The sequence below is a fragment of the Macaca fascicularis genome, chromosome 5 (genome assembly GCF_037993035.2).
Source record: "Macaca fascicularis isolate 582-1 chromosome 5, T2T-MFA8v1.1".
NCBI classification, from domain to species: Eukaryota; Metazoa; Chordata; class Mammalia; order Primates; family Cercopithecidae; genus Macaca; species Macaca fascicularis.
Genome location: NC_088379.1, coordinates 109,275,595 through 109,419,773, shown reverse-complemented (window position 1 = coordinate 109,419,773; position 144,179 = coordinate 109,275,595). Strand labels below are relative to the sequence as shown.

The following is a 144,179-nucleotide window of genomic DNA, read 5'->3' as shown; positions in this document are numbered from 1 at the left end:
CAGCAGTTATTACGTCTAAGGCCATTCAATTTTGCAACACAACATTTCTGATCTGATCAACCTCGTCTGTTAACAGGACAAGGGCCACTTGAGTATAATTCAGAACCCAAGCAATGTGCTCTGCAAGAGTAGTAACTTGTGCTTCTGTAGTTATGACACCCGCTCCAGGGATAGTCATTGCCAAGGGGTAGAACCACCAGGGGGCTCATTGCCTTCAGCAAAACCAAGAGCACAGCTCCTCCCAGTTACGCAAGTATCTGGGCAATGTAGGGAGAACAGTGGCAGATACACAAGGCCATCCCCAGGGACAATGTCCAGTTCAGTTCACTGGTAGGTAAGGCCACCCTGTGTCCTCACAGACCCATAAACTTCCAGGGGCACAAAATCCATTGGGGCCTGACCTTGGTGGGGCCGCTTGTTTCACCATACCTTCAGTGTGATCACATGTGTTATGTTTACACAGGCTGTGACAGATACCTATCTCACAGGAGTGTTACCCCAGTGTAGCTCTATGCACCACAGCTCATCAGCTGAGGGTATTACATGTTCCCCCACTAGCCAGCCCCATCCATCATAAATGCTATGGGCCAGCCATGGGGCAGGCACACTGTGGGTTTTGCAGCATCCTTTGTCCAAAGCTTGTCCAGGCATTGGCCATGGACCCCAGTCTCCAGCCACGTCCAGTCCTCTGCAGATGCTGAATATATGTGCCAAGGCAAGCCTTCTGCAGTTGGTACTGGAAAGGTAGGGCAGATCTAACAGATGGAAACATTGGTCACCTCAGCATAGTTCTGGGCCCAGTCCAAATGCAGTTGGAACATGTTAACTTACAGTCAAAATGACGGAGCAAGCACAGGTACTAACAGAGGTAAATCACATCCTTCAGGCAAAATAAAGGCTAACCTTTTGTATTAGTCCCTTTTCATGCTGCTGATAAAGACATACCTGAGACTGGAAAGAAAAAGAGGCTTAATTAGACTTACAGTTCCACATGGCTGGGGAGGTCTCAGAATCATGACTGGAGGTGAAAGGCACTTCTTACATGGCAGTGGCAAGAGAAAATGAGGAAGAAGCAAAAGTGGAAACCCGTGATAAACCCATCAGATCTCATGAGACTTATTCACTATCGTAAGGATAGCACAAGAAAGACTGGACCCCATGATTTAATTACCTCCCACTGTGTCCCTCTCACAACATGTGGGAATTCTGGGAGATACATTCCAAGTTGTGATTTGGGTGGGGACACAGCCAAACCATATCACCTCTCATTTCTGGATAACAATGCAGCCACCAAAGGCTTTTGCCTTGGGCAATGGTATCATACCTTTTCAGCTCCCCATGGTTCCTTTGAGTCCTGTATCTGTGCCAAAGTCACAGGGGAGCTCATAATAGGCCACACAGACAGTACACTTGTTCCTCAGAGGAGGGTTTCTTCCCTGGCCCATTTCCCTATCAGCAGTCAACTGTGGGGGCCATGTATTGAACACCCAAAGAGTGACATGTGAATCATACTGTAGGCCCTCCCCACAGGGAGCTACAATAGCCAAACAAGAATAGTGGGGTGCCTGGAGGGTCCATGGCCACAGCCAGGTTTTCTGTTCCCATGCCTTCAGGGATGTTGCGGCAGGCAACAACAGGTTACCATTTGTCCCCATACCTGGTTGGAGGAGGTCATCCCTGGTATGTATCTGCAAATGAATGGGGGTGGTGGCCTAGTGTAACAAATCCTCCACTGGGGCTGGCCCATCTTTCTGTGGCTGTTCATTCAAGGTTTAGAGCAGCAGGTCCAGCCTGGGACTCCAGCCCCACCAAGATGGGGAGTGACATGCAAGTATAACCCATTCTTCAACAGCCTGTAATATCGCCCATTCATACCTGCAGCTTGTGGGTTGTATGGCATTTTATGTCCACTTGTTGTGCCCACTGTTGTACCAGTTGTTCAGTGAAATGTGTTCCACTATCGCTCTCAATGGACAGAGGGCAACCGTACAGGGCACATAAGTGTTGTAGGACCCGGATGGTATGATGTTGGTCAGCCGCCCTGCAGGGGTAGGTGAACAAGCCTGTGGCCATGTCTACAGCTGTTAACACACGTATATACCCTTGTGACTTCAGCAGTGGCCCGATGTAGTCTACTTGTCACCTGGTCAAGGGCACTCACCGTATTGTTACTTCTTGTGTAACACCGGGCCACTGCCTCCATTTAGGGTATGCCTGAGCATATGCTGGGCATTTCTGACAAGCCTCCTAAATGTCTTGCTTGGGCAGGGACAGATCCCAACACTTATTGACCTGTTGCATAAGTTGAATTTCCATATGTCCCAGTTTCTGGTGTAGCCACAAGGCCACATCTCGTGTTGGTGCTGACTCTAGCCATCGGACCTTGGCGAAAGCGTTTGCCTTAACTTTGTTGGGATTGTAAAAAAGCATATGGCCTGACACACGATAAATAATTACCTCTTTCTGACAGCCCATTCTCCAGAGGTCTTGCCACATGGCTTGGCCACAAATGAGTCAGTGGCTAACTAGCCACTTCTGTATTTTCCAGGTAATTAACCACATGGTTAAGCCTCAACAGACTGCCCAGCTATCAGTACAGATTACCAAAGGTGTCAGCTCCTTGGTGATCACCATCCATACTACTCTAAGTTCAGCCCATTGACTCCTTGTCCACACCCAGTTTCAAACCATATGGTGTCAATAGTAGGTTGGACTGCACCAGTGGTCCAGGCAGCAGTAGCACTGAGGTAGACTCATCTGTGTACCATGCTCCATTGGGAATGGGGAGATTCCCTTCCTTAAATGGTGAAGGCTCAGGGTCTAGGGGTGCCTCAGGCCCCATGGCCTTATCTTGCATTAGGAATACAGGTCTCAATTCATTGGTTATTTTTAATATTGTTTTAGATATTGTCTTATTGTCTCCTTTGCTCTTTCCCTGAAAAACTAGAAAAGATTAATTTACTGTCAAAAAAACAATTTATAATAAAGAAGATAGTTAAAACTCTTATCTGAACAAATATGAATATACTAAATCTAATGGCTAGAGGATATTAATTAGTAAATCAGTAGTAATATGTTTCACTTATAAAATACCTGATATTACATGAAATTTAAGACATAAAAATACCTTGCATCATAAATGGATAATTTTAGTATTGAACAGGTATGTCTGCTTGCTGCATACATCAAAGGATATGAAGCACACTGATCTACAGATAAAAGAGTTTAGACAATGGACCATTTTAGAAACATTGCCTCATCAATGGGCTGGGGTTCATCGATCACTACTTGATATTATTTTTCCTGACCCTTATAATCTTTGTTTATGTGGCCTTGCTTTGCTCTTAACCCTGTTTGTTCCTTTATGCAATTATGTCTTACACGCTTCCAAATAGCACAGTCTTTTGTCAAAATGTCATCCAAATAATAGAATTCCATTTGCTTCCTCTGGAGTACCCTCATCTGCAAACTGTCCATGTATTTCTCACTTAGCAACACTGTCTTATTCCCTTCCTTGCCTGGAAGGTATAACAAAGTGTTTTAAACACACCATGGCTTTTCTATTTCCATTTCAAGCACACACAGTTAAATATAAACTTTCTTTAAAAAATTGTCTTGATTTTAATAATCTTACCTGAAATGTGTTAATATTTCACTTAATCATTTTAGCATATTACAATGTTTTGTTATTCAATATTAAGGCACATGTGTACATGTATATATGCATTCCTTAAAAATCAATACATAACAAGCAGCATTACTTTGACAGTACACAAAAACATGGCAGAAATACATGAAGCGTATTCTAAAAATTTATTTGAGCTGTTCTAGTTTCAGCTCCAACATGTAAAGATCTTAGAATTCTTCACTTCTATCCTTACAATAAAAAAGCTGATGACTTTGTGTAGGCCCATCAAAAAACTAATGTCATGGGCCAAATGCTGCTCCAAAATCTGGAGAGAGAGGGGCATCCAAAGAGACAAAGCCACTGAAAGTTGCTTACCTGGAGCAGAAACCCGTGGAAACACAAACTTGAAGAAACATAGTAATTTTGATAACTGATGGAGGCTGAGTATGGACTACAAAGGGAAAGAGGCTGTAGTCTTAGAAGAAACTATATTTTGATGGACTCTCCTTCCAAGAACCCTTCCAGGTTTTCATTATGAGGAGCCAAAAAGATCTCTTGGCATTTCTGGCAGAATGAGGGAAAAGAGTAACCTTCTCATGAAATACTTCCAAAGTCTTCTCTAGACAAAATCCTACTTTTTAAGAGAAAAAAATTATGCCAGATCACAATTCTGAAACCCTGTCTCAGCTGGAAGAAAGGGATTCCTATCTACTGCAATCTCCTCCTACCTTCTAGTCTCACCTGAGGGGAAAAATATTGTTAATAGAAGATAGAACTTTAATAAATTGGAAATGCTGCATCCAGGAAAAGGAGTAGGAAATAAGGTTAGAAAATTGCTAGAAGACTGGAAAAGGGTAAGAAATACTTGTAAAGGCTACAGCCTGAGTCATAGCCCTTCTAAAAAACTGAGATTCATCAAAAGATTGCAGAAGGTCTCTCTCCCCCATACCTTACCATCAGAGCAAAAGATCTTCAATGTCATAACAGTGATTACAGCTTACAGAGATGCAAAGCACAGAATATCTCTGAGGAGTAATACATAGAGAAGCCACTCAAACAAGAGAAAAGACAAAAATAAGGACACTGGTGGAATTTAAACTCTCTAGTACCTATGGCTACAACAAACATTAAATCCAGCCCAACTAAGACAGATTTACATAAATCTTCACACTAAAATGTATTTACTTTATTTCCTATTACTCAATACAACATGTGTTGCTCTCAATAAAAAATTATGAGTTGTGCAAAAAGGCAAGAAAAAACTAAAAAGATAACACAATCATCTGAATTAGGCTCAGATATGACAAATATGTTGGAATTATCAGGACAAGAATATGAAATAATTATCATTAATATGTTAAGGACTTGTGATAGAGTTCACAAAATTACCCTCAGGCTCAATGATTCCCTACAAGGACTCATGGGACACAGCTTGGTGTTGACTCTAGCCATCGGATCTTGGCGAAGGCATTTGCCTGATCTTTGATGGGACTGTAAAAAAGCATATGGCCTGCCACATGATAAATAATTACCTCTTTCTGATGGCCCATTCTCCAGAGGTCTTGCCACATGGCTTGGCCGCAAATGAGTCGGTGGCCAACTAGCCACTTCTGTATTAATGCAGCAAAAGCTGTTAATACTCAACACTAAGGTTTATTACAGTGACTGAATACAGATTGAAATTAGCAAATAAAAAGGCACATGGGGTAAAGTCTAGAAGAAAACAGGCACAGGCTTCCAGGTGATCTTCCCCAGCAGAGTCACATAGGGATGCTTTTAATTATCTAGCAAAGATATATGAGAACACACATGTATGACCCATCAAAGAATCTCATCTGAGCCTTGTCGTCTTTTCAGGTTTTTACTGGAAGTCAATCAAGCAGGTATACAGCACCCAAGAGATTTATCCCAGCTACGCAGATTCCAGACCTCACTCTCTGAAATAAACAACCGCATACATATTAGAATACCAGTTGCTAGCAAGGATGCAGAACAGAAACCCATATTTATTAGCTCTATTAAATCAAGAATGGGTATGGGGTATGATATGTCTTCTTTAACACAACAATCCTAAAGTGCAAATAATAGTAATGTCTCCCTTATACAGATTAAGAAATTGAAGCAAAAGATTAAGTGATTTACCCACAAGTAAACAACTAGTAGTAAAGAAAATCAATATATAACTAAGGAATCTTATAGACTTTGCATTGAACCTCTAAACTATTGTGAAAAATTGCTTCATCTTGTTACACCCCTCCCCACTCACTGCAGGCCACTTAACATCGAATTTTAAAATGCAGTGAAAATACTTGTATTAAAATTTTTTGAAAGAATCCTTCAAGATGCATCATAAACTGTTTGATTTCAGTGAATGCAAGAGTTTGAGAAACACCTTTGTGAGCAATATTGAGAATACATTAGTATAATATGTTTCCTTCCCCATTGAATCATATTACATGGACTTACCTGTCTAGCTATAAAAGGCAAATATAAGTATGCTTTTTAAGATTATTTTTATAGATTTAGAGGTTGGCAGTGCAGTTCTGTTACATATATTGCATAGTGGTGAAGTCTGGGCTTTTAGTGCATCCATCTCCTGAACAGTGGACATTGTACCCAATAGGTAGTTTTTCAACCCTCACCTCCCATTACCCCTCATTTTTTGGAGTCTCCTTTGACTTATTTCCCTCTGTATGTCCAAGTGTTCCTATTGTTTAGCTCCCATTTATAAGCAAGAATGTGGTATCTGACTTTGAATTATTTCACTTATGATTATGGCCTCTAGTTTCATTCACATTGCTACACAAGACATGATTTCCTTTCTTATGGCTGCATAGTATTCCATGGATGTGTGAGCATACATATGTATATTATGTGTATACATGTATACATATACATTTTCTTTATCCAATCATTCATTGATGAATACTTAGATTGATTCCATGGCTTTGTTATTGTCAAACTGCTGTGTTTGGATACTTCTTTACCCACTGAAATAACAGTTATAACACTAAACCTCTTTTAGTCTGAATTTTTTTATCTTTAAAATGATGAAAGTACCTAACTCACAGTCTTGTTGTAATAAGTTAATAAATGTAAAGCCTTATAATAGTCCCTGACACATAGAAGTTACTTAATGAATGTCACAAAGAGCATTGTAATCAACCAAAATGCATGTGATCTTCCCTTCCTGATTTCTATTGTGACCTTACTTGGCATATAATACATTTTCACCTTTAATATATTTTCTAAATCCTAATCTAGTGCCACCCACATATTTTGGAGCATCTACACTGTATTGTAAAGATGAATTCATTGTGCATTCATTGAGAGTGTTTAATTTCCCTTAAGGACAGATTCTGTGCAATATGCATAATTGTTTTTAATAAAAGTTGTTAAATGTAATTAACACCTGAGGGGCAAAAATGCCTACATATTGCCTTGGCTTTAGATATTAAAACTTTGACTACTTGCAAACAGAAAAGGGCCTCATTTGGGCCAAAAACTGGGAGTAAATTGTTCATGTTATTTAGTCTATTTTAGGCCTAAAAATGTTGACTCTAATACTCAAATAAGTTTCATTCAGTTCAATATCGGAAAGGCTTATTTTATGAAAGGGACTAAAAACTACCATAATATCTGAAAATGTCTGAACCAAATTCTAGTGTTTGAGTTAATACAGTTTATTTGAGAATATAAAATTATCAGTGGGGTCTTAATTTTCTAGTCTCACACACAAAGAATACCCTTTACCAAATGTCCAAAACTATCATTTCTACATGTAACCAATATAAAATTGAGATATTTTTCCATATTAAATGTTTAAAGTTGAATGTATATTTTAAATTTAATGCACATCTCAGTTTGAACTGACCATAGTAACTGGTGATACTGTGCTGGACAGTGCATACTAGTATCTTAATATTTCCTTATATTCTTGCTCAAAATAGAGCCTTTAAGTACTGTTTCCTGTATGTTCTGCCTATTAATATCTACTAAACTTTTATCTCTGATTAGAGACAGTCAGCTGTTTTGCAGTTAATGAAGTCAGTTTTATTTTGCTGAAGTTCTTTCTATAGCTGAAGGTTCCATCTTACCTCTGTGCTCTTCTTCAGTGGATGCTGGGGTCTCTAATTTAATTGTTATTTTATTTATGGGTTTTAGAAATAAATAATTTCAATATTTAGTGCAAAAAATACTGGCCCAATTTTGTAATAATCTTAGAAAGCATTTCTAAATAATATCATTAAGTATTCTCCTGGAAGAATTAGTTGACACTATCTTTCAATCAATTCCCAGGAATAATAAATTTTATCCAATTTGAGTTATTTCAACTCTCAAAAATGAAAATTAATAACTTGTTTTTCTAATATATTCAGAAAAAAATAATGTATACTTCTAATCAGTGTTTTCTGTTACTTATGTAGCCCAATTTAGTCTCCTTCTAGAAATGGTCATCAGGACAATTACTTTAGGCTACCAGGGCTTCAAGAACTTGTTTCTAAACTTTTGAATGATGTTTTCTTTTTTCTCCAAACACAGTGTTTAAAGATAAAATCTGATTTTATTTAAGGGGGGAAAACAGGGTTGCAATTTACTTTCTCATTCTTTTTTCCTCTGGGGCTTCAGAGATACTCTATATGGGATCTCAATGGTGGTGAGTACAGTGAGAAAACCAACAGCTTAGAGCAATTAAAAATATCACCATACTCAAATCCTGAATTAACCTTAGAAACTCACACACAAAGAGAATCTCCCTGTTACTCAAAATCCTCCAATAGCAGTTATAGGTACATGCGATTCAAAAATCATTTCCCGGTCAATTCAGTGTAATTTGATATAAGCATATAGTATATAACTAAATATAAGTAAAAGCATAAGAGTTATTTATGTTTCATGCTATGTTTATTCAGAAATTCCTTCTATTTCTATAAATAGAAGGAATTAGAAATAGAAGGAGTTCACAAGGCATTGCTACACATTTTTCATACTCTATTTTTAACAAGCTATATTCAGGTTCTTTGCTAGGTGCTAACTACAATAAGAGCTATAACACAAAAATATCTTTTAAAATACCGTGCAAATTGGAGAGATAAGGTTGGCAATAACTAATGCTAAGGATAATGTGCATTCTGAGATCATAGACTCTAATTTCAAGAACACTTATTGTTATTTCTTTTCTTCACAATTTGACAGATGGGTCCCTCCAGTATAGTTATTCTAGCAAATTAGTATGTATATGATCTTGTTTAATATACTATTTAGTTCCAATTTTATGGATCAAAGAATATTTTAAAATTAGTGTCTAAAAATTATTCAAATGAATAAAATTTTTATATATTCAGTTCATTGAAGAGTATATTGAAAACTTTCTTTTTATTCACATTCAGATATCAATTTAAACACACAAAATATATTTAAATCACACTTTTTCCACATATTTTCTGTTGTGCTTTCAAGGAAAATATCAGAATATAAACTATGTATAAATGTATAAATAATTTATATGTATAGGTTTCTTTGAACTTGTTCAACCTCTCATAGAGAAGAAAGGCAACATTAAAAGGGATAAACATGATATAGGGAAGAAATTCAAGTTCTGATAGCAGAGGCTTAATAAGCAATTAAAAAAATAAAACAGAATAATGTTCAAGGATTTTGTTTTGAAGTGCTGGTTAATTTAGCTTTTATACTGTATACGATTATCTCCTATATTCCTAATGCTGAAGAGATTAAGTTATAGAGCTCACTGTCTACCCTCAGAAAGATTATAAGCATATTCTTAAACTTATATTTTATGCTTCATTTATAAATGTACTATTGAGGTAGATGTTAAGGTATTCTGAGAGCGAAACTATCATAACAAGTAGGTCTCCCTTCTCTGTGCTCTCTCCATGTCGTCTTTCTTTCCTGAACCACACACTTTCTGAGGCCTTCAGAGTGCTTTGTTCAGGTAGGCTAGGGTCTCTCAGAGTTTCTACTGAAAATAAGTGCAATACTAATCCATGGGAAGGGGTGGTTGTATTTGGAGACCACTTTGGGAGAGAAATACATGGCAAAGCCATAGTTCGCTATCTGAACATGAATATGGTCTGAGATCTGCAGGTGTCCTTGGGAATAGAATCATATCAGGAAGCTCAACTATGCCTAGTCTAGCCCTAAGAAGCCAATTAGCAGTTGGAAGGAGTTATTGTGATGTTCCCGCTCCTCAGAATGGAAAAATAGGAAATAATCTTTTTCCTAGTGTCTCAGAGAAATCCAGTTGCCACAGGGAGAAAAAGGTAAGTAAAAACAAGAATATTCAGCAAAATAGATCTGATGTAGGAGGCAAATATGTGTACTTAAAAAGATTTAAGAAAAATGTATGGATTGAAAAAAGTCAGTCCATCCAAAATAAAAAACCCAAAAGACATAATTTAACTGTTAATTCAGTGTACAAGTTAATCTAGAAGATGGGAAAGTTAAAAGTTGAGTTAGCAGCTTGGGAAATCAAGATGAAGAAATATCAGTATCATAAAACAAAAGTATGAAGAAATAGACACAAAAAAATGAGAGTTTGGATAATACATTAATGACATCTAAAGTACAAATAGTAGATAAACATTAATAAAAATAAGAGGTACACATACAGAGAGGTGAAAATTAAATTAAGAATAACAAATTTCCTTGAGATAGAGAAAATAGACTTCCAGATTGAAAATACTTGGACTAAATTCATGAGAAAAGTCATATCCAATTATGTCATTTCTAGCTATAAAAATTATTTGACTGTAAAAAAAAGTTAACAGAAATAGAAATCTTATCCACCAAAAAGTTAACCAAAAGGAAAAAAAATCAAATTGACATTTGTATTCTTTACTTATCATAGTGGCAGCTAAAATAGATAACTGACTACCATCTACAGACTGTTATGAATGTAGAATGCAAACATGAGATAAGATGGAGGAGTTGGAGAGAAAATAAAATTGTAGTGAAAGAATTTTGCAATATTTGTAAAGCTAGATCAAAATATTCAAAGATAAATAGTGTGCACTAAAATTGCTAAATTATGTTTCTTAAAACAGAGCTATTGTAAACAGTGCTGCAATACACACAGGAATGCCTAAGTGTCCAGCAACAGATGATTGGGTAAAGAAAATGTGGTACATATATACAATGGAGTACTATTCAGCCATAAAAAGGAATGAGATCCAGTGATTTGCAACAACATGGATGGAACTAGAGACTATGTTAAGTGAAGTAAGTGAAATAAGAATGACAAATACCACACATTCTCACTTATTTGTGGGATGCAAAAATCAGAACTATTGAGCTCATGGACATAGAGAATAGAAGGATGGTTTCTAGCGGCTGGGAAGCATAGTGGGGAGCTGAGGCTGGGGGGAGGTGAAGATGGTTAATGGGTACAAAAAAGTTAGAATGAATAAGACATACTATTTTATAGCACAACAAGGTTACTAGAGTCAACAGTAACTTCAATGCACATTTTAAAGTAACCTTGAGTTTGTAACTTAAAGGATAAATGTTTGAGGAGATGGATACCCCAATTCTCCATGATATACTTATTATACATTGTATGCCTATATCAAAATATCTCATGTACCCCATATACACATACCTACCACATATCCACAAAAATTAAAAATAAAAGAATTTTTTAAAAAACAGCTATTCTTCAGGGATATTTAGATTAAATAAAAGATAAAAATTACTAAACTACCTCAAACAAGAATTTGGAGTGATGCCGAAGAGGGGAGAGTAAATTATAAAAGATCTAATACTGAGGGTGGAAAGGAGAGAATGAGGAGACAAAGACTGCATCACACCTATAGTCCAGTGACACTGCCAGTCCCCACATAGCTTCCCAGATGACAGAAAGATGATCACATATATGTATCACCAAACACCAGGGGTTCAATGTAAGTCTCCTTGCTCACCACAGAGAAAGCCAATTACTGAGACGATGCGTATTGCTAAGAAATAAAGTTTTATTATATTTCCAGTGACATAAGCCAAAGAGACAGGAGTCAAACCTCAAATCCATCCCCACTCTTCAACCAAGTTAGGTGTTTTTATAGCAGGGAAGGAAAACAGGAGGAGCAGGGTGAAGAGTTGATCAACAGGCAGCAGATGGTCAATTGTAGGGTCAAGCACCTTATTGCAACTATTTGTGGTAAGACAGGAATTAGTAGGGTGAAAGGAAGAGAAATTGGTCAAACAGACTACAGGCACATCTCATTGAGTGTAGTGATCTAAAAGCCTCAGCTCCTTGATATCATACAGAAGGCCTGATGGTCAGTTTCCTGAAAAAAGATGTAAGGTTGAAATTGGGCTGTTTTCAGTCTCCTCTTTTATTTATCAATTTCTCTATCATGGCGAATAAGGTCATTAACTTTTTTGCCTGCTTCATGCTGAGGATGGGTGTCATGGGATAATGAGACTTACCTAGGGTCCTTGTCTGAGTTCTAAATATCAATTTAAGGCCATTCAAGGATTCACAAGACCATGGCTATCCCCTGGAGGAGTCCCAGAGGAGCAGGTTTTACCCAAGTGGTGAATCCATGGCTTAAAACTGCCTAATTTGACAGACGAGTTGGTGGTCAGCAGCACCTAAAAGGCTGACCCTGTTATTGCAGATGACCTTCAGCCTGGTGCATTTCCAGGTCTTCAGCAGGACTTGGTCCCCAGGTTTCAGAGTGAAGAGGCACATCCATAGGGAACTGGAGTCTTTTGGAAGCAAACTCAGAGAGACTAATTAATGTGTTTCATAGTTGTTTTATATATAATCTAGCTTGTTTCAGAGGAAGAAAAATCCTTAAGTGACAGCTAGTCCAAGAGACAGAGAAATGATCTCTCATACAACATTTTAAAGGGGTTAAGAGCCAACCCACTTCCAGGTGCTACTTATTCTCAGCAGGGCAAGAGGCAAGACTTTTACATGTAAGATTTGTCTCTTGGTGTATTCTAGAAATATTTCTTTAATGTCTTATTCATTCTTTTAATCTTTCCAGAAGATTGAAATCTCCAAGATGAATGTAGTTTTTAATTAATACTCAATAGCTATGATAATTCTGGAGTTACTTGAGTTATAAAAGTGTCTCCATTGTCACCTTGGAGACAGGAATTATCTCCTTCATTAAAGGCTTTACTTTGATGGCTTCGGTAGCTTTCTCAGTCCTGATAGGGTAAGCCTCAACCAGGCCTGTGGAGGTCCAGTCAGTTGTTGTATCTAATCCCAAAGAAAGGGGGTATAATGAGGCATGTTTGACCTCTTATCCCATCATGGCTGGGAACTCAGTTTTAAGGTTTTTCTGGGGTTCCCTTGGCCACAAATAGGTCCACTCAGTCAGTGGCAGGGGGTACTTAGGATTTTATTTTTACTTTGTATTTCCCTTTCTTGGCCAAGATTTGCCAGAGGCATCAATGACTAAGCATCATTTATTTTGTCCCATATCATTGCCAGGTGGTGTGGCTACCTCCCCCGGGTCCATCCTGTCTCTTAGTAGAACCACTGTGGCCAAAAGACTTATCCCAATTAAATGTCCTAGGTCAGACAAGAATGGAGATGGGCAGGTACTTATTAACCCTTAAAACCTTTTAAGCAACATAAAAGCCAAAACACATAATACAAAAAGTAAGTGTACAGAATTGAATTCTGGTCTTAGATACTGACTTGCAGCAATTATCTATAGAAAACATAAGCATTTTGTTAGACTGATTTGAGTTAAGGAACTTAGATAGGCAAACTTCCCTAATTTGTCAGCTGTTTAGGCATTTGTGTGCCCATCCTTGATTTGGAGGGTCTGAACTAATTTTACTCCTCAAAATCAGCACTTAAGATCTTCCATGGGCCGGGCGTGGTGGCTCACGCCTGTAATCCCAGCACTTTGGGAGGCCGAGGTGGGCGGATCACAAGGTCAGGAGATCGAGACCATGGTGAAACCCCATCTCTACTAAAAATACAAAAAATTAGCCGGGCGCAGGGGCGGGCGCCTGTAGTCCCAGCTACTCGGGAGGCTGAGGCAGGAGAATGGCGTGAACCCGGGAGGCAGAGCTTGCAGTGAGCCGAGATTGCGCCACTGCACTCCAGCCTGGGCGACAGAGCGAGACTCCGTCTCAAAAAAAAAAAAAAAAAAAAAAAAAAAAAAAAAAAAAGATCTTCCATGATAACCTCTTCCGATGGGCCTAGAGGGATTGAAAAGTTTTAGTTTCTGGCCCTGTGTCTCATGAAAGTAGTTTGATTGTCATCTTCTCCTGGACTTGAAGAAGAGGCTTTGGCTGGTGTCAGTGTTCGAGATTTAGCAGGAGTTAGTGCCATTTTTCAGACCCAGGAATTAAATCCTATAACAACACAAGAATTAGTTGATAAGATGTTTATCAAAGATGTTGAAAGCCTCAAAACATTTGCTCAAAACAGAATCACATGTCATTATAAAATAATATTCATTTAACCAAAGTAATAATCAAAAGACTTTAAGAGCAATACAGAAATAAAATTATAGTAAAAGAGCACTCTATTGATAATGTGTGAGTAGAAACTTATCTTACAGCAAAGTAGTCTATCTACAATATAAATGATCAAGTATAATATATGCACTTATGCTAAGAACCAAAGCCAATGTTCAATGAATGTTTAGACATAACGTTTAGAAATTAGTGGTACAGTTTACTAATACTACAGCAAGTCCTGTTATTCTAATATGTCACAAATTGAACACTAGTTTCATATCTAGTAGTTATTGCCTGCAGCATATCAAACCACTGTATTAAAGTGGTTAGGTTACTCTTTGCTTATGTCCAATTGCTAGCATTCTAGTAACAGAACTGTGCTTTTATTTTTTGCCAGAAGCATTAAAGCTCTTATGGCTGTCTATATTACCAAAAGTAAACCAAACCAATCCATTTTTAAGTGGCTAGTATGCTCTATCATTTATTGACAAAAGTAGCTTATGTTTTAAATGAACAGAAAATAATGAATTGTTAGAAATTATTAGGAAACAAAATGACTATTCAGAGAACCAAATAAAAGCCTTCCACTGGAAACTAAACAGTTACTTTATGTACGTATATGCAAGTAAAACTGAAAGAAGAGCAAATGAATGTGAATTAAAAGCAAAAAACAAAGTCAACCTTAAATTTTCTTCTCCTTAATTTACCTTTGAAGCTAGTGTTACCCAGAACTTTACACACATACACACACATGCACACACACACACACACACACACTAAAGATTAAAGATTAGTATCTTTAAGTCTACCAACACCATCATACATTTTGTACAATTAAGATAATCACTTTAGGCACATAACCAGTAAGTACCTTAGTGTTAATACTATTTGTAGAATAGCGAATATCGTGAAACAAAGAAATGCAAGCATTTGTGAAATTTGGCTCCATGCTAAATCTGGGTTCAAGCTCAACTATTTTAAAGAATTACCAAACTGCCGATGTATTTCTTTACAATGTCTACATCACCTTCATTTTTAACTATGAAAAATAATATTAGCCAAATTTCTCCAGTTTTCTATCAATATTTTGTTAACTTTTTAAATGGTTTATTTTCCCTGTATGTGCATGATGAAAAACATACAGAAAAACAAACAAAAAAAACTACTTATGACTTATACAGACCATCTATAACATGTTTGGGCCTTCAGTTCTGTCCTGAATTTTCTCTTCATTTTTCTTTAGGATAAGAATTTACCAAGATCCTTTCTCCTACAAAATTATTCTCCTTTCTTTATAACCTTCCTTACCAAAAATACATCTTCATATATCGATAACTTTCTTTATCTCTCTCCCCTACTTACTGGTTCCTTTCTAGCTTGTTTCACAAATAACCTTTCAAAGTCCACTGTTTAAATTAACCTTTAGTAAATTCTCAATGAGACAAAGTTATTCTTTCAATAAAAGCACATTTTTTGGCACATTTTATTTACAGGATTATGTATAAACTATGATTCTTAGTCTCAGTGACCTTAAATTTCAGTGAAGACCTGGGAAGTGAGAAATCCTGAACGGTCAATCTCATATTAGCATTTTATAGATGAGAATATTGCACAATTTTTGAAAACATGTTTCCCCATGTCACGATCCTTTCTTAAATGGAAATGACCTAAACATTCACTAATCATCAAAAAATAACTACAAGTTTAAATTATGAAAGTTCACGTACAAACATTTCCCCTCTGCATGTACTCAATTTTTCACTTTTTAACAGTTTATCTAGATTACTTCTGAGAACAGATATTAGACAAAGCTAGTCATCATTTCAAGTTGTTTCCTTGTTAACCATTTTTATACCCTGTGAATATCAGGTGTTCACCCAAGTAACAACCTTAAAGTTAAAGGTATTTTCACCAATATCTCAGAAGATTCAGCTGTTTCTATGAAATCAACAACATTAGTCTTATTTGTCAAAAGATAGCACAAAGATCATTTTATTCCTGGCTGAGTTTACAGTCTTAGAACCTTTGGGGCCAAACCCTGACACCTTAAAATATCCAACAGAGAGAGATATAAAGTCCAGACAAAAAAATATTCAGATAATTCTGAAGACAATTCTATTTTTATTTTACCAATTATCTTAAAGCCAGCTTGTTTAAAGATATACTTAACTCATATGAACTTGAAAAATACTTGTGCATATTTAATCTATGTGCACTCTTTTATTTATAAGCCAATTTGGTACCTTGTGAAAACAACACATAACACCCAAACATATATGTACGTACGCACACAAAGCTCAAGTAGATTTTACCTTGAAACTCTAGCCGTGAGATACTAATACAAACTCACTGGTTTATGAAAGTGTTCACCTGGCTAAACTTTGTTTGCCTTGATAGATAATCTAATGAAGGCTGTGAACCAGAATTTTAGGTAAAGTTGTTTCCATGGAAGTTTGACTTTTTTCAAGGCGAAACCTCCCCAGACTCCAAAGAACACTGGAGCCAAACAGCACCACAGAAGAACATCACCTACTAATCAGGTCTGGCCCTGCTCAGAACAGCAGCATATAATCTGGACACATGGAACTCCAACTTGTTTTTCCATTCAACAGCAAAATGAAGACGGTATTACAATTCAAAGACCTTCCAAGATTAGATGACACCGGATTTGTTCAGGGTGGTATGGCCTAGCCATGGCAATAAGCTACGTTCAGATCAACCCTGAAGATAGGCTGGATTTCTAGCCCAGCCAGCACTGTCAGATAGAACTCCAAACCGCCACGACTATGCTGACACAAACACAAAAACAGTCAACAAAATGCAATCCAACTGCTGAAGCAACAAACAAGCCCCGAGAGTGTCCACACTGAAACGGTCGGGATGCTTCCTCTCTCTGTTCGTTAGGCTTGTTCAACTTGCAAACAGAAATTCCTTTAAAATTTCCCAAGTTTTTGGGAACAGCAGATCCTGTTGTCTGGGCTCACGAAAGACACTCACCTATCTAGATGTAGATGTTCTTCCAAGGCAATCAGGAATGTTGCTGGGGTCCTCAGCGGCAGGCACAAAAAGAGGCAGAAACACACCTCTGACCAAAAATGATTGGGCCAGTTTCAACTCAGTCAGCAATATTATTATACATAGAATGAAACATATAATAAATAATACATACACATTAAACACAATAATATGCATTCTATTATATATAATTTGTCATGCATCACATAACTATATAACATTTATATCTATTTAAAATATGCATACATGTAGTTTTGTGTACACATGTATATGTGAGGAGTTACTTTATGGAAGAGAAAAACAATTTTATTCAATCACGCTTAAGTACACAAAATAATAATAGTAATGAATATGTGTGTCTGGATGGACATAGTGTTTATAAAAGCCTAGCATTTAAGCCATGTTATGTCTATTGCCATTCCAAAAATGCAGTCATTGAAAATTTCAAATAGATACAAATTTCTCATATGTAAGGAGATGTGGTCTGTTGAACTGTGAATTGTGAAATAACCTCTTACATTAAAAACAGCTTCCAAGTGGCTATTATAAACCAAACTTTTTTAGTTATTATAATATTCAAGCTGCAATAGGAATCTCATTCTCTAAGTGTTTGCTAGCTTTGGTATCAAATTCAGAGTGATGGTCACTGCCCTTATCTATTACTTTTCTTCTACACAATTATACAAATTTTTTTTTAATCTTATTTTCCTACCTAATGCCCAGTGTTACAAAAGACTGAATGATGATGACAAAATTTTCCTTTGTGAGACCATGTTAATTTAATATTTAAGGTTTTTTTTTTAAATTATTTTAAGTTCTAGGATACATGTGCAGAACTTGCAGGTTTGTTACATAGGTATATGCATGCCATGGTGGTTTGCTGCACCAATCAATCCATCATCTACATTAGGTATTTCTCCTAATGCTATCCCTCCCCTAGCCACCCAGCCCCTGACAGGACCCAGTGTGTGATGTTCCCTTCCCTGTGTCCTTGTGTTCTCATTGTTCAACTCCCACTTATGAGTGAGAATATACAGTGTTTGGGTTTCTGTTCCTGTGTTAGCTTGCTGAGAACAATGGTTTCCAGCTTCATCCATGTCCTGCAGAGGACATGAACTCACCCTTTTTTACAGCTACATAGTATTCCATGGTGTATATGTGCCACAGTTTCCTTATTCAGTTTATGAACAGACACTTCTCAAAAGAAGACATTTATGCGGCCAGCAAACATATGAAAAAATGCTTATCATCACTGGCCATTAGAGAAATGCAAATCAAAAACACAATGAGATACCATCTCATGCCAGTTAGAATGGCACTCATTAAAAAGTGAGGAAACAACAGATGCTGTAGAGGATGTGAAGAAATAGGAACACTTTTACACGTCGGTGGGAGTATAAATTAGTTCAACCATTATGGAAGACAGTGTGGCGATTCCTCAAGGATCTAGAACCAGAAATACCATTTGACTCAGCAATCCCATTACTGGGTATATACCCAAATGATTATATTTAAGGTTTTATAATCAAGCACGTACTCACTGTTTTTCCTTGTATAAGTATCTGCAAGCTAAACAGTGATGGCAAAGGAAGTATCTCTTAGAAAGAAGGTATTCATATTGTTTCTCTCTATTGTTTCTGGCACAACATAAGCAAAGCAATATTTACAAATATTTACTCAGCTTTTTGGGAAGAAGTAGAAAACTTCTTGGCAACTTACATTCATTTAAATAAGTGGATTTGTTTTAGCTCAATTCTAAGAATCTTTTCCTGAAAGTTAAATTTTTTATTGAAAAATATGTAAGTAGTAGAAATAGTATAAATTTGAGTAGATAATTATATCATCCACCAATGGGAGAATAAATACATATGATATAGCTATAGCACTGTGGAAATTTCTACACACAATAAATAGAAGAATATTAAATTTTTGTGAGAAACTAAAAAATACTGGTTCTCTAATTGAAAAACAGCAAATCGCAGAGTGAAATATACAGCATAGATCCCATTTTTCAGGAAAATTAAAATGTATGGGGAAGACTATAGAAGTGAATATATATTTGTAATTCATTGCAAGAACATACAGAAAGATGTGAAATTATCTCACAGATGGTGAGATGGGCAAGATGGGGGGACAGGAATACTACGGACATGATTTCCTCTTACAAATTTAAAGGAACTATTAAACAATAGAGAAAAAAATAGAATACATAAAAGTGATAATATACTTGGCACTAAGTTTAATCAAATGTTTTATTTTTCCTATTATCCTTCTTCAGTAGGATACAGTTCACTGAAGTAGTTTTATGTATATTCCTAAATGCATGTCTCCTTAAGCCAACTGAACATTTGATATGATGATAAATTTTTTAAAAATTATTTGACAAATCAGAAAGTCAAAGAAATGTATTAATATAATCAATAATATAGAGGAGTAAAGAATTAGCTTCAGCAACAATATAGGCAATGTGAGATTATATATATATATATATATATATATATAGCTTTAAAAAACTGTCATGACTTAAGAGGAAGTTCCTTTAAATGACTATTTTTTTTTTCTGTTAGCTACTGTTGATCTATTTTAGCCACATTTTAGTGAAGTGATGTGGAGAGACTAGTTTTATATTTAACAAGAACAGGTACAATAAAATCATAAATGTTATGCTCTACAATACAAACATTTATATTACTTTCACGAATGTAGCAGAAAACATTTGTTATTGCCTATTTGTGCTCAGTAATCTTCCAAAATATTTTTTCTGGAGAATATTTAAGCAGAAAGAAGCTATACATATGAAAACCAGGGGGAATTGTAACTCTTTTTTAAAAGAGAGCTGCTGCAGGGCATATTGGATCATACCTATAGTCCCAGCAACTAGGGAACCTGAGGGAGACGAATCATTTGAAGCCAGGAGTTCCAGACCAGCCTGGGCAACACGGTGAAACATTGTCTTAAAAAAAAAAAAAAAAGGTTTGTTTGTATTTATATATTTTAAAGGGGTTGTTTTGTTTTGTTTTGTTTTAATTAGCCAGGTGTGATGGTGCCTGCCTGCAGTCCTAGCTACTTGAGAGGCTGAGGTGGGAAGATCACTTGAGGCCAGAGTTCAAGGCTACAGTGAGCTATGATCATGCCACTGCACTCCAGCCTGGGTCACAGAGTAAGACCCATCTCTAAAATCAAAAAGAGAGATAAAGAGAGATATAATTGTAGGATGTTTAAAGAAAAGCCCTGCCAAAACAAGTGTGTTAATTTTTCTAATATCATTCAATAACTTTCATAGACATTTAAATATTTATGTAATTGTTTTATGTAATCATTTAAAACAATTTATTGTTTATTTTCCTAAATGTAGATAGCATTTTCATTGTTAAGCATTATTGCTGCCAAAATTTGAAATTCTAATTAACTGGCTAAAATAAACATGTTAGGTTTTTAGATCTGGTTTATAAATACACACATGAGAATTATTCATTAACATTTTATTGTGGAAATTGTTTCATATATACAAAAATAGAGATAATTGTATCACAAATTCCCACGGACCAGTTTTAATATTTACCAACCTTCTAATTTCTCTGGAATATTCACAAAATCACAAACTATGTCATTTAACTAGTAGATTCTTCAGTGTATATTTCTGATATAAATCTTTTTTATATATCACAACCATGCCACTATCATACCTGGTAAAATGTACAACTCTTTAATATTACCCACTATAGAGCCCATATTCAAGTCAATTGTCTCAAATATAACTTAATTTATCTAAATATTTAGAAAAGCCCACACATTGCACACAGTTGTTATGATTCTAAAATTTTTATTATTCTCTATTAGTCTCCTCATCCCTCTCCCTCAATCATCTCTTTTTATTGCACTCCTTTGTTTGAGAACTCAAGTAATTTGGTATGTATTAAGTTCTGGAACGTTAGCATTAAAAACACATTTTTCTTTATCATATTCAGAGTTCTTTTGGATCATGTTTAACAATTGCTTCCTTTGGACCTCATACTTGCAATCCAGGTTCCACAATAATCATGAACAAACAATTTTCTCATTGTCATCTTAAACATTTAGCTTGTTTGCATAATTTAATATACTTTTTGCTTACAACCACACCTAATAACAGTTTTTTATAATTGCTTAAGTGTCCAAAGTAATTATTAAGAAGATTATGCATAAATAGATGACAGAAACAATATTATTTAATATCATTTATGTTCATAAATGTCTGTGGCCTTTATACTTTGGTGGGATATAAAATCTTTCTTTCCTTGAATATCTTAAATAAATTGCTCCACTGTATTCCATTATAAAATGTTATTTTCAAGAAACCTTGTATCTATTTGCTTTTCCCCTTTATAAGTAACTTAATTTTTTCCCTGGATGACTTTTTAAAAATCTTTGACTAGAGTAGTTTCAATGGTTTACACCTTAGCATTGCTCAATATTAGTCGAAATTCCCTTATAACGTTGTACTCTTTCAATACATAGGTTTAAGTAACATTTTGTTTCAGAAATATTTTCTTTAAATCATAATTGTTAATCTTTGTTCTATTTCATCTAATTGTTTTTTACTTCAGGGAGGGCAATCATATTGTATTGGATCATCTTCGCCTGTCTCCTTTTTCTAATTTTCTCTTGAAGATTTCTTTCTTTTATCACTTTTAACTTCATTTTCATTCAGAGATATTGTCATGGGTAATATTTCACAATAACTCCTCCTTTTGAAACTCATAAATGTGATCCAGTTCCCATAATGAAGAATCAGGGACAAAAAGGAAAAAGAAATGTTAGAAATAGGGGAAAAAATCTTGTATGTTTCTACACCATCCCTCACGCTCTGTTTTCTATTTTCCCCACTGTGTCTCAACAATCTGTCCAATTATGAACTCCCTTTATATTCACATATATTAAGGTTTAACACATTATTCAATTGCACAAGCCATTCCTTTAGTCCTTTATCACCTCTCAGTATAGGAAGCAGCTGCTTCAATTGTCCATTTCAATTTTTTATTTTCCCTTTATTTTGTGGGTAATAAAGTGTGATGTTTCTCAGTCCATTCCCATTACATCTGCAATAAAATGTGTTCCTTGATCAAATGCTATGTAAGCTGAAGGTTCATTTTGAACTATTTTCTGCTCTAGGCATTTAACGGTTTTTTAGAGGCATTTCTTTTTCAGTTCATGGGTGCATAAATCCAAATCTAGATTGAGTGTTGAACCTGATCAAGGCCCTTTGGTGTCCACCTAGCATCATGGGTAATGGGTCAATGTAATCCCCCTACGAGCTATGAGTCAGCCTGGATCTGCTCCAGACTTCTCAATCTCTGATGGTGCTGTTGACAAACAAGGCAATTGTTAGTAATATCATGAGCTTCTGAGAGAGACAGTATGAAACAATTTTTTTTCTGTCAATAGTTTATTGCTTCATGCCTCCATGGCCATTCATCTCATGTATCCAAAAGACCACTTTCAAAGAGCCAACATGAGCATTCACTTCTTGGTTTCAGTCCCTCTTTTGCATTTGGATGGGGTTGTCTTGATTCTCTTGATGGGCATCAATATGCCTCATATTGTTTTCTTAAATCCTTAAATTTGTCTGTAATCTAGCACCTGACACTGAGGTTCCTTTTATCTTCCAATTGTCTCCAGCTCATTTTCTAAATATATTACTAGTTTATTGGCTATTGCCTTTAAATAGTAAAAACTCATACCATATCATTATTTCTATAATTATGTTTTATCTGATGCCATAAGGAATGCCCCTTACTTTTGCCTATTGAGTTGATCATTTCCCTTTTTTTTTTTTAACATATAATCATCAACTAGTCACAGTACTGATGTTTTTGAGATTGAGTAGCACCGCTACACTCTTGAGACAACATCTGTAAATCATGTTGTATTTTTAGTGTCCCCAAATAATTAATTATTGGAAGGATCCCGTTTAGCCAGATTGTTAGGTAAATCCTCAGGAAGACTCAAAGAAAGACCCAAAGACATAGCAACTACATGTTCACTTGTTATTGCTACCTTTATTAGTAGGAATTGTTGCACATTCTTGAATATACCTTTTCCGTTTAATGAGGAAAGCCGGTGTATAGTACTTCTCTCCCAGTTGCAATGATAGTATAATATAACCCAAGCCATGATGAGCATTTCAGGCCTCAAAATAACTGTATGCCATTCAGCAACAGAAACACTTTAAATTAAAACCCAATAATCAGCTAACCTTTCAAATGATGTGTACCTTGAAGATATATCACATTATTTCCTAGTCCAAAATCCCAGTAGTTGCTGCTGGTTGTCAGTAACAGACTTTTTCCAGACTCCAGTCAATGTGGCTACACAATGCAGGCACTTCCAAAATCATTTAACTCTGCTGGTTGTGGGGCCATAACAAGCTTGATTGCATTCTGGCGTTTTGAAGCACAAAGGAAGCCTGTTCTGCTCAAAGCTCCGTTCAAAATTATTGCTTTTCCTGGTAACTTTATAAATACAGGGTAGTAACATTCCCAGATGTGATGTGTTTTCTCCAGAAACTAAAAAACAAAATCACTCTCTCTGCCTTTTGTTTTATTTTGGCATCTGTCAGAGACAATAACTTACTTTTTGTTGTCTGAAGAACATCTCCAGTTGTTCCTGTGCAAGTGGGGCCTAGGATATCTTCTATTTGCTATAAGCATTGTACTTTCAGTCAGGCTGATCATCCTCTGGTGGTCATATGATTATCAAACATTTGTAATTCCTTCCTAGCTTGGTCTCAAATTGAGATAGCAACATGGCATCAAGATAATGGATAACAGGGTTTTTTTTTTTTTCAACTGAATCAAATCTAAGTCTCTTCTTTACAGATTTTGGTATAAGTAGAAGAATTTGTATATTCTTGTGGAGCATAATAAATGTGCACTAGAGGCCATTCCACATGAATAAAAATTGAATTTGCCTTCTTTTTAAAATGTAGATGGAAAGGAAAGCATTACCTAAAATCAATAATCAAATACCAATTTTCTGTACCTTGCTCCACAAACATGAATTGTTGGTATCCTATTGCGCACAGCTAATGCTATGTGAAACATCACTACAGTTTTCTATAAACTATAAACTCCAGAATCCATCAACTTTTCTTACCATTCATATTGAACAAGGAATTGGTGAGTACTGATAATCTGCATCAAATAGACAGACCTTCAATTAAAATGAAATTTCCGTATGCCCTCCATATATTCTATATTGTTTTAAATGAACCACTGAGTGGGCTTAGGTAATTGTAAAGATTTCAATCTAGCATGCCCAATTAAAACAGGATGAAAAAAAGATGTGCACATTCTTTTTCCAAAACTTTGGGCAAGTGAAGCTTTTTTCCATTTGGATATCACATTTATTTCAATAATATATTCTAGTAAGCATGAGGCAATGACTATAACTTTCATTCATAAATTTCTACCTTGAGCCATACATTTACCTGAAAGCCGTAATACAATCAAATTGCCACAGCCTGCTGATTCATTACATAACTTTTTAACTTTTTCTTAGCGATTTTAGGTAGGACAGTACATTGAGCACCTGTGTCCAGCAGTGCTATTTAAGTGTCTTCACTAATCCCAGGCCATTTTACCTATACAAATGCAAATCACTCCATGTCAGTTCTTAATGATTCTGTTGCTCTGTCTCTGAGAAATATGGATTAAGTGATCTTTACAGTTTCTCCAAAAAGGAGACTTCTGCATACTTTGAGCTAACTTTTTCTCTCCATTAATTTTATTTCTTCAGCCATCCAAAGAAATGATTTATGCAGATGAAGCAATTAGTTTCTTCTAAGCTCAGGGAGATCAATAGAGTTCTATAAACCATTGTCTGAAGCATTAGCTCTATAAATAAACTGCATCTTTTTATCAGTTTTTTCTCTAAGATTTCAGAAAGACGGTCTTGTTTACAGGACAGCAGATGATATTTTTTAATGGTCAGGTAACAAAATGTAGCAACCAAGAAAGGGCCAGTGGTAAACATTGCAAAGACTAGGATCAGAAATTTTTATTTTAATAATGATTTATTCAAGATTTTTTTTCTCCAAAATAGTTTTACTTGCCCTCCCCTAACATATCAATAAGTCTATTAGTCTAGTACTTCCAGCGGAATAATTTTAAACCTCTGAATAAAGGATTAATACCTGCTAGATGGAGTAAAAGACAATGAGCTTGGATGAAGAGTCTGCCATGTAAAGTGGAAATTGTAGGCATGATTGTCCAAGGTAATATATAGTTAGTATATATAAAATGAAACCCCACTTGTCTCACCACCACTGGAACTCAGAAAGATGGTACAAACAAGAGTAGATGCAGTTTTGTGTCACCCCAGCATCATTGTAGTCCTGGTAATTGATGCCAACAGGGGAAAATCTGCTAGGGACAGAAAGCAACATGCCCACCTTCTCTGTGGTTGGGGAATGGTGGTAGCAGTAGCAGAAAGGAAACAGGGCAGTGAAGCACAGCATAAAGATCTTTTATAACAGTTCACCAGTGCAAATATCAATGTATGTACACACATACATGCATATATGGTTATTATGGTATAAATTATACATTTGTTCTACTTTACTAATATATCATGTAAATTTTTAAGATATGCACCAGTAATATAGAACATGTAGAAGATAATAAAAATAATGAAAGAGTTCCAATATGTTCTTCCACATCCTAGTGACTCCTCTCCAGCACTACATGGAGTATCTGTACGTCACTGGAGACCAGTGTCATAAGGAGGAGAGGCTAAGGTTAGACTCACTTATATTCAATTAGATGAAATAATTCCCAGGTTTTAAAAGCTTTATAAATGTAACTATCCATGTAGACTTTTAACGTTTTATTTTTTCAGCATTTTCAAAGTTTCATATGGTTTTATTTTACATAAACCATTTTTGAAGGCCAAAATAATTTTAAATCTAGAGGTTCAACTAACCCGGGAATTTAGTTTTTCCACAGAAAACCTCAAAAATAATGAGGTCATGAGGGCTGTTTCAAAAGTAATACAATTCTCTCATACCTCATTACTAAACGAAAACCAATTTACTCTATAGATTGGAAAACAGATTTTTCTTAAAATAAACCTATTAAATGAAGACTGCAGTTTCTGTTGAGAGGGAGATGGAGGACAAGGGAGAAAGAAGAGGAAGAGACTTCTTGCCCTTGATCACATAATTATGTCAACCCTAGACTATATTACCATTAGGTATTTGGCTATAGTTTACTAGAAATCTTTCATCTTTTTCTATTAAGCAATTTGATTCCTATTAGAAATCTGATTTTCGGGTTACTAAGGAAGCCATCGAAGGAAATACCCTCATAGGTGTTTTGTTTATAATATGGAACATAAGAACCCATCACCTCACAATCAGTGATGATATTCAAAATACCTAATTAGTATGGAACGTAAATTAAATATACATTGAAATAGAAATAATTTTTAAAAGTATTATCTTTTATTTTCCATTTTGTTGATATTTTAGAAACTGTTGGTGGTTTTTTTGTTTGTTTCATCCTGTTTTACCCTGTGTGATGATTCAACATAGAAAAACCACATTGGCCTCTTCCAGTGAATTCTCAATTAAATTGACGCCAGTGAGCATGGTGTTTAAGACTATAGCCCCTGCTGTTGAAATACCTAAATTTTAATCCTGGCTCTGCCAATTAAGGTTCAAATTACTTCTGTGTTATTCAGTTTTCTCATTCACAAAAAAGAAATATTAGTAATAATTATGCACAGGCATTTCTAATATGTCATTTTTAAAAATGGGGCATATGGGGAAAATAGGATTAAGGACACCTCTCAAAATGTATGCAACTTAGTGATAAGAGCACTGACAATAATTATGATTAGTACTTGGGGAGATGTTTAGCATGATTGGAGACAGCCTCAGCAGATAATAAAAATGCACCAACTTCCCAGTAAAAAGGTCATCATTCCCTAATTTTCAATCACAGGTGCACTAGCACCTATAGGTGCTTCAGTATCAGATGTTATCTTTTTAGTTAAACTTGTGTGTGTGTATATATATATATCTACACTTTTTTTTTTTTTTTTTTTTAAAGCAGAGACAGAGTTTCACCATGTTGGCCACGTTGGTCTTGAACTCACCCACCTCAACCTCCCAAAGTGTTGGGATTACAGGTGTGAGCCATCACGCCCAGCTTAAATTTTATCTATTTTCTATTTAACATAATGTTACTCTTCTAGAACTTATGCAATGATCATAATATTTAAATGAAAAAATATACCAACCACAAATGAGTCATATGTAAGTAAAGATATCAGCACCTTCAGTGCACACTAATTTCTAATTCTTCTTTCAAATGATAGCAAATTAATATGTAGCACCGAAAGTATACACCAATCATAGAATCCTACAATTTTAGGGATTAACTTGATTTAATTAGCATCTGAGGAGCTCTTATTTCAAGGAATGAAAACAAACTGAATAATTCCATTCCCCAACCTCCCCCTACATAAACCAGCAGTGATTACATTTGGTGTTATATACTTTAATGAGTTTTGAAAAATTAATTTTTCTCTCAATTATATCTCCTGTACCTATTGAATCAATATGGAAAATCCTATTGTTTGCATATAATCAACTACCACCCTATAGTTACTTGAACAGAATTGTGTCTTATGAAAAAAGCAAAAAAAATAAAATAAATAAATAAATAAATAAAACCTAGTTACTGGAATTATCTTCTTTTTTGGCAAATTCATATAAATATGTTTTCATTTCTTTGCAAAATTATCTCCAAATTATTTTGAGGGTAAAAATGCAGATGGCAAAATAATCATCAACCTCACTCTACGATTCTACATCACACACATATTTAACTTTCTTAAATTTCAGTGAATATACTTGAGAAACAAGGAAAGAAAAGAGTTGAGAGATCAAAAGAAAAGGAAGACAGGAAAGAGAGAAATAATTTACATTGTACAGATAATACCCTTCTCATTTCCCTTCTCATTACCTTGATTTGTCCTAGAGAGGAGGAAATTGGAGACAAAACTCTCAATTGGTCATTCATAGTGTAAAGATCTTTACACTCTCATAGTGTAAAGATTTTTCATAAATAAGCATGATTCTAGTGTTTTAAATGTGCATTTTTATACAAGCCGAACTCAAAATACAATATAATCTTTATCTTAAGTTGAGCTGCAGAAGCAACAATACATTCCAAAGTTTTAAGACCAGCTATTTCATTCTTTAGGAAATATGCCATGTGCACAAACTATATTTTATGGTGGATATAAAGGATTTTCAAGGGAAACTTTTGTGATATGACGTGCTCTTGCACAGAGGCTATACAAAATGCTCCCCATGTAATTTGTGACTATGTTTTGTGTTGGTGTTTAGAACAATGTGGTCAGGATGTCAATCAATCACCTTGGAGTCAGCACAGTGGCTCATACCTAGCTCTTGCTCATGGGCTCCATCTTTAAATTATAGCTTCTCCAGTTCTCCCTTTGTTGGCTGGGTTTTAATTCCAAAGAAATTATCTGATGTTTGTTTGCTTGTTGGAGTATTTTTTTATTATCTTCTAGGAAACATTCATCACTGCTATAAGACCTGATTCCTTGCATATTTGAAGATGTCTTTCTGTTATCTTTACATTGGAACACAAGTTTAATCAATGGATAAAAATTCCTTGCAACACATTATTTCCCTAAGAAGTTTGAAGACTTTCTCAACTGTCTTCCAATGGATATTGTTGTTTTAAAAAACCAAGGCCATATTGATTTATTAAACTTATGAGTAATTTGATATTTTTAACCTGTTACTTATAAAATTATTTCCTTATCCAAAGACCTACTAACCTTGTTTGAATATATATTGACTTTATTCTTTTGAGTAAATTTTGATTGTAACATTATTAATCTTTCTGAATCTAGATTTAGCTTTTCTTTTATAGGAACAGTTTCTTTTCATTCATATATCGCCATTGAGCTAGGGAGTAGGGGATAGGGCCACGGTATTTTAATATATTGAAAGTCAGCTGTTTTTTTAATTAAGTATTGTTCTGGTTGCTGTAAGCTTTTTGTTAGTTTCCAGAATTCTAAAAGCTGATTCTGATAATTTTTGTCAGTTTATTGCTTTTGTGAAGGGATAGAATTTTGGAATTCCCTACTTCATTTTTGATGACATGACTCTCATATTGTATTTTTGTGTAATTTTTCTCATTCCATTTATTTGATTCTTTCTAGAAACTCTATGAATGTGTTGGATCACTTATTCTATGGCTATAATTTCCTTTATAATCTTGTTATTTCATTTTTTGTTTGATTCCTTTCAGACCTATCCTTCATGTTCTGTTTCACGTAATAGAAATTTTTTATTTCTGCATCTAATATGATTTTATTTTTATAATATTTTTTATTCTTTGGGTTTCATGTAATTGACTATTTCTTTAAATTTCTTTAGTTTTCATTCACTAATTTTATTGGCATTTTAAAGTACTTATTATTTTTCTGACTTTTTTTATCATGTCTCTTTTCTTTTTTCTTTTGTATAAAATCTTTACATAGGTTTTAGTGATTTTTTTAATTGATTTTTGTTTATCTTTGAATGTGTGTGGATGCAAATTGTTCTTTCTGGCCAGCTATTTCCCAAAACAAAAGCCTAAGTTTTGGTCTTGGTGATAGGAGTCCGGGTATAGTTCTGTTGTTCTGTTACCACTGAACACTTTCTGATTAATGTCTCCTCTGGTGTGTGAACTTCTCATGCCTCATAATGAAGCTCCCACCTTTTAATTTTTATGTAATAAGTTGTCTCTCAAATTTCTTTGGTTCTCTAGATCAGCAACTGCAAAACTGACAACTAAATTTTACCTTTACTCTAAATCATCACAGAATCTATTCTGGTGAAATGGCTTCAATTCCAATGTCTTCATTTAATTTTACTTCTCTTGCCACCTTTTGTTGTTATGTAGGACTCACAAATGTTCACACAGTCCTTTGGAGCAATCATATAATTAGAGTCTAAGTGCTATGGTTTGAGTTCGTCTCTACCAAAACTCAGATTGAAAATTGACCCCAAATGCAGTGATATTGGGAGATGGGACCTAGTGGGAGGTGTCTGGGTGAAGGGCATGGGTATCTTATGAATGGTTTGGTAGTGAGTTGGTTCTTGCTGTCCAAAACTGGATTAGTTCTCATAGAAGTGTTCCTGCAAAGAGTGGTTATTCTACAGCCAGGGCTTTAGCCCCTAGGATTTTCTTTCTCTGCATGTTTCCACTTCCCCTTTTACCTTCTCTGCCATGTTATGACACAGCACAAACTTGCCAGAAACCAGGGCTATGCCCTTGAAGTTTTAGCCTGGAGAATTGCGAGCTAAATAAATCTTTTTTCTTTATAAATTAGTCTAGGGCATTCTGTTAGGGCAACATAAAACAGACTAAGACACTTAGCAGAAAATGATTGATTCAACTCCTTTGAGTATCCCATTTATTAGGAAAACTATGAACTCTACCAATTTATTCCCACTTGGCAGCTATCCCCCTTGGCATTAATTCAATTTGATTGGATGAGCCAGTGCTGCTCTGTTTATTGTAATCTGGAGTTGAAATTGCCCACAGGTTCCACTGAAGTTTTCTTTTGTATTTGTACATATTTTTATTGTTTTGTGTTTGTTTATTTGTTTGTTTCAGACAGAAAAGCAGAATGATGACATCTTTGAACCATCAATTTTAACTAGAAAATGTTCATGCTTTACTATTTGACAGTTTTTTGTTTGCTCCATTTGTTTGGTTTTGTTTTGTTTTTCTCTTGAAGATGAGTTGATTGGGGTAGAGCTATTTGAGAAAAGAACAATGTATTAAATTGTATTTAGTTGTAGTTCTAACTTTTTATGTGATTTGTTTGCCAACCTTTACATGGTTTGCTTGCTTGTTTTCTTAGAAAGATTGTTTGATAGTGTGACTAAGATCCTAGACTCTGGTACCAGATTCTGGGTACAACTGTGCCTTCCACTATTTCCTAGATATTACGTGTGACTTCAGATAACTTCTTTAATCTCTTTTGCCTCATTTCCTAATCCAAAAATGAGAATAATAATAATATCATTTGTTTAGGACACTTAGGACATATAAATAGGTTAATTAATGTAAAGAACATGCTTGGAAGTCTAGAACATACAAGTTGCTTTATGAACATACAAGTTGCTATTATTTTTATAAAATCATTTTCTATACTTAGGGACTAAAACTAATATAGAAATTATAAATTCAGTTCCCATTTAGTAAACATTTTATACAAAAGATATATGGTTAAATATAAATATCACAATTTTACTGAGGATGAAATGGAGCCTAAGAGAAGATAGGGTCAGTAAATTAAAAAGAGTGAGAGTTTCCAGTAAACCTTAATCAATCAGTTTCCAAAGCTTGTGCTCCTCACAGTTTCCCAGGAGCAGTCAAAAATAAATAATAAAAGATGAGATGTTTATTGGTTGATTCACTTTCTCAAAGCCACAACTTACTAAACTGCAGAACACTAATTTGATAATTAGTATGTAATGTCTGATTTTGTTAAAATGTCTTTTGATATTTTTGGAGCTATTACAGTAATATCATTTATATGTCATCAGATTCAATTAGCTAGTCAGTTTACTAGCTGACTAATAATCAGTTAGTAAACAATACCAAAGCATTATAAATCTTCATGTGTGATTTTTGTTTTGTAGACCACATCTTCTCAACCATAGTAAAAAGGATATTTCTTTCAACTAGCCGTTCAGATTCAAAAAACATTTTCCACTTGTCCCCTTCTTTCTCACCACCAAGGAGTTTCTAAGCCAGGCCATTTTTCTTTTTACAATTTATTTATTTATTTGTTTTGTATTTCACTTTAAAAGATTTATAAACAATATAAATGTAGAAACACAGAAATGTGTACAGATAAAAAATCAAAGTCATGAACACAATGGTAACACTGATGTATATCAATGGAGTTAAATATCTTTAAATTATGTTTTCTGTCTGTAAACATTAAAGTAATTTATTTGTTATGCAATTGAGGCCAGGGTGAAACCTCCACAGACCCAGAGGACAAAGCATCAAGCCACCAATGATAATTCTCAGGCCCTGATATTAATATTTTTTTCCTCATGGGTTGCAAACTTGCTTTAGACCAGTGATCCCTTAATTCCTTTCATTATCTCCCTTTTGGAATAGGAATGTCTATCTTGTGCCTGTTCCATCACTTATTTTGGCAAAAGATAACTTGTTTCCTAGTTTCAGAGGCCTGTGCATAAAGAGCAATTTTGCCCAAGGATGGACAATACCCAGAGTCTCATGCATATCTCATTTAGATGATGAGACTGGGGAATTTTTGAGTGGATATTTAAATAAAATTTTGGACCTAGAGTTTGTAGTGGAGAATGGGTTAAGATTTTGGGGGATATTGGATAGTGTGAATATACTTTGCACATGGGAAAGACATGAATTTTGAGGAGCCAGAGGGTGGACAGTTGTGGGAAGAATTGTGTTCCCCCTACCCCCAAAACTATGTTCTAATACTAGCGTCCAGTACCTGTGAATGTGACCATATTTGGAAATAGGATTTTGAATAAGAAATCAAGTTGAAATTCGATTTGGAGTTGTCCCTAATCACATGTCTGCTGTCCTTAAAAGAAGAAGAAATGTACACACAGAGAAATATACAGGAATGATAATGTGAAGGACACAGGGAAAACACCACGTAATAACAGAGGTAGAGGTTGGAGTGATGCATCTATAAACTAAGGAACCCCAAAGATTGCCAGCAACCAACAGAAGCTAGGAGAAGGGAATAGAACATTTCCTCCCTCAGAGACTCCACAAGGACTAACCTTGCCCATGACTTGATTTCAGACTTCTAGCCTCACAAGTGGTGAAAAATAAATTTCTCTTGTTTTAAAATACTTGGTTTGTAGTATTTTGTTATGATACATCTGGGAAAGTAATGAAAATGTCAAATTATACTGCTTACAGAAAGATCAAGAAAGTTAAGGAGGGGAAGTGACTATCTGGTTTAGCATGCAGGTAATTGATAGGAGAGTACATTAACTGAAGAGCATAACATTTAATACCTAAAAATTTCATTTTGAGTAAAGGAAAGAAAATATTTAATTTACATATGTCGTTAAAGTAGCTCATCTAGGAAAGTAATAGGAGGTAAAAGTGGTAATTATAAGGGAATGTGGTCAAGAAAGGCTCTTTCAATGTAGATTCTTAGATATGTTTCATTACTAAAGAAAAAGGGAAAAAAGAATGAGATGTTGAAGAGTGGGAAAAAGAGGAATGACTGAAAGAAAAAGTAGCACAGATCAAAGAACGGGTTTTAGGATGGGAAAACCCACTGTAATTGAGACAAAAACAATGAAAAGATGGCTAAAATGCACAGAAATGTCAAAATTCTTGGCTGATGATTTTTAATTTTGCAGATACATTGGAGACAACATCACTTGCTGAGTATGAGAAGGAAGGTGTAGAAGAAAGAGATTTGAAGACATGATGGGAATATTGGATATAAGAAGTGATTTCAACTCCACATGGAAAGAGTGTCTGGTGAAGTATAAGAATTTTTAAGGAGGACCTGTCAGCATAATTAAGTGGAGATACATTGATTGATTGATTGCCAGCAATGTTCAGTAGCTTGATTGTAGGACCTCAAAACTCAAAGGGTGAATTGACTGAATAAAATTGCAAAACTAAACTGATGAAATAACAAAGGAAAGAAGTATAATACAAGGGTCAAAGGGCTAGACTATGATGATCTGAAATCAGCAAGGAAGAAAAAAGTAACTCAACATCGTAGGAAACAATGAACATACTAACACTAAAACTGTGAGAGAACTGTCAAGTAGAAGATTGCTGTCAGAGACAGAAATCTGGAATTTTGACAAGCTCTTCTTCCCCAAAATAACTCCTCCACTGGCCGGCAACACAACCTGAAATTTTACCCTATTATGCTTATCTTTGGGAGGCCTGTTATAATAAAAATTCAAGTATGAAATATACCACACTAAGTGCCCTGGAAAGAGAAAAAAATAATCAACACATGGCAAGTATCCATTCTCTTTATAATAGTTAACAAATAACTAAAGCATATTGCCAGTAGGTATTCTAAGCAAAATATGGGGAGGAAATAAGGTTTAGAAGAAATATAATTTTCTAAATATAATACTTCATAATGAAATAGACAAACTTATTGGTCATTAGGAATATAGCAAGCAATAGTTAGCATTAAGAATAAATAGTAAGCATACAAATGATCATAATTTGTATTATACTTATGTAGTTATCTAAAACCTGTTAACATCTTCTATCAAGTTGTATATCGTGCTTGACTCCTACATCCTCATACATTTGCATAAGTGCATGCTCATACCCAATGCCAAGTTTTAAATGCCAGAATGTAGGATACTACTCTAACAGTCATTTTCTGATGTTCTACCATTTCTTTTGCCCTCTCTGCTCCTTCCCTCAGTACTCTAAGGCTAAGATTTTGGATATCTTATAGTAAGAGAAAAAGCGTGAAGAATAATCAGGAAATCAACTGAATAGGTTCAGATAAGAGCAGGATTCAGAACCTAGGCTACAACAAGCAGATATTCCACCAAATTATCTTAGTCAGAAAATCTCATCTTCAGGTATGATCTCCTCAACCTTCTCATTCTCTAAGGCGTACACTTTTGCTAAGTCTTTCTTTTTGAAATCTCATTCCATTTTCACACACAATTTTTTTTAATTGGATACTGGGGATGACTATACTTTTACTTTTTATTTATTTAAAATATTTTCAAAATTTTATTTTTTATTAACAAATAATAATTTTACATATTCATGGGGTACATATTTTGCTATGTACCTATTTTGATACGTACAATGTATAGTGATCAGATAAGGGTAATTAGCATGTCCATCTCAAACATTTACAAGAGAAGTTGGCACAATCCAGAATCCATTGGGCACCACATTCTCTTACACAGTTAAACACTCCCATTTTTCTCTGTACCTTCCTATTTCTGTTTCTGTACCCACCTTAATGTGAAAAAATACTGCTAGACTCTAGGCTTCATGAGAATAGAATTCATATATAACTGCTTCATTGCTATGCTCCCAGTACCTGGCATAGCACCTGGAAAGAAGTATACTAATACATAGCTAAGAAATGATAGACAATGAATTATCACTGATCCCTCTTGGGGTCAAGGAAGATTCTCCATAGGTAAGGCAGACTGAGAAGGAAAGCCATGCCCTGAATCCCTCCCTTCCTCTGAAAGGAATAAATTTTTAAACTTCTTTCATTAAATCTATTTCTAATTCCATCATTATCCTTTTTTTTCTTGTAATATCCCCTTTACTTTGTACAAACCCAATGAAGGCAAAACTGAAAAATTAAAATCTTAGTTGTAAGTATTATAAGGAAAGCAACAGTAAAATGAGTGTATTTCTACACAACTAAGTAATTTTTCAACTTTAAAAATCTGATCAAAACATGCTTAATTACCAAATCACCACATAACCTATTTTGTAATCTTGAGTAAGCAGGTGTGTCATAGAGATATATTTTTTAATGTGTTTTTAATTGCATTGGGAAAGGAAGAGGCTTTCATTTGTAACTCAAGTAATTTCTAGATGATGAATTAGAACAACGAAGTAATCTTTCAAAAGAAAATGGTTAAACAACTGGAATTAGTAAGCAGAAAGTGCTAATCTTATTGACTTTGCCTGTGATTTATCACATATTTTCACAGGCCTCTCAGAAGAAAAGGGAATAACATTTGATAATTATCACAGTCAGCATGCATTTATTTTGAAGCAGGATTGTGTCGAGGCTGTGATAATAACTATCAGGTTGCTTAAAATTATTTTTATACACTAGACACTTAGTCATAATAACTGTAAGAAGGAAAACCCTATTCATCACTAGGCACCTTAAGTCCAGTTGTCCAATCATCACAGCAGGTTCTTTGAAGAGTGTATTTTAAACTAGAAAACTAAAGAATGCAGAAAGGCCAGGTACAGTGGCTCATGCCTGTAATCCCAGCATTTTTGGAGGTCCAGCCCTTTGGGAGGCTGAGCTGGGAAGATTCCTTAAGGCCAGGAGTTGGAGACCAGGCTAAGCAATATAGCGAGACCATGTCACAACAACAACAACAAAAAATTTAAATTAGCTGGGTGTGGTGGCACTGGTGGCACATGCCTGTAGTCCTAGATACCTAGCTACTCAGGAAGCTGAGGAGGGGAAGGATCGCTTGAGCCAGGAGTTGAACGCTGCAGTGAGCCTTGAATACACCACTGCATTCCAGCCTGGGTGACAGAACTAGGAAAAAAAAAAAAAGAAAAGAAAAGAAAAGAAAAAAGCAGAAAATGTACAAATCACAAGTTACCTTCTCTTGTTAAACTTGTTGATCAAATCCCTTTCACCTAAACATGTTTAGATGTAATACACAATGAAAACTAGAGGGAAGGGGGTTTCCTCTGGCCTGCTGTTGTTGAGGGAAGCCTGTAGAAACTATCCTGTAATTATACTGTAAGTGAGATTTCTTTAAAAACTCATTTTTAAATGACAAGAGAGAGGTTCAAACAGTTTAAGTATATTCAGTAGGTTGCTAAATGTATGTTTAACCCTAAATTTATACACAAGCACCCAGGATGCTAAAAAAGGAGTTTCGACTCTGCAACCTCTTGATAAATTTCTTGAGATTAGTCAAAGGACAGACTATGTCCTTCCAGCTTGCACTCTACCGAGCACTTTAGCTACTTATTCTCAAGCAAAGTTCAGAAATCAGGTCCTGCCCGTCTTCCGGGAAAACCCAGGTATTTATTCAGTTACGGTATTCTCATCAGTGTATCCTCATGGTCAAGCCCTGAAAACTAAGGCACCACATGTTCAGAACCCTGTAACCAAGAGCGTGTATTCACAGTGCTTATTGGATACGTTCAACCCAGGGAAATGTAGAGATCTGTCTCGTTGTCGTGTTTCAAGAAAATGTACTCCTTGGGATTGGCGATTTACCCTCAGTGTGCTATGACATTCCAACCTGAGCAGAATCCTCCAGGAGAATCCGGAGTCTCCAACTGCCTGCTGGGAACGGGGTCAAAGGGACGGATTTCTAGTGATAGAGATACAGGAAGAGGGAAAATGGGTGGATATGGAAAGTGGGAGCGAGATGAAAAGGGATCTGAGATGAGAGAATATGAACACCAGAGCAGAAAGTTGAATGAAATTCAAAACTCAGGGACACCTAAAAACGTTTGCGGCTGACTGTGCCCACAGCCTGCAGCAGTCTACACTCATGCACACTCTCCGAAAAATCAGCAGGATCTTGCCCTTGCCTCATGGGTGAATGGTTAATTTGTGCAGGAAGGAACAGCCCCCAATATGTGTTTGAGAACAGGGACCTCAGCAAAATATCCTGAAGTTAAAAGAAGGCAAAACAATCTTGGAAAGATTTTGATTACAGCTGAGGGAGTGCAGCCCTCCCCTGCGCGGGTCAGCTTGCCAAGCTCCAGCTGCTTGTAGCGAATGAATGAAATGCAAAGTGCGGGATGGAGGGAGGGAGTGCAATCACAGCCAGCGAAGGGGATAGTCAGCTCCGCGGACCCCACAACGTCACCGAAGCGTGGGACTCCATGAGAGTATAAAGCGCGCCTGCAGCTCAGGATGCTCAGTTCTCCCGTCTGTGCCGGGCAGCTGGCGCCCTCGCTAGTTGTGGTGTGACGCGATAACCCTTAATCTCGGGAGGATCTCATCCTTTCTGCCTGCCAGAGCCGCAAGTTCCTTTGAGAAAGTGCGACTCTTGCCCCCTAGCACCTACTGCATCCTCTAACCAGCAGGGATTGCAGTATCTTTCAGCTTCCAGTCTTATCCGAACATCCCGGCACCAAAGTGACCAGGAGGCAGAGAAGAACTTCAGAGGAGTCTTGTCTTGGGCTGCTCGTGGGTGAGTGGGAAGGTCCGTGACTGCAGATCGGTGGCGATGGCCACTCTCCCAGCAGCAGAAACCTGGATAGACGGGGGTGGAGGCGTGGGTGCAGACGCGGTGAACCTGACTGCCTCGCTAGCTGCCGGGGCTGCCACGGGGACAGTTGAGACTGGGTGGCTGCAACTGCTGGACCAAGCTGGCAACCTCTCCTCCTCCCCCTCCGCGCTGGGACTGCCTGTGGCTTCCCCCGCGCCCTCCCAGCCCCGGGCCAACCTCACCAACCAGTTCGTGCAGCCGTCCTGGCGCATCGCGCTCTGGTCCCTGGCGTATGGTGTGGTGGTGGCAGTGGCAGTTTTTGGAAATCTCATCGTCATCTGGATCATCCTGGCCCACAAGCGCATGAGGACTGTCACCAACTACTTCCTTGTGAACCTGGCTTTCTCCGACGCCTCCATGGCCGCCTTCAACACGTTGGTCAATTTCATCTACGCGCTTCATAGCGAGTGGTACTTTGGCGCCAACTACTGCCGCTTCCAGAACTTCTTTCCCATCACAGCTGTCTTCGCCAGCATCTACTCCATGACCGCCATTGCGGTGGACAGGTGAGGAGAGGACAGACAGAGAGGAAAGAGGGAGAAGGGAAAGAAAAGAGTTGGGTGGTGGGATAAGATTACAAAGGAAATGGTAACGTAACGGGGTCTACAAAAGTAAAGAGACTAAGAATTTTTGCTGAAAGGAGGTCACTAACCCATTTGTAGCCCTCGAGTGACTGAACAAGTTTCTGCTTCCGTGGCTTCCGACACTCAAGCCCTAAATCATTGAGCCTTACTAAGGATATCTAGAGGGACTGAAGAAGGTGAATGAGGGAGAGGTTAAAATGCCATTCCAAGTAGGGCAAACTTAGCCCGAAAACTTTAAGTACCAGCAAACTTTCTCAAATGACTTTTGAACAAAATTTATGTCATCTGTAAAGTGCACTTTTTGGCCTTCCTTCTCTCTGTCAGTCACTATTCTGGGCAGAGAAATGGTAAATGAGTCGCCTCTCCATCCTTCCTTCTTCTGTCTGTTCCTCATCCTCATCCTTCCCTTTTCCCTAGTCTTGCCCCAAGGCCAGCACTGGTTTGGTCTCCCAATCACCGAGAACTAGCAAAGGCCACACACACTCCCCAAAATCTACTGTAAACTAGCAGTTTCCACCACATCTCAGATTAGATTTGATTTCCAGTAATCTGCACAGGCTATGAACTGAGTAAACCCTGTGTCTGCAAGTGTGTAACCAAATTTTTAAAAACTGTGTGCACTTGCCTTCTCATATTGAACATTATGAAGTATAGGTATTTGTGGAAACACAATGGTGAATCCCTACCTGTTACTGAAGGCTAGCTGCACATTAATTCAACTATGTGGTGAAAATGAACCACAGCAGTTGATTTCAGTCTCAGCTTTGTGAAAGGCAATTGCATGGAGGATACATGAGGGTGATCTCACTTTAACTTGAAGTCTCAATGCTCTTATTCATGCAAAGATTATTTTCAAACATTAACAAACCTATATCAAAATAAAATGGAGATAGATATTAATTCTTATGACATTTCAGCTGCCATTATAATTTAAAAAATAAGAAAAAAAAACAGGTTATCTCCATAAGTTCATCTAAGTTCATCCTCTGTGTTTACTATTTTGAAATACTGAGGACTGAGGTATTAGTAACATATATCTCTAGAAAATATTTTCTTGTGCTAGGCCCAAAGGATTAAATTGAAGGAGTAGAGGTTAGTAGCCACTAACTAGAATAAACACAAAATCACACGTTTTAAAAAGCCTCTAAAATTGTCAATCTTCCCTTTCTCGTTTATCTCTGATTATCCACACATATGCACCCCTTCATTTCTAGTATGTATAGGAGTGCAAAGAATGAAAAAAAATCAGACTCCAGTTGGGAAATAAGTGAAATTGCCTCTAATCTTGTTACACCAAAATAGAAATAAGTGTTCCTTTTGTTTGAGCAGCTTCCTTGCTTGTTTTGCTTTGTTTGTTTGTTTGTTTTCTTTTTATTTCTTATAGTATTTTTTGATGTTTTGATTGGGGGAGAGGTATTAGCATATAATGTTATAAAATTCTTACAATCTTCTTGGAAGGTTAATGATGCAATATAAACTTTGAAGAAAATGTAAGTGCATGTGAAATCTGTATTTCAATTGTGAAGGGGAAAAAAAAGGTTATATTTTTCTCTTTCCAATTTCTTCCTGCCAACATTTATGGGATGGTCTTGGAGTTATTTTAAATAATCATTTAGTGCTATCTTATTACAGTCATTGGTTTGAATTAATGAATACTGTTAATCTTTACTATTTCTTTATGTAAAACATTAATCATTAAAACTTAAATTTAGAGTATACAATATGCTATAAAATCTGAAGCATACTCAGTTCTTGTACTGAAAATCTCTTTTAAAACTATTATTTAAAAGAACATTCTTATTTGAGCAGTTGACAAAAAATACAGAAATAGAGAAAAGCTGGTTTAAAATAGTTTTTAAAATCAAAAAGTATACAAAATATAACAATTATTAAAACTCTCAATAGTTTGCCAGTCCAATAGTTTACCAATCTTTCTGCATTGGTGTCTTATCAAACATGAACTGTAAAAACTGACCCTGTGCTGTTCTCAGTCATTTTATAGGTTAAAGAAAACCCTTCTGAGGTTGACACCTGAATGACGTGATATTTTCAATCATTTTATAGGATATATTTTATAAGTTAAAGAAAACCTTTCTGAGGTTGACACTGAATCATGCTGCCTTCTTCATGGACTTACTGCCTCATTTAGCTTAGAATATACTGAACAATATATATTTCCCAATTTAGACTACAATTGAAGTGTGAAAACTTCAATTAATTAATTTTGAGTGTTTTCTATCCCCACTTAATATAAACTGAATTATATCAACCTACCCTAAATGGAAAATATATTCAGTTCACTTTGTTCCTCTGCCTAAAATCAAAAGACCCATGATCCTGAAAATAATTGCAACTTTGACTTGGGCACTTATGGCTTTTGTTCAGCTGTAGCAAAATGGTTGCAGCCTCTTATTGCTCTGAGAGATATTAGACCTGAAAAGAATGACAGATATTCCCTCAGTGAACACCCGTACCTTACAAATGGAGAACCTTAAGCTAATGGTCACACAATTGTTATAATAAAAGGCATTGAGTTTTCCTTGAAGCGTTCAGCACTCATTTTGTACTGGAAAAATTACTTACTTTCTGTTTTCACGATTTAAATAATATTAGTAAGTTTACTAGATTTGAGTGTGAGATCACCAGTTCTGGTCTTATTCTGAAGCACATTAACTTCTGATTTGCTACAAAGTCCTGCAAAACTGTTTCCTAATTAGCCAGCAATTCATCTTCCAGTTATACACATTTCCTTCTTCCCTGGAAGTCTACTTTACCACTACCAGTATCTGTCTCCTCACCCCTATACCTCCAACACACACACACACACACACACACACACATATACTTACAAGATGAAATTATTTGTCAGTGAAGAGTTGATTTTCTCTCCACCATCCTTCCCCAATTTGCCATTTTGAAAAATAACATTAAAATATAACACTTGCCTCAAAGATGATAAGCTTGTCCAAGATTATGCGGTAGAGCCAAGATTCAAATCACTGCACTTTGCTCCAGGGCCAGTGATTCTCTTCACCTCTACACTATTACGACACCTAACAAGTTGTGATGACTGCAGGGTTTGATTAGACAAAGTCATTATCGTTAATCAAATCAGAATTTAGTACTTGTTTAAACTGTATACCTTACCTGTATATATAACATAACTTACAAATATATATATATATATCCTATGTTTTACTTGAGAAAGTAGAAGCTAGAAAATCATTAATAGAACAGTTATTACAATACAAATATTGTGATTTCTATTCATTTATGGCATATAGTACTTGATGTATGGTCATATTAGAAAATAGTTACATACTTTCTTTCATTTTCTAAGCACATGCTTTGAGATTAGATTAGAAGTTATAGGAAGTTTTATTATAACATATAGAAATGAAAATTTCAGCACATATGATCCAGTATTTTTCTGAGTATTTAATTAAGTATTTTTTTTTAAATCACATACACTGTTTCTTGTAAACCTTAAGGGAATATGTTAGTCTGTTCTCACGTTGCTATAAAGATATACCTGAGACTGGGTAATTTATAAAGAAAAGAGGTTTAATTGGCCGACAGCTATACAGGAAGCATAGTGGCTTCTGCTTCTGGGGAGGCCTCAGGAAACTTACAATCATGGCAGAAGACAAAGCAGGAGCAGTAGTCGTACATGGCAGGCAGGAACAGGACCAAGAGTGAGAGGGGGAATGTGCCACACACATTTGTACAACCAGATCCCACAAGAACTCTATCAGGAGACAGCGCCAAGAGGATGGTGCTTTACCATTCATGAAGGATCCAACCCATGATCCAATCACCTCCCTCCAGGCCCCACTTCCAACATTGGGGATTACAACTGGACATGAGATTTGAGTGGGGACACAGATCTAAACCATATCAAGGAGTAATTACTGTTTTATCTAATTGTTCAAAAGCTTTAAGAAAGATAGCAAAAAAGATGTTATTGAAATCCAATGGCATACCTTACATGAATAATTATTAAAAGGAGTGTTCACCGGGAGGCAGAGCTTGCAGCAAGCCGAGATGGCGCCACTGCATTCCAGCCTGGGCGACAGAGCGAGGCTCCGTCTAAAAAACAAACAAACCAAAAAAGGAGTGTTCAAGAAAACTGCGTAAGAATAGTAATGGCCAAGTAGATACAAATTGGCCTTCTATGCTACCCTTTGTTGTTTTTAATTTATTTGGTAATCTTCTATCTCACTTTTTCATAAACCTAATTTATGCAAAGTACTCAAAGATCCCCTAGGAAGAGCTTTTGAAATTTATTCTGAACAAATACAAATATACAGTCATGAGAAGTACTGCGGCCTTAATCTAGTAACAGGTTATCTAAATGTATTGTGGTAAATTTTGCATCATTATCAACATTATTGATATAAACTCTTTGCTAAATCTTTAAAAAATAATTTTTCAGTCTTTAATTTGAGTTCCCAGTGCAATATCCTTCCTCTGCACCCTAGGAAAAGTCACTGTCCATGCAGTTAATACTCTTTATTAGTGTTATAGTTATACTTGACTCACTATCACTAGTTACCTCAAATGATGAACTTTTTAACTTAAGATCAATTGTTACATATTTTTTAATTATTTATAAAATAGTAACTATAACTATAGTAAAATTAACTTTCAGGAAACTTATAACTGTTTGACTTTTTCTAAAATTTGTAATTCTCATTCAAGAATTTTAAAATATCCCATTTGCATCCACTAAAATTACTGCTCTAGTGAGTTGTCAAAGTTAAGTTAAAATTATAATGCCAAATCTTATAAAATTGTGAGCAAATAGTGAAAGCAATAAATATATATTAATTGAATGGGTAATAAGATTATCACAGAATCATATGTAATCAGAGGTCGTTCTTTTGTAACTAGCTGAACTCTGGCTGATATCAAGGTTACATTAACCACAACAGAAAAGTGTATGTCAAACAAAAATTTACAGCATATTTAACAGGCATAAACATCCTTAATATGTAACATATTCTTATTTATTAAGGTAAAAGTACATCCCCAGAGTAAAAATAACAAAAGACCTAAACAAAATCCCCTTAAAAAAAAAAAAGGCTAACAAGCATGAAACTATCATTTACTTATATCCCATATTTTCATTTCCTTATGTGCTATTTGCTCTTCAAGCCACTCAAATCTCATTACTTTTCCCAACACTATTCAAAGAGCCACTCTGAGAAATCCAGTGGACATTTCAGTCCTTGACTTCTTTGACCCATGAGCAATATTCCTCACAGGTGGCTACTGCATGGAAGTCTCACTCTTGGCTTCCAACTTTTCTGATATCCTTCCTCCTCAGCCTCTCTTCTATGGCTATATTTCTGAATCTCTGCCTGTACATAATGATTAAATGCAGAAGTTCCTTTATGCTAAATTCTGGGCCTGTTTTTCTTCTTCTTTACTTCCTGTTTCCCCAAGCAATCTCATTCAGAATCATTTTATTTTCCACTGTGATTGAAGAGCTCCCATTTTTTTTTTCTGTCTAATTGATTTTCTTCTGGATTACAGACACATAAGAATCTATACAATGAACAGACAAATATAAATGAATAAAAAATTAAGATTGGAGAAAAAATACATAAATATAAAATAAGACCAGGTTGTTATATATATGAAGTCATGCCAGAGTAAATTCGTAAAGTAGACATTCTGGTCAAACAGTCTTGATTTCTTATAAAAGTTAAACTTCAAATATGTCTCTGAGTCTCTTGATAATTATACAAAAAAAGGAAATAAAATTTTTAATATGCTTTATATTGTCTGTAAAGACAGTACATATACATTCCTTAAGTGCTAAAGAATTTCTGATACTTGAGTTTCAAGGAATTATTTGTATGAGTGAAAAGAAAACAATATCCTCAAGCACACTGTCATAAATGCAAAAGCAGGTTTCCTGTGGATTTTTATTTAGCATTCCACCGAGTTGGCCAAAGGCATGGTACCGAAGCAGAACTCAGTGAATGACATTTTCAGGTACTAAACATGTATCTGAGCAAAGTTTCCAGATGGTCTGGTTTGATACAAGGATAAAACTGCAAGAAAGGATAAAGCATATTTTCTACTGAAGTATCTTTTTTTCTCATTTGAAATTTGGATATAGCTTGGGAAGCAGATAACTCAAAGTTGTAATATATGGCAAAAGCTCTTGGAATCAATTTTATCTCAGTCCCCAGTCACTGATCCTGATTCATCCTCCTTCCCAGTCTCATACTTAAACATATTTTTTCTTATTCATTGTAAAAGCCACACATTCACAGTGAAAAAACAAAAATATATAAGTATTAGAAAGTTAAATTTAACTCTTACTCATATTTATCCTACCCCCTAAATATCACCAACTTATGACCGTCACATTCACATTGCAATGCTTACCCCGGCTTTTTATTATATATACTTTCTTTCTCTCTCTATGCACTCATGTATAGTACATTATATATATGCATATATATATACACATACACATACAGATATATTTTCTGTAATTATTAAAACAATATAACATTATTTTGTCATATAAATTAACACGCTGTTATTAAACATTTATTTGACAAATTATAGATCTTAGATATACTTTGGCATCAGGATGTAGAGATTTGTTTTATTCTATAAAATTTAGTTCCCTTTTTTAATAGATAAGTCATGTATTTGGCTTAAAACTCAAAGAAGCAAATAATTCACAAATATAAAATTCCATTGGTAACACTTCTTTGATGTGTGGTCATGTATACTCAATAACCTCCTTGACATTTCTACTTGGATGTCTGAAAGGCCCTTTAAATTCCACAAAACCCATCATCTTACCTCCAGATATTTTCCTCTTTCAGTGTTTCAATAAAAAGGGCAAGCATTCATCCAGTTCAAATAACTCACAAATCTATTACATTTTTTCTGCCTTTACTCCCACTTCCCTACTCCAAGCCATCCTCATATCTTTTCTGGTCTACTAAAATAGCCTAATTGGTCTCCCCACATCCAGGCTTAACCTACCCTAATGTGTTCATATGGCAACACAGAATTAGGTTTTCAAAACATACATGAGAAAATATTTTCCACACGCCTATTTAGAATCCTACAATGTTTCCATTGCACTTATGAGAAGAATAATATTCTTAATCCAGTACAATTTCATTAGATAATTCAACTGGCCTAAATCTCTGTTTCAACCACTCAGATCCTCTTTCAAGTTCGTAAATGTATGATCTTATCTTTTTGCCATAAAAGCTTTGAATACACAGTTTTCCTTCTCCTTCAAATTCTCTTCTTCCAATTCCGCATTAGCTAAACGTACTCCTCTTTTAGATAACTGTTCAAATGTCACTTTTACAGAGACCCCTTCCATGATCCTCCCAATATAAATTAGCTGATTCCTTATAGATTCTCATAGCACATGACAATCATAACATTTTCATATTTATATTTATTTATGAAATATAAATTTTATGTTTCTTTTTAAAACTATTTGATTGATAATTTGCTCCAAGAGACTTGTAAGTACCATAAAGACAGGCCCAATGTTCTTAGTCCCCTTTGCATTCTTATGCCTGTCATACTGGTTTGAACATAGTAAGGATGCACTCTGGATTGGTTAATAAATGAATTATAAAAGTAAATAAATGAATGAAAAGGCAATGAAATACCACTTTTTATGTAAGCAAAATGATAAGAGATTGGTAAGCATGCAATGAAATGGGCATTTTTACACATATTTTTATGAAATTGCAATTTTAACAGTTTAAAATTATCAATTACTATTTTATATAGTTTATCCTAACATTTGGGTATAAATTGGTAAAAAAATCCCTTAGGAGGGTAATTGTCAATTCATACATCCTTTGAGTCATTTGTTCTACTCAGGATTTCATTTTTAGGAAATAATAATAGATTTTTAATAAAAACTCATATTTAAAGATAGTTTTCAAACCAAAATGCCAAGAACTGAAAACAACTAAAATTCCCAAGAAAATGATCTAACAAATACAGAGCATCCAAAAATGAAATTTTATGTAGAAATAAAAAATTACATATTTGAATATAACCACAATTCTCCCAAGTCTCTGTGCCCTTGTGTATAAATATGGTAACATTAACATGAATATTTAAATTTCTTTGACTCATAACTTTTACTTATAAACCATTTCTTGCTACAGTGTCCTAATTATTTCAGAGTCCCTAGTGAGGATAGTCAGGCAGAGGATAATGATAAGAGTTTATCAGTAGTCTTCTTTAGCACTTGATATGGTTTGGCTCTGTTTCCCCACCCAAATCTCATTTTGAATTGTAACCCCCATAATCTCCATGTGTCAAGAGAGGAACGAGGTATGAGGTGATTGGATTATGGGGCTGGTTTCTCCCATGCTGTTTTTATGATAGTGAGTGAGTTTTCATATGATCTAATGATTTAATAAAAACAGTTTTCCCTGCTCTTGCTTGCTCTGTCTCACCTGCAACCATGTAAGATGTGCCTGTTTTCTCTTCCGCTGTGACTAAGTTTCCTGAGGTCTCCCCGGCCATGCAGAACTGTGAGTCAATTAAACCTTCTTTGTTTATAAATTACCCAGTCTCAGGTAGTATCTTTGTAGCCTTGTGTAAACAAACTAGTACAGCACTTTTACAGCAATGTCAACACTTCCATAAAGAGTATGACCATTTCACTGGAATAGGAAACCATCTCCTTTTCCATATTGCTGTTTTTAACACATTGCTTCCAAATCTGCAAGATTCACAGGTTACAAACTTTGCCCTCAGCATGACATTTTTGTGAAGCTTGTTTTATTCCAGATAGAATGTGGAAAAATATCTCATCCCTACATTTTGCTAAATGTATTACCAATTTCCTTTTTTTTTTTTTTTTTTTTTTTTTTTTTTTTTTTTGAGACAGAGTCTCGCTCTGTTGCCCAGGCTGGAGTGCAGTGGCGCGATCTCGGCTCACTGCAAGCTCCGCCTCCCGGATCCACGCCCTTCTACTGCCTCAGCCTCCCAAGTAGCTGGGACTACAGGCGCCCGCTACCACACCTGGTTAATTTTTTTTTTAATTTTGTAGTAGAGACAGGGTTTCACCGTGTTAGCCGGGATGGTCTCGATCTCCTGACCTCATGATCCGCCCGCCTCAGCCTCCCAAAGTGCTGGGATTACAGGCATGAGCCACTATGCCCGGCCATGTATTAGCAATTTCTTAATACCCAAAGTTCCTTCATCTTCTACTTGCAATTCTCTCTTCATAGGGTTCAGTTATAAATCAAATGTCCAACATGAGAAATTATGCATACACGTTCTTCCCTATGCCTCATCACTCTGAGAATAAATCATTTTTATTAAGGTTTCCTTATTGATATATTAAATAAATACTGTAGAATAGACAACTGGGGTTTGCAGCTCCACCACTTCATTAGACATAGTCAGATTCTTAATCTAATTCTAGACTCAGCAGGATTTTTAACACGTGAGAAATTTTTAGACCATGGATGTAACAGTCCGATATAATTTTATATATGCCATAAGGTGGATATGGATTGAATTTTCTCTGAATGTTGAGACTTTCGGTAACTTTATTTTCTTGTATAGTTTTCTTTTTTTAATCATCTACAACGAAATGCTGTTCTTTTTACACAAAACAAAATAACGTCAAATAATTATTAAAGTTCTGAGATGAGTGGTGGTGTGGTTGTACAATAGTGTAAATGTACTTATTGTCATTGAACTGTACACTTAAAATGGTTAAAATGGCAAACTTTATGTTATATATATTTTACCACAATAAATTTTAAAAACAATATTAATTAAAATGAACACCTTTAAAATATGATGACTCTGAGATACATGCAAAACAATTTGGACTCCAAAATAGGACAAATTGATTAAACTTTGTTTAAATACTTTTGAGGTATATGTTTTACAGCAACATTTTAAAAACACATTTGATGTCTGACATAAATTGTAAAGACAGTTCTGGCAAGAGAGTCCTGGTAACATCATAATATGTTGCAAGCAGTAAAATAATATTCCCCAAAATTGTATAAGGAGACATCACCTGTTTGGAGTAATAGAAGCCTGCCTGGAGGCTACGGGGATAAATTAGCACAGTGTTTGTAGTGTTTAGTGTGCTATGTGATGCAGGATTTTAATATTTGCTTAAGTTCACTATTTTGAGCTTGTATTATCATCTATAAGATGTTTTTCCTTCACACCTATCCAAGTATCAAGACTATTTAAAATTAACTGTTATGCACTCCTATAAGTAAGGGAAAATATGTCTATAATTATATCACTAAGCAACAGTGGGCCCAGTTGTGTTCTAGAGCCTGTTTAAACCAGCTAGAAGGAACCAGTTGTGCACATTTCTTCCCAACTGGAATACAAAGTAGTATTCGATGATACTACTTTGATAGCTTGAAGTCGTGGGAGAAGTATTTACACCACAGAAATCTGGAAACACTACAATCAGGAGTTGTGTTTTTTGTTGTTTATCCAGGAGTACCTGCGGTTAAAAACATTTACAGCATGTGACTCACTGTTTGTGTATTCACTCATTCAACAGATATTTCTCAAGTACCTTGTAAGTACTAGATGTTGTATAGGTATGGGGCACACTGAAATAAACAAAGTAGATATGGCTCATAATTCCATGAAATTGTGTATAATAGTTAATACCTCTACTTTAAAACCCTTGTCTGTAATCCAGAATTTTTAATACAACAACCTACTCAACATCTCCATCTGAGTGTCTGAGGGTCATCTCAGATTTACACATCCAAAACAGTTCCTGATGTTCCTCTAAAATTTACTCCTACTGCCGTCTTCTGAGGTCAAAATATGAGCCTCAGGTCAAAACTCCAGGAAACATCCTTGGCTCATCTCATCTTTCATACATATCCAATCCATCATCAAATCTAGTCATGTCTACTTTCAAATTATATGTTGAATCTAATCACTTAAGACTCCTACTGCTGCCATCTTAGTCAAAGCCAATATCATTTTTCACCTAAATTACTACAATACTCACCTAACTGGTTTTCTTACCCCTACTCCTGTTCCCCTTTAGTTTGTTCTCAATGCAACAGCCAGAGTGAACCTATTAGCAATGGACTTATAATATATCTCCTCTAAAAATCATTCAATAGCTCCTTAGCTCTCTCAGGGTAGAAACTGAAGTCCTTACACTGACTTACAAGAATTTAGACTAGCCGGTCCTTTGTTACTCTGTAATCTTTTCTATTACTACCACTTCCCCACTGTGCTCCACCATCACCATTCTCCATCATTTTATCAGCATACTAGGCAAGTTTCCACCTCAAGACCTTGCACTCTGTAGGAAATATTCTTCCTCCAAACAGCTATGTTGTTCATTACCTATATTGCTTCTGGACCCTGACTATCATATAAAATTGCTTTATTTTTATAACATGTATCACCTCCTAAAATGCTATGTAATTGGACTACTGTAATACTTTTGCCTCTCTCCCCTATAGTGTTAGAAGTTCCATGAAAACAAGGCTTGACTTGTGTATCAACTAAATGAATGAATAATAAGTAGAGTGCATGATAACTATGAGAACACACAACAAGGGAGAGTGTATTTATTGTGTTAGAACAGAAAAACAGAAGTTGTAAAAGTGTTTTTGTTTATTTTTAATTTTTAATTTTATGGGTACATAATTATACATATTTATGGGGGTACATGAGATTTTTTATACAGTCATACAATGTGCAATGATCAAGTCAGGGTAATTGGGGTATTCATTACCTCAATTTCTTTGTCATTTATTTGGTTAGGAACATCTCAATTCCAATCTTTTATTTTATTTTAAAATATGCAATAGATTGTTGCTAACTATAGTCACACTGTTATGTTTTTCAGCTTCTAGTAACCATCATTTGACCAGATGAGTTCATTATTAAAAATGTTTAGTTCTCACTTATGAGTAAGAACACATGAAATTTGTCTTTTCTGTGCCTGGCTTATTTCACTTAACATAAAGTCCATCAGTTCCAGAAGTGTTTTTAATGTTCTTTATTTTACAAAAAAAAAAAAAGAAAAGAAAGGAAAGAAAATATCCTCTGATACATTGTCAGTGTTGCTAATATTAAATTTTAAAAATCATATAAATACTCTACATAATCTCATGGATAATGATCACCTTCAAATTAAGGTGAACCATCAATGGAGAAAAAGATTTGAGACTTTTCAAATGAGCATAAATAGCAATTTTGAGGAAATCAAACAAAAGATGCTAGGCACTTATGAAATTGAATATTTATAATGTATAAGTACTATTAATCCAAATCCCAGGTGTATAAATGAATTAAATTTTTAAAAGTCATAGTACTATGTGTATTGACTTTTATACCTTCAAAATAAATGCATATGTAAAAGTTTTTTTTCCAATAGCTAACTACATGATATAAAATACATTCAAATTTCTTTAATTACTAATTGTGATTTCATTAGCTTAAAATGCTTTATTTGTTAAAATTGTAAGTTAAATATATCTTCCACAAAGGTTTACACAATCTAGTTTCATATTGAAGACAGCAGTATTTCAGAATCAAACAATAGTAGTATAATTCAATATTATCTTTTAAAATAACAGAATGTAATATCTTTCCTACATAGGAAATTACTGGCAATCCCTGTTCACCATTCACAGAGCAATTGCTGATGAAACCTTGGAAGAGCAGGAGTGAAATAGGACTCCTTTGAAACAAAAAGATAACTAGCTTTAAAATTTTAGTTCACAAATAGAATACTTATACTAAAGATAGAATAAATACTTATTTGTATTAAAAGTTATCAAGTTTAAACATATACTTCTCACTGCACACACATTTGAGCTACCAACGTTTAGTTAAATAACACAAGTGCCGGCCGGGCACAGTGGCTCACACCTATAATCCCAGAACTTTGGGAGGCCGAAGTGGGTGGATCACAAGGTCCAGGAGACCAAGACCATTTTGGCTAACATGGTGAAACCTTGTCTCTACTAAAAATACAAAAGTTAGCCGGGCATGGTGGCAGGCGCCTGTAGTCCCAGCTACTTGGGAGGCTGAGGCAGGAGAATGGCGTGAACGCAGGAGGCAAGCTTGCAGTGAGCTGAGATCGTGCCACTGCACTCCAGTCTGGGTGGCAGAGCAAGACTCCATCTCAAAATAAATAAATAACACAAGTGCCCCCAACAACATAGCTCACATTTCAGTTACCATGTCATATTAACTCACACATTAACTGTGAGTGTTTGCATAAAAGACAAACTTAACTGCTAGCTTTTCAGTCTATGAACCACTCTACAAATAACAGATTAATATCATAATCAGTGAGCAATCACATTCCTTCTTTCAAAATCTGTCACCGATTGGTTACTGATCTGTTCATTCAGTTCATGCACAAACAGAAAAGCACATAGTTGTATTGCCCAAGTGCTTTCCAGTGATAAACTCACATGCCATTTTTAAAAATGACTCATCAAGGCCCGGAGCAGTGGCTCACTGCTGTAATCCCAGTGCTTTGGGAGGCAGAAATGGGAGGATCACTTGAGACCAGGGGTGTAAGGTTACAGTGAACTATGACTGCACCACTGCATGCCAGTCTGGGTGACAGAGCAAGAACCTGTCTCAATAATAATAATCATCATAGCTAAAGAAAGAGGGACTGGTCAGCAAGATGAAAGTAGAGTGAAGAAATTAAAAGAATTGACAAGTGATAATGCTGAAAGTAAAATTTGAATCCAATGTAAATGCAGTTATGGAAGAATAACTGATGGAGGGAATGCTGATACTTTCACCCTTCAGATTCTAGATTTGCAGACTCAGGGAATTATGCAAGGTGAACTTATCAACCTAAAAGAAGAAACCGGTAGTAACAAACTGGTGAAGCTGTCATAGAGGAAGTGGCATCAGCAAAAATCTTCACATAAAAAAAAAAAAAAAACTCTTCAAGATAGTTCACCACTTTGAAAGTGCAAAGGATAAAATGTTGGAAGATAATTCAAATTTAGAAAAAAGGAGAATGCTTTGCCAAAGCATAGAAATGATGCTTGCTCTGCATAATTTTATATGGCAAGAAGGCGGCAAATTCTGTTCAAACTATTTGTGATACATTTTTTTTACAGAGAAATGAAACATTTTATTTCTCATTTTTTCTAATGTTTTAAAATTATATTCTACAAAAATGTTTTTCTGTTTTTCATTTCTCTGTGTATTTATAACTAAGAGTAAGGGAGTTTTTGATATTTTAACAAAAATTTTAAAGATTACAGGAAAATTATATTTTTTCCCAGTAATTATTTAGATCACTTTGCACGGTCTCAGTTTATATGATCATTTTTATTTCCGAGTACCATTTTGCAAAGCAAAGACTACCTATAGGTAAAAAAAAATCACAGCCTAATTGCCTAAGTTTGGTAATCAATAGATACTCTTTTCTCAGACTTCCACACCATTTAGCTCATTGATATAGATCATTCTATTTACCAAACATTGTAACTTACTGAAAATACCTCTGTCAGAGATATAATTATATAGGTTTCTAAATAGAGTAAAAAAGAAAACAAGGGAGAAAGAAAACAGCTACTAGAAAAGGTAACCTAGAGAGTGTGGATGGCTAAATAATGAAAACTATTAACACATAATTTCAAAAAATAAGCATGGGATCATCTAAGTGGATTCTGAAATAATTTGTGATAACTCAATACCCATTCCTGACAGAATTCTTGGCGAACTACAATATACGGTATTTCTTAAGATAATAAACAATATTTATCTCCAGATATAATATGTGAGAACTATATGAAGTATAGTTCTCTCTCTCAGAGAGAGAGAGAGAGAGACAGACATATCTATATCCTGTGGACCTTTGAGCAATGCAGGATTTAGGGGCATTGAGCCCTGCAGAGTAAAATAAATTGTGTATAATTTTGAGCCCCATGACACTTTACCATTTACTTCACTGGAAGCCTTACCAATAATATAAACAGTCAACACATATTGTATTCTTATGATAAAGCAAGCTAGAGAAAAGAACATATTATTAAGAAAATTATAAGGAAGAGAAAATACACGATTCATTAAGTGAAAGTGGGTCATCATACAGGTCTTTATTTTCATCATCTTGTTGAAAAGGCTAAGAAGGAGGAGGAAGAAAGGGGATTGATCTTGCTGTCTGAGAGGTAGCAAAGGGAGAAGTGGAGGAGGTGGAAGGAGAGGCAGGAGAGACAGACATACTCAGTGTAATTTTACTGAAAACAATCCATGTATAAGTGGACCTCTGCAGTTCAAACTCATATTGTTCAAAGGTCAAACATACTAGAAAATAGAAAACACATACTGAAAAGATTAAATGGTAAAAGTATACCAGTTATTTTTAGTTTCACTGTAATTCCAGTAAAACCATAGTAGAAGTTTCATAGAATTTAAATTATTGTCTAAAAGTTTTCTGATTATAAGCTACTGAGATTAACCAAGAAATGTTTACTACTAATAAAAAATAATAATGAAGAAAATTGTCCAATGAGATAGGAAAATACTATAAAATTATAATAAATGAAAACATTTGGAATTTGAAAAAGAATCCACAGTCAGATTGATTGTTGATATCAATAATTATATGTAAATATGTAAGAAGTTCAAATCTAGGATTATGTCTTCCTGTGAATTGATCCCTTTCATCATTATCAAATGTCCCTCTCTATGTTTAATAATACATGCCTTAAAGTCTAATTTTTATGGTATTTATATAGCAAATCTTTTCTTCTGGTTAGTGTTTACATGTTAAACACCTTTTTACATAAACATCTTAATACCAAGTTCATTACACATGAACTTCTTTGATATATTATAATCAAAAGCAAGGTTGGCTGCTTGCTATGTATAAAGCTGATAAACAAGGGTGAAGTGCAGCAGAAGGAAAGTGACCTTAATCTAGAGTCATCCATAGGGAAATGTCCAGGGCTAGTGCCTTAAAGAAATCATTTCAAACTTTAGGTTGGGGAGAGGGGCTGAAAAAGGGAACTTGGAATGGGAAGCATGTGGGAGTTGTGCTGAGTACAAAGTCTGTGTGTCTTATTCAGGTGGCTATCTTGAATTGCAGTCCACCTGGAACACAGGCTGGCATTATCTCAACAATGGCTGGGTTGTTGACTAACTATCATGAAGTAATCTTCAGAATTTTGCAACTGGGTCTCCATGCTTGGTGTGTCTCAAGATTAGCCCCTGGAACTCCCAAGTAAGCACACAGATAAGTGTGCATGGTGTAAGCTTCACAAGCATACAGTTAGATAAATGTGCATGATATAAGCTTCCCAAGCATACAGTTAGATAAGTGTGCATGGTGTAAGCTTCCCAAGCATACAGTTAAATAAATGTGCATGGTGTAAGGAAGTGTATGGTGGGAAAGGGAGGGACGTAGAGTTTTAAAAAGGACACTTCAAGGCTATATTTTAAGACTAAGGAGGGAAAAATAGGTTTCTGAAATTTGCCTCAAGTCTTGAGACTAGGAGGAAAGGAAAAAAAAAAATTTAATGTGTTTTGAACCTTAACTGCTTGGTTACAGTATGAGATAATTACAAAGAAAGTACCACAAACAAACAAGAAAAGTATAATTTCCCAAAATATGAGATTTGGAATTTAGCTAATTATTGGAAATAAAGTTAGAATCCTACTTTTAACTGAGCACTAATATAAATATCTCGTAGAATAAACTGTAGTGATAAAAATCATAAAAAACAAAAATATTATCATTAAACTCTTCATTTTACCTAGGAAAAAAATCTCTAAACATAAGAGCATCAGAATTCAGGGAAAAACATTGATTAATCAGACTATTTAAACTATATAACCAAAGCATTATATTAAGCATAATTAGATGATAAAGCAAATCTTTAAGTATTTATGATTAAATGAAATACACAATTAATATTTTAACTTATAATTAGTTCTTATGAATCAATATGAAAATATCAATAGAAATATGCAAAAGATGACAATTTTAGAAAAATAAAATGGTCACATAGACAAAACATTTTTACAATAATTAAAGAAATGCACATTTACCTAAAAATAGGCAACCATATTTTATGGTAATGCAACGATGACGAAAGTCAGAGAAGTGAGTATTCTAATTCTCTGCTGGAGGAAATAGAAATCAGAACAACCATTTGAGAAATTATTTGGCAATTAGTTCACTGAAATTACTCATTCTTTTTGACACAGCAGCTTCACCTCTGTGTCAAATAAAATAAAAATAAAGATGTTTGCCCATAAAAAATAAAGATGCAAAGAAATATTTTATTGTTTGCAAATTTTTAACAATACAGTTTCAAAATACACTTCTATGTACATGTTTTAGAATATACATTAATCAGTGATATAAAATAATGTTTTCAGGATGTTGATATGCAAAAAGACATACAGTAAAATGTTAACTTAAAAAGTTGTAGAGATTACAGATAAAAAATATAGTGATATAATGATATGCATAATATTTGCATATGCAAAAGAAAATAGTGAAAGGAAATGAAAAATGAACCAGGATGTTTAGCAATGCTGTCCTTTAGTGGCAGTATTATGGAGAACTTGTATTTTCTTATGTATATTTTTCTGTATTTCAAAAGTATACATTTAATAATGAGAAAGAAAATGTAACTTGTTTGTAAAGCAGGATGAGAGTAATCCACTGTTGCATTTTGTACAATGACCTGAATGTTCACATGATTTCTTATTAATATGTTATTCTATTGGTGATTTACTCATAGAAGCCTGGTCAATAGCTCTCCCTTAGCAGTAACCTGGCCCCTCAGAACTCACACTGAGGCTCACTACATGTATTCATTTCTGTTAGTCACTGGAGTTATGTAATATACCATATCTAATGACACAGTATTTTCTATTTATTTGCTATCTGGATATGGCTCTACTAATTGGATTTGTTAATGTTTAAGGAAAAACACTTTGGCAACACATGTACACATAACATTTCAAAATAAATAGAATTGTTGCCATTATCTGATGGTGATGAAACTCTCCTCTTAATTACAGCAAGTTGGTTAATCATGTTGTTCAAATCTTCTTTATCTTTACTAAGTTTCATTATTATTGTCATTTTTCTTTCCTGTTTTACTGGCTACTGAGAGTGGTATGTTATAGTGCAACTATGATTGTGGATTACTTCTCATCTTAATTCTGTCAAGTTTGCACTGTACATCTTGAAGCAACGTTAATTAAAATCTAGGATTGTTATGTCTTCCTGTGAATTGATCCCTTTTATCATTATCAAATGTCCTTCTTTATATTTAATAATACATGCCTTGAAGTCTAATCTTTATGATATTTATATAGCAAATCTTCTCTTCTGATTAGCGTTTATGTGGTAAACCTTTTTACATAAACATTTTAATATCAAGAACATCTAATATAAGAAATCACAAATTTGATTTCATGGTAATGAATCATGTAAATTCCAATCACGTAATTTTATTTTTACATTCATACACAGTAAAATTTATTTTGATTGATGTACAGATTTAAGATTTTTTATTATTATTATATACTTTAAGCTCTAGGGTACATGTGCACAACTTACAGGTTTGTTACATACGTATACATGTGCCATGTTGGTGTGCTGCACCAATTAACTTGTCATTTACATTAGGTATATCTCCTAATGCTATCCCTCCCTCCTCCCCGCTCCCCACAATAGGCCCCGATGTGTGATACTCCCCTTCCTGTGTCCAAGTGATCTTATTGTTCAATTCTCACCTATGAGTGGAAACATGCAGTGTTTGGTTTTCTGTTCTTGTGATAGTTTGCTGAGAATGATGGTTTCCAGCTGAATCCATGTTGCTACAAAGGACACGAACTCATCCTTTTTTATGGCTGCATAGTATTCCATGGTGTATATGTGCCACATTTTCTTAATCCAGTCTGTCACTGATGGACATTTGGGTTGATTCCAAGTCTTTGCTATTGTGAATAGTGCTGCAATAAACATATGTGTGCATGTGTGTTTATAGCAGCATGATTTATAATCCTTTGGTTATATACCCAGTAATGGGATGGCTGGGTCAAATGGTATTTCTAGTTCTAGATCCTTGAGGAATTGCCACACTGTTTTCCACAATGGTTGAACTAGTTTACAGTCCCACCAACAGTGCAAAAGTCTTCCTATTTCTCCACATCCTCTCCAGCACCTGTTGTTTCCTGATTTTTTAATGATTGCCATTCTAACTGGTGTGAGATGGTATCTTATTCTGGTTTTGATTTGCATTTCTCTTATGGCGAGTGATGATGAACATTTTTTCATGTGTCTGTTGGCTATATGAATGTCTTCTTTTGAGAAATGTCTGTTCATATCCTTTATCCACTTTTTGATGGGGTTGTTTGTTTTTTCTTGTAAATTTGTTTGAGTTCTTTGTAGGTTCTGGATATTAGCCCTTTGTCAGATGAGTAGATTGCAAAAATTTTCTCCCATTCTGTAGGTTGTCTGTTCACTCTGATGGTAGTTTCTTTTGCTGTGCAGAAGCTCTTTAGTTTAATTAGACCCCATTGGTCAATTTTGGCTTTTGTTACCATTGCTTTTGGTGTTTTAGACATGAAGTCCTTGTCCATGCCTATGTCCTGAATGGTATTACCTAGGTTTTCTTCTAGGGTTTTTATGGTTTTAAGTCTAACATTTAAGACTCTAATGCATCTTGAATTAATTTTTGTATAAGGTGTAAGGAAGGGATCCAGTTTCAGCTTTCTACTTATGGCTAGCCAGTTTTCCCAGCACCATTTCTTAAATAGGAAATCCTTTCCCCATTTGTTTTTGTCAGGTTTGTCAAAGATCAGATGGCTGTAGATGTGTGGCATTATTTCTGAGGGCTCTGTTCTGTTCCATTGGTCTATATCTCTGTTTTGGTACCAGTACCATGCTGTTGGTTACTGTAGCCTTGTAGTATAGTTTGAAGTCAGGTAGCGCGATGCCTCCAGCTTTGTTCTTTTAGCTTAGGATTGTCTTGGCAATGCAGGGTCTTTTTTGGTTCCATATGAACTTAAAGTAGTTTTTTCTAATTATGTGAAGAAAGTCATTGGTAGCTTAATGGGGATGGCGTTGAATCTATAAATTACCTTGGGCAGTATGGCCATTTTCACAATATTGATTCTTCCTATCCATGAGCATGGTATGATCTTCCATTTGTTTGTGTCCTCTTTTTTTCACTGAGCAGTGGTTTGTAGTTCTCCTTGAAGAAGTCCTTTACATCCCTTGCAAGTTGGATTCCTAGGTATTTTATTCTCTTTGAAGCTATTGTGAATGGGAGTTCATTCATGATTTGGCTCTCTGTTTGTCTGTTATTGGTGTATAAGAATGCTTGTGATTTTTGCACATTGATTTTGTATCCTGTGACTTTGCTGAAGTTGCTTATCAGCTTAAGGAGATTTTGGGCTGAGACAATGGGGTTTTCTTTCTTTTTTTTTTTTTTTTTTTTTGACAATGGGGTTTTCTAAATACACAATCATGTCATCTGCAAACAGGGACAATTTGACTTCTTCTTTTCCTAACTGAATACCCTTGATTTCTTTCTCCTGCCTGATTGCCCTAGCCAGAACTTCCAACACTACGTTGAATAGGCGTGGTGAGAGAGGGCATCCTTGTCTTGTGCCAGTTTTCAAAGGGAATGCTTCCAGTTTTTGCCCATTCAGTATAATATTGGCTGTGGGTTTGTTATAAATAGCTCTTATTATTTTGAGGTACATTCCATCAATACCGAATTTATTGAGAGTTTTTAGCATGAAGGGCTGTTGAATTTTGTCAAAGGCCTTTTCTGCATCTATTGAGATAATCATGTGGTTTTTGTCTTTGTTTCTGTTTATATGCTGGATTACGTTTATTGATTTGCATATATTGAACCAGCCTTGCATCCCAGGGATGAAGCCCACTTGATCCTGGTGGATAACTTTTTGATGTGCTACTGGATTTGGTTTGCCAGTATTTTATTGAGGATTTTTGCATCGATGTTCATCAGGGATATTGGTCTCAAATTCTCTTTTTTTATTGTATCTCTGCCAGGCTTTGGTATCAGGATGATGTTGGCCTCATAAAATGAGTTAGGGAGGATTCCCTCTTTTTCAATTGATTGGAATAGTTTCAGAAGGAATGGTACCAACTCCTCCTTGTACCTCTGGTAGAATTCGGCTGTGAATCCATCTGGTCCTGGACTTTTTTTGGTTGGTAGGCTATTAATTATTGCCTCAATTTCAGAGCCTGCTGTTAGTCTATTCAGGGATTCAACTTCTTCCTGGTTTAGTCTTGGGAGAGTATAAGTGTCCAGGAAGATTTAAGATTTTTAATGCATGGGTAGTTCATATAACAACCATCACAGCCAGGACACAGAACAATTTCATCACAACAAAGGAAAGCCTTTATGCTCTTCTTTGTATTCACAGCTTCATTCTGACCTAAAACCTGGGAATTACTGATCTATCTGCTACCACTGCAGGCTGATCTTTTTGGGAAAGTGTTATATTAATATAATTATTCAACTTGTAACCTTTGAGACTGGCTACTTTCACTGACCACAACATCTCTCAGATTATCCAAGTTAATTCGTGTATCAAGAGTTTGTTTCTTTCTATCCCTGAGGGTATTCCATTGTATGGCTGCCCCACAGTTTGTTTACAAATGACATTTGGGTTGTTTCTAGTTTTGTGCAATGAATAGAGTTGCTGTATGTGTTCATGTATGGGTTTTTTGTGTGAACAGAAGTTTTCATTTCTCTAGGGTAAGAATATAGGAGTGAGATTGCTGGATTGTATAGAAAACATATATTTAACTTTATAAGAAATTATACTACCATTTTGTATTCATACCAGCAGTGTGTGAGAGTTGCGCTTGTTCCAAATTCTAACCGTCAATTGATACTGTCAAAGTTTCTAATTTATTTACTTTTTAGTTGACGTTATAAAATTGTATCTACCTATCGTGTGCGACATAATTTTTTAGTTGACATTATAAAATTGTATGTACCTATCGTGTGCGACATAATTCTATATACCCTGTGGAATGGTTACATATAGCTGTAGAATGGTTAAATATAGCTAATAGACAAATGCATTACCTCACATAGTTGTTATTTTTGTAGTTTCTCTTCAGAATAAATACATCTTTGATTGTTTAAAACGTTGAGACTTATTTTATAGGCTAGAGATGCCTATCCTGGAGAATGTTGTATATTCCCTTGATTAGAATATGTATTTTGGTGCTATTAGGTTGAGTGTTCTATAAATTACAGGGCTAATAGGTGAATAATGTTCACATCTCCTACACTCTTGCTGATTTTCTAATTGTTCTATTATTAAAAGTGGCTTACTGACGTGTATAACTATTCTTGTTGAATTGTCTATTTCCCTTTTGTTCTAGTTTTGCTTCATGCATAGTGATGTATATTGAAGGTCTCTTGTTAGAGGCATATATGTTTGTGTCTGTATATCTTTCTAATGAGTTCCTAGTTTGTCTCTAGTAACTTTTTGTCTTAAAGTCTATTTTGTCTGATATTAATATAGCCACTTCATTACTTGTATTTTTACTCATTTACTCTCATTTAATGTTTGCATGGTGTGTTTTACATTCAACATACTTGTGTATTTGGAGTTTAATTTATGTCTTCATATGGATTTGAGAAACCATTTGATGTTGCTTTCTTTCTGCCTGAAGAACATCCTTTTTAGTGTGTAGTACAGACAGGTTTAATCATAACAAATTTTCTCATTTATTTGTCTTGGAATTCTTTATTTCAACTTGTTATCGAAAGACATTTTGACAATTTTCTCTTTTATACTTTTAATATTCCATCTCATTGCCTTTTTCTTTTGGCTTTCATTGTTTTCAATGAAAAGCCATCTGTTAATTTCATTATGGCTCCCTTGCAAGCAATTAATTACTTTTCTCTTGTCAGTTGCAAGGATGTTTTGTTTTGTGTTGTTTACTTTTTGTTTCACTTTCAACACTGCAATTGTGATGTGTCTAGGAGTGAATCTTTGCATTTATAATAATTTGAATTTGTTGAGCTTTTGAAATTTGTGGATTATTGTTCTTCATCAAATATAGGGAGTTTTCAGTAATTATTTTCTAAAAATATTTTTGTTCCTTTCTTTTTCCTCTTCTTCTGGGACTCCCATCATGCATATGCTTGTGTATTTAATAGAGTCTCACAAGTCTCTTAGGCTTTGTTCAATTTTCTTTAAATTTTCCTTGGTAAATTTTTTTCCTGTTTTCAGATTGAAAAATCTCTATTGATCTACCTTTAAATTCCTTGATATTTTCTTCTGCTAAATCAAAAATATTTAGAGGTTTTGTTGTTGTTATTGCTATACTTTTCAACTGCAGAATTTCCTTGTAATTCTTTTTGTAATTTCTATATCTTTAATAGTCTCTATTTGATGAATCATTGCATTATTGGTCTATTATAAATTTTTAAAAAGCTTTTCTTTAGTTCTCTAAACATATTAATGATAACTGCATTGGAGTATCTGTCTGCTAAGTCCAACTTCTAGGCCCTCTCAAAAATAATTTCTAATGACTGCATTTATCTCTGCATATGGGTCATATTTTTTGTCTCTTTCATGTGCCATAATTTTCTATCAAAAACTATACATTTTATATAATATAATGTAACAACTATGAATTCTATTTTTCCCACTCCACCTTGGGGTTTACTGTTGTTATTTTTTGTTTGTTGTTTATTTATTTAGTGACTTGTGTGTACTAATTTTATGGAGTGTTTCTTTGACAGTTTGTGGTCCATGGTACCACTACTCAGATTTTTTCTTGTGTTTATATTTAAGTCTGGTTTCTAAAGGTTTACCTCTGAGTCAGCTTAGTTAGTGGTTGTTCAACCAGTCGATGACTAGTCAGAGATTGTGATTACATATCTTGAACTAGTAAGACTCTACTATTTGCCATTGGATCTGTGTCATGGGAATGCTTATAAAATTCAGAAAGTTTACAAGTCTGCCTCACATTCATCCAGGGTCTAGTACCTCTGAAGACTTTTTCTGTCTTTCCTAAGTGGCACAGCCCTGTGCATGCATCAACCTTCCAGATCAGCAGGGAGTCTAACAAAGCCTTACTTGACTGTCTCTTCCCCTGAATTATCCTGTTAAATTTATAAGTAGACTGCAGATTTGTTGCTTTCTCCAACTAACAGTGTTATATTTTAACCACTGATTGTTTTAACAACTGAGATGAGATCTCTATTATTTTCAACAAAAACTCTAAGTAAGAGTTTTTCCATTCTTTTCACTAAACAAAGTCAGCCCCTACACATCTACATAGACAACACATCTACATAGACAATCTTCTATTGTATGAATAGAGACATTATTAAATTTCTTTTGAATCTGTATGCCTATCCATTCTTTTTGATGACTTCCTGTACTTTTAGCACAATGTTAAATAGAAGTAGTAAGAGTGGACATCCTTGATTATTCTGATCACAGGAAAAAAGTACATAGTTTTTCATCTTTCAACAGAATGTTAGTTTTAGGTTATTTGTAGATTCTCTGTATCAGATTTAGGACATTCTCTTCTATTTGAATGCGCTGAGAGTTTATAATAAATTGATGTTGAACTTTACCAAATGTTTTTTCTGTTATCAATTAATATGTTTAAATTGGTTTTTGGGTTAAATTGATTGAATTTTTAATATTAAAACCCATCTGAAATTATGTAAACAAATACCATTTTGGATAATGTATTTCTCTCTGTCTCTCCTTTCTCTCTCTCTCTCTCTCTCTCTCTCTCTCTCCTCATTTCTCTGTCTCTCCTTTTCTCCTTCTCTCTCTTTCCCATCTCTCTCCTCCCCCACTTCCTGTCATGAATTATAAAGTGTTCTCTACTTTTCAATTATGTAGCATTTTGTAGCACTGGTGTTATTTTTCTTTAAATATGTGACATAATTCACCTGTGAAACCATCAGGTAATAGAGATTCATATTTTGGAAATTTAGTAGATATATAATGCATTTTGGGTAGAGTTTTGTAGTTTGCACATATTAAGAAACTGGTTCATTTTATCTATTTATATATGTGTGTAGTATTATCTTATACTTTTTTTGAATGCTTGTTTCTCTGTAGCAGTATCACTTATTTTTTAAAGATATTGCTGATTTTTGTCTTCTCTCTCTCTCTCTTTTTTTTTTTTTTTGATCAGTCTTCCTAGTGCATTATCAGTTTTAGCAAGCTTTCCAAAAAGTCATCTTTTGGATTTATTGATTTTCTTTCTAGTGTCACTCCACTATGACTTATATTGATTTCCTCTCTTATTTAATTTCCTTTCTTTTTCTTGCATTGGGTGCATTTTGTTCTTATTTTTTCTAGTTTTCACAGATGGAAACTTAGATTACTTATTTGAGGACTTTTAAATATTTTATGTAAGCATTTAATTCTGTAAATTTACATCTAAATACTGTTTTAGTTGAATCTCACAGGTTTTTTAATTTTGTATTTACATTTTCATTCTGTCTAAAATATTTTCTAGATTTTCATAGACTTTTTATTTGATCCATTGTGTGGTAGACAAATTTTATGATGATCCTTGGGATCTCTGCCTCCTCATCTTCATTACCTTTATATTAGCCTTCCATTGAGCCTTCCAAAGACTGGACCTATGATTTGCATTTAACCAATAAAATGTGGCATATGTGATCAGATGTCACCTTGGTGATTGAATTATGTTATCCAAAGTTCTATCTCACTATTATATAGCTCTAGATTTTCTCTTTCTTCATTGCTGGCTTTAAAAACTCAAGTTAACATGAATTCTACAGCCACACACACAACAGACTCCAATAATCTTAGAGAGATGGAAGTGGATCCTTCTCCAGTCCAGCCTCCAGATGAGAAAACAGCCCAGCCAACATCTTGGCAGCACCTTATGAGATCCTAAGTAGAGGACCCAGCTAAGTTGTCCTCATTTCTGACTCAGAAACTGTCAGATAATAACTGTTGTTGCAGGATGTGATAGCTCACACCTGTAGTCCCAGTGATACAGTCTGGCTCTGTATCCCCACCCAAATCTCATCTCAAATTGTAATCTCCATAATCCCTATGTGTTGAGGGAGGGACCAGGTGGGAGGTGATTGAATCATGGGGGTGGCTTCCTCCATGCCGTTCTCATAATAGTAAGTGAGTTCTCACGAGATCTGATGGTTTTATGAGGCAGTTTTCCCCACTCTTGCTCAGTCTCTCTTGCCTGCTGCCATGTAAGATGTGCCTGCTTCTCTTCCACCATGACTGTAAGTTTCCTGAGTCCTCCCCAGCCATGTGGAACTGTGAGTCAATTAAACCTCCTTTGTTTTTGAATTACCCAGTCTTGGGTAGTTTCTTTATAGCAGTGTGAGAACAGACTAATACACCCAGCTACGTGGGAGGCTAAGGTGGAAGGATCACTTGAACCTAGGAGTTTGAGGTGGCAATGAGCCATGATTACACCATGCACTACCGCCTGGCCAAGAGAAAGATTCCATCTCCAAAAATAATAATGACAAGAATTTAAAAGGTGTTGTTTTACAGACGAGAATCAGAGTGGGTGAATAATAATAATAAATTTTAAAAGTATTAAGCTACTAAGTTGATGACAAGTTATTACACAGCAAATAAGACTAATAAACATGAATTATTTAAGAGTGCTTTATGTAATTTCCAAGTTTGGAAATTTTTCTCTTTCCTGTTATTGATTTCTAGTTTAATTCCATTATTATCTAATAATATATATACAAATATATATATATATTTGTTTTAATTTTTTACATTTTTAAAGTTTTGTTTTCTATTCTAGGATATGGGTAATCTTGGTAAATGTCTAATTTGTACTTAAAAAGTATATATTCTGGGCCAGGCATGGTGGCTCACACCTGTAATCCTAGCACTTTGGGAGGCCAAAGTGGGTGGATCATGAGGTCAGGAGATCAAGACCATCCTGGCTAACACGGTGAAATCCTGTCTCTACTAAAAATACAAAAAATTAGCCGGGCGTGGTGGTGGGCGCCTGTAGTCCCAGGTACTCGGGAGGCTGAGGCAGGATAATGGTGTGAACCCGGGAGGTGGAGCTTGCAGTGAGCGGAGATCAAGCCACTGCACTCCAGCCTGGGCAACAGAGTGAGACTCCATCTCAAAAAAAAAAAAAAAAAAAAACAACTTTCGTGGCATACAGCAAAAGCAGGACTAAGAGGGAAGTTTATAACAATAAAACCTATATCAAAAGATCAACACAACAAAAAGTTGCTTTTTGGAAAAGACAGTCAGAATTGACAAACCTTTAGCCAGACTAAGAAGAAAGGAAAGATAATACAAATAAATAAAATCAGAATTGAAAAATGAGATATTACAATTGATAGTTCAAAAATGTAAAGAATCATCAGAGACTACTATTGTGCAACTACAAGCCAATAAATTGGAAAACCTAGAAGAAAAGGATAAATTCTTGAATACATACAACCTCCTAATATTGAACCATAAAGGAATAGAAAACCTAAATAGGCCAATATTATGTAATGTATAGAGCCAGTAATAAAAAGTATCCCATCAAAGAAGAGTCCAGGACTTGATGGTTTCAATGCTTAATTCTACCAAACATTTAAAGAAAAGATAACACCAATCCTACTCATTCTATTCTGAAAATATTGGGAAGAGGGAATGCTTTCAAACTCATTCTCTAGGGCCAGCATTACCCTGATACCAAAACCATACAGAGACACAACAACGACAAAAAATTAAAAACTGCAGACCTAAATTGTTTAATATAGATGAAAATAATCCTCAACAAATACTAGCAAACAAAATTCAGCAACACATTAAAAAGATCATTCATCATGATCAGGTGGGATTCATATCAAATCAATAAACGTGACACATTACATCAACAGAATGAAGGACAAAAAATAGATGAGTATTTCAACAGATGCTAAAAAAGCATTTGGTAAAACTTAGTGTCATTTCATGATTAAAAACTGTCATCAAACTCAATATAAAAGAAATATACCTCAGTACAATAAAGGCCATATATAAGAAACCTACAGTATCATACTGAATGGGAAAAACTGACAGCCTTTTCTGTAAGATCTGAAAGAAGACAAGGATGACCATTTTCACCATTTTTATTCAATATAGTACTGGAAGTCATAGCCAGAGTAGTCAGACCACAGAAAGAAATAAAGCATATCCAAATTAGAAAGAAAGAAGTCAAATTACTCATTTGCAAATGATATGATCTTATATTTAGAAAACATAAAGACTCCACCAAAAACAAAAAACTGTTAAAACTGATAAACAAGTTCAATAAAGTTGGACAATACAAAATCAACTTACAAAAATCAGTAGCATTCCTATATGCCAACAATAAACATCTGAAAAGGAAATCAAGAGAGCAATCCCATTTATAATAGCAACAAATAAAATAAAATACTCAGGAATAAACTTAACTAAAGAAGCAAAAGAGCTCTATATTGATGAAAGAAATTGAAGAGGACACCAAAAATGGGAAGATACTTCATGTTCATGGCCTAGAAGAATTAACATTGTTAAAATGTCTATTCCACCCCAAGCAATCTACAGATTCCATGCAATTCCCATCAAAATACTAATGATATTCTTCATAGAAAATTTAAGTCCTAAAAGTTGTATGGAATTATAGAAGATCCCAAATAGCCAAAATAATTCCAAGCAAAAAGAACAAAACTTGAGGAATTACATTATCTGACTTCAAGTTATACTGCAAATTTATAGTTACCAAAAAGTATTGTGCTGGCATGAAAACAGACACATAGACCAATGGAACGGAATACAGAAGCAATAAATAAATCCACACATTTGCAACCAATTCATTTTCAACCAAGGTGCCAGGAACATACATTGGGGAAATGACAAGTTTGACAAGAAATGACCATTTAATAAATGGTTCTGGGGAAACTGGATATCCATTATGCAGAAGAATGAAACTAGACCTCTATCTCTCACCATATACAAAAATCAAATACAAATTAATTAAAGACTTATATGTAAGACCTAAATTATGAAACTACCACTAGAAAACATTGTGGAAAAACTTAAGGACTTTTGTCTCATCAAAGATTTCTGGAATAAGGCTACAAAAGCATAGGCAATCAAAGAAAAAAATCCGTAAATGGGATCACACCAGTGAAAAAAAAACTCCTGCACAGCAAAGGCAAAAATAGGAGGAAATGTTTTCAAAGTATTCAACTGAGAAGAAATTAGGAACCAGAATATATAAGAAACTCAAACACCTCAACAGAAAAACAAATAATACCATTTTTTTAATGGTCAAAAGACCTGAACAGACATTTCTCAATGGTAAACATACAAATCATCAACAAGTATACTTTAAAAAATGCTCAGCATCACTAATCATCAAAGAAATGTAAATTAAAGCCACAATGAGATATCATGTCACCTCAGTTAAAATAGCTTTTATCAAAAAGACAAAAAGTAATAGATGCTAACGAGGATGCAGACAAAGGGGAACGCTCATGAACTGCTGGAATGTAAATTAGTACAGCTACTATAGAAAACAGTGTGAAGGTTCCTCAAAAAGCTAAAATAGAAATATCGAATCATCCAGCAAGCCCAATGCTAGGTATATATTTTTTTAAAAGGAAACTGTATATTGAAGGAATATCTACAATCCCATGTTTATTGTAGCACTATTCACAACAGCCATGATATGGAATCAACTTTACTGTTCATCAATGGATGAATGGGTAGAGAAAATGTGGTATATTAGATTGGTGCAAAAGTAATTGTGGTTTTTGCCATTACTTTTAATAATAGATACACAATGGAATACTATTCAGCCATGAAAAAATGAAATCCTGTCATTTGCAACAATATGAATAAAACTGAAGGAAAGTGAAATATGTTAAGTGAAATAAGCCAAGCACAGAAAGACAGATATTGTATATTCTCACTCATACTTGGAGCTAAAAAACTATATTGTGCATTCCAAAATAACTAGAGGAGTGGATTTGGAATGTTCCCAACACAAATGATAAATCCTTGAGCTGATGGATATCCTAATTATTTTGATCAGATCATTACACATCGTATGATTGTATCAAAATATCACATATACTTCATAAATACATATGACTTTTTTTGAGTCTCGCTCTGTCACCTAGGTTGGAACGCAATGGTACAATCTCAGCTCGCTACACCCTCCGCTTCCCAAGTTCAAGCAATTCTCCTGCCTCAGCCTCCCCAGTAGCTGGGATTACAGGTGCATGCCACCATGACTAATTTTTTGTATTTTTAGTAGAGACGGGGTTTCACCATGTAGGCCAGGTAGGCCTTGAACTCATGACCTCAGGTGATCTGCCCGCCTCGGCCTCCCAAAGTGCTGGGATTACAGGTGTGAGCCACCACACCTGGCTGAAACAACTGTTAAATACTCAAAAAAATTAAAGATTAAAATAAAATTAAAAATGTAAGCATTCCGGCTGGGCGCAGTGGCTCAAACCTGTAATCCCAGCACTTTGGGAGGCCGAGACGGGCGGATCATAAGGTCAGGAGATGAGACCATCCTGGCTAACATGATGAAACCCCGTCTCTACTAAAAAATACAAAAAACCAGCCAGGCGAGGTGGCAGGCGCCTGTAGTCCCAGCTACTCGGAAGGCTGAGGCAGGAGAATGGCGTGAACCCGGGAGGCGGAGCTTGCAGTGAGTTGAGATCCGGCCACTGCACTCCAGCCTGGGCGACAGAGCCAGACTCCGTCTCAAAAAAAAAAAAAAAAGTAAGCATTCTTACATACTAACAAAAATTGCAAAAGCCACCTCAACTTTCAGCAACCACCACCCTAATCAGTCAGCAGCTACCGACATTGAGGCAAGAATCTCCACCAGCAAATGATTATAACTTGCTGAAGGATCAGATGATCATTAGCATTTTTTATCAGTAAGTAATTTTTAATTAAGTTATGTACATTTTTTAGATATAATGCTATTGCACACCTGATAGACTACAGTACAGTGGAAACATAAACTTTAAATGTGCTGGGAAACCTAGAATTTCTGTGACTTGCTTTACTGCAATGTTCACTTTATTGTAGTGGTCTGGAACCAGACCTACAACATATCCAAGGTACTCCTGTATGTCAGTGAAGGAATTGCTTTCAAAAAAATAATCTTCTGGCCAGGTGTGTTGGTTCACCAATTTGGGAAACTGAGGCAGGCTCGTCGTTTGAGCTCAGGAGTTCAAGGCCAGCCTGGACAACATGGTGAAATCCCACCATCTCTACTAAAAATATAAAAAATAGCCGGGGGTGTTGGTGCACACCTGTGGTCCCAGCTACTCAGGAGACTGAGGTGGGAGATCACTTGAGCCCAGGAGGCAGAGGTTGCAGTGAGCCAAGATCACACCACTGCACTCCAGTCTGGGTGACAGAGACCCCATCTCAAAAGAAACAATGATAATCTGCTAAGAGTTCAAAAGTGTTTTCATAAGGAATTAAACCCTCAATAAAGTTGTTTTAATAAAATTTGTTTTAATCTTTGTTATTTCTTTCAAATATTGTACAACTTTGAGGGGGTTTAAGTGCAGATTTCTTACATTCATGTAAGGTAAGTGGTAAAGTGTGGTCCTTTAGTGTACCAGTATTTTTACCTTATTATAAATACATAATAGGTGTACGTATTTATGGGTCACATGTAATATTTTGATAAAAGCATATAATGTGTAATAATCAAATCAGAGTTATTGGAGTATCCATTACCTCAAGCAGTTAGCATTCTTTTGTGTTAGAAACATTCTAATTCTAGTCTTTTAGTTATTCAGTTATTTAGCAATATAGCTGCCCTATTGTGATACTGAACACTAGATCTTATTTCTTCTATCTAATCGTATTTTTGTACTTATTAACTGTACTTTCTTTACCCTATCTTCTTTAGTACCCGTATGTGGGAGCTAAAAATATTTGAGCTCAAAGTTTTTTGGTTTTTGTTTTGTTTGTTTGAGACAAAGTCTCACTCTATGTCCAAGCTGGAGTGCAATGGCGCAATCTTGACTCACTGCAACCTCCGCCTCCTGGGTTCAAGTGATTCTCCTGCCTCAGCCTCCCAAGTAGCTGGGATTACAGGCATGCGCCATCACGCCTGGCTAATTTTTGTATTTTTAGTAGAGACGGGGTTTCAACATGTTGACCAGGCTGATCTCGAACTTCTGACCTCAGGTGATCCACCCACCTCAACCTCCTGAAGTGCTGGGATTACAGGCATGAGCCACTATGCCGGGGCCTGAACTCAAAGTTTTTAATATGTAATTGATAACACTGAAGTGACTTTATGAAGCAGCTCTTTTGAAGTTATTTATGGAAGTGGTTTTTGAGACAATATAGAAGTGACACAAAATGTCAGTAAACTGGACTTCAAAAGAGTGATTTAGAATTTTATATCTCATAGGTGAAATAAATATGTTCTGATCTTAAAACTACTTATTACAGAGTAGTATAAGTAGCAAAAAATTTAGCAAGTTTTATATTGCCACTACAGAGTACTACTTCTAAATCTGTATCTGAAATTTTGAGTAGACATTGTTTCATGTAATATTCTTTACTGATGCAGCATTTTGATACAAATCATTTTGTAATTACTATTTATATAAAAAATTAAAATTTTAGTATTAAATCAGTTATATATTAAGTTCTTAGAAGAGTGCATGGTACCTAAGCATTCACGCGTTAGCAATTATTACTTTTAATGTTAAAATAGAAAATTTATATTTATAATCAATATATTAATGAGGTCATGTTTTTTTGTTTGTTTGTTTGCTTTTTAACTTTCACTGGTGGCAATTTAAATTTTTTTTTTATTATTATACTTTAAGTTCTAGGGTACATGTGCATAACGTGCAGGTTTGTTACATATGTATACTTGTGCCATGTTGGCGTGCTGCACCCATCAACTCGTCAGCACCCATCAACTCGTCATTTACATCAGGTATAACTCCCAGTGCAATCCCTCCCCCCTCCCCCCCGCAATAGGCCCCGGTGTATGATGTTCCCCTTCCCTAGTCCAAGTGATCTCATTGTTCAGTTCCCACCTATGAGTGAGAACATGTGGTGTTTGGTTTTCTGTTCTTGCGATAGGTCATGTTTAATACCTACATCTCTAGCTTCATTCAGCACCACCTGTTTTTTCCCTGTCCTGTATGCTGTAGAGCTGGCCTTCCATAGTTCCCCAAATGCACTCTGCTTTCTCCTACCTCAGGACTTTGCTGTTCAACTTTCTTCTCTCATCCCCACCTTCATCCTAAATAAGCCCCTACTTATTTTTCTAATCTTAATGTTGCTTTCTTGTGGAAGTTATACCTAATGTCTTTACCACTGTGTCGTCTTTAACCAAGACGAGGTCAAATTCCCTATTTTATGCTTCATAATTACTTGTACGTATCTTTATAATATCACACTCTAAACAATGAGGAAATTTTTATTCACCAGCATTTCCAAAAGGTTGAGCTAGGCCTACCGGTTTAACGAGGCAGTGAGGGACTGGGTTAAACTTCACAAGAGGTTGTAAATGAAGAGTCACCCATGATGTGTGTAGGGTTTTAGATAATTGGGTGAACATTACAAAGAGAACAAACTCAATGACAAACATCAGGACAAAGAATGGCAGTGTATTCTCCTCTCTCATAGACCTCTAAGTTCAATATAATTTTGAAATCTGAAATGTTTTATATAATTAAATTTCTTTTGGAAATCATATGTATATTTTATACGGATTAAGAATAATGACAGAGGGAAGTTTAAAAGTCAGACTATTAACTTTGAAACTCATGGGGTACGATACTGAGCACACAGGCCATTACATGAAAGCCCCAAGGGACATTTAACCAAATATCCAGGAGGCAACGTCACTTCAAGGGACATTTGTGTGATAATTTCTAACGTATTTTGTGACTACTTGAGTAATATGTTTCTTCTGCATTAGACTGTGAACTCCACAAGGGCAGGAGCTACTTCTATTTTGTTCACCAATATTGCCAAAGAAGATAACAAAATCCCAGAAGATAGTTGGTATTCAAGAAGTTGTTTAAAATAAATACATAAATGAGTAGATAAACCTAATTCTAAATTTAAATTGAAAACCTATAACATGGAAACAAATACTTTCACTATTCTGAAGCTGTTTTAAATATAAATTTCCCTCAAATATCGGTATATACATTTTACTTATAAAAATCAAAGAATTTGAGTAGATGAACAAGTGATTTTTTTCTTGACAGATAATATCCTATTATATGTATATATTCATATATACCTATATGAATAGTCATATTCATATATGAGTGATATATGAGTCAGCAAATATAGATTATTTTAATAAAAGCTCACTCACTTTGAAATTTATTAAGACAACATTTATAATCACCTGATTGATTCATTTACTCTTAAGTTTGTCTAAGATAGTTATGGGCCAGGTTTGGTGGTTCATGCCTGTAATCCCAGCACTTTGGGAGGCCAAGGTGGACAGAACGCTTGAACTCAAGAATTCAAGACCAGCCTGGGCAACATGGCGAATCCTCATCTCTACAAGAAATACAGAAAAAAAAAAAAAAAAAAAAAACTAGCCAGGCAATCACCTGTAGTCTCAGCTACTCAGAGGGCTGAGGCAGAAAGATCGCTTGAGCCAAAAGTTGGAGGTTGCAGTGAGCTGTGATCACACCTCTACACACCAGCCTTGGCAACAGAGCAAGAGGCCCATCAAACAAACAAACAAACAAAAGAATAGAAAAGACAGTTATGAAAAAAATCACAAAATGAAATGTATCTAAAAAATGCAATTTTGACAAAGGTCATGTATCTCTCAAATGATTTGTCAAAGTGGAAAATACTCTAGCACTGAAGGCCAGAAGTTGAAACTTTATGGGTCATGAGCAGCTGTTGCAACTAATCTTTATTTTGCACAGAGAGTGCCAGACCGCATTTTGTGTTTGCGACTTAACAGACTAGAACATATTCTACTATGACCAGGCGCAAATTGATTGGAAGGCAGTAAAATTCATATCATTTTAGGCAAATTATTTTTTGCATAGTTTCTACAATCAAATAAATATCTGAAGGCTACACTCTGTCTTTACTGCAAAACTTGAAAAAATATGTAAAAGCACATGGAAATCCAGAAACAACTTAATAAAAATGCCAACAAAAGGAAGAATTATAATAGATACAAATAGCAGTTACAAAATTGAAAAGGCTTTCTTATTGACAGCAGGCAAACAAAAGTTACATCCAAAATAATCTGCTTTTCAAAGGACAACAAGTAAACATAAAAGACCACCTCAATTATATCAGAAAAATAGTAAGTGGTAAAGCAAAGTGGTCTGGTATTAGAGTGGAAAGGAAAACTGTTAAGAGGTGGCTTTAAAACTATTAGCTTTCAATAGATGCTTCTGAGAATTTCAGATTCTATAAAAGGTAATAAAAAGTGACTTTAAAACATGTTTAGGTGATATGCTAGTATGAAGAGTAAAGAATCAGCTCTTAGCTGTTACTTATGAAATAATCCTACTAAGGCGATTCTAATGTCTTTAAGAATCTGGTGAAGGAAGAATGGTGATGAGCAACTCAGCAAAAACCCTTGGAAAAGCTGATGTGATCACATAAAATATTTTTTAAAGGAATAAAGTACTGACAATTATTTGGGTGAAATTATATCTCAGATCTGACTATTTCTTCTCAAGGTCCAGAAAATGTTTGTTCAGGTGAGCCTAAGTATCCATTCTCTCCATGCAAATTATTTTTGCTGAAGAAAGTTACGGCATAGAAAATATTGGTGCCCAAATGCATTCCAAATCAACAATTTCACATAAGTTTTCACCAGAGCCTGGCAATTCTCCCTATTTCTTTGGCCAACGAAGTGTCCCTTTCTACAACAGTATTTTGGTATTTCTTTACTTCCCTCAAACCATTCATTTAATTCAGCCTCCAGTGTAACGCCCTCTTCTAACCAGCAATTGTCTCTGACCCAAATCAGAACATAAGTTAGATAACTTACTTCCCTGCTTCCATTCTTTTTATATATATTTTTTTTTATTTTTTATGAGACAGAGTCTTGCTCTGTCACTCAGGCTGAAGGGCAGTGATGTGATCTCTGCTCACTGCAGCCTCCACCTCCCAGGCTCAAGTGATGCTCATACCTCAACGTCTTGAGTAGCTGGGATTACAGACATGTGCCACCACACCAGGTTACTTTTTGTATTTCTAGTAGAGATGAGGTCTCTCCATGTTGGCCAGGCTGGTCTCAAACTCCTGGCCTCAAGTTATGCGCCCACCTTGGGCTGCCAAAGTGCTGGGGTTACAGGTGTGAGCCACCATGCCCAATCTTTGCTTCCATTCTTTTCCTCTTCCAGTCTCCAGATTGAAGCTCGAAGCTCTTTTCTGGAGGAAATCTGATTATTCTACTTCTCTGATAAAATTGCTTCAATTACATCCCACAGGAAAAAAAAAAATCTACCACTTGTACTATAACTTCATCTTAAACCACCTTCCCTCTTTACTTTCTGTGTATCAATTGCAGTATCCTGTAATTACTGAAGAATATGATTCTTCTCCCACCTGTACCCACTATCTTAGTTTGTTAGGGCTGCTATAACAATGTACCACACATTTGGGTGCCTTTAAATAACAGTAATTTATAGTCTTATTGTTCTGGAAACTGGAAGTTTGAAATCAGTGCTCCATGATACATGCTCCCTCAAGAACCTGTATGGGACTCTTTCCTTGTCTTAACCTAGCTTCTGGTGATTTGCTGGTCATCTTTGCTGTTTCTTGGCTTGTTGATGCCTCATTTCAATCTTCTGTCTTCACATAACATTCTCCCTATGTATCTGTTTCCAAATTTTCCCTTTAAACAAGGACACTAGTCATATTGGGTTAGAGACCACCCTAATGACCTGATTTAAGCCCAATTACCTATGTAATGATTCTGTTTCCAAATGAGGTCTGTGATACTGGGTGTTGGGTCCTCAATATATCTTTTTTGGAGGGTCACAATTCAAACCATGAAAACCCACCATCAGGCTGGGGCGGTGGCTCACGCCTGTAATCCCAGAACTTTGGGAGGCTGAGGCAGGCGGATCACTTGAGGTCAGGAATTTGAGACCAGCCTGACAAATATGGTGAAACCCCATCTCTACTAAAAATACAAAAATAAGCCGGGCATGGTGGCGGGCACTTGTAGTCCCAGCTATTCAGGAGGTGAGACAATAGAATTGCTTGAACCTGGGAGGCGGAGGTTGCAGTGAGTCAAGATTGTGCCACTGCAATTACAGCCTGTGTGACAGAGAGAGACTCAGTCTCAAAAAAATAAAATAACATAAAATAAAATAAAATAATTTAAAAAACCACCATCAACACAGGAGTTTTTCACTTGCTGTTCATTCTCCCAGAAGTATTTGCAACCTTCACTCTTCTGCCACCTTGCCTGGTTATCCTTCCAAGTTTCAACCTAGAATGACTTTTCTTAGGGAAAATTGAAGTACAATCTAAATATATTTTTCTCAGTTCATGTATACTGTTGGCCTTACCTTCGTAACAGTTGTCATATCTGTAATTTACATTTACTGGTGAGATTATTTGATTAATATTTTCCTGCCTCACAAATGGTACAGACTTCACAATTTGGGAAGTATTTTTCTACTTCACAGAAAACCGTTTTTGCCCGGTGTTGGATCACTAGCATTTGGAATACCATACTAGGCATTCAATAAATGTTTTATTGAATAAATGAATCATGGATCAGATCAGCTATGACAAAAAGGTATGCTAGAAGTTTCAGTATCTCTACTATCACTAACATGTTCGTGAGAACATAAATTGATTATTTCCATATAATTCAAATGACACAATATTAATTTCTAACAGGTACAAATTATTTCAGAAAATAATTTCTCTAGAATTAGACTAATTAGACTAGCCAGAAGAATCAATGTGCTTTGCAGTTTACTTTGAATTATCTGTGCTACAGGAGTTGGACAAGGCTTTAAGCCTGCTTGTGTTATTCCACTTCTCCTTTTAGTCACAAAAACTCAACTATTAAATATCTAAATCGCAATCGTTAGATGCCAGAGCAAGCAACAAAGCAAAAGATTATAATGAGGTTTGAGGGATATTCAGTTCAATACAACAAATTTATTGACAAGTGCTTGGCTTTGAAACACCAATACAAAAATAATTCCTATATTGAGATAAATGCTATGTAAGTTATAATCAACATGAGCAGGAACATAAATGCCCACATACAATTTCTTTATATATTTTACTTTTGTTTTAATGTTACACATAAAGGCTTTGAGATTCAAAAATGCAAAATGGCAAAATTCTACTTCTGATTCTTTGATAGGTATCTCTAACACACACACATATACAATATATAAGTATCTAACACATATATATTGTGGAGGAGAAATATATATATTTCTCTTCTAAAATAAATGGTCATATTTATTTCTCTACTAAAATAAATAGTTATATTCAAAAGCTATAATCTGTATCTATATTGTCTCTGAAGACTGGCATAATTGGCTTAAAATTCTAGCTCTTTCTCTTATTATCTGGATCATTATGAGCAATTCCCATAATCTTTTAAGTCAGTTTTCTTTTCTGTAAAATAGAGGTAATAGTATTATTCTAGTGGTTGGATTATTATGGCTATTAAGTATATATGATGTATGTAACCCTATTACATACATTATGTACCCTAGTTATAGTTAATAATCAATAATTTTTTTATTATTATCTTCACCAACATAAGCATGAGAGATGAATTTTAAAGTCTCCTATTTGAAACATACGCATTTTTTTCTTTGTAGAATTCACATTGTTTTCCTAAACTTAGGTACTTTTTTATCATTACTTTTTCTTTTCTCTTTCTGTAAGCTTTACTGAGGTATACTTGATATACAAAAAATGCACATATTTAATGTATACATTTTGATGAGTTTGGACAAACGTGATATCACCACAATCAAGGCACTAAACATATCAATCACCTCGAAAAATGTCCTTGTATTCTTTGGTGTGTGTATTTGTTGTGTGTGTGTGTGTTAAGAACACTTAACATGAGATCTATCCTTTTAACATAATCAAGTTCATGATACTTTAAATACTATGTTATACAGCAGACATCTAGAACTTCTTTATCTTGCATTATTAAAACTTTATACCCATTGAGCCCCCAGCAATCATCATCTGTTCTATACTTTCATAAGTTTCACTCTTTTAGATACTACATATATTTGGAATCATGCAGTGAATTAAGCCAGTCACAAAAGGACAAATGTGATTATTTTTAAATCTAAGTTTCATGTTTACCTAATAGCTGTTATACATAATGAATTAAGACTATTTTCTTTAGGTAAATAATGACTATAGTTAGTATTAAGAATATTATATAGATAATTTTCACAAAATCTTCTGAAGATTTAATTCTGCCCAGTAGTTATAACAGCAAAGAGTTACAAACATATTGATGAAATATCCTTATTTTAAAATATTTATTCTTAAGGTTAACATTTTTTGGCCTATGCGATATTCATTCTCTGATGAAAGTATTACCTCTGAAAATTTTTCTTCTTTTTTTTTTTATTATTATACTTTAAGTTCTAGGGTACATGTGCATAACGTGCAGGTTTGTTATATATGTATACTTGTGCCATGTTGGTGTGCTGCATCCATCAACTCGTCATTTACATCAGGTATAACTCCCAATGCAATCCCTCCTCCCTCCCCCCACCCCAATGATAGGCCCCGGTGTGTGATGTTCCCCTTCCCGAGTCCAAGTGATCTCATTGTTCAGTTCCCACCTATGAGTGAGAACATGCGGTGTTTGGTTTTCTGTTCTTGTGATAGTTTGCTAAGAATGATAGTTTCCAGCTGCATCCATGTCCCTACAAAGGACACAAACTCATCCTTTGTGATGGCTGCATAGTATTCCATGGTGTATATGTGCCACATTTTCTTAATCCAGTCTGTCACTGATGGACATTTGGGTTAATTCCAAGTCTTTGCTATTGTGAATAGTGCCGCAATAAACATATGTGTGCATGTGTCTTTATAGCAGCATGATTTATAATCCTTTGGGTATATACCCAGTAATGGGATGGCTGGGTCATATGGTACATCTAGTTCTAGATCCTTGAGGAATCGCCATACTGTTTTCCATAATGGTTGAACTAGTTTACAATCCCACCAACAGTGTAAAAGTGTTCCTATTTCTCCACATCCTCTCCAGCACCTGTTGTTTCCTGACTTTTTAATGATCGCCATTCTAACTGGTGTGAGATGGTATCTCATTGTGGTTTTGATTTGGATTTCTCTGATGGCCAGTGATGATGAGCATTTTTTCATGTGTCTGTTGGCTGTATGAATGTCTTCTTTTGAGAAATGTCTGTTCATATCCTTTGCCCACTTTTTGATGGGGCTGTTTGTTTTTTTCTTGTAAATTTGTTTGAGTTCTTTGTCATAAATCAAAATATATTTTATAAACATAAAATGACCAAAAGTAGAATTGAAACGATATAAAGATTGTGTTTTATTAAAATACAGAAATCTAATTGTTTGGTACATATTATTTTTGCCTCTGAACGTTAGCTAGAATTTGGCAATTAGCCATGCTATCTCCAGTTCAAAATTGGAAGTTGCTTCTTTCAGCTATATTGTTACTACCTGTACTAAGTTAATAAAGCATGACTTTACTTACCATATTTACAGAATTCCTAACTTCTCCAAGAAGCTGCCCTCCAAAAGTCATATTTAAGTGTGCTTTAAGTATACTTTTTAGAAGCTCAAATATATTTTTCCGTTGCAACAGTATTATATGTAGTTACACAGATAGGCACCATGAAGACGTTCATGATGCAGTATGAATTCATTATGAGGTATAATCGGAAGGCATAACCTCAATCAAACTTGATTTGTTAATCATGGAAATTCTGAACTTGTCTCTTGCTGCTCTTAAATGGGTTTGTGGACCATATCTTTTATAGAGTTTCTCATCTTTGTCAAGTATGTGGTATAATCCATATTATTTCTCCAGAATTATATTTTTTAAAGTTAAACATACAGAGGAGACATGAAGGTTTTGAGCTGTGAAACCAGTATTTGTAAGCACTTGTTAAGTGCCTTTCCAATTCCATTCAACAGACATTTATGGATTCTAATGTGTTAGGCACAACACCAAATCATTAATATCTTTCACTTACATCAGAGGTCCCCAGTTCCCCGGGTCAGGGACCAGTACCAGTTTCTGGCCTGTTAGGAACCAGGCTGCACAGCAGGAGGTGAGTGGTGGCTGGTGAGCTAGGGAGCTTCATCTATATTTACTGCCGTTCCCCAGGGTTCGCCTTACTGCCTGAGCTCTGCCTCCTGTCAGGTCAGCGGCACTAGATTCTCATAGAGAGCAAACCCTATTATGAACTGTACGTGCAAAGGATCTAAGTTGAGTGTTCCTTATGAGAACTTAATGTCTGATGACCTGTCACTGTCTCCCATCAACCCCAGATGGGACCGTCTAGTTGCAGGAAAACAAGCTCAGGGCTTCCACTGATTCTACATTATGGTGAATTGTATTATTATTTTATTATATATTACAATGGAATCACAATAGAAATAAAGTGTGCAATAAATGTAATGCCCTTGAATCATCCCCAAACCATCGCTCTTCACCCACTGCCAGTTCATGGAAAAAACTATGTTCCATAAAACCCATCCTTGGTACCAAAAAGGCTGGGCACCACTGACTTATATCTGTTGATCCTCACTTTACCTCAAGAGATGGGTGTTCTTATTTCGATTTTAAAAATAATAAAGCTGAAGTTCAAAAAGTTCAAACAAGTGTCAGAATAGAATTTGAACCTAGATCTGCCTGATTCCTAGACTACGCCATGCTTACCATTCTACGCTGCCTCTACTCAAGCAGTCCTTATCAACTGGTTTCCCAAAAGAGCAATGACTGTAACTATTGAAACACCTTTGAAATACCTTTGAAACTCCATTTCAAACTGTTATAAAGAAAACCAACAAAATGGTTTTGTTTGTTTTTTATATAGGTATATGGCTATTATTGATCCCCTGAAACCCAGACTGTCTGCCACAGCAACCAAGATTGTCATTGGAAGTATTTGGATTCTAGCATTTCTACTTGCCTTCCCTCAATGTCTTTATTCCAAAACCAAAGTCATGCCCGGCCGTACTCTCTGCTTTGTGCAATGGCCAGAAGGTCCCAAACAACATTTCACGTAAGTTAATTCTCTATTATGATTTTCAATTCAGTTTATCAAACACTTAGGAAACTACAGATTAGGAGCAACAATTAAACAAATAAGACAGACATTTCCCCCAGGGTTCATACATTATTTGGAAAAGGAAATATATAAAAATACTGTAATATAGTATTATTTGTATGTGGACAATAAGTTTGTGTAAGTTACTAAGGTTTTTCATTGGAAATATGAGAATGTCTGTGTGGGATGGTACTGGAGAGTTTCCTGATGGAAGTGATAAAAGATAAAAGCAATGTGCAAAGAGGAGCATTGTGTTATTGATGGAGAAATGAGTGAGAAGAAAGAAATCAAAGCCCAAATGTGTTGATTGCTCTTTTAGGGAGCTTAGCTGAACGGAAGGAGCACTCTAGTAAGTTATCTAATTTTATTTTGGTTTGATTTGGTTTATGTTCTTTTGCTTACAAGCAAAAAGCATTAAAAACCCTCAACACTAGATTGAAAAGGAAATATTAATATTATAATATATGGTAAAATTTGGTTCATATTTTATACCCACCTCAAATCAAGCAAAAAGGAATAATAATGTAATTGTGTAATTGTTTGCATTTTATTTTTAAATTATAGTCATTTAAATTTTATTTCAATAAAATGCTTATTTTTCTATTTTACTCATCAATTTGTCCCTTTAAAAATAGCAAATAGTGCAAATAATGGTTATCTTTTAAAGCAGTCATTTTATCTACCTTTGCTCTACCCAAAGTTCAGATTTTTGAACAAAAATATTAGGAAGCACTTATTTAAGGAAAATCAGGCAGCGCATATTCAACTGAGTACTATGTGCTACTCATTATTATCAATACATCTTAATTGTATGATAATGTTATCATCTTCAAATTATGTGTTGACTGAATTACTTCCTCATTGACTTTAAATCAATACTTAGTAATCTACTGAGAAACGGAAAGGCAAGGATATTTAAGATTCACTTTACAAAGAAAAACCACTGGTATGGAGAAGACTATTATAACAAACTTCTAAATTACTTTAAAGCTTTCCAAGACAGTGAAATCCACACAAAAGATTGTAAAATTCTATTTGGGCTATTGTAATATGGTTTACTCTCCTTTTCCTCTCTAATTGAATTCTTATAATTTTGATTGAAAGCTACTAAATACCAGAATTTAATTTGATAATTTACAGCAGCATACTTCTGGTTTGACTACTATGTCAACATGTTTTGTTTTGTTTTGTTTTGTTTTTACCAAGTTAATAATGCAATCAAATGGACCGTGGCTCTGGAAAATTGCATGTAAATGTCTTTACCTGATTTTTAAAAATTGTAGTAACTTGTGGATTCATTATGGCTCAGACTATCTACTTACTTTTTTCCTCCCATTTGAATGAAAAACAATTTACGTATGTCTGATGTTGCAGCAATATAGAAGATAGTCCTATATAGGAGAAAATATATGCCAGTTGATTTGTTTATTCTATCCCTTCCCTTTTCCTCCAATGACACATTTAATTAGTTTAGTTAAACAATTACCAAGCAGAATACAAAGCAGTGGAAAGTCGTTCATCCTCAACCTCTAGGCAAGGAGAACATGTGTTTAACTGAGCCCTTCAACCCAGCTATAGTTTTCATATACCAAGTAAAGATTGACAAACGTCAACTGGCAGCATTTGAAACATAAATATAAGTGACAATAGCATGATATTTTGATGGAATTTTGAGATGAATGTATAGAAATAATGTAGAAATAACTCTTGGTGGTTTTAATTATGATTTAAAACTAAGCAAACGCAGTCCCCACTATTTCATTCCAATATGGTTTCAGCATGTGTGTTTCTTATTTTTTGTAGTTACCACATTATCGTCATTATACTGGTGTACTGTTTCCCATTGCTCATCATGGGCATCACATACACCATTGTTGGAATTACTCTCTGGGGAGGAGAAATCCCAGGAGATACCTGTGACAAGTATCATGAGCAGCTAAAGGCCAAAAGAAAGGTACTGGTCCATGTTGTTTACCTAGCATTTGTATAGGTTATGGTACATCAGAAAGAAAAACACTCTAGTCATGGCATGTTAATACAATATGATCTGATGCTCTACTTCTATTTTTAATGTCTTTGTTTTAATTTTTTTCTTTCCTTTTTTTCTTTTGGTTTTGTATAAGTCACTGTCTACGTACTACATCAGTTTGCTATATAATAGTTACTTCATTACAGAAATACTTCTTAAAAAGTATCTTTTGTAAAGTATTCTTACTCTGCTGAAATTGCTAAAATTTTACCAAATTTCACTATTCCAGTTGATTATATTTTTGCAACTCTGTCTTTCTTTGTCATTTATTGAAAAGAATGCCTCTGATGTATTCTATAATCTACTCAAAGCTTCTTTTATTCCAGGAATGACATCTCTTCTAGAAAGTCCAATAATTTTCTAATAGATATCTAACTTTCCTCCATCCCCTCTTGTCTCTCTTTATTTCTCTCGCTTTCTCTGTGTGTTCTTTCTCCTGATAAGACATTTTATATATATGCATGATTAAAGGATAAGGATTGTATTAATACTATTCTACAATTTATTGAGTGACATGAAAAAGGCTGTTTCTAATTTACATGAAACAAAAACATCTCTAAAAATATTGTGTCTATATTTTACTATGATTATTTTTGTTAAGATTTTTTCTACTACCATTATGCGACTAAATAAGTTAGATTATTCATAAATATGTGGAGTTAAAAGGAAATACATTCCATCCTTTTCTCCACAGTTGGTATGTACCTAATGCGTCTTGGAAAGGTTTTATCAAAGATAAATGAGTCCTATTGATTATGCCAATGATTATTATTTGTTCCATTTATGACTAATTTATTTACATAGTACTACTAGCAACACATGAACATTTCCTTTAAAAAACACTCAACAGTCTTAAAAACACTTAGCTACAAAAACTCACTTAACAATGATCAATCAGGTTTTAAAAATGAAATTTACAAAATGGATTGCATTTTAATAGTGTGTTTTCTCTGATATTGACAAATAATACTAGACCATATTTATGTTTGGTTAACATTTATAATGATTTCTAGTATTTGAAAACAAAAAGTAAGAATGAGCTTTTCCAGATCAATTTACTCATTTCAGGTTGTACAAAAATGTATCTACTATGTATGTCATTCAATTTTATTTTTCTTTCAAAAAGCTTTTCTTAAAAATAATGTGCATGAACAACCAAATGGCCTCTGGCACCTACAAATGAATCCTAAAGTGAGGAGAGTTTCAAAAACATGGCCCTCTTACATGAACAGTATCTCTTTCCCCTTTGTAATTTCAACCTGCCTTATATAACACCTCGCTCATGTTGAAAGATACTCTCTTCTTGGGATAATTTCTTTTTTTTTTTTTTTCTCTTCTTACAAACAGAGGTTTTATTGTGTTTGTTCCACAATCGTATTGCACATTATCTCATGGAGCAGGGTCCCCGGGTGGGGGTCCCTGTGCAGTACTTGGCGGGGCGTGTGGCCGGGGGAAGATGGAGCAGTATAGCTTGTTGAGACCAGAAAGGAGGAGGGTTGGGGGCTCCTTAAAACCTACTGAGGGGCCGGGCATGGTGACTCACACCTATAATCTCAGCACTTGGGGAGGCCGAGGCGGGTGGATCACATCTGAGGCCAGGAGTTCGAGACCAGCCTGGCCAACATAGAGAAACCCCGTCTCTACTAAAAATACAAAAATTAGCCGGGTGTGGTGGAGCACCTGCAGTCCCAGCTACTCGGGAGGCTGAGGCTGGAGAATCGCTTGAGCCCGGGAGGTGGAGGTGCAGTGAGCCGAGATTGCGCTACTGCACTCTAGCCTGGGTGACAGCCACAACTAAAACAAAACCTACTGAGGCCAGAGTGGGTTGGGGGGCGGGTAGCATGGAGAGGGGATCAGGCTTAGCCCAACAACTCAGAATTTCACTTCCTCGTACAGCCTTCACTTTCCCCACCTGGCCCTGGGGCAGGTCTGAGGGTCTGAGGTCTGTTGGTCCTGGAGAAATCCAGTCACTCGGGAGCTGGAGATATTTAGCATCATGGCCTGGCCCCCTTTCCCAGGTGACTGATTTCCCAGCACCTTCTCCACTGTCCCTGCCCCATTCCTCAGGAATAAAAAGCAAAATGTATTTTTCTTTTGTGAATACTTCCTGAAACTTGCAGAGAAACCACAAACTGCTCAGCTGACAAAAGGGGGAAGAGGCGAGGCAACCAGAAACCTTTGGGAACCAGTTAGTCTCTTCTCCCCAGCACAGCCTGAACGTGCCAGCAGGGACCCTCGCCCTACACGCCCTACACGTATCGGGATATGGCCTTGAGCTCCCTCCCCGACAGCCCGGTGGCTCAGCCCTGCGAAGGCCCAAGGCAAAGGGGAAAAAAGCTCTGCTGCCTGATCCCACACTGCCACTCACAGACCCTCGGTTGATTGGCAGCACTGAATCGGCTAAGAAAAAAAAACAAAGATGAAAACACAGAAAAACCCAAAAACCCAGACGGGGAGATGATGTGGGAAGAGAGCGTGCTGGGAGCCTCAGTAGCCGGCCTCCTCCTGGTAGTAAGGGGGATATTCAGGGACCTCCCCTGGGTCCGGGCAGTCGCCGGCGCCTGAGGGAGCCCCATCGGACACTGTGCCTTGTGGGCAATACTTGGGGTCATATATCTGTCGGCCCAGGCCGAAGACCTGGCCGCTCTGGTTGGCGCCCTGCGTGTAGCCCATCTGCAGGGACATGGAGGAGTTGTCACACTTGTCGGTTCCCAGCTTGGTGTCATAGATGTGCCGCCGCGTCCCGGGAGCCGTCATGCCCACCTGGCTCGCACACTTGTTTGTGCCCACCTGGAGGCTAATGGTCGAGTGGTCCATGGTGGGCAGGATATGGTTCTTGGGGTCATAGAGATGCCTCCTCGTGCCGTACGCGGTCATGCCCGACTGGCTGGCGCATTTGTTGCTGCCCATCTGCAGCCCGATGACACACTGGCCGGCCTTCATGGTGGCGTCATCGAAATTCCGCTCCTGCTTCTCCGAGTACTTGACGCCGATGTCCACCCCGCTCTGCAGCCCCTTAGTCTTGGCCTTCCCCGCCAGGGCGAGAAGAGACACCTGCACCTGTGTCATGTTCCCACTCTCAAACAGGTCGTTGGCCTTGAACAGGTCCACGGGGTTCATGCCGTAGCTGACCATGACCTTGATGAAGTTGGACAGGTTTTCTAGCTGGTGCCAGTTCTGCATGGAGCGGTTGATCTTGGGGACGGAGCCCAGCTGTAGCTTGTTCATGAGTGTGCATAAGATAGTTCCGTCCTTCAGGCCTTTCTGGAAGTCGGGGCCGATGGAGAGGCCGGTGAGTCCCTCGATCCAGGTGCGGAGCTCTGCCTCCTTCTGGGGGTCATATTTGGACAGGAGCCGGTTCTTGACCTCGGCCGACAGCCCGTATGAGGGGCCCTTGTTGAACTGCGTGGAGCTCATGGCTGGCTGGCGGGCGGCGGGACGGGGCCGGACGGGACGGGACCTTGGGATAATTTCTTAGCGCTGTATCTTAGGTATCATCACAGTAAATAACTGGTGTTATGTTCTGTGTATTTCAGAATAATTTCTCTATAGTACCTGCTTAGTTTCTGTCTTTTATTTCTTTCATATTAGTTCAGATTTTTTTTAAACATTTCACTATGCACTCCTAAACAAATTAAAATAAACCCAGTAATTGTAGATTATAGTTTCTCTTCATATGCATGTAATGTTTTTCTAGAAAGAGATAAAAATTTAATCTGAATGTTTCTTTTATTTTTGAATTCAGTGTCCCAGAGGGAACACAAAGGAAGAGGGATTTTTTTTTTAATTTTGTCTCTATATAAATGGTGAGAGTAAGGCAAAACATTTCCTTTTGATTTCATTACTCCACAATTTCAAAGTAGAAATACTAATTCAGACTGGGAGTGTAACCCTTCTAGAATACTTCAAAAAAGTAAGACATTTTAAAATTCCAGTATGTATGTCTTCCTCTTGGTTTGTATTCTAGGCTAAAATAATACGAAATGGCCCTTTATGTCATGGACTTCTCAAATAAATCTCTTTGTCCTTGGATTTCTTTTTACAGTCAGTTATTGGTATGACCGTTGATATCTAGGCACTAATACGCATATTGCTGAAAATAATAAAATTTTAAAATATAGCTGGCTCTTAATTTTTTTCTTTTTATCTAAAATCAAAATATTGGTCTGGAATTGTTTACAATACAGCTATTACTAGTAATCATGTTATTTTGGATTTTTTCATATGATTACTTAAAACACAGAAGTTTTACCCTGAATGGGCCGTTTATTCATATGTTGTCTCCTAGAGAATACACCTTTGATATTACAGATTGGACATGAGACATTAAAAAAAAGGCTCATGGGCCGGGCGCGGTGGCTCAAGCCTGTAATCCCAGCACTTTGGGAGGCCGAGACGGGCGGATCACTAGGTCAGGAGATCGAGACCATCCTGGCGAACACGGTGAAACCCCGTCTCTACTAAAAAATACAAAAAACTAGCCGGGCGAGGCGGCGGGCTCCTGTAGTCCCAGCTACTCGGGAGGCTGAGGCAGGAGAATGGCGTAAACCCGGGGGGCGGAGCTTGCAGTGAGCTGAGATCCGGCCACTGCACTCCAGCCCGGGCGACAGAGCCAGACTCCGTCTCAAAAAATAAATAAATAAATAAAAAATAAATAAAAGGCTCATGGCTACATGAGTGCAAACTAACCATGACTATTGGGAAAAACCATTCTATACACTACTCTGAGCCAGACTCTTAATTATAAAAGACTACACGGGGTGGAGCAGGATGGTCAAATAGAAGCCTCCACTGATCATCACTCCAGAAGGACACCAATGTAACAACTATCTACACACAAAAAATAATCATTTCATAAGAACCAAAAATCACGAGAGCTCTCACAGTATCTGATTTTAACGTCATATAGCTGAAAGAGACACTGAAGAGTGTAGTAAAGACAGTCTTGAATTGCCAGTGACACCCCCATCCCATCCCCGGCAGCAGCCATGTGGCATGGAGAGAGGATCTGTGCCCTTGGGAGAGAGAGCACACAACAATTGTTAGACATTGCTTGGAATTCAGTGCTACCCTGTCACAGGAGAAAGCAAAATTGACCTGAATCTAGCTGATGCCTGTGCATAGAGGGAATATTTAATCCAGCCCTAGCCAGACGGGAGTCACCCATCCCATGGGTCAGAAGTTGAGTTCCTCTACGCCTCACCACAGTGGGCTAAAGTCCCCTGGGGCTCTAAATAAACTTTAAATGCAGTATAGGCCACAAAGACTGCAACTCCTACTTGAGTCATAGTGCTGTGCCGGACTCACAACAAGTGAACTTGAGTGGTGCACAACCTACTGAGACATCAGTGGGGCTGACTAAGGGAGTGCACGTACCACCTCCCCACAATCCCAGGCAGCAGGACTCATGGGTTCAAAAGGGACTGGCTCCTTCCACTTGGGAAAGGAGAGGAAAGAGTAAAGAAGACTTTGTTTTGCATCTTGGATACTAGCTCAGCCACAATAAGATAGGGCACCAGTCAGAGTTATGAGGCTCCCTTTCCAGATTCTAGGTCCAGCATGACATTTCTAGACACAACCTGGACTAGAAGGGAACTCACTGCCTTCAAGGGAAGGACTCAGTGACAGCAAGACCCATCGCTGGCTGACTAAAAAGCCTTTGAGAGCTTGAATAACCAGTGGCAATACCCAGGTAGTACACCATGGGCCTTGGGTGAGCCTGAGACTTGCTAGCTTCAAGTGAGACTCAGCACATTCCTAGCTGTGGTGGCTACAGGGAAAAACACCCTCTGCTTGAGAAAAGCTAAGGGAAAAGTAAAGGGGACTTTGTCTTCCATGTTAAGTAACAGCTCAGCCACAAGGAGGTAGAGCACAAAGTGGGCTCTTAGGGTCTCCGATTACAGACCTTGACACTTGGACAACATTTTTGGACCTACCTGGTCCAGATGGCAGCCCACTGCCCTGAAGGGTGAATCCCAGGCCAAGCAGCATTCACCACAAGCTGACTTAAAACACCTGGGCCTTAAGTGTACATAGGTGGTCTGGCAGTACTCCTTTGGGCCTGTGGCAGTGGTGGCCACAGGAAGGGTCCTCTGCCTTTGAAATGAAGAGGGAAGAAGGGAAACAACTGATTCTTGTGGTTTGAGTGTCAGTTCATCCACAGTACGATAGAACACAAAATAAACTTCTCAGATTTTTTACTCTAGTCCCTGACTCCCAGACAGCACCTCTGGACCCACCTAGGAGGAACTCTGGACCCACCAGAACACCTCTGGATCTACCTCTGGAGCTTACCACCCTGAAGGGAAGGACATAAGCCTGGCTGGCTTCGACACCTGCTCATTGTAATAGGCCAGCCTGTAAGCATAGATGGTAGCCAGGTGGTGATTAAAACAGGCTTTGGGTGAACCCCAGTGCTGTGTTTGCTTAATGTGTGACCCAGTGCAGTTCCAGTGGTGGTGACCACAGGCTGCTTGTGTCACCTCAACCAGCTCCAGGTGGCTCAGAACCGGAAAGGGGACTATATTTGGAAGAAAGTGAAGGAAGAGAACAAGAGTCTCTGTCTAGAAATCCAGAGAATTCCTCTGGATCTTATCCAAGACCAACAAGGCAGTATCTCTGTGAGTCTGCAAGAACCCCAGCCCTACTAGGTATGTGGTACACCCTAATGCAGATATGACCTAGATCACAACACCCAAGTCCTTTTGAATATCTAGAAATCCTTCCCAAGAAAGATGGGTCCAAATGGGGCTAGACTGCAAAGACTACAATAAATTACAAACTCTTCAATGCCCAGACACAGACAAACATCCGTGACCATCAAGACCATCCAGGAAAACATGACCTCATGCAATGGACTAAACAAGGCACCAACGACCAATTCTGGAGAAACAAAGATATATGACCTTTCAGACAGAGAATTCTAAACTGCAGTTTTAAGGAAACTGAAAGAAATTCAAGAGGGCACAAAGAAGGAATTCAGAATTCTATCAAATAAATTTAACAAAGAGATTGAAATAATTAAAAAGAATCAAGAAAAGCTGCTGGAGTTGAAAAATAGAATTTATATACTAAGGAATGCATTAGTCTTTTAATAGCAGAATTGATCAAAGAGAAGAAAGAATTAGTGAGCTTGAAGGCAGGCTATTTGAAAATGTACAGTAAGAGAAAACAAAAGAAAAACAAGGCCAGGCACAGTGGCTCAAGCCTGTAATCCCAGAACTTTGGTAGGCCAAGGTGGGCAGATTATGAGGTCAGGAGATCGAGACCATCCTGGCTAACATGGTGAAACCCCATCTCTACTAAAAATACAAAAAATTAGCTGGGAGTGGTGGTGGGCGCCTGTAGTCCCAGCTACTCAGGAGGCTGAGGCAGGAGAATGGCATGAACCCAGGAGGCAGAGCTAGCAGTAAGCCAAGATGGCCCCACTGCACTCTAGCCTGAGTGACAGAGCAAGACTCTGTCTCAAAAGAAAAAAAAGAAAGAAAGAAAGAAAGAAAAACAAATAAAAAACAATGAAGCATACCTACAGCATCTAGAAAATAGCCTCAAAGGGGCTATGTAATTTATACAAAAATCAAATCTAAACTATGCAACTACTACACAAAAACACTGGGTAAATGATCCAGGACATTGAACTAGGCAAAGAGTTCTTGAGTAATACCCCACAAGCACAGGCAACCAAAACCAAAATAGACAAAAGGAGATCACATCAAGTTAAAAAGCTTCTGTGCAGTAAAGGAAGCAATCAGCAAAGTGAAGAGATAACCCACAGAATGGGAGAAAATATTTGCAATCTCTCCATCTGACAAGGAGTTAATAACCAGAATATATCAGTAACTCAAACAACTCTGTAGGAAAAAAATTCTAATGGATGTGGAGAAATAGGAACACTTTTACACTGTTGGTGGGATTGTAAACTAGTTCAACCATTATGGAAAACAGTATGGCGATTCCTCAAGGATCTAGAACTAGATGTACCATATGACCCAGCCATCCCATTACTGGGTATATACCCAAAGGATTATAAATTATGCTGCTATAAAGACACATGCACACGTATGTTTATTGCAGCACTATTCACAATAGCAAAGACTTGGAATCAACCCAAATGTCCATCAGTGACAGATTGGATTAAGAAAATGTGGCACATATACACCATGGAATACTATGCAGCCATCAAAAAGGATGAGTTTGCGTCCTTTGTAGGGACATGGATGCAGCTGGAAACCATCATTCTTAGCAAACTATCACAAGAACAGAAAACCAAACACCCCATGTTCTCACTCATAGGTGGGAACTGAACAATGAGATCACTTGGACTCAGGAAGGGGAACATCACACACCGGGGCTTATCATGGGGAGGGGGGAGGGGGGAGGGATTGCATTGGGAGTTATACCTGATGTAAACGATGAGTTGATGGGTGCAGCACACCAACATGGCACAAGTATACATATGTAACAAACCTGCACGTTATGCACATGTACCCTACAACTTAAAGTATAATAATAATAAATAAATTTAAAAAAAAAAAATGGGCAAAGGATCTGAATAGACATTTCTCAAAAGAAGACATACAAATGGCAAACAAGCATAGAAAAGATGCTCAACATCATTGATCATCAAAGAAATGCAATTCCAAACTACAATGAGATATCATTTTACCCCAATTAAAATGGCTTTATTCAAAAGTCAGGCAATCACAAATCCTGGCAAGGATGTGGAGAAAAGGGAACTCTCATACAGTTGATGAGAATGTAAATTAACACAAACACTATGGATAACAGTTTGGAGGTTTCTCAAATAAAAATAAAAATAGCACTATCATATGATCCAGCAATCCCACTCCTAGGTACATAACCAAAAGGAAGGAAATCAGCATGTCAAAGAGACATATCCATTCCCATGTTTATTGCAACATTATTCACAATAGCCAAGACTTGGAAGCAACCTAAATGTCCATCAACAGACGAATGGATAAAGAAAATGTGGTACATATACACAATGGAGTACTTTTCAGCCATAAAAGAATGAGATTCTTTCACTTGCAACAACGTGGATGGAACTGGAGGTCATTATGTTAAGTGAAATAAACCAGGCACAGAAAGATGAAGCTTGTATGGTCTCACCTATGTGTGGGAGCTAGAAATGAAAATAATTGAGCTCATGGAGATAGAGAGTAGAAGGAAGGTTCCAGAGGTTGGAAGTGTAGTGGGAAAGTGGGAGTGAAGTGAGGAGTGTTATTGGGTACAAAAATATAGTTCAAAGAATGAATAAGTTCCCATATTATATAGCACAACGGAATGACTACAGTCATCAATAATTTAATCGTATATTTAAAATTACTAAAAGAGTATCATTAGATTGTAATACAAAGAATAAATGCTTGAAGTGATGGATACCCCATCCTGATATGATTATTATACATTGCATGCCTGTATCAAAATGTCTCATGTAACTCATAAATGCATACATCTACTATGTAGCCACACAAATAAATAATAATGAAAGACTAGCAGATGCTGATTGAACTCCCAATTACTCGTGTACAAGAATACATAAGAGTTGGAAAAATTTTAGGCTAGTCACCAGCAGACCTTTGTAAATATTGAAGAGCATTGCTTCCATTTCTCTTTCTCCCACTATTTTTAGAAATTGTGGTCAATTTCAAGCCTTGTGAATTATATTGTTTGAAATATAGCCAGTAGAAATATCTCACATTTTTATGTTATATAGAACCTAGCATATTTAAACTTTGAAGTAATATGAAACCTTTAGATAATTTTGGATTAACTACTCCCACTCAATTTTTATTATGCCCTGCCTAAGTAGCAATAGTTTAAAAATAACGACACTGGTTTTAACTAGCACTAGGTAAAAGGACTAAATATTACCCTTGAGAAATAAGTTAATACTTTTAAAAATATTTCCTCACCATTAAAATTAGAGTGTTGAACCTCTTAAATGTAGCTGAGTATTTAACTTAAGAATCCCTATACTTTAAAGAAAGTATATTCAACTAATTTCAAAATATAGAATATTTTGAAAGCCTAGGCTAAGTTTAGTTCAATTTTTTCAATGATAATTGGTTACTAATCTTGTCAAAGCTCTCCTTCAAGAAATGTGTACTAGTCAATACATTACTATGATATTCAAGTTGGAAATTGAAATTACAATACTTCTATAAATTTTAAGAGAGAATGCTTTCTTAACATTATCCTGTTTGCTGAGAAAGTTATATTAATGCTTACATTCCAATTTGAGAATAATTTAATATCTAGAAAAGGAAACTGAACCTTGTCAACTTTATTCTACTTATTAGTAGATAGTCAAAGATTTTGGCTACCTTTTAAAACGTTGGCTAAAATGCCATGTATGAAAATCATTATTGAAACTATCTGTTTAAAATTATAACAATTATACAACAAAATTTGAAACTTTATGTCTTTACTTAATACACCATACATTGGCATATGAAAAGTTGAATTTTAAATATCTAGTGTTCAACTCACAAACTGACTTAAAACACACTTACAGCTTTAAAAAGCTATTCTAGATTGATAGATCTGATAAGAATCTAAAATTTAATGAATCCTTTGCCTTGCTCTTATTCTGTACTAAGATCAAAGACTGTGTAAGGAGGAAATGAGTAGAAGGGCTAACAGATTTCGTATTTAGGATATTTGGTAAAAGAAATTAAATAGACTATTTAATTGTCTTAGTCTTGCCAATATCATACTGTTTCCTAAGTAAGAAAACTATAGATATCTTCTCAAAGTCATTTGTAATGCTTCTTAGAGTTAGCATCTTATTTATAGCTCACTAAATCCATATGACTACAATTTGAACTCATTCACTTTGGAAACAGAAAATATGTGCTATCCATCTCTTCTACATAGTATTTTCATAAATAAAGACTACTTACATCTTTCCATCTCAGGTTGGAAGAAAATGTAGTCACATTCTCCTATAAATAATTTTAAAATCCTTGGCAATGACAAAATACATCCCAAAATACATGTGTGAGGGAAACAAATGAATCCCTACTGGCATCTTTGAGTAACTATGTGTAACATAGGCCTTATACAACATAAATGCTACAAGACCAATGATTAATTAGCAAGATGGAAAGAGAATAAATTATACTAATCAAGAGTTATATGAATTGGACATAAAACATAATATTTAAATGATTACAATTATAACATGCATCAATAAGAAAAAAGAAGTGGTGTCTATATAGGGAATGGAAACAATGTGAATAGTTATACTATATCAGATCCACCTTCATTCATCAAAGATAATTTATTACAAATTCCTACTGTGGAAATGGAATAGAGAAAGTTCATCTGAATTCAGGAAAGATGTTTTCGAGTCTTCTGTTAGCATTGTGAATCAGATAAAGAAAAATGAACTGGTTTCAAGTTGCATTAGTATTGGTTCAATGCCAAACCTCCGCATGTGTTGATAAAGAGAATTATCTCCACCTGAAGGAAAGGTTCTAAGAACATGCTGCAAAGCTTTGCCCTCAGTACTAATATGTTCAAATTTGATCAATAACAAAAATATCAATTCTTGGTCATGAAAGTAATTCTGTAGATACAGACAGACTATTAAATGACTGAATTAGGAACTAGCAAAGCCAAGAGCTCTGTGCCATGTGCATGACAGGTTGTGCATGCAATGCCTTGGCCCCACAGCTAACTAAAAAGAACAGGGTCTTGGATGTGAAAGATCCTTGTATTCCTGTTCTTGCCCTGTCTAGGAGTAATCTTGGTCACACATATTTAACTTTATTATGCCCTGTTTGCTGAAAATTGTGGAGGTTTAAATAAGGTTGTGTGTAGGGAACTTTTGGAATTAAAATTGTGGCTCTAGTGCCTAGCACTGTATCTTTCACACAAGGGGCATTTAGTTCATGTGGATATTTGCCTTTTCTCCTGTCACTGCATATCTTTTCCAATATAAAGAATCTCAAATTGGATGCAGAACTCATTTCCAGACATTAATGTCTGATTCTTCTTTTTTTCTTTTAATTAAGAATTTGTTCAGATGGCTGTAGATTTTGTCAAGATTTATAGTCAAGATAATTACATTAAAGATAAAATCAGTTTCTAAGTGTCCTAAGGTTTTCTCTGGTTTTCTGTGCATTAATTGTAACAAGAAATATAAATGTCAAATTTCCTGTGGCTATATTCACCACAGTGACAACAGCAGCAACAGCCACAGAGGAAATGGAGTCATTTTCCATTTTTCTTTCTCAGATTAGGCCTGTAAACTAAATCTCTTACTCTTGGAGAATATCCATTATAGCAAGTTGAACCAAGAATTTGATAGCACATTTCTTTCTCTGTGTTTTAGTATTTACATCATATTTTATGCTATTAATCTGAACTTCTGCTTAACAGTTGTCTTCCTTAACTACCCCGCTTAGTGATCAATATAACACAATGTGTACACATTTTCACATTTTTCTAAGAGACAACTGGCTGTGCAGTATCAGCAGTAAATGTTCAAGGTAATTGAAAAACTGCTAAAATGCTGGCTTTGTGAAAAGACTGGAACTTTTGTCTGACTCTTTTTCCATACCAATTTATTTATATTTATGTACTTTGTTGTAATAAAAAAAAACCTTGAAATTACCCATATGACTTAGACTTCCAATGTTAATACATCATGGAGGTGTTCAAGCTCATATATAATATAGTTGTGATTTACCTATTTTTATGTCCCTCTCTCATTTCTACATTTTCAAGTCACATTTCCACTTATTTCCATGCGTCATTCCTTAATAATTTGTCATAATAATTATTGTTATTCATATTATTGTTAATCATAAAACCATAATATCTCCTTTTAAAAACTAATGTATTCTTTCTTTTAAAAAGGCATGTTATCATCTTGGTATAAAACTAACGTTTTAATAGTAAGTTTTCTAGGGAAATAAAAGTCAAGAACTAGAAAAAAATTTTAAATTTCTGTTATGTATTATGAAATATCTTCCCAAAAGAGAAAGATATTGTAAGAATTGTATATAGAAATCCATGATTATTTACCAATTATTTTTCATTCAGATATTTTGAGAAAAGTTTTTATTTTGACTAATGAATCAATGAATATCATTAGAATATATCTCTCTCATATCATTCTGAAATTATATAAATATTTTAACCCAGCAGCGCATGAAGAAAATGTATGCAATTGGTTCTTTAAAAGCTTTTGCTTAAAAGAAAAATAGCTAAAAACAAAACAAAGTCAGAAAACATCTAAAACTTCTGATGGGTTTGTATAATATTACCATATATACAATTCAACTAGTGTTTCTAACTGAAACAATGAAGCTTAAAGAAAACTAATAGCTCTTTGCTAATTCTAGTAACTTTACCCCATCTCACGGTACAACTTGCAGTCAGGAGAGCCTTCTACATCTGAGTTGTATATTGATTGCCAATACCACATGCTTTAAACCCTTTGATTAAATATTCCTCCTGCTCTCTATATGTGGCAGTAAATGTGAAACATTTTGAAAAGCCTAGAAAAGTTTTTAAATTTTTTTTTGTGGTTTTCCAGTAGTACTGAAGAAGTGGAAATGATTATTCCACTTCTTAAACCCTTTGATTAAATATTCCTCCTGCTCTCTATGTGTGGCAGTAAATGTGAAACATTTTGAAAAGCCTAGAAAAGTTTTTATATTTTTTTTGTAGTTTTCCAGTAGTACTGAAGAAGTGGAAATGATTATTCCTTTTTAAAAAGATAAGAAAATATAAACATTTAGGATGAAATAGCTAAAGCATTTCAGTGCTTGGCAATCATTTGAAAAAGTTTCTCTATGGATTATCTGTTAATACTACTCATTCTGCAAGTACAAGTTCGGGAGAGATGGAATCAGGTTCAAGCATCATGAATTTCTAGCAGGAAAATGAAACTCAGCATATGAAATCTGTAACAATTGCCATCATTATCAATACTTTATGAAACATACACACAGGCACACACACAATTGAGACTTATGTCAATTATTACAGATTTTATACAACCATTATATAGAGCTTTGACACATATTGTTGTACTCATCCTCACAAAAATCCTAGAAGTGAGGCCTGGTAGACATTGTTATCCCTCATTTAACAAATCAAGAAACTGAAGTTCTGGGAAGTGAATGTTGCCCAAACTGACAGGTAGTGCAAGTAGAGTTCCTTCCTACAGAATGCAAAACAACTGTTATCTCTACTACTTTGAACTGCAAAGAATTGGTAGCTACCCTTAGGCAATCTCTCTCTCTCTCTCTCTCTCTCTCTCTCTCTCTCTCTCATAATGTCTCACTCTGTCGCCAGACTGGCAATCTCTCCTCTACTGAAATTTCCTGTTTATCATTCCATTCTACATCCCGATGTACTCTAGAAAAATGCTGTCCAATAAAAAGTTTTTCAGTGATAGAAATGTTCCATATCTGAACTATCCAACACAGTAGCTGCTAGACGCATGTAGCTATTCAACACTTGAAGTATGGCTACCACAAAGGACTAAGTTTATTTTATTTTACTTTATTTTATTCCAGTTATGTAAGGTTAAATTTAAATAGCCACATGTAGAAGTGGCTATCATATTGGTCAGCACTGCTCTAAAAAGGCATAAAAACAATAAAACAAATCCAGTAGTTATTACAAAACCAGTGTTTACTCTCATTTATTGTGATAATGTAGTACAACATGAATACAATCAGAAAGTGCCATTAATTTTAACAAACATAGAAATTCACTTGCCTTTTTGAAATTTTGTGTTGATACATAATTATTGTATATATTTTTGGGGTACATGTGATATTCTGATACATGAACACAATGCATGGTAATCTAATCAGTTAGTATATCCATCAGCTCAAAAATTATTATACCTTTGTGTTGGGAGCATTCCAGATCTTTCTTACAGCTATTCTAAAATGTGCAAGAAATTACTGTTGCATATTTTACCCTAGTCACCCTACTGTTATTAAACACTGGAATTTATTCCTTATATCTACCTGTATGTATGTATCCATTAATCAACCTCTCCTTAACCCCCCTCCACCCTACCCTTCCCAGCCTCTGGTAATCACCATTCTACTCTGTACTTCCATGAGATCAGTTTTCACATAGCTCCCACATATGGGTGAGTACATGCAATATTTGTCTTTCTGTGCCTGGCTTATTTCTCTTAGCATAATGTCCTCCAGTTCCATCCATGTTGCTGCAAATGGCAGGATTTCATTCTTTTTTATGGCTGAACAATATTATCTTGTAGATATACCACGTTTTATTTAGTATTTGATGTTTCCTTTTTATAACTGACAAATAATAATAATTTGTTTAAAAAGCAACACTTTTTCTATTTTTATTCATTTTTTAATTGACAATAATTGTATTCTCTATTCCTTTTTAAAATTGACAAAGCATAATTTAATACACTTATGAGGTACAATGTGATTATATATGTATTTACGTATATAAATATGTATATCCATATTTTAGGATGATTGAATCAAGCTAATTAACATATCCATCACCTCACATATTTATCATTTTTTGTTGTGAGAACATTTGAAATTTATTCTCTTAGCAATTTCAAAATACATAATAAAATTCAAAATAGTCATCATGCTGTTCAGTAGACCTTGAAAACTTATTGTATCACCTATCTAACTGAAATTTTGTACCCTTCAATCATCATCTCCCATTCCCTCCCAGAATCACCTCTGGTAACCACCATTCTACTCTCTGCTTCTACTAGTTTGACATTTTTAGATTACACATGTAAGTGAGATTATGAAGTATTTGTCCTTCTGTGCCTGGCTTATGTAACTTAGCATAATGTCCTTCAGTTTCATTCATGTTATTGCAAATGGTAGAATTTCCTTCTTTTTAAAGGCTGAATAGTATTTCATTATGTATATATGCTACGTTTTTTATCCATTCATCCACTGATGTATACATGGGTTGATTACATACCTTGGCTATTGTGAATAATGTTGCAATAAACTGGGAATTGCAGATGTCTTTTGATATACTGATCTCAATTCCTTTGGGTATGTATACAGAGGTGAGATTGCTGAATCATATAACACTTGTTTAATTTTTAGCTTTCTGAGTAACCTTCATACTGCTTTACACAATGGCTGTACTAATTTACATTCCCAACAACAGTGTACAAGCAAGGGTTCCCTTTTCTCCACATTCTCCCCAGTACTTATCTTCCATTTTTTAAATAGGCATTCTAACAGGTTTGAGGTAATATATCATTGAGGTTTTAATTTGAATTTCCCTCATGATTAGTAATGTTGAACATTTTTTCATACATCAAAAGAATAATCTAAAGGCATCACACTATCTTATTTTAAAATATATTACAAAACTATAGTAATCAAAATGGCATAGTACTTGAATAAAAAAAAAAAAAATACACATAGACCAATGAAACAGAACAGTGATCCCAGAAATGAACTCACACATTTACAATCAATTGATTTTAACAAAGTTACCAAGAACACGTAATTGAAAAAGAACAGTTTCTTCAATAAATGGTATGGGGAACCTTGGATATACACATGCAGAAGAATAAAATTGGACCCTTATCTCATAGTATATAAAAATCAACTCAAAATGGATTAAAGACTTAAATGTAAGCCTTGAAACTATAAAACTACTAGAAGAAAAAATAGGGGAAAAGCTTTATGACATTTGTCTGAGTAATGATTTTTTGGGGGTTTAGCCTCAAAGCACTGGCAACAAAAGCAAAAACAGACAAACAAGATTTCATCAGACTAAAAAGCTTCTGCACAGCAAAGAAAACAATCAATAGAGCAGGGGTGTCCGATCTTTTGGATTCCTTGTGCCACATTAGAAAAAAAAGAATTGTCTTGGGCCACACATAAAATATACCAACACTAATGATAGCTGATGAGCTAAAAGAAAAAAATAATTGCAAAAAAAAAAAATCTCATAACATTTTACAAAAATTTATGAATTTGTGTTGGGCCACATTCAAAGCCATCTTGGGCAACATGGCGGCCTGTGGGCCACGGATTGGACAAGCTTGCAATAGAGTAAAGATACAACCAGTGGATTAGGAGAAAAAAATTGTAAACCATACATCTTATAAGAGGTTAGTATCCAAAATACATAAGGAAGTCAAACAACTAAAGAGCAAGAAAACAAGTAACTTGATTTTAAAATGGGCAAAAGAACAGACATTTCTCAAAAGAAAGTATGCAAATGGCCAATAAATATGTGAAAAAAAACCTCTCTACATCACTAATCATTAGGGAAGTGCATATTTTTCTCTATTCTTATTACAAGGTTAGGAGTATTTCAACTGAATTTTGCCACAAGTAAGATTTCCTTTGCCAAAAAGAGCCTTTTAAAATTTCTTGCGTTTCTGACATTGTACATAACACAGCATATATACATACATATCTTTGCAATATTTTATAATGGGGAAAAACATAAACCACAGGGTCAGACAGCATAGTTTGATTCTTGCATTGTCAGTTACTGGTTTACTACATCTTAATATCTCACCCTCCATTTTCTTATTTATAAAATACTAAAATAATATTTTTCTTGCAATGTTTTGATGAGGGTTAATCTAGATAATATATATATCAAAGTGTCTGGTTCCTAATGTCCATAAATATGCAAATCCAATCTGCACTTACTATGCCATATTCATGAAACAAATATAAACCTAATTATGATTATTAATAAAAAATAATGCTTATGATAGGTCTAGAAACACAGCTAGCATTGATTGGTACTTATTATGTGCCATACAACTTATTTAGGTTTATATAGATTAGACATTGAATCCTTACAACTGCATAAGGAAGAAATCACTGTTATTTTCATTTTACAGATAAAGAAATAATTAGAACAGTTGAGTAACTTGCCTGTTTTATTTAACAATAGAGTCAGGATTTGAACCCAGAAAGTCTGATTCTAGAGAATGTGGTCTTTATCTCCGTATTACACTGATTATTTCTGTACTTTACTCAAGAAGGAAACAAAAAATAAGATAAAGCATTTCTTTATGTATTTAATTACCAGTACCATTGAATTATATTATTGTATTATTTACATATTCTGAGAAAAAGTTTTTTGTGTGGTAAACTAACCAAAATGTATAACATCATTTCTAAAGAGAAAATATTTTCCAATATCAGCAATCAAAATTCATCTAAGTACTAGCGTCAACTTAAAACTTAATTCTCAGAAATAAACTCATGAGTAAGCTGGGTCTGCACATACCTACCAAAGTGAGATGCACTAAGGTAAAATCTGTGTTTTGATTGATTAAAAATTGTAAATCAGCTCAATACATAGTATTTTGTGGTTTTTAGTTGAGATGGGTTTGTTTTCTAACATTCAACAGGTCTTTTGCTACATACTAAATTAAAACAGTACATAAACCCCCTTAGCAAATTCTCCTCAGTTAATTAACCTAAATCATACTGAGAGTAATTAATGGTTGTATTGCAATGAAAACAACTCTACAGTAAATACATTGTTGTTGTTAAATCTTAGTAAACACACATAAATTTAACTGTTTATTTTTTGAGAAAATCTGGATTCTTAAGCCAAATGAGCACAAAGTTTTATGTGTGCATATGAGAGAGGAAGAAGGATGAGGGAGGGGGAGAAAGAGAGAGAGATTGTGTTAGGAAGGAGAGTGATGATACAAAGCAAAAGAAAGGAAAAGTTTATAGTATAATGGAAAGAGAATTGAAATTCAGGACTGCTGGGTGCTAGACTGGTACTGATTCAGTAATATGTTGGTAGGGTCATCATTTTTCTCTAGGCTTATTAACTTATTTGTAAAATAATAAGACAGAACTACCTCTAAGTTCTCTTCCAATTATAGACATCAATGATTGAGATTCATCAAATATTTACTCAACATCGAATGTGTACCAGGCATTGTGCACAAGTGATTTTATTTAAATCTTATAAAAGGGTTTATATTTCAAGCCATAAATATTAGTTGGCTAAGCTCACAAAAAATTCTTAGTGGGTTCCGTGCACTTGATTTTGGTTAGAGCCGAAGTTTTCTGTCACACCATTGACGTTAAGCAAGTCACCAAAGCCACCCACTTTATATTAAGCATGGGAAGGCTTAGAAGGATCCTTCACGATCAGGCTCTGAGTTGTCGGCAAGTTATGTTTTGCGCAGGGGTAGGAGTGGAAAGATACACACCTAAGTTCAGTTTAGCATGGAGACCTCTCCCCTCAAAAACGGAAGTTCTTCTTTCAGTTGATAAGACTCCAGTCCCTATACTTCTTTCTCTTCAGTCTCAGTCATTGCTCCACCTCATTCCTTCCTCTTCTACCCTTAGCCCTATCTAGTTGTCAGAAAGAAAATATATATGTGCTTTGATCTACATTTAGCCAAGTCTTTTAGTGGGAGATAAATCATTGATACTGAGAGTATTAAATCATACTTATAGTACAATGTCATGCTTATATGTAGTAGTTTTGTCTCCATTACTCATATAAATATGCATATATATGTGCATATATAATGTATGTAATATATTTGTATGCGCAGACCCAGCAGTCAAATGGTGAAGCAAGCAAGTCACAATGGAGAATGAAACTAGCTCAGAATCTTCGATTTAAAAAATTCCCAACTCTAAAACCTTTTGTAGCACAGACTACATATTATATTATTTTACACTCCCAACAATGCTCTGGATTAGATAGAAAAGGTGTTATCTTACTTGAGGAATGCATAAGCAAATAAGGAAGATGAAGCTGGAGAAACTAAAGGTGAAATGGAAAGGGATAAATGTGAAAACCTTTTAAAATAATCACCAGAGTTGGGTTACTATTAGCTATGGATATTGAGAGACTGGAAGTGAAAAAGTTCTGTTTTAAGATGAATTGCTAAGAAAATGAGGACACTATTGACAGAAAATAGAAAGCAATTTCTGTGCAAAAATCCAGCAATTGTTGAAGAAGGTGAATTCACTTTAGGAAAATCCAACAAGGTGAGATAGCTTATGTGCAGCAAGAGGTACTTTACAGTTTATGCTGATGAAGATGACAACTGATGGCCATTTATGAACAGAGATTCATATTAATGCATTCTGTACTGATTATAAATGTTCATGAAGAGAACAGCATTCTATTACACTCTTTAAATGGCAAAATAATAGCTAGCATAGCTGCACCACCTCTGGGTATTGTGAGCACACATTTTTTCTTCTCACTGTTTATGTTTCTTCCTCCCAATCTCATTCCCCCAACCTCCTGGAGGCCAAGTCAGAGGAGCAGAGAAAAATCATTTTGTCAGAACTATTGGCTTCTATTTACATTTACCTCATTTGAAATTTTTATTTCTAATTCAGTAAAAGAAAGATTTTTGAGCAATGCAGAAAATTCCATTGATATCATTGTTCCTCTTCATTAGAGGTTACTAGTTAATAACAGATTAATAAAATAACCTTTGGGAAAAAAAACAAATTAATGACTAATAATTTACGCAGTGGCTTTTGTGCTCTCAAAAGTAAAAGGGTAAATGCCACCTGCCTTCTAGTCCTATTTAGTTTTGCATTATATGTATAACCAGCTTGTATTTATAACTATGTGTAATCTCTTAGCTTCTGACCTTTCGTGAGCAGAAGATGAATTTCTAGGTGCTTATTTCACATGGTGATAGATCGATTGGTTCTGACTCATATTTACGTACTTTCTTCAGCTTCTATTTTGAAAGACTTGCTTTTTTTAAAGAAAAGAACTAACTAAAGTTGGGAATATTTGTGGTCATAAAACAGAACAAATGCAACAAACCTATGGAGGAATTAAACCCCAAGACAATGGGCTCAGGAAAACACCCAGCTATTTTTTAAACGATTCAACTGAAATTAGAAATCAGCTCATTTAAATTGCAATGACCTGGATAAGGTTAGAGACTATCATTCTAAGTGAAATAATTCATGAATGGAAAACCAAACATTGTATGTTCTAACTGGCATGAGATGGTATCTCATTGTGGTTGTGATTTGCGTTTCTCTGATGACCAGTGATGATGAGCATTTTTTCTTGTGTCTGTTGGCTGCATAAATGTCTTCTTTTGAGAAGTGTCTGTTCATATCCTTTGCCCCCTTTTTGAAGGGGTTGTTTTTTTTTTTCTTGTAAATTTGAGTTCTTTGTAGATTCTGGATAATAGCCCTTTGTTAGATGGGTAGAGTGCAAAAATGTTTTCCCACTCTGTAGGTTGCCTGTTCACTCTGATGGTAGTTTCTTCTGCTGTGCAGAAGTTCTTTAGTTTAAGTAGATCCCATTTGTCTATTTTGGCTTTTGTTGCCATTGCTTTTGGTGTTTTAGTCATGAAGTCCTTTCCCATGCCTATGACCTGAATGGTGTTGCCTAGGTTTTCTTCTAGGGATTTTATGGTTTTAGGTCTAACATTTAAGTCCTTAATCCATCTGAATTAATTTTTGTATAAGGTGTAAGGAAGGGATCCAGTTTCAGTTTTCTACGTATGGCTAGCCAGTTTTCCCAGCATCATTTATTAAATAGGGAATCCTTTCTCCATTTCTTGTTTTTGCCAGGTTTGTCAAAGATCAAATGGTTGTAGATGTGTGGTATTATTTCTGAGGGCTCTGTTCTGTTCCATTGGTCTATATCTCTGTTTTGGTACCAGTACCATGCTGTTTTGGTTACTGTAGCCTTGTAGTATAGTTTGAAGTCGGGTAGCATGATGCCTCCAGCTTCGTTCTTTTTGTTTAGGGTTGTCTTGGCAATGCAGGCTCTTTTTTGGTTCCATATGAACTTTAAAGTACTTTTTTCCAATTCTGTGAAGAAAGTCATTGGTAGCTTGATGAGGATGGCATTGATTCTATAATTACCTTGGGCAGTATGGCCATTTTCATGATATTGATTCTTCCTATCCATGAGCATGGAATGTTCTTCCATTTGTTTGTGTCCTCTTTTATTTTGTTGAGCAGTGGTTTGTAGTTCTCCTTGAAGAGGTCCTTCACATCTCTTGTAAGTTGGATTCCTAGGTATTTTATTCTCTTTGTAGCAATAGTGAATGGAAGTTCACTTACAATTTGTCTCTCTGTCTGTTATTGGTGTATAGGAATGCTTGTGATTTTTGCACATTGATTTTGTATCCTGAGACTTTGCTGAAGTTGTTTATTAGCTTAAGGAGATTTGAGGCTGAGACGATGGGGTTTTCTGAATATACAATCATGTCATCTGCAAACAGGGACAATCTGACTTCCTCTTTTCCTAATTGAATACCCTTTGTTTCTTTCTCCTGCCTGATTGCCCTGGCCAGAACTTCTAACACTATGTTGAATAGGAGTGGTGAGAGAGGGCATCCTTGTCTTGTGCTGGTTTTAAAAGGGAATGCTTCCAGTTTTTGCCCATTCAGTATGATATTGGCTGTGGGTTTGTCATAAATAGCTCTTATTATTTTGAGATACATTCCATCAATACCTAGTTTATTGAGAGTTTTTAGCCTGAAGGGCTGTTGAATTTTGTCAAAGGTCTTTTCTGCATCTATTAAGATAATCATGTGATTTTTGTCATTGGTTCTGTGTATGTGATGGATTACATTTATTGATTTGTGTATGTTGAACCAGCCTTGCATCCCAGGGATGAAGCCGACTTGATTGTGGTGGATATGCTTTTTGATGTGCTGCTGGATTCGGTTTGCCAGTATTTTATTGAGGATTTTCACATCGATGTTCATCAAGGATATTGGCCTAACATTCTCTTTTTTTGTTGTGTCTCTGCCAGGCTTTGGTATCAAGATGACGCTGGCTTCATAAAATGAGTTAAGGAGGATTCTCTCTTTTTCTATTCATTGGAATAGTTTTGGAAGGAATGGTACCAGTTCCTCTTTGTACCTCTGGTAGAATTTGGCTGTGAATCCATCTGGTCCTGGACTTCTTTTGGTTGGTAGGCTATTAATTATTGCCTCAATTTCAGAGCCTGTTATTGGTCTATTCAGAGATTCAGCTTCTTCCTGGTTTAGTCTTGGGAGGGTGTATGTGTCCAGGAATTTATCCATTTCTTCTAGATTTTCTAGTTTATTTGCATACAGGTGTTTATAGTATCTCTAATGGTAGTTTGTATTTCTGTGGGATTGGTGGTGATATCCCCTTTATCATTTTTTATTGCATCTATTTGATTCTTCTCTTTTTTCTTCTTTAACAGTCTTGCTAGCAGTCTGTCAATTTTGTTGATCTTTTCAAAAAACCAGCTCCTGGATTCCTTGATTTTCTGAAGGGGTTTTTGTGTCTCTATCTCCTTCATTTCTGCTCTGATCTTAGTTATTTCTTGCCTTCTGCTAGCTTTTGAATGTGTTTGCTCTTGCTTCTCTAGTTCTTTTAATTGTGATGTTACGGTGTCGATTTTAGATCTTTCCTGCTTTCTCTTGTGGGCATTTAGTGCTATAAACTTCCCTTTACACACTGCTTCAAACGTGTCCCAGAGATTCCGGTATCTTGTGTCTTTGTTCTCATTGGTTTCAAAGACATCTTTCTTTCTGCCTTCATTTCATTATTTAACCAGTAGTCATTCAGGAACAAGTTGTTCAGTTTCCATGTAGTTGTGTGGTTTTGAGTGATTTTCCTAATCTTGAGTTCTAGTTTGATTGCACCGTGGTCTGAGAAACAGTTCATTGTGATTTCTGTTCTTTTACATTTGCTGAGGAGTGCTTTACTTCCAATTATGTGGTTCAATTTTAGAATAAGTGCGATGTGGTGCTGGGAAGAATATATATTCTGTTGATTTGGGGTGGAGAGTTCTGTAGATGTCTATTAGGTTGCTTGGTACAGAGCTGAGTTCAAGTCCTGGATATCCTTGTTAACCTTCTGTCTCATTGATCCATCTAATATTGACAGTGGGGTGTTAAAGTCTCCCATTATTATTGTGTGGGAGTCTAAGTCTCTTTGTAGGTCTTTAAAGACTTGCTTTATGAATCTGGTTGCTTCTGTATTGGGTGCATATGTATTTAGTATAGTTAGCTCTTCTTGGTGAATTTATCCCTTTACTAAAACTTTTTTTTTTAATTAATTAATTAATTTATTTATTTATTTATTAGACCGAGTCTCGCTCTATCGCTCAGGCTGGAGTGCTGTGGCATGATCTCGGCTCACTACAACCTCCATCGCCCAGGTTCAAGTGATTCTCATGCCTCAGCCTGCTGCGTAGCTACAATTACAGGCGTGCACCACCACACCCAGCTAATTCTGTTGTTGTTGGGATTTTTGTTGTTTTTTGTTTTGTTTTTGTTTTGTATTTTTAGTGGAGACAGGGTTTTGCCATGTTGGCCAGACTGGTCTCGAACTCCTGACTTCAGGTGATCAACAACCTTGGCCTCTCAAAGTGCTGGGATTACAGGTGTGAAGCACCAAGGAAGGATTAGCACAACTGAAATACCTAGACGGTGTGTTGTTGTTGTTGTTTTTGCTTTTGTTTTGTTTTGGCTTTTTTGAGATGGCATCTCACACTGTCACTCGAGCTGGAGTGCAATGGCGTGATCTCGGCTGACTGCAACCTCTGCCTCCTGGGTTCAAGTGATTCTCCTGCCTCAGCCTCCCAAGGAGCTAGGACTACAGTCGCCCGCCACCACGCCCAGCTAATTTTATTTATTTCTCTTTTTTTTTTTTGGATTTTTAGTAGAGATGCGGTTTTGCTATGTTGGCCAGGCTGGTTTCGAACTCTTGACCTCGTGATCTGCCCACCTCAGTCTCCCAAAGTGCTGGGATAACAGGCATGAGCTACTGCGCCCAGCCCCGCCACAAGTAAAATAATACATAGAAACCTTTGGAAACTTTTTATTATATAGATTATTGATGTAGTATGAAGTAAACTAAAAATTCTACTCAGTAAAAAGAAATTATACCATGCATTTATTACTCATTATAAAGTTACAAATTCCCTTAACCTTAGACTATACTGAAAACAGCAACAAACACAATGCCTGCTTTCTTTCATACTGGAGAAAACTACTTCAATGTTTTGTAGTACTATATTTATCAACATCAGATATAAATTATCTGGCCATGTAAAATAATTACTAAAGAGGTACAGTTAACAGAATGATGAATAGCAAGGGGTATACGCAGGTTTAAGTGTTGCATATCTCCATGGCATATTTGCTAGCCTACACATATTCCCACAAGCCTCCCATTCTGCTCCAGGCCCTTAGCTGGTTACACCAGCTATGCATCTTTTTCCTAAACACAAAAATTCTTTTTTAAAAAATAATAAAAGCCCACATAAAGAACAGGCTTTTTTGTCTTAGTGTCCTTTTGGTTGACAGCTAAGATCCAGCGGTAACATATGACAAGGCTCTCTCTGATGGAGGTAATTGGTAAAAGATACCAGATTAAGTTAGTCCTTTCAGCCACAGAAGCACCTATGTAAAGTACACATGTATATGACTCAACATGGATCTACCTAGGTTGAATAGCAATCCAAATGTCAGTTCATATCTGTCCCATATGATTTAGAGGGTAATGAGGTGATAGGGAGGGAAAGGTAAAAAGGAGAGTTTGTTAGAGCTGCCATAACAAAGAATCACAGACTGGGTGGCTTAAACTATAGAAATTTATTTTTCCACTGTCTTGGAGGCTAGAAGTCCAAGATCAAAGTGTAGACTAGGTTGATTTTTCCCGAGGCCTCTCTCCTTGGCTTGTAAAAGGCTCTATCCCTCTGGGATCTTCATGTGGCCTTCCCTTCGGGTCTGTGTCCTAATCTCTTCCGATAAAAGCAGTTATTTTTGGATTAGAGCCCAAGTATGTGATCTCATTTTACCTGAATTGCATCTTTAAAGGCCGTATCTTCAAATTCAGTCACAGTGTAAGGTACTGGGAGTTAGGACTTCAAAAAAAAATTTTTAGGAGGATGCAGTTCAGCAGGTAAGACAGAGGTTTTTTAAAGTCTTTAGATATTGATCTCTTTGATCTAAGTCACCTCATAGATTCTGGCAGCTTCCTGGCACCAAGGAGGAATTCTGCTCTGATATGAAGATACAGGTTTCATGGCAAGTGAGAGTGCTTCTAAATGAAGGTAGAATTACAACCCGTCCCCCCAACTCCCACATCATTCTAACAGGTTTATTCTTTAGCTGAAAGAAAATTGAGGAAAGTATTTTTCTGCTGGCCTGACTTCAATATTTTACTCCTTTTGTTCATCCCTACTTGGCAGTTTGTTTTCCACTTTCCCTTGCATTTCTATTTCTCTTTGTCTATCCTTGCCTTAGAGGAAACAGTTCATTACCAAATTATTTCACTTTTTCATTTGTACATAATCTTTGTAACAAGGGACCAAGTTTTTAATGTGCCTAGCACGACACCTACCTCCCACCAAGGGAGCACTCTGTAAATGTTTCATAGTCCTTACATGTTTTATACCATTCAATTCCCAGTAATATTCTGTTTTCATTTATCATTATCTATGTAAACCAGATTTTAGCAGCCTCCATGTATATAACTTTTTAAATTTTTTCATATTTCCTTGATGAAAAATGTAAATTTACTGAGGATTTTGTAGATTAGTCCAAAAGGAGAATTTGTCTCTTGCAGCATAAAATTCCTTTCAACATTTCTTCTGAAGTCAGTTCTGAGGCAATTGCGTGTTTCTCTCTTTTTTAATATCCTTCTCTCTTTTCTTCTCCCTCTCTACCTTTCCCTGTCTTGCTGCTCCCCCTTGATCCATTTCTCTGATCCAGAAAGATCATTCACCCACAATTTTTAAAGACAAATTTATAATTTTTCTGACAATTCAAACTGTAGCCTTGTTCCTATAACTCAAACAATTCCAAACTTCCAAATACCTACCCACATCCGTTACCCTACTCAGAAAACAAAATATCCTCCATGTACCCACATTTCACTCTCCTTCAAGTCAAAAGGGAATTACAAGTAGAAAAATAATGTTTTGTCTTACAAATCGTGTTATACAAATGCTTTACTTCTGTAATTCCAATTACATGCTGTAAATCTTTTCAGATTTCTTTCTAATACTATTTTCATTTTTATTTCATTTCAAGAAAGATTTCAGGGAGACTTTCTTCTACTACTTTGCTTAAGTTGCAAGTTCCAAAGTACTATGATTCTCTATATACCTATATACGTTACTCGGTATATTTCCAAATTCATGGCTTTGTCGAAATCATTTGTATGCCTCTAAAACCTGTGTTTGATCTTTTCTTTTATTTGAAAACACTTAGAACTAGTGGAATAATGCATTGTGATTACTTTATCCCTTTTGATTCTCAGGTATTATCTTCAGATTATTTCTGCCTCATTATTTCATCATTCTCCAGAAAGATGTAGGAGCCTTATATAAATCTCTAAAATAGGAATTTCTAAAGCCTCTTGCTGTACCGTTAAGCCCAGACGAGGAAAATCATCTTTGCTAACACCCTAAAGGAACATACATGCTTTATATACTAAATCTGCCAAGAAAAACAGCATCATAAATGAGAACAACATAGAAAACAGTAATTACATACCTAAAGGGAATAGGAACTCAAACATTAATTAGAATAAGCAACGGGTCCTTCAAATGTTACCCATGCGGATTAAAAGGCAGAAGATCAAGTATGAAATAATTCTCTTCATATAAAGTTTCTCATTAGAAATTAAAAACTGATAAGTGATGGTCACAAGTTGATATGTCACAGTTAACCTAGCTTGAAGAACGTAGTGTGTTTTATTTTAAAACAAGAAATCCTGGAGAACTAGAAGTCACTGTTTTATTTACATTATTCAGAATATAAGCCAGGTCTCCACCATCCCAACACAAGTCTATCTTCTAGCTGTGAGATTTCATGGAGCACCTCCTAGGAAATTTCATTGCCAAGCAAGAAATTTTTGCAAGAAGGACTATGCATAGAGACCTCTGAATCCAGTAGTATGAGGCAATAAATAAATCAACTTATATTTATTTAGGCATCACCTGTAATACATTAAATGGGAAATGCTATGCCTTAAAATTCAGTTTCTATTGCTCTCCGGTCTTCCTATAAGACTGCCTAGGATTTAGGCAGTCTTGGGCAAGTGATGCAAAAATAAAGGATTTAACCCACACCCTCCTTAAGTCCCATAACCTAAAATGGGTCACATAGTTCAGATGCATTTTGCTATAGTCATCTTATCAAATTTTTATAAGGCACAAGCATGGCTGTTATAGTCTATGATTACAAGCCAAAATAAATTTTGCCATAAAATAAGAAGAAAACTATTTTCCAGCATATGAATTTGTTAATTAAAAAAAAATTAGAGGAAAATCCCAGGGTATCTGTCTTTGCATAATTTAACAGCATAAATCTGATTCTCATCTTTCTGAAATGTATAGCTTTGCAAATATATTTGATCCGACTAAAGTACCAGACTACAATAATTGAGTGGAAAAAAAGTTTATAGTTTCATTTGTATAAATTTTAAACATAAGTATAAAGGATTTATGTATTTATTTTAAATCTTCTTCACAGGAGGATTTAAGATAAATACATTATTTTAAATATTGTATTATTTAAGCCCTCCTGGGAGGAGGAGGACTTAAAATAAATACATATTTTAAATATTTTATTATTTAAATTGATACATTATTTTAAATACATTAGGTAGGTATACTCCAGTTGGAGGACAGGTAGATCCAGGAAATTACCTCGTGGCATTTTCATCTTTTAAATTTTGCCCTCTGATTCATTTTGAGTAGAACTTTAACATGCATTTCATTTTATTTTTGGAAGTGTAGTTTCTTAAAATTGGGTGAATGCCCTTCTCCAACTACCTTGACATTGGTCTCCTCTGGGTCTGATAGCTGCTTGTTACTGAGCTCCATAACTCCACAGCAATGCAGTTCTTCTCTGGTACCTGAATAATTCCTAGTATTGAATTTTGGATTTTTTTTTATGTGGGGGGTGGAGGTTCAACTGGCCACATATTTTTGACTAGACTCACTTTGAACCCCTCATCAAGCCTCTGCCATCTTTCGCTGGTTTCTATCTTTTCACGTCCTTCATCCATTCATTACCAATATTCTGTATCCTTGGCACTTCCTTCTCAAGAGTAGTCCTCCATCAATGAAACCATCTACCTTCTGAACCATGACCTGTTTCACTTCACTATGTTCTCTCTCAAAATGTAAATATGCTCACATCCCTTTGCTGCTTCTCTTATCAATCTTTTACTCCTCTGATTAATTCTCTGTGACTTCCAACACACCATTCCACTGAAACCACCCTTGCCAAAGTTACTTTTGACTTCTTTGTTCCTAAATTCATTGGATGTATTCAGTCCTTGGCTAGATTGAAGGAACAGACACCCTTTGGTCACTTCCCGTTTGAGAAGTCTCCCCGTCCATGGCACTGGTGTCTTTTCTCTCTGCAGACCATTCTTCAGTCAACGTTTTTGGCTTTTCTTCTTCTAACAACAACTTAACTGCTACTCTTTACCCAAAGTCCCATTCTTTATATTTTTATACTTTCATTTAAGATCTCATTTGGATAATCTCATCTCCCAGGATATCAACACCCTTAAAAATTACTTTCTAATCTACATTTGTATTATGCCCATATCTAGATTTCTCTAGGTTTAGGCCCTGAGCTTGAGATTAAAATTTTATTAACCACCTCTCACTCCAAATCTATGTGTAGTAGACACTTCAAAATAAGCTGATAAAAACTAAATAATAATTTTTGCTCTGAAATGCTTGTTTCCATTTTATGGAATATTCTTAATATCCATACAGTGGTCCAGACAAATAATCTGGAAATAATCTATTACTTCTCCCTTTCCTTAATCAATGTTCAATCAATGACAAGGACCTTCAAATTAACTCTAAATGTTCTCAAATAGTTATTTTCTTCTTTCCTAAGCCTTTTCTCCATTCTTGTTTAGAACTACATAATTCTTTGTCTGGATTTCTAAAAAGTCTTCTGCCTCTCTTATATTCTACTCAAATGACGTCCATTCTAAACTGTCTTCAAAGTATCTCTCTAAAATCTGAATTTATTAACACCCTTATTAAAATTCTTTAGTGGTTTCTCTGACCTGTAAACACATGTTGGCCCTCTCTATTCTCACCTCCATCTGTACCTTCCAGCTTCTTCATCAGCATACCTTGTAGTACATGGTACATCCCACTCAGTGAAACTATTCGTAGTACTAGAAGGAGGCATGAGTTTTGGTTACCTTATTTTCTGTGATCAGGAGACTCGTCCCTGCTTTCCCCCATCACTTTTCAATTGCTTTCCTCACAGACAGCTATTCCTCTAGAAGGACTCTTCAATACCTCCACTTCCTCAGTGTTTCACATTGAGCTTCCACAATACCAAATGGAAAACTCTAGCATGTGGTGTACAACATCTTATACGTAATGTTCATTTGCTTAGCTATCTGTTCCAAGAAACTTTACCAAACTGAAGAGCAGGGTCTATGCCTTAGCATTAGATATTCAACAGCTCACAAGGTACCTAACATAATTCAGGAATGGTATAAATGCTTATAAGATTAATGAATGAATCTGTTTCCTTGGAATATTTTTTTTAAGCTTAACTTTTATTTTAGAGACAGGAGTACATGTGTAGATTTCTTGTATGGGAATATTGTGTGATGTTGAGGTTTGGAGTATGAGTCCCCATTCCCCAGGTGTGAGCATAGTACTCAATGGGTAGCTTTTAAAAATCCATCCCCCACCCTCCAGTAGACCACAGTGTGTCTTGTTCCCATATTTACATCCATGTGTGCTCAATGTTTAGCTCCTACTTATACTCAAGAACACATTGTATTTGGTTTTCTGTTCCTGCATTTAGTTTGTTTAGGATAACGACCTCCAGGATCATCCACGTCCTTGCAAAGGACATGATTTCCCTCTTTTTTATGGCTGCATGATATTTCGAGGTGTATATGGGCATTTTTTAAATTACTCTATCATTGATGAATACTTGGGTTGATTACATGTCTTTGCTATTGTGAATAGTGCAGTGATGAACGTATGTGTCTTTAGGTAGAATGATTTATTTTCTTTGGTGTATATACCCAGTAGTGGGAATGCTGGGTTGAATGGCAGCTCTATTTTAAGTTCTTTGAGAAATCTCCGGACTGACTCCCACAGTGGTCACACAAATTTATGTTCCCACCAATAGTGTTTAAGCCCACCAACAGTGTTCCCTTTCCTCCACAACCTCATCAGCATCCGCTGTTTTTTTGACTGTTTAATAAAAGTTATTCTGACTGGTTTAAGATGATATCTCATTGTGGCTTTGATTTGCATTTCTCTGACAACTAGTGATACTACTCAGTATTTTTTATATGTTTTTTGGCCACTTCTATGTCTTGTTTTGAAAAATGTCTATTCATGTCCTTTGCCCATTTTTTAAATAAGGTTTTTTTTTTGCTTGTTAATTTAAGTTCCCTATAGATTCTAGATATCAGACATTTGTGAATATCCTCCATTCTGTAGGTTGTCTGTTTGCTCTGTTGATAGGTTTTGTTTTTGTTTGCTGTGCAGAAACTCTTTATTTTAATTAGGTCCCACTTGTCAACTTTTGTTTTTGTTACTTTTGGAAACATTCTTGGAATATAAAGCTGTTTCAATATCTGCACGTTGATACATGTGATTCACCACACAATCAGAATCAATAGCACAAATCATATGGTCATGTCAATAAATGCAGAAAAAGCTTTTCATAAAAATCCAAAATTTCTTCGTGATAAAAACCCTCAACATACTAGGCACCAAAGGAATACACCTCAAAATAATAAGAGCCATCTATAACAGACCCACAATCAACATCACACTGAATGGGAAAAAACTCAAACCATTCCCCTTGAGAACTGAAACAAGACAAGGATGCCCACTCTCATCACTCCTATTCAATATAGTACCGGAAGTCTCAGCCAGAGCAGTCAGGCAAAAGAAGGAAATAAAAGGCATTTAAATAGTGGCCAGGTGTGGTGGCTCATACCTGTAATCCCAGCAATTTGGGAGGCCAAGGTGGGCAGATCACTTGAGGTCAGGAGTTCAAGACCAGCCTGGCCAACATGGTGAAACCCTGTCTCTACTAAAAATACAAAAATTAGCCAGGCGTGGTGGCAGGTGCCTGCAATCCCAGCTACTCGGGAGGCTGGGGCAGGAGAATTGCTTGAACCCTGGAGGTGGAGCTTGCAGTGAGTCGAGATCGCGCCACTGAACTCCAGCCTGGGCGACAGAGTGAGACTCTGGGAAAAAAAAAAAAAAAAAGGCACCTAAATAGGAAGAGAGGAAGTCATGCTATCTCTCTTCACAGATGATATGATTGTATACCTGGAAAACCCTAGAGTTTCTGCTCAAAGTCTCCTAAAATTGATAAACACTTTCAGCAACTTTCAGAGAAAGAAATGAAAAGCATCCAAATAGGAAAAGAAGTCAAACATCTCTCTGCAGATGATATTATTCTATACACGAAATATCCTAAAGACTCTGCCAAAAGACTCCTAGAATTGATAAACAACTTTAGTTAAAATCTCAGGATACAAAATCAACGTACAAAAATCAATAGTATTTCTATATGCCAGCAACACCCAGGCTGAGAGAGAAATCAAAAGCACCATCTCGCTTACAATAGCCACACAAAAAAATAAAATGCTTACAAATACAACTGACCAAGGAGGTAAAAGATCTCTACAAGGAGAACTACGAAACACTGCTGAAAGAAATCAGAGAGGACACAAATAAAAAGCATCTCATGCTCATGGATTGGAGAAGTCAATATCATAAAGATGGCCAGATTTCCTAAAGTAATTTACAGACTCAGTGGTATTCCTATCAAACTACCCATGTCATTCTTCACAGAACTAGAAAAACTACTCTAAAATTCATATGGAACCAAAAAATAAATAAATAAAATAAAATAAAATTTAAAAAGCCCAAGTCACCAAAGCAATCCTAAGCAAAAAGAAAAAATCCAGACTACCCTACTTCAAACTATTCTATAAAGCCACAGTAACCAAAACAGCTTGGTACTGGTACAAAAGCAGACACCTAGACCAATGGAACAGAATAGAAAACTCAGAAATAAAGCCACACACCTACAACCAACCATCTGAATTTTGTCAAGACTGACAAAAACAAGCCATGAAGAAAGGATTCCCTGTTCAACAAATGGTACTGGAATAACTAGCCAGCCATATGCAGAAGACTGAACCCCTACCTTTCACCATATACAAAAATTAACTGAAAATGGATTAAAGCTTTCAATGTAGGACCTCAAATTATAAACATCGTGGAAGACAATCTAGGAAATACTCTTCTCAACAACGAACTTGGCAAAGAATTTATGGCTAAGTTCCCAAAAGCAATTGCAACAAAAACAAAAATAGAATTATTTTTTCTGATGGCAAATGCCCTCAAAGGATGAGTAAAAGACAGTGAAAAATTATTTTTCCTAAACTCATAGACACTGACTTTTTAGGATATTTTATGATTTTTCTCCCATCAATTTTATTTACTCTGTCTACAAGCATCATGGCGTCTGGGGATATTTTTCTCTCTCCTAATTACCTTCCCCTGGGTGCCTGATAAACACATATTCTTTCAAAAGGATATTAGTTAAGTTCATTCCTCTATTTGAGTCATTATTTAAAAAATAATTATCATATATGAAAGTTTACATTTAATATGGAGGGTAGAATATTTCAAAATAAATCAGTTTGCTATACATGTTCTTGCTTGTTTTTCTTAAACCATGACCCAAATGAATTATGATCTTCTAATATTCATGACTCAAATAAACAATAAATATATTTATTTTATATATATATATATATATAAAATGATATACCAAGTCTGGTTTTCACTTCTGATAAGGCAGCATACACCAATTCTCATGTTTATGAGTTGCTAAAAAGAATAGACTCTGACCAGAAACAGCAGCAATTAATGGGAACTTAACACTTGAATGATTTTGCTAAGAAGTCCCCCAAAATTAATTTTTCTTCTAGTAATGATGAAAACAAAAGAAACGTTTTATTCTAGAGCTATAGTCTTGGAAAAAGATTTGAGATAGTAACAAAATGAATCAAGTATTATCAAGTACTTTTTATCAAGTACTTTTTATCAAGTATTTACATAATCAGTATTAAAATGAAATATTTTGTATTGATTTAAGATATTATTCGAAGATTTCCATTTGCTTCTCTTTCTTTAAATACTTTTTATATCTCTCCTAAAATTCTCTATTTTTTAACTCATTATAACGAACTTTTTCTATAGATACCTTAATATGTTTATCATACTTATTTAAAGGTCTTCCCTGCTAATTGTGAAATATATTTGCTCATTTCGTTTCTTGACTATGGATTACATTTTTCTATTTATTCACATGTCTCATAATTTTTTGTTGCTTAGTGGACATTGTGAAGTAGCACGTTAAGAGTCTGGATAATATTATCTTCATCTGAAAAATTCTATGCTTTCTCCTGTAAGTCAGTTAAAAGTACTGGTGGGTCATCTCAGATTTGTGGAGGTTTGGGTTTTTTAATTCTTTTTAATTTAATATTATCTTGAAATAAGGTCTTGCTCTGTTTACCAGGCGGGAGTAAAGTGGCCCGATCATGGCTCACTGCAACCTGGACCTCCTGGGCTTAATCAACATGCCCAACTCAGACTCCCGAGTAGCTGGGACTACAAGCATATGCCACCATGCTTGGCTAATTTTTGTATTTTTTGATAGAGACAGGGTTGTACCATGTGGCCAGGCTGGTCTCAAACTCCTAGCTCAAGCGATCTATCTGCCTTGACCTCCAGAAGGTCTGGGATTACAGGCATGAACCGCTGAGCCCTGCTGAGATTTGGTTTTATATTTTGTTAGGGAAATCTATCTTAGTTTTGACCTTGGTTTTAGGATTAATCTTTTAATCTTAGGCATAGCATTTAAGCATACACCTGGGAAAATCAGGGTTTTTACTGAAAACTGAGTTTTTACTGAGGATTTTTCTCTAGTTTGGTGGGACTCAAATGTATACATACAAGTACATACATATATATACACAAGTATAATGTATATGTGTGTGTCTACAGAGAGATAAATACACAAGCTACTCTTTACATATGTACTATACCGTATATACTATATACTCCATATATTATATATGTATATGCTCTATATATACATATGTAGATACACACACACATGCACACACACACACACACACGTATTCTGCCATTATTGGAAGGCAGAATCCCTAAAAGTCTTATATTGGAAACATCTTTGTAACATGTCCTGTCTTTTTTTTTTCTTTGGTTGTCTCTTTTGTGCTGTGTAGTAACCCACAAACTTGTATTAATGTTTCACTTATAACTTTGCATTCTTCACTCTCCTGTCTAGGATATCCTCTCTCTCTCTCTCTTTCTCTCTCTCTCTCTCTCTCTCTCTCTGTCCTCTAGCACAGGTCATCAATTTCTGACATTACTGACCTGTATGAATCCATAACATTTAATTTTCCACAACACCTGCAGTTTTTCTGACATATTATGGGAAACACTTGAATGCAGTTTTAAAATGTATTTCTGGAATTGTCAAAGCAGAGGATATTATTCTTTCTCAGAAAATATTTGTGATCTAAACAATAGAGACAAGTTGTTTTCCTTTATCTCAGATGAAATTTATGAGCCAGTACAAATTGAAATCTTAAATACAAACGGAAAAATATACTGAGATTTCATGTCTTGGTTAATTTTGTGCTCTACATATTATAGTTAAGAATTAAATTGCCATTAGAGTCTGTGTACTTTTTTACTGTTTAAGAACATGTATTGTCTTTTCATTGTGAAACATATTTTATTGTTTTACTTTTCTAATTTTCCAGTACAACTGAGACAAATATCAAGAACAAGACATTTAGTTTTATTCTTTCTCTGGTAATCATCATAATAGTTTGTTAATAGGAAAGCTATTCAAGGAATATCTATCATCTTGTTATTTTGTGGAAATGTGCTATGTTGGAGAAGTAATAAAGCCATTATAACTATCCAACAACTAGGCTTGCTATTTCTTAAGTTGCAATGAGAAACATGAATTTGATGCCACTTTCCAAAACCAACCCAACCTTTCCCTCTCTCTCTACCTTCTTTCCCTTTCTCTTTTCCTTTCTCTCTCTCTCTCTCTCTCTCTCTCTCTCTCTCTCTCTCTCTCTCACACACACACACACACACACACACACACACACAAACACACACACACGATAGCAGGAAATATGGTAAAAGGAAGAGTTGCTTTAACTGCTTTAACTCCTACTAACTGCATACTTGCTATTACGAAATTTGACAGAAGTATTTGGCTCTCCAGTTCTCAGTCTTCATGTTACCCATGGTCCCTCAGCTCACCGTCATGGTCTTCTCTTGCCTTTATAAATACATTCATAATCAACTTATGTTACAGTGCTAATAATTTAAAATATGCTTATAAATTAGCAAGATCATGAAAATGAAGTAAAAATGAATATCTTACTGAATATTGAATATTGAATGAATATCAAGCCCTGAGTATGTTATGAGTTTGGCATTCACATTTTCATTTAATCTTCATAATCCCCTGAGTGATGGGTGTTCTCATCTCTTCTTCGCTAATAAGACTGTTGTGTCCTTGGACAAATTACTTAATCTTTCTGAACATCAATATTCTTACTATATCCAATATACTAACAGAGTCTAGATTTAAATCAAATTTTGTAACTTTAATGCTCTTAGCACTGCAGTACACTACTGTGCAATGAAGATGGCAAGGTTTGACAGTAACCATTCCATGAAGAGCGTGAGCTTAAACATATACCACTGCTCAACCATTTAATGATTCGTTTAAAGCCTTTGCTTCAACACTAAATGGAACCAAGTTAATAAAACTTAGACCTCAGAATATCAAGGAAAAAAATTCTGTCAGCACCACCTTAAATAAGTTGTATATTTTGTCTTTCTCCCAATATCCCAGGCCAAAGATTGGATTGTGGTGTTTTAACATATATATTAAAACTAATATTGAAAGAAAAATTTTACTTTCTGGTAAACATCAATAGATAATTATTAACTCAAAGGGCAAGTCTAGAAAGTAATAGAACTAAACACATTCATAAATGAACATTTGAGAATATATCTTATATTTATTTTTGCTAAAGACTAAATTGTACATCACCAAAATTCATGTGTTAAAGCCATAACACCCAATATAACTGTGTGTGTAAATGAGGTCTATAAGAAAGTAATTAAAGTTAAATAAGGACATAAAAATGGGATCCTTATACAATAGAATGAGTATCCTTGTAAGAGGAGATGCCAGAGTGCTCACTCATTCATTCTCTCTGTCTCTCTCTCTCTCTCTCTCTGTCTCACTCCCTTTCTCTCTGTCTTTTTCTCTTTCTCCTTCCCCTTCTCCCCTCCCTCTCCTCCTGCACCAAAAAAAAAAAAAAAAGAGGTAACATGAGCACATAGTGTAGCCACCTACCAGCCAAGAAGAAAGCCTTCACCAGAACGTGACCATGCTGGCACCCTGATCTTAGACTTTAGACTCGCAGCCTAAAGAACTGTGAGAAAATAAATGTCTGTTGTTTAAGCCACCCAATCTATATTTTGTTAGACAGTCTAAGCTAAGACAATTTTCATTTTATTACCAGTTATTAAAATACAATATTAGTCTTGCACAGTGGCTCACACCTATAATCTCAGCACTTTCGGAGGCCAAGGCAGGCGATCACGAGGTCAGGAGTTCAAAACCAACCTGGCCAATATAGCGAAACCCCGTTTCTACCAATAATACAAAAAAAAAAAAAAAAATTAGCCAGGCATGGTAACACTCGCCTGTAATCCCAGCTACTTGGGAGGCTGAGGCAGGAGAATCACTTGAACCTGGGAGGCAGAGGTTGCAGTGAGCCGAGATGGCAGTTTTCCCTAAGTGATACTTAAAAGCATTATTTTAAATAATTTTCACACAACCTTATGAGGTTAGTCTCATTTTATATGTATGTGAGAAAGCTGAGGCTTTATCACACAGATATTTACTAGCAAGGTTGGGACTAGAATTATTATCACCTGGCTCTTAGTACTTCTTTTTAATCACAACACCTATGTTATACAAAAAAGTAAGCACTTTGCCTATATGAAGACTCATTTTCACCAGCACTATCTATCACTGCCAAAATATAACTAGTATATTGACCATTTCTGCACAATGCAAAACTATCCATGTATTATTAATTAGATTTGCAATACGGAAAGAGACTCTAAAGGGAAACTTTATAACACTCTCTCAGAAGCCCATGTGATGTTAAAGCTGTTTTTTATCTAGTGCATCACAACTCCAAACCATATATGAGAAATCCAGTCTTTCACTTTGGACCATTCATGTATTTATATATTCATTTATTCAAAAGAGGGTTATCATGTGCTCTGAGTATTCTTCTAAGCACTAGAGAGAGAGAGAGATGCAAAACACAACTTCCAGGCCGGGCTCTGTGGCTCATGCCTGTAATCCTAGCACTTTGGGAGGCCAAGGTGGGCGGATCACCTGAGGTCAGGAGTTTGAGACAAACCTGGCCAACATGGCGAGATCCCAATCTCTACTAAAAAACACAAAAATTAGCTGGTGTGGTGGGACACACCTGTAGTCCTAGGTACTCAGAAGGCTGAGGCACGGGAATCACTTGAATCAGGAGGAGGTTGCAGTGAGTAAAGAGCGAGCCACTGTACTCCACCCTGGGTGACAGAGTGAGACTGTCTCAAAAAACAGCAGCAAGAAAAAAAAAAAAAAGAACTTCATGGGATTTGCATTTAAGCAGGGCAAAGTTACTCCCTAAATAAACAAGAGAATAACAAAGTATACTGGAAAAGCTGAAGAAAATAAGCCATGAAAGAGAATAACTGCAATCAGAGTTGTCTTCAACTAGGGTGGTAGGAAATGACTGTTGGAGTGATATTCTAGCTGAGTTCTTATCAATGAGAACAAATAAAGCACACAAAGAATTAGGAGAAGAGCACTCCAGGCAAGAAAAACAACATAAGCAATGCCTGAAGTAGGAAAATGATTGATGTTTTAAAGGATCAGAAAAAAGTCAGGATGCTGGGTCATAAAGAACCAATGGGAGTATGTAATGGGTAAGACTGGAGAACACGGCAGCAAAATATAACAGAAGCTTTGAATGTTCAGTTTTTTTCAGATACAACAAGAAAATTACTTTAAGTAGAGGGTAATCTATTTTATGTTTTCTAAAAAGTTACTTTATCTGCTATTTGGAGGCAAAGACCAATTAGATGATTATCGCATTTGTTTAGGAGAGGGACAACAATGCTTTCTCAGAGGCTATAGTAGGAGAGATGACAAGATACTAAAAGACGTAAGACTTATTTTGACGTCTTGGTCAATAGGATTTGCCAAGTGATTGAATGGGGCAGTGAAAATAAGGAAAAGCAAAGAAACAACCATGACTTGTAAGTGTCTGTCTCTGGCAGTCAGATAGATGATGATGCCACTTACTGAGGTGTGGATGTTCACAAGAAGAATGTAGCTTTTAGAGGGGTGAAAAAATAAACTTTTTTATTAGCCTTTTGCTCCAGTATCATTCTCTACTTCTTGATGACACATTCATGTTCAAAAAGGAAATGCTTATCTACTAGACAGTTTAACCGTAATTGGAACATAATCAGCTGGCACCTCCAATATGTACAGATTGCATTAGGTTCAAAAGAGGTAATGCATGTGGCACAGAGCCTTGCACATAAAAGGTCTCTGACAAATTTTACTCCCCCTCTGCCTTAGGAGGCAACTGTGTGTACCTTACTTTTGCTCTTTAAGGTGTTATTTAGTTATCAATTATCACCAACAGCAAACTCTCTAAAAAAGAAATTAAGAAATCATCCCACTTACAATAGCTACAAAAAAATAAAGTAACTAGGACTAAACTTAACCAAGGAGATGGACGATCTCTACAATAAAAACTATGAAATATTAATAAAAGTGATTAAAGAGGACACTAGTAAGTGGAAAAATATCCCATGTTCTTGGATTGGAAGAATTAATATTTAAAATATCCCTACTACTCAAAACAATTTACAAATTCAATTCAATCCCTATCAAAATACCAATGAAAATTTTCACAGAAATAGGAAAAACAATCCTAAAATTTTCATGAAACTGTAAAAGAACCTGAATAGCTAAAGCAAGCTTGAACAAAAAGAACAAAGCTGGAGGCATTACACTACCCGACCTTAAAATATACTAAAAACAAAAATAGTGAAATCGCATGATACTAGCATAAAAACAGACACATATACCGATGGAACAGATTAGAGAACCCAGAAATAAATCCACACTTTACACCCGACTGATTTTTAACAAATGCACCAAGAACGCACACTGGGGAAAGGACAATCTCATTAATAAATGGTGCTAGGAAAACTGGTTATGCATATGAAGACAAATGAAACTAGACCTCTGTTTTACAACACTTACAAAAATCAACTCAAAATGGACTAAAGATACGAAAGTAAGACCCAAAAGTACAAAACTGCTAGAAAAATATATGGGAAAATGCTTTATGACATTGATCTGGGCGAGGATATTTTGAATAAGACCTCAAAAGCAAGAGAAATAAAAGCAAAAACAGGCAAATAAGATGATGTCAAACTAAAATACTTTTGTCCAGCAAAGGAAATAATCAACAGAGTGAAGGGACAATCTACAGAATCGGAGAAAATATTTGCAAACTATGCCTCTGACAAGTAGTTAATATCCAGAGTATAAAGGAACTCAAACAACTCAATAGCAAAAATAATACTAATAATAAAATTTTAAAATGGGTAAAGGATCTGAATAGACATTTCTCAAAAGAAGACATACAAAGGGCCAACAGGTATATGGAAAAAAAAAATGCTCAACATCACTAATTATTCGAGAAACACAAATTAGAATCACAATGAGATATAATCTCATCCCAGTTAGAATGGCCATTATCAAAAAGACAAAAAATAACAAATGCTGGCAAAGATGCACAGGAAAAAGAATTCTGGTACACTATTGGTGGGACAGACTGTAAACTAGTACAGCCTTTATGGATAATAATATGGAAGTCCCTCAAAAAACTAAAAACAGAACTACCACATGATCCAGCAATTCCATTACAAGGTACATACTCAAAAGCAATGAAATTAGCATGTTGAAGAGATACCTGCACTCCTATATTCATTGCAGCACTAATCACAATAGCCAAGAAGTGGAATCAATCTAAGTGTCCACCAAGAGATGAATGGTTAAAGAAAATATGGTTATATACGTAATACAATGCTAGTTAAAAATATTTTTTATGATTTATAACAGTATGTGTGAACCTAGAGGACATTATATTAAGCCAACCACAGAGGAACAAATACCACAAGATTTCAGTCATAAAAAGTGGAATCTATAAAGTTTACCTTATAGAAGTAGTGAGTGGTTACTTCTCACTAATCACTAGTAGAATAGTGGTTAACAGGGGCTGGGGAGAGTGGCAGGAGAAGGGATGGGAAGGGGCTGGTCACCAGGTCCAAATTTACAGTTTGATAGGAAGAATAAGTTGTCATATGCTATTGCACAGTAGGTTGTCTATAGTCAACAATAATGTATCGTACACTTCAAAATAGCTAAAAGAAAGGATTTTGAATGTTGTCACTACAAAGAAATGACAAATGTTTGAGATAAATATTCTGATTACCTGATTTGATCATTTCATTATATATGTATTGAAACACACTACCCCACAAATATGTACAACCATTATCTGTTAATTATAAACAAAATAAAACACAAAAATAAAAGACCAAATGTACTTTTATGTTGCTCCTTTTTGAGTTATTTCTTACAACAAAAAGCAATTTCTTTTTTTTTTTTTTTTTTTGCATTGCTGATGTTGAGGGAAGACAGCACGAGCTTCTAGAATATATATTTTGAATTATATTTGCTTTAGGGTGTAAATAAATCTACACTGATGCAATATTACATCCTATAAAAACATTTGTGTATGGAAATAATTTTATGGCCACTGTTGAAATAGAATGCAGTGAATAAGGCCAACAAATATCTATATTTTTCTATTAGTAGCTTATCACTAATAATTCCACAGCATAATGAAGCCTGTGCTATGATATTCATTGTACTGTGCAGTTCCCTATTATACACTTCATATTTTTGGTCACCCTAGAAGCAGCCCAATTTCTGAGCACTTTCAATTTTATATAAAATATATATGATTTAGGGAGGAATACATTATTTTCTGATCAAATTAATTCCTCATCTATTTAGCTAATGACATTGCCTCAGGCTCTATTAATTTATTGATTTTACAAATATTTATTCAGCATGTTTTATGTGCTATCTTGTTTGTAGGCACACTGAGCACTAGTTATTAAGAAACTAGGAGACAATAGATGAAATTAGATTTCTGACCAGGTAACTTACAAATCCATTTGATATACTCTCTACAATTGTATCTTTTTATTACAATGAGGAAATGTCCACCTCCCCAAAGTTTGCAGAATCCATTTGCTCATACTCTGTTAAAAAGCATAAGCCTTCAGTTGTACTTGATGACCTATAGGCTTATTCCAATAGCATTCAAACACCTTTCAGCATGTTTAATTTTAGAAAATTATCTTTTGATCCTCCACCCAGCTTCCAATCTCTGTCCCTCCATTACAATCAACAAAAACATCCTTATGTCTTTTCTTATTTCAACTTTTATTTTAGATTCATGGGGTACCTGTGCAAATTTGTTCCAGGGGTATCTTGTGTGATGTTGAGATTTGGGGTCTGGATTCTATCACCCAGGTAGTGAGCACAGGACCCAACAGGTAGTTTTCCCACCTATGCTCCCCTTTCTCCTGCCTCTAGTAGTCTGCAGTATCTATTGTTCCTATTTTTACGTCCATGTGTGCTCAATGTTTAGCTTCCACTTATAAGTGAGAACGAGTGGTATCTGGTTTTCTATTTCGGTTTTAATTCATTTAGGATTGTGGCCTCCAGCTGCATCCATGCTGCTGCAAAGGACATGATTTTATTCTTTTATGGCTATGTTGTTTCCCATGGTATACATGAACCACATTTTCTTGATCCAATCTATCATTAATGGGCACCTAGGTTAATCCCATGCCTTTGCTATTGTGAATAGCATGGCGGTAATGAAGATATGAGTGCATGTGTCATTTTGATAGAATGATTTATTCTCTTTTAGGTATGCATCCAATAATATTTCATTCACACTTTAAACCTTTCCATTTAGATTTTGACTCCACAATTCCACCAGAGGTGCTCTGGTTCAGTTCAACACTAGTCTCCATGGAAACCGTCATTTCTTATCTTACTAAAACTTTGAGCAACATTCTACAGGACTGGCAATCCTCCCTCCTAAAGGAGAGGAAAACCCTTTAGTGATGTTTTTGACCACGTTATAGAAGTTTTCTTGCCAAATCTTTAACTGCGTGTTCCTCATATCCTTTCCAGCTCTTTGTCTCTATCTGACTTCAAAATGTCTGAGTTATTTGGGGCTTAATCTAGACTACTTCTCACTCTTTATTCTCTGAGTAATTTCATTCATTCCCGTGGCATTAAATATCATTCAAAATGTATGTTTCAAGCCAATATTCTCTATATGTACAATCTAAGTATACAATACATTAAGTAAACAAGAACAATTGTATTTCTTTCTTAAGCCTTTATTATCACATGGCTCAAATAGCTATTGTTTCCAAACATCCATCCTGCTAGAGACATAAACTAAGAGGAATAAAGATTATTTTAATTTAAATGTAAAATATTTTAAAGTATTTTTGTTTTATTTGTTTTAAATAGTATTTTTAAATTTTTATTATGAGCATAATAACACGAAACACTGGTAAGATAAAAATAAATACATAATGCTCCCTGCAATTAAAATGTTCATAAACTGGGTCTGAAAATCAGATACCTTCAAAAGTCAAAAGATACCTTCAAAATTCAAATATCAAGACCTATGCTAATTTCTGGGGGCACAAAGATAAATAATGCATAGGCCATGATATGGACTAAAGGAAACAGAAACATGCTTTAAAATACCACATATCTGTGTTACAAAAGATAGATATGACTTGCTAAGTCTAATTAAGAATTATTATCTCTCTAATGACCAGTGGTGATGAGCTTTTTTTCATACGTTTGTTGGCCACATAAATGTCTCTTTTGAGAAGTGTCTGTTCACATCATTTGCCCACTTACTGATGGGGTTGTCTTTTTCTTGTAAATTTGTTTAAATTCTTTGTGCATTCTAGATATTAGCCCTTTGTCAGATGGATAGATTGCAAAAAAATTCTCCCGTTCTGTAAGTTGCCTGTTCACTCTGATAATAGTTTCTTTTGCTGTGCAGAAGCTTTTTAGTTTAATTAGATCCCATTTGCCATTTTGGCTTTTGTTGCCATTGCTTTTGGTGTTTTAATCATGAAGTCTTTGCCCATGTCTACGTCCTGAATGGTGTTGCCTAGGTTTTCTTCTGGGGTTTTTATGGTTTTAGGTCTTACGTTTAATTATTTAATCCATCTTGAATTAATTTTTGTATAAGGTGTAAAGAAGGGATCCAGTTTCAGTTTTCTGCATATGGCTACCCAGTTTTCCCAACACCATTTATTAAATAGGGAATCATTTCCCCATTGCTTGTTTTGTCAGGTTTGTCAAAGATCAAATAGTTGTAGATGTGTGGTGTTATTTCTGAGGCCTCTGTTCTGTTGCATTGGTTTATATATCTGTTTTGGTACCAGTACCATGGTGTTTTGGTTAATATAGCCTTGTAGTATAGTTTGAAGTCAGGTAGCCTGACACCTCCAGCTTTGTTCTTTTTCCTTAGGATTGTCTTGGAGATATGGGCTCCTTTTTGGTTCCATACGAAATTTAAAGTAGTTTTTCCAATTCTGTGAAGAAAGTCAATGGTAGTTTAATGGGGATAGCATTTAATCTATAAATTACTTTGGGCAGTATGGCCATTTTCAAGATATTGATTTTTCCTATCCATGAGCATGGAATGTTTTTCTGTTTGTGTCCTCCCTTATTTCCTTAAGCAGTGGTTTGTAATTTGATGATCATTAAAAAGTCAGGAAACAACAGATGCTGGAGAAGATGTGGAGAAATAGGAACACTTTTACACTGTTGGTGGGAGTGTAAATTAGTCCAACCATTGTGGAAGACAATGTGGCAATTCCTCAAAGAAATTCCATTTGACCCAGCAATCCCATTACTGGGTATATACCCAAAGGATTATAAATCATTCTACTATAAAGACATGCACACATATGTTTATTGCACCACTGTTCACAATAGCAAAGTATTGGAACCAATCCAAATGCCCAACAATAGACTGGATAAAGAAAATGTGGCACATATATACCATGGAATGCTATGCAGCCATATAAAGGGATGAGTTCACGATGTTTGCAGGGAGACTGATGAAGCTGGAAACCATCATTCTCAGCAAACTAACAAAGGAGCAGAAAACCAAACACCACGTGTTCTCACTCATAAGTGGGAGTTGAACAATGAGAACTCACGGACAAAGGAAGGGGAACATCACACACCGGGGCCTGTCAGTGGGTGGGGGGCTAGGGGAGGACTAGATGATGGGTTGATGTGTGCAGCAAACCACCATGGCACGTGTATAACTATGTAACACCTGCACATTCTGCACATGTATCCCAGAACTTAGAGTATATATAATTAAAAGAATTATTATCTAACACTTCCTGTCTGAAGAAATGAAGGGAAGTGCCAGTTGTGATGTCAGAGCCCCGGCAACAGAAACTAGTTGGCTCCCAGGTAATAAGAAGAATTTACCAACTGTCTAGGTTAGAAAAGGAAAGTTTTATTAAATGGAAAATAATGCTGCAGCGGAGTGCAGAGGGGCACTTCAGCAAGAAAGGACTGAGCACACAGCGGTAGATTTTCCTTACGGGTATTAATGAACCTAAAAGAGAGAACTTACGGGTCATTTGGACCACAATAGTCACATAGCTCATGGTAAATAATTACATTTGCAGATATGTTGGTGCCTTGATGTCAGTAAGGGTTGTATAATGAGTTTCAACATACATGCATTCTGGAGACGTATGGAAATTCTAGCTACTTAAAAATTGTGGGGAATGAACCCTTGCACCAGATGCCAGTTTTAGATAATAAGGAATTCCTCAGATGGAGTTTTGCCTCCACATAGTCTGCTTGATGGCCGGTCACCAGGTGATCTTTGCTCTCCTCAGGAAGTTATTTAGAGAGGTGAATCTGAGTTGACCTCCCAAAGAAGGGATAGAGTATTTTGTAAGAAAAAAAAAAAAAAAAAAAAAAAAAAAAACCTGGTATCAGGACATTCCAGGCAAAGGGATAAGTATATTCAAATCATATAGATTTACTTCATTGTAACTACAAATGAGGACATTGTTTATACATCATGCTGTCTTAGTTTTCTAGATATTGTAGAGAATATATCTATGCTTAGTGATTTATCTAATTTGCTACTAGGTAAGTACAGAAAAGTATAATTTCAGATATTCTAGATTTATGCTATTTCAAAGAGCAAATAAAGTATTTACGCGTTTAAGGTTTCTTTTTAAAAAATGCAAAGGAATCTTAAGACACCGGCAGATTCAACATTTCATACTACAGTACATAAATACCACCGAATTTTTAAAAGGATGAGTTGGCTGGTTCGGTGGCTCATGCCTGTAATCCTAGCACTTTGGGAGGCCAAGGTGGGCAGATCACCTGAGGTCAGGAGTTCAAGACCAGCCTGATCAACATGGTGAAACCCCATCTCTACTAAAAATACAAAATTAGCCAGGTGTGGTAGTGCATGCCTGTAATCCCAGCTACTCAGCAGGCTGAGGCAGGAGAATCGCTTGAACCTGGGAGGCGGAGGTTGCAGTGAGCCGGATTGCTCCATTGCACTCCAGCCTAAGCAACAAGAGCGAAACTCCATCTCAAAAAGTAAATAAATAAATACACAGTTATGAGTTATAAAAATATGAGTTATGTCAACATATATTAAACATATCTGTTGGTCTGACAAAGGGTGTCAGCCTGGCCTTTTCTACCAGGCCATACTTTCAAAATACAAGATCTCTCCCTGCAACTCCTGGGTGGAGAGGAATAAGAGGGATGAGGTGACCCTATGCCATGTTGCCAGCAGGCTGGCAGTAGTTTGCAACTGTTTTCTCATTTGTACCCTCTTCTCCAGAAAAGATAATTGAGGCAGAAGTCCTCTTGACTTTCTCCCTTTCCATGGATGTCAAAGGATCTTAAATTAATTAGCTACTGAGTTAGGACTAACATAGTCCTTTCAGCAGACCTGCTTCATTCCGGGTGGCTTTGTTTGACTGTTCTTTATTACTGCATGCAGGGAGATCAGTTTTATTAAGATTGTAAGGCTTGGAGGAGTGACACCATTACCTACTTACTGGAAAAAAAAGTTGTTTTCTTCTTGCAGGGGGTGTTTGTGGTTAATTTTCTCCCTCCTGCCTCCTCCCCTTCCTCCCCTCTTTTCATGTCCTCTGGTGTAGTCTAGTATAATCTAATGAATATGTGAGGTTGTCAATGATTTATACTAATTATCCATTTGTCTTTAAATGTATTTCACATAAGTGAAGAATGTGGAAGTTGGTTGTACCATATGGACACATAAAATATTAAAAGTGTCATGTCCCTATTTCACAGTTTTCAGTTCAGATAAATCTCTCGATATTCATGTAGAGTTAGATAAGTGACTCTTCAACCTTAAGCTGCCATGCTCACTCCACCATTTCAACTTCTTGTCTTACTCTTTCACCTTTCTGCTGTAGGAAAGCCTCTCTTCTCACATAAACCTTAAATGAGCTGTTCTTTAGAGAAATAAGATTCTGTGACTGCCCTTTCACTTAAACATCCCTTAAGTATAAAATGAAGAAAGAAGAAGGGACTACTTCTAAGAGTCTTTAGAAGCACAGTGGACACAAAATGAGTTTTAGCTAATCAGAAATTAAGAAACCTGCTCATCCTAGCACTGAACTTGCCTTCGGGATCTTGAGAAATCACTGCACCTCCTTGGTGTTAAGTTCCTCATCTGTAAAATGGAGAAAGTATTAATATATTAATATAGTCTAAAGTTTGTTTTAAAGATTAAATAAGCTCATGTATTTTAAAGTTTTTAAAAGAATATAAAAATATCACAAGACTTTTACTGAAAGCAATGATAGACATGACTCCACTGACTCATCTATCAGTGCTTACCCTCAAATATGCCTTTGACTTTACCTCTCTCAAAGAATAATGTAACTATCCACGTGATTTTCTTTTGATGATTCTCAAAATGGATATTAGAACCACCTGGCCAATGCATACAGCGTAGAACTCCAAAGTGCTGAACATTGTATTCTGTAAGATAGAATCAGTATCAACAGAAATTGGTGACAGGAAGGTAGTAAAGAAAAAGATATAGAAATTGATGTTTGAAAAGTTGGGTGAGAAAAATTTTTAAATAATGTACAGGAGGGAAAATTTGAAAACATTGTTATACCTTGTAGAATTTATAAGACAGAAACTTAAAATACAGAGGCTAGAGCATTGACAACAATGTCTCTATTGTTGCCAAGTTACAGTGTAACAACCCAGCCCACCACCATGTGTAAGAGCAGAAGACATTGAATAAAAAATTTCAGACTCATCCCTTCTCAACCTTTTGGCTAAGATCAAGGGTACAATATTCCAAATTCCATTCCTGTTAAAAGACTACGTTACTACTTTCTTGTAGTTCATTATGAATTAGTCCTCTTACATATTTGTCTCTACATTATGAATAGTATACTTTTATTACATTTTTGTGTTAATTTGCTAGATGTATACCTTTAAGGTAAACCACATTTAATTTCTTTAAAAAAATTCTTTTTGAAATTGGTCTTGATTATTTGGATGCCTGAAATACTGGCAAATAAATCTTTTTGTAACCGATATTTCGGGTATCCAAATAATCTATTATTTTTCCAAAGCATGGAAGTTATTTTCTGGCTATTTTCTGTTTTAGTTCTCTTCTATAAACAAGTATAATCAGCTCTGCTCCTTTAGAGGTGAATACCTAAGTGTGATAACTGAGAAGGCTTTGGTTTTAATCAAAGGGACTACTCTTCATTGTAAGTCCAAGTGACAGATTCAATTGGATTATTGAGCTGTATAAAACCAAGACAAATCTATCACTTCACTCGGCAAGCACACTTTCTGTGAGCTTGTCATTTTTTTCTGCTGCAAAGGAATTAGCATGAAAAACAGTGCTTGTGAGGAAGACAATATATAATGTAAGAAAGGCTCAAATAAAGGAAATACTAATATTGATCTATCCCTTACATTACTGAAAGCAATTCCAGGCAATCCAAACCATTCTGGAAATCTTCATTTTTACTGGGACTCTGTACAGTATTATGTTTCCTACTTTGCTGGAATGAAGCCCCGTTGTGTACTGCCCTCGGCATCTCAAACATTGTATTTGAGATGTCTGTTCAGGTTGCCATAACAAAATACCATAGACTAAGTGGCTTAAACAACAAAAACATATTCACAATTCCAAAGCCTAGAAGTGTGAGCTCAAGGTGTCAACAGAACTGGCCTGTTCTGAGACCTCTTTCCTTGTTTTGCAGATGTCTGCAACCTCATGTCTTCCCTTGCTCTTCCTTCTGTGTGTCTGTACTAATCACTTCTTTTAAACATACCTGTCATATTGGTTTAGTGCCCACCATAATAACCTCATCTTAAGTACCTCTTCAAAGATCCTGTGTCAAAATATAGTCACATTCTCAGTTACTGGGAATTGGGACATCAACATAGGAATTTGGGGAGGCTGCAATGCAACCTACAACATTCTGTCCACTCACCCCCTAACATTTCTGTCCTTCTCATGTGCAAAATATATTCACCTCATCCCAAAAGCCCCAAAAGTCTTCACCCATTCCAATATCAAAGCTAAATTCAAGTCTTATTTATATTATCATCTAATTGAGATATGGGTGAGACTCAAGGTATGATTCATCCTGAAGCAAAGTTTATCTCCAGCTGTGAACCTGTGAAACCAGAAAAGTTACTTGCTTCCAAAATGGAAAAGTGGGAAAGTCATAGAATAGACTTTCCTATTACAAAAGAGAAAAACCAGAAAGAGGAAAAGGGTGATGGATTCCAAGCAAATCTGAAATCTGGCAGGACAAATTGCATTATATTTTAATGCTAAAGAATAATCTTTGCTGGCTCAATGTTATGTCCTCCAGGACCATGAGAACAATAGCTTACTCTCTTGGTCCTGGGCAGCACTCCAGCCACTCTGGACCTGAAAGAGGAGACACCCCTACCTCACAGCCTGTGTGCTCTGGACCCGTGGTGGCAGCAGCAGCCCTGCCAACCTCTGATTCACCTTTAGGGTCATTGTCCTTTTTTCTTGAAGGATAATACATGTTTGTAGCTGGGTAGCTGTACTGACCTGTCCGATAGAATCGCAGAAGTCTGGCTGCCTTCCTTAATTTCACCCTGTATCTGTCCCCTTCAGTCAAAATCTGGCAGCATTTCTACTAGTATAATCCCGTAATTTTTCCTGTCTTCTGCAGAGATACCTGATTAGATCCATAGGTCATATTCCTATAATCTCTTTATCAAATGCTTTTCCACCCATACCTTTAGTGTTTGCTCCAGAACATGCTTTCTCATTTTTTACAATGTGGATCGGCTGAAAATTTTCCAGATCTTTAAGTTCTGGTTCCTTTTTGCTTACAAATGTCTTTTCAACTTATTTCTTTCCTCTAACAATTTGCTACAAGTAGAAACCAGGACATACCTCCAACACTTTGCTTAGAAAAGTTCTCAGCTAAATATCCAAGTTCATCACTTAAAAATTCTACTTTCTGCAAAATATTAAAGCACAATTTGGCCAAGTTCTTTGTTGCTTTATAACAATAACTGCCTTTTTTTTCAGGGTCCAATAACATATTTCTCATTTCCATCTGAGATTTCACAAGAAGCACCTTTAATGTTCATATTTCTGTCAACATTCTATTCATGATGATATCTGTATATCTCTGAGACTATAAAAATCTTTCTCTATTGCTGTCGTCTTTTTCTTCTGAAACTTCATTAGAATTGCCTTTAGTGTTCATCTTTCTACCAGCATTCTCTTCAAAGCAATCTAGGCTTTTTCTTACATCTCAGAATTTTTCCAGCCTGTACCAGTTACCCAGTCTCAGAGCCTCTTTCCCATGTTTAGGCATTTGTTACAGCAGCACCTCGCCTCTCATTACCAAATTCTGTATTAGTTTTCCAGGACTTCCATAAGAAAATACCACAAACTGGATGGCTTTAAGAACAGAAGTTTACTTTCTCACAATTCTAGAAGGTACAAGTCCAAGATCAAAGTGACAGTGGGGTTTGTTTCTTCAAAGACATCTCTTCTTAGCATACAGATGCCTGTCTTTCTCCCTGTCTTTACATGATCTTCCGTTTCTGTGTCTATTTCCTGACCTCTTCTTCTTAGAAGGACACCAGTCATATCAAATTAGGGTTCACCTTAATGACCTAATTTTAACTGAATTCCTTTTTTAAAGACACTATCTCTAAGTATAGACACACTCCGAGGTAACAAGAATTAGAACATTGACTTATGAATTTTGTGGGGGCCACAATTCAGGCCATTAAAAGCCTCTATAAGTTTTTATCTCTAACCATGATGCCATAAAATCCATCTTTATTTTTTCTAATTTAATGTACTTACTTTTCTAATGCCATCAATCTTGTCTTCCTTTTTGTGGTTGCATCTTTTCCTTTGGTTTCATACCACTATAGGCCTGAAATCTTATAGTGCTCTCAAAGATCAAGTTTACATTGAAAACATAAAATTACTTTAAAAAGGAAACATGACCAATGAAATGTAAAGAAATAGATTGCAAGCACAACACAACACAATACAACACACACACACGTGCGCGCACACACACACACACATATATTTTCCATAATTGCATATACATGCACACAGGTTTTTTTCATTTGCTTGGGCTTGACATAATTTCTTATAGGCATTGCTCTAGGCTAATGTTAACTGAATGTGCATGTTAGTTGGATTTGGCAACAGTGCCCAATTTCTTAGATGACACTCCCAGAAAATGCCTATATTCTCACCCAGTCCTGAAATTACTGGCCAAATTTATCTTCCGAGCCATCCTGCACTCTGCAAAATATCATGTGATACTGAAATTCTTTTGTCTTTGAAAGTGAAGCACCAAAAGCCAAACCTAAATAGCCTATGAAGTAATACTTTCAATTTTGATGCTTTTTATTAATTTTTAAAACATCTTACCCTTTAGTATATTATTTTACTCTGCCAATTTGTGATTAGAAAAAAAATGGCTTGAAATTTTTACTTAAAGGAAAATAATGATTCATTTGAGAACACTTGTGCAGAGGACAGATATGAACAAGTGGTAGGGTGTGGTCCATGGGATGATTCTTCAAAACATATGCTCTAAGGAGATTCTAATCAAAACAAGAAGTTTTGTTTTGTTTTGTTTTTTGTCACACCAAGCTGACCATTTTTATTCTAAGCATTTAGAAAGAATCAATCCTGCCGGGCGCGGTGGCTCAAGCCTGTAATCCCAGCACTTTGGGAGGCCGAGGCGGGCGGATCACAAGGTCAGGAGATCGAGACCACGGTGAAACCCCGTCTCTACTAAAAATACAAAAAAAAAAAAAAATTAGCCGGGTGCGGTGGCGGGCGCCTGTAGTCCCAGCTACTCAGGAGGCTGAGGCAGGAGAATGGCGTAAACCCAGGAGGCGGAGCTTGCAGTGAGCCGAGATCGCGCCACTGCACTCCAGCCTGGGCAACAGAGCAAGACTCCGTCTCAAAAAAAAAAAAAAAAAAAAGAATCAATCCTGTACCAAAGAATATGACCCCTGGAGTTTTCTAAATAGTTGTCAGCATTTTAGTTAATTTCCTAAACTAATTTTTGCTTTTAAAACCCAAACCTCAAAATCATCCATCCTACACTAATTTAATGTGATAGATAAGAACAGCTGTAGGCATTTCAGTCTAATCTGTACGGTATACAAAAATCTAAGCTCTTTCCCCTTCGATACATGAAGGAGAGGTATCCAAAGTTTATTCTCACTAATATATGAGGACATGCAATTCCATCCTGCCTATGTAGTTAGATTCTTAACTGCTAAAAATAGGCACTATAACTTTGTAAGGGCTACATTACATGTCCCCACTTTCCTCCTTCATCCTGCTTGCAAGTTTCCAAGGATAATGGGTGGCTACCCACTTAATAACATTATTAAGACATGATGAGAGATTTGAACTTTCTCTGTCCCAGATTGTCATCTTGATCTTGCCTAAAAATCTCAAGATTCTGAAAGTTCACCACCTGATTCTTTTTTCTCTTTAACAGTTCATAGCCTGTCTGCCCTGTTACCATTGTTCAGCCATGCAATAGAGTGGTAATTGCTCATAGTACCTGCACATCTATCATTGCTCAAGCTTCATGCTTCAAAGAGTTCTTTTCTTTGGCATTTTATCAGGAGGGTGATTTCAATTTTGTGATTTCAGCATTTCACAAAGCAGACAATTTCTCCCACCCAAGAGCCTACGTTTGCATTCACATCAAAACTAGGGTCCAGAGAGTTCATCGTCTGAAATAACACTACAAGATTTTGTAAGCAGAGAGCCAAGGTAACAGTATTACATGGAAATAAGTACAGAAAATATATTATAGCTGCTGTTTCACTTTTAAAAAATGCTGTAGGGTATTTTAAACTTTTCTTAAAATTTTTAAAATATGTTTATAAATCTTTCACAACAAGTCCTAAAGGCCCTCTGTATGTGAGTTAGAAGCTATCTGAAGTCTCTGTTCCATTTTCCACATGCATTTTAATTTTTGCATGTTTTTCTGAACTTTTGGCACTTTGAAAATGGAAATTTATCTAAAAGGACTCTGATAGCCTTAGCAGGTTTTCAGCAATTGTCAGAAAACAATTTTGTGCATAGGGAGTTTGTAGTCAGTCTATATAAAATGATTCAAATACAATTTATGTTAACATTCTCAAAGATATTTTACTTGCTCTTAACATTTGCTTAGAGTGAAATCTAATGCTTTCATGTGCCCCATAAAAATAATTATATTAGGCCGGGTGTGGTGGCTCACACCTGTAATCCCAGAACTTTGGGAGGCCGAGGTGGGTGGATCACAAGGTCAGGAGTTTGAGACCAGCCTGGCCACTATGGTGACACCCCTTCTCTACTAAAAATACAAAAATTAGCCAGGCGTGGTGGCGCACTCCTGTAATCCCAGCTACTAGGGAGGCTGAGGCAGAAGAATTACTTGACCCCAGAAGGCGGAGGTTGCAGTGAGCCAAGATTGCGCCACTGCACTCCATCCTAGGTGACAGAGTAACTCCATCTCAAAAAAAAAAAAAAAAAGAAAAAGAAAAAGTTATATTATTTTTGGACTCATTCTCTTTTTAAATTTGTTTGCCTTGAAAGCAAAAATAGCAGTAAATTCCATGCTCATTTTACATACACATGGTCATCTTAAATGAAAAACAAATGATACTAGTAATTGATGACTGAGTAAAATCTTAGACATTACTTAACTGTCTGTGTCTTTCAGTTTCTTTTGTTTTATAGTCACTTTCACTTGTTCATTTAAAACATTTCTGAGTACCCTTTATGTATGAAGTCCAGTCTAGGTGCCAGAAATACAAATGAACAAAACAAACAGAAAATCCTTGCTCTTTTACAGTCCAGCATCAGGAGACACAAAATAAAGAAAAAACATAACAAACTGAAGAGAAAGAGCAAGCTAAGAGGTTCTGGAAGGGCTGAAAGGGCAGATTGCGATTTTAAATCAGTTGGTCAGAATAGCACTCAAAAAAAAATGACAATTGTGCAATGACTTGAAGGAGGCGAGGTACTTAAACCCTGGGAATCATGGTTAAAAGAGTGTTCTAGGTAGAGAGAGGAGCCAAGGAAAATAATCTATGGCTGGAGCTTAACTACCCTGTTCAAGGAATAGTAGAATGCTCACAAATTCAACAATGAAAACATCAATAGACCCATTTCATTTAGTCTAATATCCTTTGAACCTACAGTTAGTAGGCATGTATTGAGTCAGTCTTTGCTAAAATAAGCTAGTAGATTCTCATAAATACTATTTTAAATTTTATCTGCACATGTTCATACTCAACATTTCAATGCATGCATTTTTATTAAAATTGTACATTTTCTTTTTTTTTAATTATATTGTAAACTTCTGGATAAGGAATTGGTCCACTATTTTTCTCAATGTTATTTTCTAGACTCAAGGTATTTGACAGATATTTTTATCTGTAAACAGAGGGTAAAAAGAAAAGAAAGATCTTTCTTAGTTACACAAATCACAGTGGTCAGAGCTTTGGGTTTTTGCCTCAATTTGCTAATGTGCAATTGAAAGACAATTAATTAATTAAATATGTAAAATATTGCATAAATGTAAATTAAATTACATCACTTGTTTTTCACAAATATATGAATTATGAATAGGAAATCTGAGAAATAAAATGCAGAAATGCAAAAGTAGTTCCTCAGAAGAAAGCAATGTAATTTGAAGAACACTGGGAAAATCAAAAGATGTTATATGTTGTGGCCAGTGATGACATTTCGTGAGCTGTTGACCTGGATTTTCATCTCTGATCGCCAGTTTCCATCTGCTCAGTGCTGGTCACCTGGATGGTACAGTAGTTTGGCCCTTAGGGAAGAGTTACCTTCCACATTGATCCATTTCATGCTTTATCTGTTTCTAAAATCATGTCTCTCGTGACTAAACCTTGCCAACCTTCATCTGAATCCCTAATTTGCAGTCAAATGACAAGTCCATTTTATAAATACTATATCTTACTAGTTCTGAGGTGCCTCATAGGCCCTTTACATCAGAGCTTTCCCTGATTTGTTTTAATCTGACTGCAGGTAAGCTTCAAAATTATTTAGCTTAAAGTATCTTATTTTAAACTTTTTACTATTTCCAGATTCCCAAAAGAGACATGAACGTATTTAGCAGATAGATTGATTCTGAGAAATATCAAACGAGATACTCAGAGAATATTATTTTAAATGAAAAGCCAAGCTGCTCAGTGTTTAATACCTTTGATTCTACCTTTCTTATAAACACAGACAATGGAATAGATTTTATTTTATTTAGAGACACACAAAACATCCTTCATTTCAACCTCCTGCTACAAACTGTACATTGCTATTTATTATTCATTCGTTCTATATCTATTTATCTCAGCTACATACCAAGGACTGTGGTAGATGCTGGGAGTAAAAAGACAGTTAAGACTATTCTGTCTTCAGGAATTTTAGGCCTAGTGGAAGAGAAGTAATAGCTGACATTCTACTTTGATTAGAGCTGTCCAGGATATTATCATTCACAAGTATACAATCAAAGGAAATGGCCTATGCTTACCAAAGTCATAAAAGCTAATGCATAAAACAGTTGCATAAACCAATAACCTATTTGCAAATCTGAAGTTAGTATTTTCCTCACACTAATGTGAATATTTACATATAATCACTATTTGGGGAAATCTTCCCCAATATCAGATTATAAGAGAAACCAAATTAATATTCATAAGGTTGCATAGTGAGCAGTCTATTAAAGAAATCTGAATAGTCTTAAGCTATAGTCAGGCTATAAAAGAGTACTAACTTGAACAAGCCCAGCCCTAGCAGTCTAGTAAACCTCCATAGTGACTTACTTGATTTCCTGGAGATAATGTCTCCACTATTGTACAATGCAGGCTACACAGCCACATCCTAGTTCCTATCTCTCTCTGTTCCAGGCTTTCTGGGTTTTTGTAAACACTTATTTTCTTCAAGCCAATCAAAATATATTTGTCTGTGTTTGAGTTAGCACTACCCATTCACTTAGATAGGTAGAAATGAATAGTGACATAGCATACTTTCTTGAGACTTACCTTAGGCAACTGTCCCTATATTGCTTCACCATTTTTTAATATATTGACTGTTCCCTAGGCATGATGTGTATTATCAGAAAAGCATGATTTGCAATAAGCTGTTGGAACTATTATATTCAATGAGTATTATGTTTGTAAAAAATGACTTTTTTTCTTTATAGGTTGTCAAAATGATGATTATTGTTGTCATGACATTTGCTATCTGCTGGCTGCCCTATCATATTTACTTCATTCTCACTGCAATCTATCAACAACTAAATAGATGGAAATACATCCAGCAGGTCTACCTGGCTAGCTTTTGGCTGGCAATGAGCTCAACCATGTACAATCCCATCATCTACTGCTGTCTGAATAAAAGGTAATAACAAAACGAAATGCAAGTTGCTTGTCACACCCGCCTTCGCTGGAAACATACAATGTTCCATTTTCTTGGTGCAAATTCAAAGTGCAGAAGGAAGGGAAAATTTAAGAATTCTCTGAGAGAGGCACAGGCTTTATCTTTTAAGACCCCCATACACACTTTATAAAGCACCCCACATTAATAATTAGATGCCCCAAACAATGTTCTTGGGGTTCTAACTGGATGATTCTTCTATGGGCCAACTTCTTCCTCCAAAAGCTCAGAATTTTACCTGCCAAAGAAAAAGAAGTACCCTCATGATTGAAGGAGAACTGAAAATATACTCAAATCTTCAAAGAAATGAAGATACTTCCTAGAAATTCTTGAATAATTTCTGTAAGATGGAGAGATGATGGCATATGTGAGCAGACTTTATTAAAAAGGATACGTTGTAAATAAATAAACTTTGAAGTAGAAGGTTTTGTAAAAACAAGGGGAGCTCCAATCCTGCTTCCTGCATGGTGAGGTGGGGTAAGTAAGAGAGCATGCAGCCTCCATGGAGATGGCTTGTGAAGAAATCATGGTGGTCAAGGGAAAGATGTTTATAAAGTTAAAAAATGAAAAGTGAGAATATTTATAGTCAAATGTAAAACTAGAAAAAAATGATAAAATCTGCTTTCCAGATAAAATCACGTTGGTTTTATTGGTCAGCACATGAAGGGGTAGGGTTAAATTTCATAGGGTTGGTAAGTCCTGCAATAAGTCAATGTGGTTTTTTTGCAAGTAGAATTGGGACTTTATGTAAGTAACTGCATGAATTAAATCCTAAGCTCTCTCTTCCCAGTTGGGGCTCTACCACACTGTGCCTTAAGTTTGTTAAATATTTAATTAATTCTTGCCTTTTTTTTCACTAATTGCATAAGCCATATCTCAATTCCCGCCACCCCACAAGCATTACATCCACTTTTAATCAACTTCATTTAAAGGTTTACAAAGATAAGGATTTTGTACTTTCATACATGATTAGATAAAAACCATCAAGATTAGCAATTAATTCTAACATTAAATGAGACTTTATAAATGTGTAATCATTTCTGAAAGGAGCTATTTTGAAATATATCATTTTTAAGTGCCTTAATTAGCCAGCCTAATTCAATTATATTTATGTAAATGTATAAAATTATTTTAGAAAAATATGCTGTTTCTTTACTAAATTGGTTACCTGATGCTATGTGTTTGCTATTGATGACTTCTCACTGGTGGGAATGAGATGCTTTTCATTGCTGGGAATCAATGCTTCTCATTAATGGGAAATTAATTTCCATTCAATTCAATTCAAACAAGAACTAAAAGACTAACAACAATACTGTGACACAAATTCTAAGTTTGGCTAAAAACCAAACTCAAAAACTGAGTTGTTATAACTACCTTAAGTAGAATTTTCTGTGGCAGCTGAAAGACATATCTGCTTGAAAAAAACAACTTTTTCTTTCCGTGGCCTGCTTTTCCTCAGATTTCGAGCTGGCTTCAAGAGAGCATTTCGCTGGTGTCCTTTCATCAAAGTTTCCAGCTATGATGAGCTAGAGCTCAAGACCACCAGGTTTCATCCAACCCGGCAAAGCAGTATGTACACCGTGACCAGGATGGAGTCCATGACAGTGATGTTTGACCCCAGCGATGCAGATACGGCCAGGTCCAGTCGGAAGAAAAGAGCAACGCCAAGAGACCCAAGTTTCAATGGCTGCTCCCGCAGGAATTCCAAATCTGCCTCCACCACTTCAAGTTTCATAAGCTCACCCTATACCTCTGTGGATGAATAGCCTTAATTTCATTTACTGAGGTAAAAGATTAGTATGAGTCTATCATGGTGCCAATCTAGGCCCCCATTCTCTTATTTATCGGTCCTGTCCTATATACTCTCTAGAAACAGAGAGCAATTTTTAGGCAGATATGGTCAAATTGAGAAAGGTAGCATATAAATGTGACAAAAACACTAATAAAATGTTAGCCTCTACCCAAAATAAAATGGGCTTTAAATTTATTCTTTGAAAACTCTAAATTATTATATGCAACAAACAAAAATATGTCAGAAAAAAACTATCTCATTTACAAATTGCAATATACATTTGTGACATTAAAATGACATATAGTTTTTCCAAGAGATTAAAGAACCTTTAAAACATAATATCATAAGTGAAGGGAAACAAAATCTATATAAAATGGACCTTTTTTTGCCTAGAGAAATAAAATGGGAAAAAAAGTTAAATGATTCATTTTCCCACTAGAGTAACAGAAAATTAACCTCAAGAAATAGGAACTGAAAATCTTTGCTCAAGAAAACTCATTTTGTAGAATGTAAAGGTTTAAAGATTTAAAGATTTCTTCCATGGCATTTAACTGAAAAGGAAATCTAGTTAAATCATTAGGCAAATGTATATTTCATTCTCTTGATTTTTTTTTTTTTGTGAGAGAGTGAAATTTTTAAAAATTATATACTTTTTGACCATTACTTATTTTTAAATGCCAAGCTAAAAAGTAGTCAAAGTTAGGACCTTAAAAAATATAAAGAAAATTCCTATCATTCTTTTTATTTTTCACAGATTTTTTAAATGCTAGATTATAAAACAGTAAAGGTATATTCCAATAAATAGGGGAAGAATACTATTCGTGTTCTCTTCCTCTCCCCTCACTGGATATAGAATAAGGACTAGGAGAAATTATCAGAAAATATCTTCAAAGGCGACTCCTTAGGGAAAAAAAGTCATAAGTGTGACAAAAGAAAATATGGTTGAAAAATACCAATATATGGTACATATGAGCAAACCAGGCAAAGTGTGGAAAGGTGAGTTACCTCTTGGAAAACAAACCTGCACAATAGTTCGGATATGTGTGAACTGAGCAAGAGGGTGAGTCTAACACACCTCCTTCCACAGCTGAGCAAGAGGGTGAGTCTAACACACCTCCTTCCACAGAGAGACCTTTCCTTTCATTTCCTTAGATTATTCAGAAGTCTTACCAGAAAGAAATGAGATAATAGTCCTAAGAAAGCATCAATTTTACTACAAGAAGATATATACTATCACATTTCTAAGACTCATAACATAACAATAAATACTTTTAAGTGTAAAAAGTAACATCCAGACCTCAGCGCTTATAGATCATCTTTCCTTGAATTAGGGATACAGTCAGTCCTGCTCAAGAAAGCAGAAACTTTTTGAGAATGTGAATGTGTAGTACAAACTTCTCCTTTAAACTATTCAGTTTTATTTTTACAGATATTTGTCTAAAATAATATTCTCTAACACTTTGTTGTTGTGCCTCCACCAATATTAAAACAAAATATTTTTGAAGAACAGAATAAAAGCAAATATTCAATGGCAAATCATGGTCTATTTCTCAAACCTCTTCCCTATTTTGGAGCCAAAACCAGAAATGTCCAATTGTTACAAAGTGTTCAAAGTCTAACCAAGCTAAACATATGTGTTCCAGCTGAATTTCTTCTGATGATACCAATAAACAAAGAGACACACACACATACAAATGTGCCTACACATTCAATCATTTAATGAATGCAACAACTTCAAAGAATTAAAATCGAATACTGAAATAATAAGTGGTCATTACAGCATTCCCATATGCTCAATAAATTCTGTGAAGCTTGTGTGCATGTTTTAAATAAGCAAATTGATTATTATGTAGTATCTAATTGTTTGACTATGTTTTTGAAT

At 35.7% G+C, this 144,179-nt stretch overlaps 2 protein-coding genes across 2 annotated transcripts; one reads left to right on the top strand and one right to left on the bottom strand.

Annotated features, from left to right (window-relative positions):
- The first annotated feature begins 37,786 nt into the window (after nucleotides 1-37,786).
- On the top strand, nucleotides 37,787-143,833 carry TACR3 (tachykinin receptor 3). The gene is made up of 5 exons (XM_005555591.5): nucleotides 37,787-38,644; nucleotides 80,833-81,021; nucleotides 82,870-83,020; nucleotides 140,273-140,469; nucleotides 141,965-143,833. The coding sequence occupies exons 1-5, from the start codon at nucleotides 38,097-38,099 to the stop codon at nucleotides 142,269-142,271; spliced, it is 1,392 nt and encodes a 463-aa protein (XP_005555648.3). The 5' UTR covers nucleotides 37,787-38,096; the 3' UTR covers nucleotides 142,272-143,833.
- LOC102118347 (calponin-2) lies at nucleotides 84,408-86,555 on the bottom strand. The gene has a single exon (XM_005555589.5). The coding sequence runs from the start codon at nucleotides 86,510-86,512 to the stop codon at nucleotides 85,583-85,585; it is 930 nt and encodes a 309-aa protein (XP_005555646.3). The 5' UTR covers nucleotides 86,513-86,555; the 3' UTR covers nucleotides 84,408-85,582.
- Nucleotides 143,834-144,179: the final 346 nt, after the last annotated feature.

What these genes read in the sequence shown, in the direction of transcription:
- LOC102118347 (XM_005555589.5), bottom strand. Translation starts at nt 86,512, where the DNA reads ATGAGCTCCACGCAGTTCAACAAGGGCCCCTCATACGGGCTGTCGGCC.
- TACR3 (XM_005555591.5), top strand. Translation starts at nt 38,097, where the DNA reads ATGGCCACTCTCCCAGCAGCAGAAACCTGGATAGACGGGGGTGGAGGC. An exon ending in GGTCCCAAACAACATTTCAC is followed by an intron (nt 81,022 to 82,869) that starts GTAAGTTAATTC and finishes TATTTTTTGTAG; the next exon opens with TTACCACATTATCGTCATTA. An exon ending in AGCTAAAGGCCAAAAGAAAG is followed by an intron (nt 83,021 to 140,272) that starts GTACTGGTCCAT and finishes TTTTCTTTATAG; the next exon opens with GTTGTCAAAATGATGATTAT.